Source organism: Ornithodoros turicata, chromosome 1 (assembly GCF_037126465.1).
Source record: "Ornithodoros turicata isolate Travis chromosome 1, ASM3712646v1, whole genome shotgun sequence".
In the NCBI taxonomy this organism is placed as follows: Eukaryota; Metazoa; Arthropoda; class Arachnida; order Ixodida; family Argasidae; genus Ornithodoros; species Ornithodoros turicata.
This window is the reverse complement of record NC_088201.1, coordinates 37,889,437-38,011,332: the sequence shown is the minus strand read 5'-3', so window position 1 is coordinate 38,011,332 and position 121,896 is coordinate 37,889,437. Positions and strand designations below refer to the sequence as shown.

The window sequence follows — 121,896 nt, the reverse complement described above, 5'->3', positions numbered from 1 at the left end:
GCTGAAGGGCACTCCTTAGGAGGGCACCAGCAAACTCCTAAAGCAATGTCTTCATTAACTTTCGACAATTAACTTTTTAATTATAAAACCTACGAGGTTGTCCCAATGAGAACATCTGGTCCCTCCGGTTCCCTGATACCAATGCCATTTCCAGAACAAAAATCCGTTCGATAGGTCGTCCACAAAAAAATTGGGAAGGAAAACCATTATATTTATTTGCTGGCATTCATTGCGCATCTCAGAGACGCGTCTTCCCTTCGCCCCAGTTTGTAGCCCCTAAAAGCCCTTGTTTCGCCCCTAAAAGTGTTCGCGCCGGCGTTGCCCCGGACACGATCGGTTCGCATTCACCGTATTTGTTGCCGATCGGGAGCTGCAAAATACGGTTTGCTAAAACACTCTATTATCTTTCCGGTTCTGCTCCGGTTCGGGTTCAACAGTGTCATGAAAATTTCGGTTCGGGTTAGGTTCCGGCAAAAATAACGGTTCGGGTACGGTTTTCGGTTCTGGTTCTGGTTTGGTTCGACACCCTGCTTATAAGTAATAAGTAAAGTTTTCATTTAATAAGTAAAGGTGTCCCTGAAACGCCAGCACGACCTTTCGTGCGCGACCTTGTTCGCCCCCTAGCTTCGAGCGTAGTTCAACTCTACGAAATTGGTGGTGCTGTCGAACACTATGATGTCATTTGTTTACAAACAGGGACAGGTCTATAGGAGGCAGCGAACAAATGCCCATTCGTGGAACCTAGAGTTTAGTGACTCTAGCGGAACCCAGCCCTCCCCTTCCGATTTGTTTCGGTTTCAGTCTGTCTACCAACGTCATGATGACGTTTCTCGTGTAGAGGTCGGGTGCTTAGATTACCGGGTGCTTTCCCCCATTGAAATGCACGTGGCTTTGCCGGGAACCGAGCGGCAGTTCAAATTAAGAGACTTCAAGTTAACGAGATTGAACATAAAAAACAAAAACAAAAACTGCGGTGGAAGTCCAGTCGTCGAAAGGCTCATTCACACATGCGTTTCAAAAAGCGGCGCTGCCTCAGCGTTCGCGGCGCCGCCGAGAGGGCCCAGCCACACATAGCCGAGCCACCATCCCGCAAACGCGCTTCGTTGTTGTTGTTGCTACGTCAAGATCGTACCGACACTTCCATGTCTCTTCCTCCAAATTTACATCGTGAAGCATGTTATCTATTTTACCATCTATTGCCGCCTCAAGAAACGCACGTGTGAATCCAGCTGAAGAGTGGTGTCCCTCCTCGCACTGAGCTGGATAGATTTGATAGGACAGTCTTGAAGAAACGTTCATGGCGCATGGTTGATGGAATTGAAGATGGGAGCTTGAGTAGGGAAGCACTTTATACTGGTGGGACTTCGACGAGTCGCCCAATACGCCGCATGAAGAAAAGTGGTCGTCTTCTTGAGCCGCGCACGGCCTGGTACCTACCCCACCAACTGCTCACAGATCATTATTGTGTCCTGTTTCGGGGCTAAAAGACGCCCCTTCATAAATCTGGCACCCGAGTCCCGATTGCCTATTCTCGCGTGCACGCATCATTCCTGTGTATCACCGAGATTTAAGTTACACGAGGGCCCGAGACTTGAACTGGACACCACAGGAAAACGTCTGAGAGAAACACGGGTGCGGGTGGCAGCTAGCAGTGTGTGAGCCATTCGCACGGTTTGTTACCCGTGAAAAATGGGAAAAAGTAACTGCCGTACAACCGGGTGTTTCACGAAGGTCCCCGGCTGAATAATTCGTAAACATTCTTTTCAGTGAGCTTCCCTGAGACATCAGCCGAGAACTCAGCAGTGAGCGGCTCATTTGCGTACGTTCATTAATTAAATAAAACTCATAACTTTTATGTCTTGCTTCAGGCACTTGCGGAACCTCTGTTTTACTGATCGGAACCTTCAGTGAAAAATATTTCACACAAAAAATCGCGTCGACACTTAGTGATTTTTCGAGTAATTAATTGGTTTCGGTCTACATATTTATTGCGCGGAGCAGCGTACCAATGCGCTCTTTCGCTGAGCTTATCGGCTGCCAATTACGTGTTCATCCGCCTGGTTCTCTCTCTCTCTCTCTCTCACACACACACACGCACACACACACCTTCACAAACGCTACACAACCCTTCACAAACGCTACACAACTCTTCACACGAACCTACACAACGCTAACGCAAGGCAACATCCGCAGCCTAACGAGCATTTCGGGCTTCCGCCGATTCAGCTTGGCGGCGGCGGTGCCGTCTCGCAGCCTCAGCCTTCTTTTGCGGCCGCTCCTCCGCACAGCTTTCATAACCCATGGCACGCCCACGTAGACACGTCTGAGCTAGAGTCCCTGGATTTTAGTCTGAGCCTATCAACCACCACAGCTTCACTACCGACGCGCCCTCTCCTTCCCTCCTTCATGGAGGTAAGAAACTAAGGAGATGCCCTAAGCGCCTCTCCCAATGCAAGCGAGCGTGCTGTGACCCGCGCATGGCATTGTGGTTAGTTGCCCACACACGTGACCCATAAACGTCACGGCAAGACGTCATAAAACATGGCGTCCTCCATGTCCGCGGCGTATCTTACCTGAATACAGAGACGAGCTGCGGCCGAATAACTTGTTTCCGATTTCATAACACCTTTGGAATTAGAATTTATCAAACCCGTTGAAACACAAGATAGATAATCTCAGTGTGGAAGCAATGGATCACTAAATCGCTAGAAGACGTACGTACGTACGTAGGTCATCGTGACATTGCCTGGCTTCTCTTCTGTTTTTCTCAACTTTTGCTGTGATTTATCACGCGGCAAATGTTGAAACAACCCATAACCTCAAAGTATTGTGCGAATGGACTCCTTGAAGGTAAGACATTTGCTGAAGATGAGGTTTGCTAAACTTCCAAGCCTCCGCGCAGACCGCCATAACGCTGAAACATGTGTGGATCACGTGACCGGGCAACTAGATGGGCGTGGTATTGCCAGGAGCGACCGCTAGAGGGGTCCCACGGCCTTCCGATCTTATAGCCCTCTCCTTAGTTTCTTACCTCCATGCCCTCCTTCCCTCTCCACTTCTGCGCATGCGCGCCGCGCCGTGGCTACAGACAGACCACGCCGCGATTTTTTCGTAGCGAGGACTCATATGCTAACACATAAAAAAAGAACACTGTACTCTTTGGCGCACTGCCAAACGCGTACGACATGCGATAGCTAATCCTTACATGATACCCATGAGGCGCAATGGCAAGCCCTACCATAGGCCGGTATGGGCCTCGTGCGGAAACACGGGTTTCGCCTGCAAGCGCGTTCACTTCTTATTAGAGTCACTGTACTCTTTGGTGGCCATTTCTGAGCATCTGGCCGAGTATAATGGCGGCACACTTTGTCGCACGCCGCTTCCTAGCATTATATTGGCAAATACGGGGATGTCCCAGGGACCTCTGCAGGATATGCTCGGACATCTTGTGGAAGTCCCCACCAGGGATTCCCCTACACCACCCCCAAGGGGGGTGTACACCCTCCCTGCATGTTTGCAACACCCCCCTAAAATTTCTCAGGTGACTCCACCTAGCTCGGCCACCAACACGTTCTGGTAGTGAGTCCGGCGCAGCGAATTACATCCTGTACTTTCAAACTTATGCAGTAGGACCACAGTCATGCACATGATCGTACCATGCATTTGTCCAAAATCTTTTGAAAGTGGCTGTTCAATGCATATATTGCGCACATATATACGAGCAAAAATGCGTGCAGGCACGCAAACTCAATGTCGATCATCAAGAACCATTTGCGGCCAACTCAATCAAGCAAGGTATTCTGCTTTTTTCGTCCAAGGTTTTCACCTTTGGTTGCTAGGTATTCATTGAGCTTCGTGAGATAAGGTGCTAGTCTTTTTTCTTTGTCAGTCGTGCGATTATGGACCTTAATGATGAAATGCCGTTCATAATGAATCTATATTCTAATGTACTGTGTTTTAACGTAATAACATGTACAAATAATACGGGAAAGCTGTGCAGATATATCGCAATTGTGCCATGATTCTTTCCGTGTCTAAGAAAAATTCCGTAAGTGGAACCTTCACCAAGTATACCCACCCCCTTGAAAGCTCGGCACCCCCCCAGCAGTGAATTTCTGTGGAAATCACTGGTCCCCACATCTCTAAACATCCTCCTCAGTTACTGTGCTGGGCAAACTTTGCCTTATGACTGTTTTGAGATGAAAAAAAAAGCGCACAAACAGAAGACACAAGGGGGAGAACCCTCACCAACTTCTTCACCAACTAACCTCACGCTTTTAAGCTTCATTCCTAGCATTAGGGGCCGCACGCCGCTTACGTTCCACAGTTTCAGTCACCGCGTCCGCATCTCCCGTCGCAGCATATCCGGCACATCTGCGAACTATATATACATGCGCGAATGCTCCGCAGCACATCGCCAGTGGTTCCCAAACTGTGCGATCCATCAGAACTACAAGATATCTGGTCACACGTAAGCCTCTTTTCCCTGAGTTATTTGAATTCCTTAATTTCTGGGCGTTTGAGGCTTATGTGTCTGTGTCGTCCTTAATTGTGGTCTGCCTCGGCCAATTCTCGTTGTTTACGTCGTTTACAAACCGCCCTGCCTCGTGTCTGAATGAGAGAGTGAGTGAGAAAGACGTAAGAGAGAGCGTGGTTGATTGTACCAAGCAAGCCCGCCGACTGTGTCGGCTCCAAACGGCGATTTCAACGTGTTGTCTGTGACACCTTTTGTATAGGTGAATTTGATAGGTGCGTATCTTCTATCTATCTATCTAAAACTGAGAAGGGTTGGAGCTATTTGGTAGCCATTGGTGGCACCTGCGGCTCCACTTCTGGGATGTTGAGTGATGTATATCACTTCACTGCTGTCACTTGTGATGCTCTGTTCTGGGCATCACTCTTGTCTTTCACAGTTTTGTCCTGGTCTCCTTCATTCGGTGCGGTATGGGGTTAGAAGGTGGTAGATATTCCGGTGTCCTTAAGAAAGGTGCACAGGGCTTTAGTTGCCTTGCGTATCTTCGGCACATAGCACGCTCCTAGCCAACCATCTTCCCGAATGACAACGTTCTCGCCCATGATTTGTTGATAACGAGAGGCGGAATCCATTATGTATCTATTATGCACGGCTACAAAATGGGCTACACCTCCCATTTTCAACAAATCAGAGACGAGAACGTTGTCATTCGGGATGATGGTTGGCTAGGAGCGTGCCATGTAGTGAAGTTCATCCGTCCTTCCTTTGTGTTTTGTTTTGCTTTGCGTTCTTTTTCTTTCTTTTTTCTTTTTGCTATAGTTGTGACGACTCCCACTTCTGTGTGGCCAACAACGGCGAGCCTATCTTGCCATTACCCCCCTCATCTTGAAGAGGGTAAAGCAGAACGTTATGTGTACCTTCGCGTTGGCGTCTGATTGGGTGCTACAATTCTTCAGATGACGTAACGATGGATAGAGGTATAGGGACGGCGGTGCGTCTACTCGCCCGAATACGAAAGAGAGTGCGTTTTTGTATTAACGCTGCGCAAGTTATGAAGGAAAAGAATTGAACAATAAATTGTAGATAGAATTACGAAGCGTAGAAGAACAATATTACATCTATTAAACCCGTGCATGCAGATAGGAGTTCTTACCTCCTTTAAGGCACTCTACCTCAAGGGAAACGGCGTGCTGGTGTGGCGTAGCGGTTAGAATATCTGACCGGAGAACAGAAGACCCTGGTTCCATTCCTGACACCTCTTTCCCCTGAGTTGTTTGAATTTGCTAATTTGACAGTTGATATCGTCAGATGGAGTAAGCCGGGCTAGAAACCATCGCAGACAGCAAAATAAACACGTGACAGCAGGGATGGCTGTCAGTATTCACTAAAGTGAGCTTGCTTTCTAGACCTCGTGGTCCGCTACCACGAGTTTTTTTGGGACGCAGAACAGTGGGCAGAGTATCTATGGACATCTCTTCTTTATAGTTTCTGCGCCGATTCCCGACCCTCCTGGTGGTCGCGACCCACAGAGTGGAAAACACTGGGGTACGTTGTATCTCCGCCATCTCTCCGCGGCGCTCCGGCTCTCCGTGGCGTTCGTGTTGCAAGACGACGTGAACGTCATCACGTGAGACACGATGTGACTGAGCGACTGGCGGCATGGCCGAGTGGGTAGGAGCGTCCGTTCGTTGGTGATAGTCAAGGGTGTGCGTAAGAATATGAGGTGGTGTGTTCGAATCCTACCACCGACGGTCTATGGTTCCCCCTGGTATTGGCGGCAGAATTTCCAGACAAATATTGGCGCAGTTCCCCTGAAATCAGCCCAGGACGCACACCAATCCCCTCTGCCCCACTCCTTCCTGCTGTCCTCTTTCCATCTGTCCACATCTGTACGCCGCTCACACGCATGGTTCCTTCGTGGCGCTAACACGGACAAAGAAGCACACATTACGGATCTTTGCACATCGGACGTGCTTTACGAAAAAGTAAGCTGTCACGTTCAAGGTCAGCAACGTGATGCCAGCCACTAGCACTACAAAGGAATCAGGTGCTTGGCTTATCATATACCCCCCCCCCCCCCCTGTACGGTCGGTGTAAAGGGGACTAACTCCACACCCAACAGGTAGTTCTCCTACTTGGTGACAGTACACTCTCTACTTGGAAAACGTCCATCGCCTAGGGTTTTCCTTTTTTCTGTGAATCATGCTTTCCTTTCTCCTCAAAGTGGATAAGGGAACACAGATGACAGACAGATTGTCTCCTTGAAAGAGAAATTAGCTGTAGCAAGGCAGAGAGTAACATATGGGACGCAAGCTAACGCAGCCTGGCGACTATGACAAGCCATATCTGGATTTTGAGAGGTGCACATCGCCAGGTGAACGCGATGCAGATGTCGTTGTTTGCAAGTTCTGCCGCATAATGGTAAGCGTTTTTGCAAGTCAGCTTCTCATTCTTTTTGTGAGTATGTCGGTTCACAGTCACCGCCTTTTCTCCGAGTTTCTGAGATTAGAGAGTTTGAGTAGATCGCTGATAGTGAGTGTTAGTAGCCCGTGATAATGTGGCTCCCGGAGTACCGTGTCTACCGCACCCAATCAAGTGATAAGATTCTGACTCAGGAACGCTGCCATTGGTTCCGGTAAGCACCGTAGCTTCCCGGTGACGTTGTCGACGGTCTACTAAAACTCGCTAACAGCAAGTGTTAGTAGACCGCTGATAACGTCACCGTTAACTTACCGTGCCTACCGCGGAACCAATGACAGAGAGCGTGACTCAGAATCTTATCTGTTGATAGCGTGCGGTAGACGCGGTAGCCTACCGGGCTACCGGTAGCGGTCTACTAACACTCGTTGTTAACGCATCTACTGCATCCAATAAACGATCACGATTCGGAGTCACTCACGCTGCCATTGGTACTGGTAGGTGCGACAACTTCGCGATAACAGTGGATGTTAGTACACCGTTGATAACGTCACCGGGAAGCTACCGTGCCTACCGGAACCAATGACGGCGATCCTGACTCAGGATCTTATCATTTCATTCTGCGCGGTAGGCACAGTATTCCAGGAGCCACGTTATCACGGTCTACTAGTATTTCACTATTAGCGAGTGTTAGTAGACCTCTGATAACGTCGCCGTTAACTTACCGTGCCTACCGGAACCAACGACAGAGAGCCTGTCTCTGAATCTTATCTGCTGATAGGGTGGGGTAGACGTGGTAGCCTATACCGGGCTACCTGTACACACACACACACATTGGATGATGATGAGGTGGGCGACTCACCGCTGCTGTGGCTGTACACTGCCCTATTGCCCATTGGGAACGGATGACGGGATGATGATGGTGGGAGCACTTTTAGAAATGCGTCGCCAGACCCGTGGAGCGCAAGAACACGAAAGCCTTGCATCTGGTGGGCAGCGTTCGACCACGGTCCAAGAATCTTCGCGAGGTTGAACGGCCGTTTGTCAATACGTTGCATAGCAATTTCCATGAGTGCGCGCTCTTGGTGATGCCAGGATGACGTGGCAGAGGTCGTCGTCACTCCACAAGTGGGGTAGAAGGAAGACGAGGTGGAGCCGAGACGGTGGTCAAAGGCAGGTGTAAAGGCAACGTTCAGCCTCATGCGGTGGAAGAGTGCAGTAAAAGGGCGCGTAGTCGCAGAGGAATTTAACGAGAAAGTGGGGGGGGGGGATATATTTATTAGAACACAGGAAAAAAATGGGGGGAAGGTCAGCCAAACTGGACGTCGGCTTGCTATTCCGCAACGAAAAAATAAAAATAAATGAAAGAAGAAAAAAAAAAGAATTAGGAAATAAAGGATACTAACAAACGGTGAAAGAAGCCTGAGATGGATTACAGAAACAGATGACTTAAAATAAAAAGTTGAGGTTACTGCGTTGAGGGTGAGAGTGGGGCACTGAAGAATGAGATGGGCACGACTTGAGTTCACAGGCTGTTCATGAGAGCTGTATCGCTCAAGAAAGTCAAAACTGCTTTGGTCACAGACCGCTCTGTAAGATATGTACTGAGCCGAGCAGAGTAGCCAGAGAACAGTCTGTGCACCGCAGCTCGAGTAGGCGTCGTCTGAGCGTGGCTCGAGGGCTGTCGAATCTGTGACAGTCGAGGAGAAGATGTTGAATATCAGCTTCAACATCACAAGTGGGGCATTTGGGCGAGTGAAGTAGACCCATTTTACAGAGAAGCTGAGGTGTCCTGGCGACATTAAGTCGTAGTCATCTGAGCGTGGCTTGAGGGCTGTCGAATCCGTAACAGTCGAGGAGAAGATGTTGAATATCAGCTTCAACAGCGCAAGTGGGGCATTTGGGCGAGTGGAGTAGACCCATTTTACAGAGAAGCTGAGGTGTCCTGGCGACATTAAGTCGTAGTCGTCTGAGCGTAGCTTGAGGGCTGTCGAATCCGTAACAGTCGAGGAGAAGATGTTGAATATCAGCTTCAACAGCGCAAGTGGGGCATTTGGGCGAGTGGAGTAGACCCATTTTACAGAGAAGCTGAGGTGTCCTGGTGACATTAAGTCGTAGTCGTCTGAGCGTGGCTTGAGGGCTGTCGAATCCGTAACAGTCGAGGAGAAGATGTTGAATATCAGCTTCAACAGCGCAAGTGGGGCATTTGGGCGAGTGGAGTAGACCCATTTTACAGAGAAGCCGAGGTGTCCTGGTGACATTAAGTCGTAGTCGTCTGAGCGTGGCTTGAGGGCTGTCGAATCCGTAACAGTCGAGGAGAAGATGTTGAATATCAGCTTCAACAGCGCAAGTGGGGCATTTGGGCGAGTGGAGTAGACCCATTTTAGAGGATAGGTGTCGGTTGTATGTGTCGACTATCATGGTGTCGAGGCCGCCGATTGTTCTGGTACAATAATTTGCCAGAACTTCTAGCGCCGCCTTACACCTCAGTGTACACAGTCCAAGCGCCAGGCGCTGATCCCGCAATGTGGTTCAGCGCGGTCAGTATGACGAAGAGCTCGGACTCGGTAGATGACGTTTCGTAGGGGAGTTTGTGCGCCACTTCAAGGTTTTCATGTGGGATATAAAAGGAGAAAGTGGGGTCTACAGCAGAGAGAAGGGGGTGGGCTACGTCGTGTAGCCATTTGGGCCTGCATCTTGGGGCCGGTGAGTGTCGAAAAGAGGTATCTACGGTCGCCCGGAGACATCAATAGCGGTGAATGAGCAGCGTGCTGGTGGGCGCTAAAGGCGGCTCTGTCTGCTTCTTCATTACCGCTCATGCCGACATGTCCGGGGATCCACTGCAATACGACAGTGTGCCCTGCAACGACCGCCTTCTTATAAACTTGCAGGATGTCAAAGACAACAGGACTGAGAGACCTGTGCATCCCCAAGTTGGCTACACACTGGAGTCTTGAGCTGAGGCATGACATACAGTTCCAATAGATTCCTGGTCACCGTGGCATCGCATGGCCAGCTAAGGCTCCTTTACTTCAGCGAGAGTGACGCGAGCAGCGTTATTCACAGGCTCAGACAACAAATGTTCAACACTTCCTGTGCGTCTACATCTGCACAGTCTTCATTGTTATACAGGGTTGTCCCTGTGCTCCTATTACAAGCGCCTCCATCCCTACCTCGCCCTGCCGCGTTCCTTGTGTATAGGCTTCGACTGAACGTCCAGTATAGCGCTTGCTTGCTGCACAAACTAGGCAAGTGTGCTTCCCCTAACTGCGGCCAATGTGGGGTCATAGAAGACTCTGAACAAATCCTCCTCCATTGTTCGAAATACGCCGACAGCGCAGGGCCCTAGAAGTGAGCTTGGCTCGTCTGGATGGCCGCCCTTTCGCTGCTGCGAAAATTTTAGGCCCTTGGCCAGCACACCACAAATCGGTCGCATTGTAGGCTTTGCATCTGTTTCTTGAGTCAACCAAGTTGATCAGTGCTTTGTAACTTGTGACTTCTATACGTTAGGACTACGGGACTATTGCGTCTGTACGTTGTGCCTTGTGATTGCGACTGACAACCGTGAAGCTCTGTTGTGAATCACACAGTGCATGACTCTCTGCTCTGACTGTGGCTCCTCGTCTTCTTTCACCGACGGAACTCTTCCTCTTGCCGCCTAAAAAAAAAGGAAAGTTTCTTTTTTTCTCTTTTGCTCTACGTAGGTGTACTAGGGTAGTCAGTCCGACTTAGTCGCGACTCACCTCCCCATTTTTTTCCTCTGTCCGTCATCATCATAATCATGTAAATAAGGATGTTTAACATTGTCATTTCGCTTTATGTCACCAACCACATATACAAGTTGTTGCTCAACGTTTAACATAAATACCAATGTGTCGAAATGACTCGCCATTACAGCGTATGCTGTTCGAAAAATCACGACATATGTTACAGAACAAAGAGTCGAGGTAATCCAAGTACTACAACAGTATACACTCGGAGTAATCAGGTTAAAATGCAGCACATGCATGGACGCCAGTTCTATGTGCAATCAATCGTCGAAGACAGTCGTCCCCAAAGCGAATGCTACAAAACTGACGTGGTTTAGTAGAACCAGCTGTAGATATGAATGAACTGATGTAGTTACATCTGTATGATTTTGCGCATAGACGTGCTCCACTAGGGGGGGGGGGGCGCAGTCGTACATCTCGGTCAGACATTAACAGCGCTTAGGCTTTTGTACTTTGAGCAAGCGATGCATCACGTTGCTCCATTGTCGCTGCTCTGCTGAAATATATCGTTCCAGTGTTGCGACGCCCCAAACAAAGAGTTTGCGAGAGCCATTAGTAACGGGACACGTATTGAGGTCGGGAACGCAGTATTTCAGAACTGGCTATTACTGTTCGGGTTGAGTTACCATAAACGTTGTAAATGTTCACTCTCTCACTTTGCTTTCAGCAATTTATCATGCCTGCGCTTGCCACGACCGACGCTTACTGCATACGTTCGAATCTCTAAAAGGGACTCAGAGCCCTTGCCCGCAACGGACATCTTCTACTGTAATAAGGTAATTTCAGTTCCGCATGGTGTAGTATTAATAAAGGTGTTCAGTCTCAGCTTGACGATGCTTCGAGATTTGCAGCCACTGGACTGGAGCCACAAGTGACATATGGGCGTTCGTAGTCCTTGAAGGGCTGATGAGTTAGTGTGCTGTCTGTCAAAGTGTACTCCAGCGTGCAGATAAGCATGCCGATCGCATGCTGTAGTTCTAAGACCGGAAATCTTCGGCCAAGTATAGTGGTGAATTTTTCGAATTACCTTGGAATGATAAAATTATCTGGCTTGGGGAAGTTTCATTACAGAGTTAAATTCGGAAAAATATTTGGACACTGTCAACGTGTTTTGTACTTTCTATGCAGTTCTTTTTTACGGCTTGTTAAGCTGACATCAGACACGTCTGTGACGTGACGTAAACCGACGTCTATGGAAAAGACAGGCTGCCTGCCAGAGAGGGCGGCAAGTTGCCTTACATGAAAAAAAAATATATAAAATATATAAAAAAATAAAAAAAATAAATAAAAGTAGAAGAAAGAAACGAAAAGTAATCATGTACACAACGAACGGAAAGGTCCCGTGCAGTGCAATGTTCACATCTGGTTAGCTGTTATCTTCTGTTGTTGTGTGGGAATTCCCTCCGCTAGCTATAAGCTAGCGTGCTGGCCATGTCACGTCGAGACTGGGAGGTACCCAGGTTCGAGTCTCGGTGCCGGCTGTGCTGTCTGAGGTTTTTCCTGGGCTTTCACCCGCCCTTAGAAGTCGGCCCAGGACGCACATTTCCCCAGAGCGTTAGTCGTGACGTCCACCTCTGTGAGGCCGACAACGACGAGCTCTTTCAGAAGCACCAGCACCACCACCCTCCGGCAAAAGTCGGCACAGTTCTCTGTGAAAGCTGGGACGACAAATTCACTGCCCATGAAGAGCCATTCATGCGTGGGAGAAACAGGCAATTTTCTAGCGTTCCACACAGAGATTTTTTCCAGCACCCCTTTTCCCCCTAACGCCCCCCTAAAGTTTTTGCAACCCCCCCCCCCCCCCGTAAAATGCCTGCCAACAAATATGGGTGTCACCCCCACCCCCCTCCCGAGATGACAACCCTGGGAAAATCCCTGGTTCCACTGACTAGAAAACTTTGGTGTATTGCACCGCGGTCTTTACTGACGTTTTCCTGCTTAGCCGAGCACGGGAATGAGCGCTAAGCTCAGGTTAGGGGCTGAATCCAATCAACCGAGCGCTTCACTACAACCGCAGAGCACCAGGTGAACGCTGGGACGCGCCGTGGACAGCGTTTGTGCTGCGATTACACAGTATGCGTTGCTGTACGGGAAGCTAGTAATGGAGGTATATGTGGAAAGTGACAGCACTGTCATGCGGAAAATAACCAACCACTAACTCCCTGTCTAGCTCTAGCTCTGGTAAACGGTTCTGGTTAAAGTGTTGTGTGTGTTTTGTTTTGCTTACCGAGTATGGTAAATTTAAGCTATACTCATAAGGTACCTACCAGCGTTACTGGTTACAGGTTACTGAGTTACAGGTTAACATTAAACCACTTGGGAGGGCGTCAGAGGCGGAGAGTTTTCATTTTCCCAGGGGGGCAAGGGCGTACCGCGAAGTAAGTACCCTGGCGGGGGGCGGGGCGATATGTTTATTAAGAAAAAAAAACAAAGGGAAGGTAAGCCAGATGGATGGGCTTGTTATTCCAAAAAACAAGTGAACGAGGGAAGTCAAAAGAGGCAAAGAAAATAAGGAAACAAAAAGAAGGAAAGAAAAGGAAAAGAAAAATGAAGAACACAAAACTAAAGCTGAGGAATCACACACTCTGGCGGGATCCTATGATGTATGCAGAACTGGTATAGAAATAAGAGGAGTAAGGAAGAACAGAAAAAACAAAACAAAAGAAAAAAACAGAGAACGTAAACAGCGAACATGTGCACAACTGAAGGCATTACGCCTTTGAAAACTGAGTGCAAAAAGAACAAAATGTATTGAATCCTCGGTGTACCCGAAATGCGCGCAATAGAATGAATATGGTCAATGAAATAGAGCAGTCGGAGTTGAACCCGCTCCCAACGAAGATGGTTCCGAAGATCCTACCGTTACACCTCACTGGCAGCTGCTGGTACCTTTTCGACTGCTTCGTTTCATTGATCTGATTGGTTTGGGCGAAATTCAGGCTATGTGTTGTGTCATCCTGTGTGTTTCTTCGCCTCACCTTCTACTGTGATAATGAGTATGGTGGGCGGATACATATTTACAAATTGCAAGATGCATTTTTGGGTTGGTGCCTCTTCGCTCTTTTGACCTGGGCGCGCCGAGCCCCAAAGGTTGTTGTCAGCCTCTTAGCGGGACTTCCCGGGGGAGGCGGCGCCCCCCCCTAGTTCATGTTCCGGGGGGGCAAGGGCCCCCGCGCCCCCCCGCAGTCGGCGCCTATGGAGGGCGTTGTTAACACACATCACAAGCCGATGAATAGCGTTTATTCTGGAGCAGGACGGGTCATTCGGTTCTTATGGTGAAAAAACTTTGTTTGAGGTGGTTGGCAAGCGTACTATATGGTGAGCTACCATGAGCGTGCTATGGTGTCCAGGTTCTTACATTGCGTTGCACAGGCCGAGTTATACTGTACAGCAACTGGGGGGTGCGTTTAGAGTGTTTGTACAGCAACCACACAAGCCCCGGAAAATGGCGTATCCCCATATTGCAAAAAAGAGAAAAAAGGCGACATAATTTAGTCCGAAAATATGACTACGTAGCGACAATCCCCATTTCGTGTCATTTCTCATTCGGTGAACGTGACATGTATCTGTACAGCTGCGATTGTCGAACCAATGAGATGCTGGACGGTATATCACATACGTGAGGAGGAACATGGGCAACATGTGTGTAAACGTACGGAAAGTAGAGCTTCTGTTGGCTCAGGAACAGCGTTGAAGAGAGAGAGAGGGGGGAAAAGCCACAATGGCAATGCCACGTGTCTCACCTATTTTGTTTGGAGGTCACTGCGCGGAGTATAAACTCAAGAAAATGCAACGATGTAAAGACCATTTCCGGCATGATAGTGCACGCACCATGTGTTCCGAAACGGGGTACTTGAACAAGAAAAACGCAGATTGGTACTGCGAGAGTCTACCTTTCCACAGAACAAAAAGGGAAAAGAGTCTTGACTGCGGTGGATTCCGTGCTTATGCAGTTATACGTTGTACCAACGTTCCACCACCATTCCATTACTGAGCCAGTTTGCCTGCATTTATGTTAGTTCATGTGACATCAGTTTGCAGGTTCAGTTCATTTTCTGCGGAATCCGAAATTCAGAACATTGTGTCGCGGTCACATTGGTGATCTGTTCCCAGTAGCGCTCTGCCTGAAGCAATTTTTGTTTTTTCTGTTGTCGATCGTTTCATTAGCAACCAGCTAAAGGAAAACTTGATCCAAATTTTCACCAACATTGCTTTAAAAAAAAGCATCGTCCTCCATTTTCCATAAATATTCGGTAGCCAGCAAATGAACCTCCTCGGCATATTCTTCAGATGGAGCCAAACGTTCTGTATAACAAAAAAAAAAAAAAAAAAAATCGCGTTTATGTGCATAGTTCAAGGTCACTGCTGTGTGATACCACCAGCTTTTAATACTGTCATACTCGTTTCCATCGGCTACTGTACAGCAAGATGTGAGTTATACACGAGGCGCCATTGGTATTTTCCGTACAGGGATGCAAACGTTCCCACACAAGGTGTCACTAGCTGCATACTTCGAGAGCTAGCATACCGATATCAGCGTCAACCTGAGTGTAACTCAATCTCGTGAACGTGATAAGTGATAGGCGCTGACCTTCGTGTTGTTTTGCGATTCCATGACGGCTAACAATCACGAATAACCATCAAGTGTTGTGAGTCTTGTGTCGGAGAGTCGGCAGACTCTTGGAATGAGGCTGTCCGCAGTGAATGAATGATATCACGCTCGAAAAACGGCTGAACGTCTGGACGCAGACGACAAGCACACAGAACGGAAGCACACTAGGATAACCTCCGACTGAAATGGCGACAAAATCAAATTGCATAGTTTATGAGAGCCATTGTTGCACCGGTGATCTTCGAGATTTGAGGCATCGTTGGTATTTAATATAAAGCTTGCATAGCGATTCTTCTGAAACATATGAACATGCATGAAGCCGCTACCAAGTTCGTCTCCAGACTCCTCATACACGGGCGACACCGTCTCGACGTTTACCGCGAACTTCATGCTCATGGAAATGAGGACCCAATATTACTCACAACGTTCATCACAAGTCGTGAACCTTAGGTTTACGAATACGATCCGACACGAATAGTCGCACCCGCCGCACTCACCAAGGCCGTAGAACACGAGGGAACTGAAGAGTGCGACATGAGGCAAGTTGAGACACATATTTTTCAACATCAAGGGTATTAATCACTAAAACGTTATCTTCCGGGTGTGCTCGTTTCTCTCGTGTAAGTTTAACGTTTCAGTGACACTGTATCGAAATTTATGGGAGAGAGTATGACCCCTCCATCGATATTGTTATGTAGGGGCATGATCCTTTCTTTGTCGTATGGGTTTGTTGCCTATGGCAGCATTGCGCGTCTCCCCCTTCGAAATGCTTTGATTGTAGGTAATGTTTTATGTGAACTTCTTGGTTATGACAATAATCTTTCACAAGGTACCCAGAAGCTGCCATTTCAAACGGTGTCTCTAGCTCTTATTGGATAAACAATGTAGTATCAGGTTGATTTGTGTTGCATCCACGTACCACATCACTGCAGACTCGACTAGAGATATTTTGATGCCCGGTTTTTGAAAGCCTCGAAAAAGCTACGAACGATATGTCGAGGTCATGCTAAAACTAGTGCTGTTCTTTGTGCCGAAACTTCTCATCAGGGATGGGCAATGCTCAAGCTCCCAGCCAAACCGCTCGCTAGACTGCGTACGAGGAGCACTGAGTCTGTAGAGAAGTGTGGGGACATTTGCCTGTAAGCGTCTGATTATTCCCCAGAGAAGACTGCAGGCAGGCAGCACAGCCGGTGCGGAGATCACCTCACAGTCGATTATTGGTGTTGAATTGGATTTTAAAATTTATTTCTGTCGTAAGAAACGGCGAACAAATAATCTGGAGAAGAAGTTACGTCGACATTAGCTGATCACTTGCGTGTTAGTTTTTTCGTAAAGCTTTTTTTCTCTTTTTCTTAGGGAGAGGAGGTATTTGTCTGCCTTTTCCAGTTGCTTTGCATCCTTCGAATATTTGAATATGTCGGTTACTTTGTGGTCAAAAAGCCCGGATGTTCCGCGTGAACATTTCTCATCTGAGCATTCCAGGCGAAGCATTGGTCACGAGATGGCAAATGGACGTCGATATTGTCGTCCCTTTGTCGTTTTCTCTGTCATCGCTATGACAACGGAAAGTACACAAAAACGCGTGACCAAATGAACAGGATGGACGTTTTCGTAATGAGACTGGAGAATGTCGGAGAGGATGCAAAATGTACGAGGACGAGGGTTACAGCTCCGCTGATTGGCTAATGGGTGTGGCTGCTCTCTTGCTTAGCCTTGTTCCGCGAGCTTGTTGCACTGTGTAGAACAAGATCGTCAAAACGCGAAAAGGTTGTCAACGCAGTGCATACCGCGATTACCCAGAGGGCAGTCGCACATGATGGCTCTGAGTGTATGTCTTCACCATTAATGTCATTGTGTTCTTGTCCGGGCGGGTCTCGTGATGCTTTATATTGTCCTTCAGTGGGCCATCTCAATGATTCTTGTGGCCAGTGACCTCTTCTGTCCCTACTGACAACAGTGCAACAACGACAGCGACTATCGAAACCATTATGAAGCTGATGATGTGAACACGCGAAAAAAGAAAGGGGGGGGAGGGGAGTAAGACGCGACGAGGTCGGTACAGGTTACCCCAGAATCCCTGTGCTCTCTATATATAGTGACTCGGAAAATTGGAAATTAACTTCATTTTCATTTGGCAGAATGCCCAAATATGTGGCATTTTTTATCTGAAATATTTAAAAAAAAATTACATCTTTGGACATTCTCCCAAACGCGTTTCAATGCGGTAACTCTATGGCGCCATCTTCCGATCGTGATCTTCGGGCGCCCGCACCCAAACTTCTCCTCTTTCCTTCTACTCTTATTCTCTCTCTACAACTGCTGCGGACGGAGCTACACGGCTGTTGACGTTGGTGAACCCTATAAAGCTATGACTTCAATAGAAAAACATTGTTCAAGGAAACGAACATATGGAGAAGAATTGCTGAGTGATTGCGTGCAGTTAAAGTTAAAATCACAGAGTGTCTATCAAACGAGTTTCTGCGAGAGAACTCACCAGTGCTCTCACTTGATGCAGTGCGCGGGCCAGCAACCCTTTTAACGATATCGAAAGAGCGTATAAACGAGCCAATGTCGTTTTCCATTACACTGAGACTGTCAGCGTACTTGGGGCACACGTGGAGAACATGCCCAGTAAGCGGCAATAATAAGTCGAATTTAATATTTAATGTTGTTGGCTGTGCGTTATTTCCCCACAACACTCTAAGCTTGACCAGGTAATATACAAGGGTCGTTCAAGGTTGACCGATGCTTTTATTTCATTAAACACCGCTACCATCGCTGTGGCAACTCTTTGATGCCTTTGGCGTAGAAAGAAGTGGACTGCTGTCGTAGTCACTGCTGGACATCTTTCTGGAGGGCTTCACCCGTGTGGAACGTCTTTCCTCCAAGGTGCTGTTTAGGGGGCCCAAACAAATGGTAATCGCTTGGGGCTAAATCTGGATTGTAAGGGGCATGGGGAAAAACTTCTCCGCGCATTTCGACCAGGGTTGCTTCCGTAAAATTCACCGTGTGAGGCCGGGCATTGTCATGAAGAAGAATGATCCTCCCGGACAACATGCCAGGCCTTCTCTTGCGAATTGCGTTTCGCACGGCACGCTTTATGAACGTGGAGTAGTACTGGTCATTAATGGGGCCCCTTGCTCCAAGAAGTCCACATGGATGACACCCCGCACGTCCCAGAAGACAGTTCCCGTGGACTTCCCAGCAGACGGTTGCATCTTGCTTTCCTTTGGCGACGGGGAAGCCTGATGTCGCCATTCCATACTGCTTTTTTTTTTGTCTCTGGGGTGAAATGATGCATCCAGGTTTCATCACATGTGATGATTGATCGCAAAAATTCGTCCCCCTCGGATTGAAACCGGTTCAGGTGCTGCTCGGAGACTGCCGTGCGCGCTCGCTTCTGGTCAAAACTGAGGTGTCGGGGAACCCATCCTGCACAGACTTTGCGGAACAGTAGGTGCTCGCGGATGATTGTCTCCACACTGCCGACACTAATATTACGCTGGGTTGCATACAATGTCCCGAACCGTTACTCGCCGGTTTCCGAAGATGGCTTGCTCAACGCCTGCGATGTTCAATGGAGTCCGACGAACGTGTCCATGTGGTTCGTTCGTCACCATATCCCGTCCTTCGCCAAACTGTCGGCGCCATTCGTACACTCTTCCCCTTGGCATCGTTTGCTCCCCACGGCATAGTGTGCCTGTAATCTCCGCAAAATCTCAGCTGGTTTGACGTTCTCCTTCACAATGAACTTGATTATGCATCACTGTTTCACAGCTACAGACACACTGCTCGCTGCCATGATATCTGCCGCTGCTGCACGTGCCGCTGACCCGAGAAGGATTGTACTTCGTCCTCTGAAAGTTTTATTAGTTACATTGACTCTCTGATATTTCTCCAGCAAAAGTCTCTGTCAACTTTGAACGACACTTGTAATAGGAAGCAGCTCACGATAAAAAGAAAAAAAAAGAAAAAGAGGAAAAGGAAAAGGTTTTGTACCAGCGGCATGGCTGAGTGGACAAAAGCATCCGCTCGTTGGAGGTCACTCCAAGGTCGTGCTGAAGGCTGGGAGGTGGTGAGTTCGATTCTTACCGCCGGCTGTGCTGTCTGAGGTCTTCCCTGGGTTTTCCGACAGACCTTCCAGACGGATGTCGTCACGGTTCCCCCTGAAGTCAGCCAGGGACGCGTACTATCCACCCCCGCCCCTTAGTCCCTCCTGCTGTCCTCTATCCATCAGTCCACGTCTGCTTCGCCACAGTTGCTTCGCGGCGCTAACACGAATATAAAATGTTTTGTCGCCTCAGCCATGCTGGATTTTTGCCTGGTGCGAGATTTTTGGTCAGCTCCAGCCTGCTAATTTTTTTTTGTAAGTTATAGGTGGGTGTCATCCTGTGTTTATCCTCAGATTAAAAAAAAAGGTTTCAGATATCGTAGTCGCATTCTGATTGATTGATGAGGGGAGGGAAAATGAAGTAGTTCATCCCTATGACGGGAGCTGTTACTATACAGTATACCTACAACCTGGGGACAAATAAACAGCACCAGACCAAAGAGAAAATCGAGACTTTCGTGATGGTAGCCAAGGTCGTGCTGAAGACTGGGAGGTGATGGATTCGAATCCTGCCACCGGCTGTGCTGTCTGAGGGTATCCTTGGGTTTTTCAAACACTTTCCAGACTAATGTCGGCACAGTTCCCCCCGAAGTCGGACCAGGACGCGTAGTAACCCCTTTGCCTCCCACTCCTTCCTGTTGTCCCTCTCCATCTCTCCACGTCTGTACGCCGCTCGTAGCCACAGTTGCTTCGCGGCGCTAACATGGAATTTGAAAAAATCGAGACTTCACAAAAAAACAAACAAAAAAAACAACAAAAAAACCGGGCAAACCACTCGCATTCTTAAAAGTTTCTCCACACTAAATGCCACTAATGTGCAGATCAAAATAAGTAACACGAACCAGTGGTGTTTGTGTTTCCTCATTGAAGAGCACGATGATTACACATTGCATGTAACGCAGTTAAGTAATTTTTGCCGGTGTTCTCCATGCAGCCATTCCCTGTATGACATGCAAGTTCACTACCAGGAATTACTTGCAGTGGTGCAATAAATAATATCTTTATTGTAGGCCCATGCGGAAGCCACATATCGACTCTCTACCTGTATGCTTCCAAGACTGTAATTAGAGGCAGCCGTTTTAAAAGTTGAACTGCGAGTCGCCATTACCGATCATTAATCATTGATCCCTCAGCACTCCACTGCTGCTCCTGCCCGTGTAATTGTCGACAATCTCGACCTTTCACTGGTGGAGAACGGAGAATCGAGTGTAGCGCCAGGAATCCTCCTACAAGGGAACGAGCAGTGTATAACAGCAGTACAGTGTTGCTATAGACAATGTGTAACAGCAGTATACTGGTGTTGGGAGGTGCTGTGTGTACTGTTATTTGCACGGAAAGCTGAGAGTCTTTCCGTGTTTTTTCCTTGTGCCTATTTTGGCGATATACCATCGAAATAGTTTCTGAGGTAGTTTGTAAAGTAGCCTGTGTGGATTCCGGACCACCCACTAGGACGTTTTTCCTTTTTTGTTCTTTTACAATCTTGACCATTAAAAAGGGAAAGAGTACAAATTACTTACGCAAACACTGGTTATGTAATCTTCTTCCTTTTTATTCAGATAATTCAACATAATGAAAGTGTCAGGTGAGTACTCGATGAACACCAATGAAAATCACACATTTTCTCTCTTTTTTCATCGTTATGCTCATAAATCGGTAGATTTTATCCATCTTATACATGCGCTACCTCACTAAAAAAAAAAAAAAAAAAAAAGGAAAAAAAGGGGGGGTGACGTAGGGGTTTGAGCGGTCTGCCTGCCTAAATTGACGGCACATTATGTCAATGTCGTTATGTAAAAACACACGGCTATAGTAAAATCTTAAAATGATGTATATCCTATAGCTCTTCTATGACCTAAAAAAAATGTGAGTGAACGTTGTGCGCTCTCTCTCGTATCAACTTTTGGGACTGTGAGGGAGACCTGCATGCTCCCTAAACTTGATAGGAGACAGCATATGTATTGGCATTAGAATTAAAATACAATAACATACAAAGTGATACAAATATAAAGTAGTCGCAAAACTTCTGAAGATTTGGTCGTATTCTCATATTTCGCGCACATCGGAATAAAACCGGCGGTATATGTGTGTTGTAACTCTAAAAGTGGGACTGGAAAAAAGGTAACTTTATGGAAAAAAAAGTTTTACAAATCCTGTTTCTTTCAGTTCCGATAAGTTTTCTTTCATAAGTTTGGTGTTTCAGCGACAGACGCCAGGGATGTTTTATTTTACTTTTTTTTGTGCCATTTGGAATTGGAGAGGACCGTTATAGGCGCCATATCCTGTACCAGCCCTTCTACTACTAATTATCTAAAATACTATATACAATATATCTATTAAAATACTACTGATTATCAGAGCTTTCCTGCTCTCATCATCAGTTCTGATCCTCGATGTGGCGGAAGAAACAAGATTTCGTCGGATAGTTATTATTATGGAAAAATATGCTGTTCGAACCACTGGCGTGAAACTCTTAGAAGTGCGTACCCTTGCTTCTGAAGAGTCCATCACTGACAGAAGATAGCTGAAACGACAAACGGTAAAATGAATACAACAGCTGTAAAACTTTTACATCGTCCAAAATATTCATTGTCCGTTTTAAACGAATAGCTAGAATGCATGCGCATCGCAAAAGAAACAAGAGCAGAGATTTTGTCTCTGGCTTGAAATCTGGCCCATAACTCACCCAGCTGCTTTACGCGAAGTACTTTTAACTTGGCGAGCCGACAAGCGCAGCCAAGCACGCGACCACGACAATCCATGCACGTGGAGACGTCTGCAGCACAAATGCTCAGACACTTTTCAACTGCTTTAACCTCTCTCATATTTAATTTCGTTTTTGTAAATACGATCTATACCTCCATGAGTAAGGCTAACTCAGTAAGAGTGCTGTGTGTCCGTCTCTTGCGCCCTTGTCTTTGTTTGCACTCGTTCTCGCCCATTATGCCTCCATGTTAACGTTTAACACTGGATTTTTTTATTATTTAGTTGAATTTTTTTCGGCCTGATTTGGTTTCTATACCGTCCAAGGAAACAGAAGATACAAAATATGAGGTTACTATACCTTCGCTATAGAAGATAGCGTCACGTACAAAATATAGTACATCAGGGCTTAGTGATTATGAAGAATGTTTGGCGCTATTATTTGTTGTCGGCCATGTACAGAAATGGGAAAATGTTCACGATGCTCATCTTAAGCTAAAAGTTGTCAAAAATAGTGCAGCGCATGTGGAAATCCTTCTGGAAGATGAACACTTATTTTTTTTTAGCCCAAAAAATTCGCCGTACGGCTTTTTCATTAGTTTAGTTCACCATTATAATTCCCTGCGATTTGCTCTTCGTCAAACTCGTCAGTTAGCTCATGTAATGCATGATGGCCATCGCCTGCCGCATCCCGTGAAGCAAATTTTACGTCTTCCTCCTTATCTGGATCATCTGCTTTGTCAGATGCCCTTCAATTACCGAATAAGGAAACATTGGGATATGAATGGAACAACAACAACATATATATTGTGATGATGAAGTGACCGCCTAACACGTTCCCGTGGACTTCGACATCGTGTGATATGAAGGGAGAATTCTTCGTCGCAAAGTAAAACCTACTAGGCGCAATTCCTACCAACAAAATAAAAAGAAAGCAAAGGAAATACTCTAGTGAATGAGTACTTCCTGGAGTAGGGGAGTAGACCCACTAATCAACTACCACTCTCATTTTTTTTCCCATGACCATTTTGCCTAACCCAGGATGGCGTAGGTGCTAACCCGTGTGCTGCAAAAGCCCTCCTTTCCAGCTGACTTTTCCTGCAAATCCCCCGTGATCAAGTACAACAGCGCGCGAAACAACGTCGTTTTTCTTTCCATGTTCTCAGCCTCGCTCAAAGTTTCTGCAAATATCACGTCACTGTCGTGCAGAGAAATCGGAGGCGTACGACACAGTGCTAATATATTTTCTGTGTGGTGGACCAAACATGGCAGCAAAATCCCTGTCGTTCTGCAACCCACCCCCACTCCTGTACCTTGTCCAGATTTGGCCTGCCGATACTCGGCAACCATACATTAGTCACATAGGTTAACTGCTTCACGAAAGAATATATTCAGTTGTCCCGTTTTCTATACGTGCTTTGTCTTAGCACATATGAAAGAGGAGAGCACAAAGACATTCAACAGCGAATGAAACTGGCAGGCAGCTTTTCCAACGTATGGCGGATGCTGTCACTCAACCTGTCTTCCAGAACGGAAAGGAGATGAGATAAGACGTCTGGGATTATAAATGGTATTTCATGACGTAATGCTTGCACAGGCCACCTGCTTGCGTTTTGTATGCACTTCAAAATCTGGAGCTTATCAGGTTAATCAACCGCTGTGTTTTGAGGAGCGACACACAGAAAAGCCAGTTGCACAATTGAATCATGGGCGACCCGAAGCATTGCTGCCTCTCGGCTGCAGGTTCTGCCCAAGTTTCTTTGGCGAGGTAGGTGTTTTCGCCGATACTCTCGAAACACTAGTGCAACGTGTATACTGTAGTCCTGACCTGCTTGGGTGTTACCTTGCGGATTATTAAGCGTTTTCATAGTAATGCGGTTAAGTGCGAAGCTATGAATAATAATGTGAATATGGACAACGAGAATATGAATAACCTGCGTGAGTACATTATGCCTCTCCATTTAGTGTCATATTTCATCTGTAACCAATTGCGCTACCCATATTATTGGTACAACGTGATTGCCTCACAATGTACTTTTGTATTTGCTGCGCCGCGGCATACATGATTTGACCAGATGAAATAGCATGATATCTCCGTTCTCAAATCTCGTTGCTCTCTCTCTACATGTGTATGCGTTTTTCCTGCACGATTTCGCGGTTGTTGCTCAGTCCTGGGCTTACATATAAGGAAAGTGCGTTGATATTATATGATTTTTTTTTTCTCTCGGTGATGGCTGGAAGGAAACATATAGAGGAATCTTACCCACTGTTCTACTTAAAATACTGTATACTTAAAATACTGTATAACGTCGCGTGGACTTAATTTTGGCGAATTTCGCGAAAAATGAAAGTCCCGCGAAATAAGTGACACCCCATAAGAACTCCGTGGTGCAGGATCAACGTACCGCGAAATATTTCCCATGCGTGCTTCCGTCCGAATTCGCGAATTATTAAGACGCGAAATTAACCACCCATACAGTATCTTCTTCTTGTGCAAGATTTTGCTTTAGAGAGCTTGATACCGACCTCGGTGGATCAGTTGGTAGCGTCTCCATTTTTTTCTTTTATCAATCAATCAATCGATTCCAAATCATACGTCCGCAATAATGAGAAACCAGCGTCATTCTACAATGCACGTCCTTGCAGATGAAGTCGTCCTAGACTCCGTTAACAGTATTGTTTTTTGACGCCCGACAGAGCAATTTTCAAAACCATTCTAATTTTTTAGTCTAGCTGCAATTAATGAATGGTGCAGTCCTGCCATCAATAACTCGTCGAAGAGTCGCCCGTTGTTTTCCAGCTACGTAAGGGAGGTTTTTGCGAGTCTCGCGGACCATTAGTCAGGCTCCCCGTGCCGACCGAATACAAGGCTGGTTGGCGTCGTGGTAGCATTAAGATCCCATAGGATTACTGGACGCTCAATCGATGTCATGTCGCTCGATAGCAGCGGAGATGTTCTGTGTTCTGGCTATGTTCATCGTGTTCAACTCGGTCCGATGGGTCGTTTAGGTCTGACGTTTGAACAATGTTGGAAGTGGGCTCGGTTACGTTTTGGATGCTCACTATGCGTACAACATGGAAAGGAACTTTCTTTTTGTTTGGTAGATAAGTGATGCGCATATAACATGTTTTCTCAATACAAACGACACGTGTGTGCACCCCACTCGTTTCTAACGAATCTTTTACGATATTTGCAATATAGCGATGAAAAACAAAGACGTGTAAAACGAAAAGTTTATTGCCCCGAATAGGTCACGGTTGTCCAGTTTCTCTAGAATATAAACTGCTTAGACCAATAGTACGCCTAAATAATATTATAACTCGCGGACATTAACTTTCTCTTCGTCAGAGTTTCTGATCGTTATTCCAAGGAGATGGAGCTCGTGTTGGTTGAGCTAAGTATCATGATGAGAGAACGCACAAGAACTTTCCGTCCGTGTTCTCTTGTGCCTTCTCTCATCGTGTTTCCATTGTACGGATGAATTGACAATTGCGCGCGCTTGATGTGGCATAGAAATGTACGCGTGGTTTGAATTATTCCCACCGAGTAAGACGTCATCGATGTTGTTATCGAAAGCTATTCTTCGGTAATAAACGAGGCTGAGTGTTTTGACCGTAAAAGCACGATGCAGACATGTCATGCTGTGCTTTTTCATACTAGGATCCCGAAAAATGCGAGCGACGACTTTTGCCTTTTCCCTGGAAGCAGATTTCTGCATTCACAACACACAAAGAGTACCGAAATCGCAAAGTCTGCTGACGGAGAATGTGCATTACATTTTTTTTTACATGTGCATTACATTTTTTCTTACTTATTTCAACGAAACCGGACATACATGATTGCGAGATAACCTCTATCTATGACAAATATCGCCGCTTCACGTGCCGTCTAATCTCATAGTTTGGTATGTCTTAAACTTTGTCGTCCACTTTGCACAGATAACAGGCGCCCCCCTAGTTCGCCCCTGATGTATAAGGACGAAGCGGTACAGCTGGGGCAGTTTAATAATGACCCAGGCAGCACAATGTACTGAACGTCGAGTGCAATAGGGGTGGACGGGTAGGTGGAAGGCCTTGAACACACTCGTGAAACTAAAGAACATTGATAAGACACATACCGTCCACCCCTATTGCACTCGACTTTTAGTACATTGTGCTGCTTGGGGATGGAAAGTAAATGTTCTGAGGCAGAAACACACAGACCAGGACAAGGGATGGGCAGTAATTGTAATACTTTGTATTATAATACTATTCCTGTGATAATAATGCGGGGCCTTACGTCGCGAGACAACTGTGACCATGAGCGACGCCACAGTGGTCGGATCTGTGGGATAATTTTGCCCACCTGAGGGTCCTTTAACATGCGCCGAAATCTCGACACACGGCACACCACATTTGACGTCCTTCGAGGAAGACGACGTGTCCGAGCAACTTGTACCCTTCCACCAAGTTGCCCACCGTTCGCGACCGGGTTTGAACCCGCGATCTTGGGATCAGCAGGCGGACACGCTACCGACTGAGCGACTATTCCTGTAATACTTTCGAGTATTTGTATTAATACTCATTCTCCAAAAGTATTTGTATGTGTATTATAATACAGAAAATCGAGGTATTGCATGTATTATAAGACTCTAGAACTTGTAATACTTTTTGAGAGGTCGTAATTCCGACCAACAAAGTGTTACCAGTGCACTATATCAGTAATTTTCCTGTGTTCCACATACTTTTTGGAGACAGAAACAGCCCCCTGTTCCCTATTATTTCCTTACCCAATATCCAAAAGAGAGTGACCTCAGGACCAGCGGCTACTGGACGCTCTCCTGCATTCCTTCTAGTTAATCACATTTAGAAGGCCTCTGTCGTCTGGAACAGAGCGTCCAGTAAAGTCACTCTTGTAGGCAGTTGCCACGGACGGTCACACAATTTTGAACGTTTTTTTCTGCCGAGACTAAAAGACATCGAGACTGACACAGTGAAAGTAGGAAGTCGACTGCGCCCGAAATTGGTCAGCACTGTCTCATCACGTCTGAGAGGTACTGTCATTTGCCTTCCTTCGTCTATGACCGAATAGACACGCAGTATACAAGAGTGTCCCTTTGAGAACCTGTTGAAATGTAACCGCCCAAAAATAATATATCGGAGTATGATGGTCGCAACGAGTACTGCACAAATTGTGTATATTTTTGCTTTTACTTCCTTCGGAACCCCCGATTTTGTATAAATGTATTACTAGTGTAATACACATAAGTATTAGTGTTGTGTATGATAATACCTCAAAATCAAAGTATTATGTATTAGTATTACAATACTGAGCTATACAGCTCTTGCAATGGAGCAGGTAGCACCCATGGTGGGTTGCTGAAAGCTCCAAGGTTTACTTTATTTCACTAATTTATTACCTAACTAACTAACTACAATACTGATTTCTGGGAAGTATTATGTATTTGTATTATAATACAAAATATGAGTATTACTGCCCACCCCTGAAACAGACGAACACAACACGAGTCTCAAGATGTTTCAAGGTCAATTAGATTGTTCGGTTTAATAAATTTCTTATGCCTCGATTTCGATATAAATGAATAACCGTGTTTTACTGTATATTGTGTGTGAAACATTCATTTCAACTGGCTTTTTAAACTGAATGATGATTTTTCAGTTCCAGTGAACTTCTCTTTGCTTTGCAAATCGGTTCACGCATACAGAGCGAAGACTGTACATTTTTACGTCTGACCATTACCTTTCCTTTTTTTTCTCTCTCTCTCTCAGAAACGCCTAAGGCTTGCCCTCCTCGACACGTATATACGGTAAGCATCCCTGTTTTACTGGCGTATCAGTTGCTCACTTTGCAATTATTTATTACTCACCAAAGGAGCGTCAGGCAAACACTTGAGACAAATTATAAGCAAGAGCGAAAATGTGATCCCATTTCTTATGGTTACTGCCTTTAATGCAAACATTTTAATCTTGAAACATGTATACCTTGAGCGATATTGCTAGATAAACTTCGGGAAGAAGGAAGGAAGAAAAGAAATGTTGTAAACCCATCGAATAAAGGGATTGGAATCACACCAGTGTAGTTTTGTTATCGTCTTTCCCCAGGGCGTCAGTCGTGACGTTGCCCACATCTATGAGGCCAACAACGGCGAGCCCTTTCACCATCATCATCATCACCACCACCACCACCGCTATCGTCTTTTGCGGTTATATGCAACTGATGTCAGTGCATTATTGATGGGGTGGTTTTCACATAACTTATCTCGTTAACTGCAGGGAGTGATAATAAACTCGGAGCTTATTTCTGCTGACCTTTGGAGGGTGACAAGAATGCGTATATGCAGGCAAGCTTGTAGAAGAACTCCATTATGTAAAAGCCTGAGTCTGGGCACACAGAGGGACGACACGAACACACGTGTGTTCGTGTCGTCCCTCTGTGTGCCCAGACTCAGGCTTTTACATAATGGACTTTGAGGGGTATTTGTGTGAACTGATCTTTTATCTGGGTGCGTGAAATCAAAGAATTTCGACGCTTAGCGAATAGGATTTCCGAACTTATTTGTAATCCCTCAGTGACCATGTAAGAGACCGTGCACCGAAAGCTCAAAGACTTTCAACTGTACACGTCTATATATATTTTGCCTTGCCAAGTAAAATAATGTATATGACGCAGTGCCTTTAACACAGCTGTAAGCTGCTGTCATTCTGTTTGAGGCGTTACAGAATACCTTGTGAGTCTCACAGAAGGGAATAATCAGAAACCTAAAAATTCATGACTCAAGCTTCTTCCAGCTACACGGAATGGCGCGTTGGTGCGTCTGGACTTGGGTAGCGGAAGGAAGAAGCCCAGCTACAAAGAGTAGAATGTTTATTTGTACTGTTGACTGATTAGATGAGTCACACAAAATAGTGAGCCCATCTTCCTTAACGTTTTAACCTACTATCTCCTATATCCTTAATTTAAGAAGCTTTTAAGAAGTGAATTTGCCACAGGCCAAGGCAGAATGATCTTCGCTGAACAAGCGCGGGGCTTTTTGTCCATGTCCCATCTTCGTTCTCTGATGATGATGATGATTATGTTTTGCCGTTCCCTTTATATCGTTCTCTTCTCCAGAAAGAATGTTCATGGCGATCGGGTCACCCAGCGATGACGATAACGATAACGCTGTTGACGCCACGGTCGTAACAGCACATAGCAAATTTCTTCTTTTAACGTAACGTATATCCCCCCCCCTTCTTTTAAAATATCGGCTACCTGCATGGTTTCTTTTGGGAATAACTTGAGTTTTTATCAATGGGGGACGTACCATCAAAAAAAAAGAAAAAAAAAGAAAGGTAGCCACGCGGCTTGTCCAAGGTCGCGGGGGTTGAATGAGCAAGAATAAATAAATGAGCAATGAATCGGTGTCTTAAAGATGACTTTCTCCCTATATTAATAGTAAATTAGTAGGTATACATAAATAAGGGAATGCCTTTCTTTGATCCAGCAGCGCCCGACAAATAAAAGTGTGGCATGGTGCAAGTTGCTTAGAGATGTGGAGGACGGTGTGCTGAGATATTAGCGCATGAAAGAGCCTTTGGGCGGGCAAAATTAATCACGGGCTGTGGTGTCGCTTATGATACGCAGGAAAACCAAACATGAGTGAACGTCGAAGAGTGTAAAATCATACGGTGCGAGGTGTGTGTTATGAGTTTAATGAATGTTAAGCTCGACGAGGGTGCTAGTCGTACGAACAGGGACGTAGCGATAGTTGGTTACAGGGTTTTGCAACCTCCGTCGAACGTTCCTTTAAAGCCCGGAAAATATTAATCGTAAGTGGGATTCTAACTGAAAAGTTTTAGTGAAAACGCTTCCGACTGCGGTACTATTATACGATATATCAACGTGCATTTTCTGCATGGTACTTGTTCACTGGCAGCAAAGCGAAGCTGAAGTTTAAATCTCTGCTAAGTCCGTCATTTGGCAGACATATAGCACAGTGCAAGTTTAAAACATGATTTCCTGCCACGCACGGTCTGCATGACCTTCAATATCTTTTTTTTGCCTTTCAATTGTGTGCTTGTAGCGTAAACACACAAGAGGGTATTTTCTTCTTCTTCCTTTTTTTTAGGAGCTTCGAACACAACTGGTTGTTGCAAGGGGCTAACGAACTAACGTTGCAATCAAGACAACAACAACAATAAATGAAGAAGTGATGATGACATGGGACAGCTATACACGCCACGGCCTATTCTTCGGCACAAAGTGTATGTGGGGAAAGAAGAGACACCTCACTGTAAGTTTCTCGTCTTCTCGTCTATTTAAATCGTCTGTTTGCCAGCCTATTTTGTTATAAGTTTCACAATATACTTTATGAGTCATTGATAATTATTATTTATTATATATATATATATAATCGAAACGAAAACCGCTAAGAACGGTTATTTTTTTTTTTTGCCGAAGCGGTTACCTGATTGCGAGACTGTTCTGGCGGAATGTTTGCTTCAGCAAACCAGTCCCCCCCCCCAGTGTGTCTCTTGCAACTCATGAAGTGGAGCTTTAGTGGTTCCACTACGTTTTGAAAGTCTAATAATTAATAATTTTGGGTAGATTTAACACGTAAGGTGACCCCGCTATTTCGAGACAAAAATCAAGCGTTTCCATTCGACAAATTCATGAGCCGAAACACACATGAACGAAGGTTCAGTGTGGCAATGGTTTCTTTGAGTGTACCAAGTTTCCTCGAGCTGTTTGAAGCGGCAGGCTATACAGCTGTCAGTTTATCGTGGTTTTAGTTTGTTGGGGCCACCTTTGCTGTGCTTTGCCCTACTAAGTACTTTCATAGTTAATCCATTACCATCAGCAATGGGGGGAGGGTATCACCTCTGGCGACGAAATTCCCCAATAATCATCATAAATTGTTGGTGTTGTCATAGTTCATCAATCAAAATACGAATTTAGTACAAAGTACTGACACATTCGTGACCAGAGGCTCATTCGTGGCAATGTATAGTTCCCCAGAAAGTTCAAAATAAATAAATAACGACTCGCTTGGTTCATTTTGAATTTCAAGCATGTATAAAGGCAAGACCCACTGGATGAAATTTCCTGTTTTTTCGCTCACCTTCTCTCTCCCGCATTTATTTATTTATTTGTCAGCAGATATATATACTGTCAACTTGTCGTAATAAAGCTTCGGGCAATAGCAAAATTGGCCTCTGAACTCGTTTCCAAGCCGAGCACAACGTAACATTCTACCAGGTATTACAGTCTGCCCTTTCACTGTTGTCCTGTAACTTACATACAGGGGCTATCTACAAAGCACTGACAGCTTTGCCGCTGTACTACACTTGTGAGCCAAGTGTCTTCTTGCAGAGTGTTATGAAACCGAACTTTAGTGAGAGAAAGTTATAACTCGGTGAACTGGTTCGAACCTTCCTGTTTTGTGTTTTTCTGTTCTAGCCCTGAACTGAGCCGCTGTGCAAAAACCCGAACTGAACCCCCCCCTCCCCCCCCACACACACACACAAAAAAGAGAGAAAAAATTAAATCCCATCCCTGCACAAAAATCTGTCTCTAATCATGAAAGAAGGAAGTCACTGAAAAGGTTAGCCAGCTAACCTTTTCAGTGACTTCGTTCTTTCATCATTAATTTCTTAGGCACTTGAGGCTCTGTATGTATTTGTCCTTTCTATGTGTTCCAGACTCAGAACATCAATTGCCATTCTGTCTCTAATGTCTAATACTCGATGTATAATATCTAAACTAACATTGTACCACACTTATACATAAACTTTATAATGACCAGACCAACGCGTGTACGCTCCAGACACAAGACACAACCTTATAAACACAAAATGAAGGCATCTACTGTAATCACGATAATGCACCGTGAAGCCTTACCTGAAACATAGTTGTTATCTGACTCAACTTCTCCGTCGGCAGGAGAGTCAACACACACACTGCGGCATGATAGAGCATGTGCTGCATGCGGTCAACCTACCAGGGATGTCTATGTAATAGCAGAAAGGGAATGCACACAGTGTACTTTACGGCACGCTCTTAAACACACGTATAGCGCAAAAGGAAACGGACACTTTAAACGTACCTCCGCGCAAACACTCAAAGCAACAGATGGGGGGGCTCCAAGGGCGGAGTAATTTGAGGCTTGTATGTTCAAAGTATCTTTGGAACCATTTGTAACCCAATGGGCTTGCTGGATGTTATTATGCGCGCAAAGTATTATCAAGTTGGAACGCCCTAATTAAATGGATTCTGCCCTCGGGGCAGCTTCTAACACTGCGACGGGAGAATGGCTCGCAATTATGGCCGCGTTATTTTCTAGAGGAAGGCCACTAAGACAGTCGTATTCGTGCAACAGCCGCTGGTCGCCAGAACACAACTGTCGGCTTATGAGGGCGTCATAGGAAGGTGAGCTTGCGTGTTGCTTACATGGTGGTCAGTCGCTTTTTTCGAGCGGGAAGGAGATAAAGAAATAGAGGCAGGGTTGGCGGATGTCGTTTGTTTTTGTTTCGCGTACTCAGTTCTAGTGACACGCTGGAAGGTGCACTTCACCTTGTCGTACCGTCGTTTTGTTAATTTTCTTCCGAGTGACCTTATCGTAGATGCGGCGTAGATGATACTTTCGGTCCTGCGGTACACTCTTTAATTGCTGGGTTTGCCGACAGGTAATGAATATTGATGTTGCTAATTATAGCGTGGCTACGCTCCCGGTGAGGAGAAAGAATTTTCAAATTTAATCTCGTTACTCGTGTCGATGTCGAAATTCTTCCAGGTCGGATACAGATATTGGTCTCTGTACTGCAGTGCTGGAGCTAAAATGCCATTTTGAACTGCTCTTCCTGCGTCGCCATGCAGTCGTTTTGCAGTGGTGTGATACATGCGTTCACAGCAGACCTCGAATTTTGTTGTGGCAGAAAGAGTGACGTTGCCCTAGTAACGGACAGGAAGCGCGCGGGCGGCACGGTGGGTGGTGCCCTGAGGAAGCGCCGCCTCTGTTACATAGCAGTGACCGGAAATGCGACGCGAGTGTGGAGCTTCTAATTACCTATTTTTGCATCGAATGCCACGGCTTAATTTCTGGGACGTCTCACGCTGTCATCGGCTTGTTTCACTCAGAAAACCGTCTTTCTATTTTCTATTTGTTGTTGACTAAACTGTTAATTACCGCTAATTAGACGTTGTGCACTGAAAGCGGGCAGCGTAGTGCGGTTGCGTCGCCTTGCTGCATGCTTCTCCGTATACTATGCCGGTGACGCTTCTAAAGTGTCCTTCGGGACATTAAACGGAATAAGCATTGCCGTAGCATACGTAATAAACGACAGTATCCATGTTACAGGGCTTCTAATCATACGATGTATTGGATACGTGCACCCCACAACGACAATGATAGGGAAATGTGTAAATTTAAAACTACTATCCTCTGGAAAGCTATCCAGAGGATACTAGTTTAAAATTTACACACTTCTTGGCCTCTAATATCAACAAGTTTAACCCGTTGACTGTTTAGATACGTACTAATGCGGTGTTTTATTTGTGTTAGTGTCTGCATTTGTATTTTGCAAGCTCTGTATGAATATTCGTTGTATGAACATGTAAAACATATTATTAGAGTTTTAGTATGCCGCTACGGGAGCACGGTAGGCTACCGCGTCTTCTGCATCCAATCTTCTTTTTTTTTTAAGATTCTGTGTTAGCGCCGCGAAGCAACTGTAGCTATGAGCGGCGTACAGACGTGGACAGATGGAGAGAGGACAGCAGGAAGGAGTGGGGGACAGGGGGGGTTAGTATATGCGTCCTGGGCAGACTTCAGGGGGAACTGTGCCGACATTCGTCTGGAAGGTCTTCGGAAAACCAAGAGAAAACCTCAGAGAGCGCAGCCGGTGACAGGGTTCGAACACGTGTCACCTCCCAGTCTTGGCGTGGAAAGGCTGCACCCAATCAACAGATAAGATCCTCTAAGTGATGCGCGCTGTCATTGGTTTCGACAGGTACACTCTAAATCGTTTTACACCTTAAAGGGTGTAAATCAAAATGTTCATGGCGCACACCTTTTAAGGTGTATCTTAACACCCTCATGGTAATTGGGGTGTAAAGGGTGTAACGCTGAATAAAACTGCTAGGTTCGTGGCAATATGCTGGTAACTGTGTATTCACAATTACCAGCATATTGCATGTAATCACATTGAGGTCCATATATGTATGCACGTCAAGGTGATTAAATGTGTGTTAACATGCACAGCCGACAAACAGACAATCATGTATGGCATGGCAGCTGTGTATGGCAATGAAGCATGGCAGCTGAATATAGCCTTTCGTGAAATTGTAGACCTCATGAGCAGGCACCTCCCCCATGTGCATGTTAATTACTTAGAACGTTGCATTTATTCATTTCTTCAAGGATTTGCAGTGTGGTACCCACAGATATCTAACCCCTGTAAAATGCATTACATTGTTCATAACCGCGACTCATCAGGATGTTTGGTCCTCTCCTAGCTCTATGGTGTATGCGTTTCGAAGGGAAACACTAGCATTTTAAAGATGTTGCTAGAAAAACTCGAAATTTTAAGAACGTAACCCTTTCATTAGCAAGAAGACATACATTTTATCAAATGTATGTGTGGTCGCAACCCTTCATCAGAAATGCCACATCTACTGATGGTTCCAAGGAGATACTACTTCAACATGCCCCAGAAGCAATTCAGAGTTACATTCATGACCGTGATATTCACGCAGAATCTATAGTCTATGTGAAAAGTGCAGTTGGTAATGATAACGTATTTGCTGTTGGCTGTGTTGTTGCAAAAGAACCTTCCGAGGAGGACCTACCCGTGTTCGTTGAGATTGCAGGCATATATGTTATTCACTCTGATACCACTTTTCTCATAGAAACATTAACTGCAGTTGAGTATATAATGAGCACTGTCATGTATTTGTTCTGTCTTGAAATGTGGAGCAACGTGTTCTAAGAAATTTAAGCACTATCTCAACAGATCTTCTAAATCTACATATATCATCTGATGGTAGACGTGTTGTAAATCCACGCCATGCACTTTTGTAATGTAATTTCCCGTTCCCTGTTGTTGTATATATTTACTTTTGTTCATGTGATCAAAAATAAACATACTCCCTTTATACACCCAGGCGACACACTAATGACCATATTTCACCTGAGGGTGTAGTACACCATTGTCACACCCTTAGGAACTTCCAAAACAAAGTTGTAGGGTGTGAAAGGGGTGTGATCTTTGTTAATACACCTATTTTACACCTTTAAAGGTGTGAAACGATTTAGAGTGTACACTCTAAATAATTTTACACCTTAAAGGGTGTAAAAGAACATGTGCATGGCGCGCACCTTTTAAGGTGTAACAGAACACCCTCAAGAAATCAAGGGTGTAATTGTATGGAAGGGTGTAATGTAACCCGCAAACCATAGAAGAGGCAGCTGGAAATTATTACAGCTTCACTGCGAAAATAGTGTTTCTAGTTTTTACAGAAGGCACATGCTTGGTACTTTGGAGTGTCATTGTGGCTATCTTGGCATCACTCTTCGATCACAGCCATGCAAAATATTCTTTAAAAAGCCAAGAACATACTTTTGTCAACCTGAACTTGTAATACTTTCCAGGTATACTACTCAGCTGTACCCTGTGTGAAGCAAAAATAGGACATTGCAGGCACATGTTGCACAGCACACATGTTATAGGTGATTGATGTGGGTATACGCGGGCATCATACATATCAGACACAATCACAGGAAGTGAATAGTTATGCTTTTATTCGGTTGACATTATGCCATGCAGCATACATATCCTACATTACGTAGGTATGAAGGTATTCAAACGTATCACTTAATACAGCTTTATCACATAGTAGTAATTTTATATTTTCCAGTCATCTAACCTTGAGGGGTTAGATGACAGTGTACCAAATGTTGAGTAACAGTGCATTTGGTCTTTATATCACAACTTGTATCACAAGCTTAAGTTCTGTGTACCACATGCACTCCAACACTGTACAGGAACAGGAATACATTTAGCCTGTGTAATGGAGCCTGTCCCACCTCCAAATACACCCTCTGTTGCACCCTCATCAAACCCTCCTGACAATGTCTCATAAAAGGGTGTAATTCACCTATAGTTACACCCTCGAAAATTTTGAAGCCAAGGTTCTAGGGTGTAAAATAGGTGTAATACATGAGAATACACCAATTTTACACCTTTAAATGTGTGAAAATATTTAGAGTGTACGGTGACGTTCCCAACGGTATACTAAAGCTCGCCAATTGTCTAAACCGTGTCTAATATAGGGGGCAATTTGGCTGAAAGATTGGTGTTGCCGTTGCTAAGCAAGACTAAAAGTCGTGAGTGTGAGTGAAAAGTCGTCGGATCGTGCCCGTGGGCCGTGCATATACCCATATAGTAATGGATAAAAATTAATAACGATGCAAGAGAGGGTGTACAAGGCAGGCTGGTTCACGCTTAATAGGAATTTGGAACTGTTTGTGTTCCGTGCCTCTCCATCAAATAATGATAAATGTCTATATATACTGAAACGCGAGGAAGCACACGTACAGACGTTGTTGCGTTTTGAGACACAGACGCGTACAAAGGGACGCAGCAGCGGTTACCGTGCAATTCCACAGGACATAGTTTCTTGAACACGAAGCGTATGTTAATGTCGCCTATTTGTCAGGTTTCCGAGGCAAACGATCCTGTTAGGAGATATAAAAGAGCATGCATACAAAAAGGGTGACGTTTGGTTAGCGCTCTTCATGTTTTGCACTGCTGAGAGAGTGACTGCAGTCTGTAGGAAAACACCTCATTGCAAGCGCAAACGCCATAGGTTTGACTGTGAGGTGTAGTTATGAAAAAAGTTCCGTTTCGCGTTGCCTCTGCACACATCACGAACTGTATAATTGGAGTTGTTGAGTTGATAAGAAAAGAAAAAAATTGAGAAATAGGCATCATTACGAGAGCCGGCTACTCCAAATCACTTACAAAAACAAAAATGGCTAACGACAATAAGAACAATGAGTGACAAAGACAGTCAGTCAGTCACTCACACACACTGTCCACACACACTGTCCACACACACTGTCCACACACACTGTCACACACACTGAGTCACACTGTTTCCACCAACTTGGAGTCTGCGCAATATCGCAAAAATGCTTGGAATGGAAATTCGAGTATTCGCATTGATTCTGCATGCAGTTAAGGTCAACAGGTGTTAGCTTTCAACGTCGACGTCGTAACCTTGATTGGGTAACGGCAGGTAGGGAGGCTGAAGAAGTTTAGATTAGTGGATTATGCAGAATTTGGAAATTCGAGAAACGGGGGGGGGGTATATTTGTTTACTTAAAAAAAAAAAAGGAATTCGGAAATTCGAGAGGGCAGGAAATGTATAGTTGTTGCATAGGTTCCGGGCCATATCATCGTCATCATGTATCTCTCTCTCTCTCCGGGTTTAGACGCGGCAGCACGCTCTCCGGCAAGGCGTATAAATAAACGAGTGTCCTCTTATGTTTAAACGGAACACTTGCGTTTTCAAAGGAAGCCATCAAATATATGAGAGACATGTCAGTGACGTCCCGGCTCGATTGCTGCCGAGCCAGTGGTTGGATTATCTCAACCAAAAGTGACCTCCTGTCTCCTCTATATCACACAGAAAGCCTATAGCTCAGTGCATAGTATCGTTCCTGGTGGCATGCACTCTAAATATCAGTGTTCACGTAGCGAGTGAGGAGTCGGTGTGTATAGAAAGCGCGTGGATTACCTTTTACCCACGTAGCGTCCGGGTGGACGATTGCAAATTTGCAACACTTTCATGGTGAAATCTCGTGCGGATACCTATACGCGGATATGCGAGCGTACACACACATATGTAATATACAGGTGTCCGTACAGGTCTTATATATCATCTGTGGGGACAGGCAGATTTATAACAAGATTACAGATCTCTTTGTCTCTTTCTCTTTGCTATTTGTAGAATTGTTGAAGAATGGTCTTGTGGAGATCAGATGGTGCGGCATCACGCATTCATTCCTTCATGAATATCATGCACACTCTAAAATGAATAGAACGATGGAGGACAAGATACAATACCTTCTACCTTGGTGAAGATACAATAGTACGCATTAGTGTCCAGGCTTTGCCCAAGAAAAGGCTGTTTTGTTTTCTGTGTGGCTGTGCTCAGTGTGTGCCGTCTTCCGCGAGGCACGTTAAACACGGTGTGCCGTGTGCTGAGATTTCGGCGCACGTTAAGAAAACTCTCAGGTGGGCAAAATTAATCGACAGATCAATCACTGTGGCGTCGCTCATGATCACAGCTGACCCGCGACGTAAAACCACGAATTATCATTACCACACATATCAAGGGTTCCGAGGAGTTTGTGCCAGTTACGGGAGGTGAACAGGATGGGTCAGAGCGACAGTTCGTTTTGTAGTCCGCATGGGTCATAATTTCCATTGTAGCTTGTGTGTGCCATTATGATGTTCAATCAAAATATGTAACTCATTGCGCAAGAGGAGTATAAAAAGTACGTCTCATTGCAGGTGCAGATAGGGCGACAGTTGTATACACATGGCCTGATGCATGAATTGTAATAATACCTTAACATGACCCCTCTACCGACTCACACTATTCGAAGAAACAAATCTCAGCAGAAAGACTGCATGCTCTTCGGTTTGCTTGACCTCTGAAGCAGGTCCGCAGAGAAGTGCAAGCGCTATCAGTTGGGGCCCTCCTTTTAAAAGCTTTCAAAGCTGACTGCGTATACAGATAACCGCTGAAAACGTGACTGTCTTTCAGCTGCTCGAGACTCGCTATATCGTGGAACGACTGTTTCATTCTGCTTATTTATTGCACTTGTTTTCTTCATTCCAAATTTATCGGAAGATTGCCTCGTATATAGGCAGGTGAAGCAAGCATGCACTACTCCACAGTTCTCCAACTCCATTCACCAGAATTGTTGGATACGAATTTGGTAACGGAAATCTTCAGCTTTGTGAGCATCATGTAAGCAGAAGCATGTAAGTCGCATGTCTCACAAACTACTCGCGTTCATGTTGTCTGTGTTATGTTACGTAGCGCATTGTACTTTCAGAGTGCGATAGCTAAGCAAATTACCAACGCTTACTGCTTGAACTTATTTGCTGTAAATTGATGTTTAATGAAAGAGATATCGATGTTTGTCTCGGTACGTTCTCTAAGGAACTGAGCACAAGGAAAATTGTGGGTTACACGAACGATACCGTTAAGCTCGAAGAAGCTATATAAGGTCGAGAGCCGCCGATATTTCGAACAGTCTGGAGGTCTTTGGGAGTGAAGACGTATACTTTTCACCTGAAACGGTTACTGTGATCTTCATTGTTGAGGCGTGTGGAGTGCTGTACTGGACCCTCGTGTCAGATTTGACTTGCTAGACAAGTTGTGCTTTCGCGCACTGTATGGCTTGGCATTTCCTTCACCTCGAAATGAACAGATATATTTTGCTGACCCACACAAAACCCATATTGAATCGGTTCTCGATTGTGCGTCGGTATCATGGTATCATTCCTCTCACCACATTTGATCCATTCAAGAGAACGCTATCATATTGCATTGCCTGTGCGTCAGAGGCATCCGGGGTATTCAGATACGCAATGATCGGCGAATGTCTCACCATTTACGCTTATTTCACTGTCACCACTTTAAAATGCGTTTCGAATATGCATGGGAGTTGTGTGGGAGGGCTCCTGCGAAGTTTGTGTGTTTCAGTCTCGGAACAGTTCCTGAGCTATTGAAAGGCAGAAATCAGCCTATATAGCATCAAAGATGGCGCAAAAGCCGGTGAACTAAGCAACATATAGCTGAGACCAAGGGGATGGGACGTACCCATGACACACTCTGTATTCGCCACTGATGTGTGTGCATGTACTATGTGTTTCACGCATTCGGAAGAGTTGCAGAATTTGAATTTGGTGTTGCCTGTACGATCTATTCCTATTCCCCCTCAAATAGAGGGGGGGGGGGGTAATGGCAGGATCGGCTCGCCGTTGTTGGCCACACAGAAGTGGGCGTCGTCACGACTCGACACTCTCAAATAAAACTTCATCGCGTAACGCCCTTCTGGCCAACCATCATGCCGTTCGTTCACCTTCATGGTTTATAGGAAGCGAGAGGCACTTTGCATTTATACTGATGGGTACAGAAAGGCGTAGCCGCACTCTCTTTTCGGATCAGAGGTCATAACGCTATCGTTTTTTTTTTGTTTTTTTTCACTGGCCTTCAGCGTGTTGTGTGGTTAAACTCTGCTTTTAGAGTTTAGTATGAACTTATGCCTTTGCATGGAACGAAGTTCCTCAAACCAGCACAGCCTCACTGAATTTCACGTGGCTGCTTTTCTTTTTCCTTGAAACAAAAGGAGTGCTGCGCGCGTGTGAAAACTAAATAGCAGAAGCATGTTTCGTACTCCGACATGTGCTCTATGAGATCATGTTACCATATACAGTAATCACATGTTACACGCCACCCGTTTCTCTGGATTGGCGGCCACGTACAAACTTAACCCAAGAAAATTGATAATTTAATACGCAGACGGTTTAAACGCATTGATTGAAACACTCTACAGAAGTGTCCAGTGCCCAAAATACTGACCCAAGCGAGACATGAGTGACTGACCCTGACCTCAGAGGATACCACACCATCGACGAAGGTGTGGAAGTCCGACTTGGGAAGATAAATTAAGCGGTGACGGGTAAGGTGGGGCAAAATGAGACAAATTTGCAGTAGAACGTCATATCTTATTAATTTTTAATAATCTTATAGGAGCGTTCTTGGGGGTCTCGAGCCTCCGACCTGTAAATATGAAACCGATAGACTTAGTCTGACACAATCTGACACTTAGTCTGAAAATTGTCACAATCGTCTCGTTTTGCCCTGACCCTCGGAGTAGAATGCGACAACCTATAAAAATGAACCGTACCATACAGTTTCAGTGGAAGCAACCAGTGTGAGCTTCATGATCCCCAATGCATGGGGTGCACTGGTCCTTTGCAAATAAACCGCTGACAGTCTGGTGTGAGGAGGCTCGCTTTTCTGGCCCTTGTTTTGCTTCATCGCTATATTTTGCTTCGCAAAATCCCTTTGTTTCTCGTGTTTTCGAGACATCCTAGAGAATTATTCTCCCTGCAGGCCTCCTTCACCTGTACATGTCTGTGCAGGTATATAACACAAATAAATGTCCTTGCCTAAATAATTTTTTCTGTACAAAATCAGCAAACCCAGAGAGCTTATATTTTGCATAAATCTGGCTAGATAAATAAATACATAGAATGCGAACATACTTTGATATAGGAGGCTTGGAAAGCTCCGCTGTGCTCATGAAAAGAAAAAAGAAAGTACTACAGAAATTAAGACCCTTTTTGGCGAGTCTTATCCCCACCAGGTTTGAAGAGACGATTTTTGTTTCTCTCTTTAACGCAATCACGACATTTCGCAAGTCCAATAAAGAGGACACGTAAAGACACCTCACAGTAAAGTGTGAAGTTTATCAGTGCGTTTCTGAGAGAGATGGCGGCAAGAAAAAAGTGTCGCCCCTCCCCCCCTTTACCCTACATTCCGGCTCTTCTAGGCTCCGGTTCTCTGTTGCCGCTGCCGTCACCGTCGATCTTCCCTTGCCCCGGTCTAAGCTCCTAATCCACGACTCCAGTCCAGTGGTAGCGACGAAGGTGGACTGCGGCTGTGGGTAGAGTTGCCATCTGTCTGGATTTTTCACGAACATTTAGGAAATTCAAGGCTTGCGTTCGGTGTCCGGATAAAGGTGTAATCCGGACATAAAATGTTCGGGAATTAGCCAAGTCGCAGTAAAAACTTTAAGACTTCGAGTTTTTCGTTTGCGTCATCGTCACCAAAGATTGAGCGATAGCTAAAATGAGCAATCAAAGCTATGTTGATCCACATGAAGATACTGTAGAGGACCTATTATTAGAACCCTCTGTGCCCAGTACTCAGCTTTCAAAACTCAAAAATTTGATACGGTCCTTCAGAATCAACCTCGTCCAATCCAAGACGGGGCAAGAAACGGAGGGCGGCGTGGCAGTAACAGCTCACCATAGAACGCATAGTTTGAGATAGTTCACACAGCACCGTGCACAATGTAAATAAAATTGACAGGACCAATAAAAATGCAACGTTATGCATTCCAGCCGGCAAATCCAGGAGACCAGGACCTTCCTGCTTGTCTCGCCTTTCAGCGTGACCGGGCTGCCATGGACTGTCTGAGATAACTCAAGCAACGTTTGATTTAAAAAAAAGTCTTCATACATCGTGTTGATCCAAAGGTCTATGTACACAAAGCATTGTGTTGCTTTTACACCCCCCCCCCCCCTGGTGTTCGATATTGACCGACGGAAAAGGTGGCAACCCTAGCTGTGGGCCTACTGTCCCACTTGCAGTCTCGGTCGCAGGAGTTCGGCGGGCCCTCCAGTCGGTCCGCTAGTCGCTCCTCGTCACCGTGTGGGATATACTGACGTATACCAAATATTCACTTGCACAAAATACGAGATTGTACAAAGACACGAGACACTTCGGGTGCACTCATGGTTAAAAGACGAAGAAAAGGGGTCTGAACCAAGGAACGACTGTTCTGGAAACTCTGGTTGCTAGAAATGGAACACTGGAGGATAACCGAACTACAGGAAAGAAAACATTGAGCGATATCATAAACGAGACAGACCAAATTAAAGTGTATGTAAAAATGTGTCCGAATGTCAGACTGCACAGCGTTTAATACTATAGTTTTGCCAAACAACACCATGTTTTTTTAAATACATTTAAATTCACACGCAAATGGAAGTAAACAAAAAAAATTGAAAGGTAAAAGGTTGAAAGAAAAATTGGAAGAGAAAATGCACCACGGAACGTGAAAAAGTGCCGTTTTTTTATCAGGCCAGATGGTGGTGGTGGTACTGCTTACACAGCCGAGCCAATCACGACGCAGGTGCTTCAGTTGCCTGGCGTGGAAAAAGGTACGAGCCCAGTAGCAACCCAAAGCCGTTCGATCATTTCGAGTATAGCTGTTGAGTTCCTCGCGTGCCACGTTTGGACAGGATACGCCTACTGCTTACAATGGGCGTGGCAGTTGCCCCGTTGATGACTTTCGTTTGCGATGCAGGAAACTGTTTCTGTTTGGTCGGCGTTTGTGCCTTTTGCTTTGGACACAAAGGACAGCAGAGATTACAACTGAAACCTTTACCGACACTTTTAACCGGTACCGGGCTGTTGCGGGCATGTAAGAAGTACAGCGCAGCAAGAATACTAGTAGTTGATGCAGCTGGAAGCTCAGCAAGAATACTAGTAGTCGATGCAGCTGGAAGCTCAGCGGAAGCGTCGCCCAGCCAGGAATTCCGAAAAGTACATGTGTTACATGCTATTTAACAGCCCTTTCCTGACGCAAAATAAATAAACGAGACCTTTCTCTTTGCCACACATTGTGTCCTGAGCTGGGAGTCAGTTAAGTGTATGAGTACTGAGCAGCCGCAGGGCTGCTTCTAAAAAGTTCTAAAAAAGCAATGACTCGGTTCTGCATATAGCATGGTTGCAGTTAAATTTAGCAATTCACTACGGAGCCGCATCCCAAGCAGCACAATGTACTGAAAGTCGAGTGCAATAGGGGTGGACGGTATGTGTCTTATCAATGTTCTTTAGTTTCACGAGTCTCTTCAAGGCCTTCCACCTACCCATCCACCCCTATACGCTTCGTGCAAACCATGCGCCGCGCCACGGGCGGCAGCCATAAGAACTTTTTGTGTGAGTCCGCTTGGTTCTCGAGGACTATTCGTACGCTTTCAATATTCACCTTGCTTCGGTGACGCCGCGCCTCAATTGATAGCTGGTAAAAGATAGCTGATGGATAATTGATAGCTGGACAATAAAAGCTGTTGCCCTCTCATTCGGTGATTCATTGGCTTTTCAACTCCGCTTCTGCTGAAGATACGGTTCATCGACAAAGAAAGTATGATAGACCAACTGTAAAACCTGTCTGACCAATAGCAGGAAAACACCAGCTTGAATTGGGAATTGTAACACTAGGTTGAATTGGGAACTACATCCAAGGACCCCCCGTACAGCGAGTGTGAGGTGGGAGCCAGGCTAGTGAGCTCACTGCAAAGCGTTTATGTGTGTTTTATTTTATTGGTACGAATACAGAAGGTGATGTGCCTCTTTGCTTACTCCTCTGTAATCCGTCCTGTTATAAAAGAACGCAGGTACCATTTTTCGGACATATCTGTAAGAAATCGCATTATCTGTACTCCACAACAACAACAACAAAAAAGACAGGAACAGAAGGAACAGTCGCAATGCGCTCAATACAACCGGTACAGCAAGTGTGATCGCTTTCCCGCCAAATCCACACGAAGTGGACAGGAGAAGATGGGTGTAGGCCGTCAAACGTACGTGTCACAAGATAAGCTACTCCGTGAATTGTATCTGTCTTTTTTAGGCCAATGATTCTAATTGATTGTCGTAATCAGACTGTATATCGTTCGTGATGTGTGTTCTCAATTCAGAAATGAACTTCCAACTAGCTTGGCTTTGTCCCACTCAGGTAATGAGACTTCTGCATTCTTTTGGTGCGGGTGCAACCTTTGCAAAGTTTCTGTAAAAGGTATCAAAGAAAACACACACAAGTGCGGTGCGCAGGAAGAAAAGCTAAAAAAAATTGTAATAACGCTGACAAACCTGCTTCTGCATATCGTCTTATGCCTTTTTGGCCGCTGAGGTCAGAAATTAGTCGTTCTCACTTTCAAGCGATTGAAACCGGCAAAATTACACAACCGATTCACACATTTTTGATTTGCATGACGTCCGCCACATACACTTTTGACTGGTTCCGATATCGGACGACTCACACAAAAAGTTCGCTTTCCCACTGCTACGTAGCCACGCAAAGCGCCACCTTTAGTCTGTGCACGAGGCGTATTGCACTCGACTTTCAGTACATTGTGCTGCTTGGGATGTGACCATAGTCAAAGCGTGGAAAACTAGTGATTGTGGCAAAGAGCGCCAATGTCCAGCCAGTTCTCTTGATAGCTTACGTTCCCGTGAACAATAAATAGCTAGAATACTAGGCCGTTTTAGCACACCGTTGGTAAGGCTATCGTGCCTATCGGAGCCAATCGCAGTCGTGTGTGACTCAGAATCTTAACCACTGATTGGTTCCGGTTGATACGGTTCGACGCAAGCCACGTTATCAACGGTTTACTAAAACTCTTTAGTGTCTAAAGCGAATCGTGGATGTAAAAAGAAGTGTCCGAGATGTTCGTCTCTTATACAGTCTTCCGAGAAGGCCAACGCGCCTTGTCTTCGCTAATGTTAGAGGGCAGCCGATGAAAAATTGTTCAAAACGTTTACCTCAATCTTCGGGATTACTGGTTTCAGTGCCCAGTGGGCAGTCTTCTTCTGTTGCGTCGCGTCTTTGGCGATCTGTATTAGAGCCCTGCACGGGCCGACTTTTCCGGGCCCGACCCGACCCGTACGCATCGGAAAATGGCCCGGCCCGAGCCCGGGCCTTCCACTTTTTATGCGGCCTGTCCCGGTGACCCGGGGAGTAGAGCCCGGCCTAGTATTTCCAGCCGTGACTTACGCATTTCTAGAGCCTTATCAAACAAATTTATAAGTAAATATATAAGAAGAGAAGACGAGACCACAAACATACGAGAGCTGGGGTTTAACACCGCAACAGCACGAGACCAAATTAAATCCAGAACTCACGCGGGCAAGCGCGTTATCGTTACACTACCGAGTTTTTATGGAGGTAGAGGATGCTGTCGACAAGCTCCTTCTCTTGATCCCTACCCCTCTCACCAAGCTTTGCGAACGTGATTATGGAATATGTTTGGAGTCAGGAGCAATGTCAAGTGGCTTTGATAATGCTCTAGAGGGTCGAATCATACGCATAATGCAGTGTCCGTTGCTTGTTTTTGCAAATATATGCACAGGATCGAATGACGCAAGCACGAGATGGTACGTACTAACAGTCCTCCATTGTGTGGAATTAGCTGCGTGACCCGGCCGAGCCAGACTCTCGGAAACATATTTGTCGGCCCCGCCCCGAGCACACAGCCAATAACAAGCCCGACCCGGCCCGCGGGCCGGGTCAGGGGCCCGGGTCCGTGCAGGGCTCTAATCTGCATCCCCTTCGTTAGGCTTCGTATCGGTCGCGACTTGCGCTCCGGAGATGATTATGTATTTTCATATAGACTTTTTTTTTTCTGGTTGCGAGTTCGTGGGCAGTGTCCCGTCCGTTACCGTACCACCTCTTCACCCAAGCACATTCTCACAAACCTCGTGACTCACGCTCTCGCTCCCTTTCACTCTCAGCCTTGTACTGCTCGCACAGGGCGAGGTAGCGATTAAATTTCAGGACATCCGCTAGTTCGTTTCGGAATGGGTCGGAGAGTGGCAAGTGTGAAATTGTGTGCATGTGGCAACAATATCGGGTCAAAGACACAAACCTCAAGCAGTGACACTGACATTTATCGGCACAAAACTGATGTTAAATAATATTAAAAATTGGGCTGGTTGGTGTAACATACTGACTTAATATCGGCTAAAAACCCCAGTGCAGGGACGAAAAAGACGACACAACAGTGCCTGTATAGTTCAGCATAATGCCTGTGTGTTGTCGTCTGTTTCGTCCCTGCACTGGGGGTATTAGCGATTTTAAGTTAGTATGGGACAAAGGACGTGCTCTACGATTTTGTCAAGTATGTCTATAAACTGCTGCGCAAATCTTGAATTTCGTTTTTTGTCACAAGCATGTAATAAAAGTGAACTGGTATATACGGCTGTCTTTATTGCAACCAATTAAGCGCAAGTTCCTGAGAGCTGTCGCCCTCGATGTGTTGACGATTCTACAAACATTCAGTCCTTCGAGCAGTCGTGGAAGACGTACGAAACTGCATGGACCCTGTTGACAGCTCAGACTGGACGAGAGCCTCGATTATGTTGCTCGCTCCGGAAAATACGTTGCTGCACTTAAGCATGGAAGGAAGCGATGGTCCTAGAGTGGCTTCGAATATCCACTTCCCCTCTAATTGGTGGTCGTGCAACATTTCGAGATAAGTGATAAGAGGGACGTGACAGGTCGCAGCACATTCGCTTCAACTGGGGATATCTGCTGCACTCACCTGGAAGCCATTTCTTTTAGTGATTTTCTGATTGGTATACTGTCCTTACTTCACGTCTTCAGTGGACCGCAAGCATGAGAGATAAAGATGGCAGATGTTTGAAACCTGTCACTGACACATCGGCAGAAATGGTGCTGCAATATTTCTGACTTGTTCCAAGAGTGTGATCTTCGTCCTGTATATTGTCTTAAAATAATAGAAAGAAAAGGAGACAAGAGCGAGAGAGAGACCTGCAATCGGATGACGGTCATTATAGTCGTTGCTATGGCATGTCAAAGTCAGCTCCCTTTGGACAAACTTTCGCATATAAGGCCTATTTCCGTTTACAAACAAAAGACGCCATTGTTGTGTGGGCAACCACACGAACGCGACTCCTGATTGCCGTATGTAATTGCAGATTGATTCAGGTGTTGTCGAATGGTAATTTCTGGCAAACTGTGTCACATTATTCTCATTGTCCCGGACTCTCTGTTCATTTGTTTTGCCCACACCGGCCTTGTGACGTCACCCGCGGAAACTGGTCTTTTCGGCCACTATTCGGCCACTGCAACGTGGCCTTGCACTCCACGCTTCTGGTTCCGCTCGTTTCTCCGTAGTTTTATTTTATGTTGGGTATGGGGGGGGGGGGGGATCCAGTGCGTGAATAGCTAAATATAGGTTACATATGCTAGACAAGATGGCGTAGACGCAGGCAAGCTGGTGGATCCTATCCATGATGAGTAGAGCCTGGTTGGTTGTGAATATTTAAGTCTGTTTCCTGGTCCAATAAATCATTATTGGTTTGAGCTGTCGTCTGTGCGTCGTGCTTCGTAGTCTCCCAAGCTCAGGCTCTATACCCATCATGAATTACATATGCTGTCCACAGAAGAGATACGCATCGAACAACAAGAATTAAACCAAAATAACTCTCATGAGACACCCACGAGAATGCCACGGAGCCGGTACGTATCTATGCTCGCGACAAATCTTTTCCCGGATGCCGTTCTTTGTGTTTTGTTCTCTACCCATGTTTGCGCCCGACAACTATTTTTTCAAATACTTCGTGCTTCAACCGTAGACAGGTATTGTATATGCCTGCTTGTGCTCAATAACCGGACGCAGTCACATCAGACCCTCGATGCAACCTAAAAAATACTAATGTGCATATCGTGTGTATTTCATATAGTCGAACTTTCTATAATAGATATGACCTACGTGGGTCCGGAGAACACAAAATGGGAGATGCTGCACCTCATTTTTTGTTCCCTCGCCCACACGCGTTATACACAGCTGGCAACTTTGAACCGTCCGGACGCTCCGATGAGCCGTGTGCAGCCCACGACCTACTAGATTATAACGACCATGTCGTGCGTACCCCTTCCCAGCGCCGCATTTTTGGAAGCTAGCGGTGGCGCTTCCTATCGTCCCAGTTATTGCTTCCTCAACTTCTACAATACTTTGTACTTCAGCTTTCCTTAGTATTTCTGTACAAGCGGTGGACGTTCCACAGATGTTTTATTCTGAGGTTGATTATCATCATCATTCTACGCGTTTTCATAGGAGCTATCGCTGTCGTCTGCTACGGTAGTCGTACATACGCTTCTGCGCGTTCAGAATTCAAATTTCCATCGTCCAACCGTGGCGTGCCGATGAGTAGCGCCCCTGGCGGATCGTGCGGACAGGCTCCTCATAGGGGTTGCTGATTGTGACACGGTCGTTATAATCTAGTAGGTCGTGGTGCAGCCAATAGTAAAAGACACAAAAATATTTATGTATGTCATAATTAAACGACAACAAAATAGATGACTTTTCTCATGTTCAGTACAAAAGAGACGATTCGTATATTTCGACTCTCATACTCCTGTCACACGGGAAATTGGATGCCATTTCCAGCGAATGGCTGAGTGTCATTCGTTTTCGCTGCTTAAAGCCATGCAACAGGAAAAAAAATCATTCGTAAATGATGCCAATGACAAGACGTAAAGTAATAGGACCACATTATACTAGAGTACTGCTTGCGACATACTTGTCTGAGATCGACAGCTCGCGGTTTTTCTTTCCTGGAATCTCCAGGTGTTGCAAGATTGTTTCTTCCGACAAATAGTCTCGTACGGCATTGCCCACCCTCAAACACAATAACGGTACAGCTCCTTCAGGGGCCGCCAAGCCAATACGGGCTACTATACCTTTGAATGAAGATTTCAGACAAGTGTGTCGCAAGCAGTACACGCGTTTTTTGTGTGTATGTCTGTTGTGGTAGCGCGCGCAAGGGCGCGATTCGCTAGTAATATATTCCGGAACGGACTTTGAGGGATGTTTACAGAGACAGCCAACTTGGGAAAGTGTGTTAGTAACCCTCACTTGTCCCTATCCCTCCCTTTCGGGATTTTCTGGGTATTTAGTGTTGGGTTGTTGCAGTGCCGGGAAATTTGTTGTGCTGTACTCGGGTTCCGTGTCTCTCGGTTTTGTCCTTTAATCGTTATACAGCAGCTTGTCTGCCCCGGCCCTTACCCATCTTTCGATGACATGTTTTGTCCTTTCTCTACCTGTAATTAAATAGTGGTCAGTTGTCAGTAGTTGGCTATCTCAGCTGGCGACGAGCGATTTTTGAACTGAAAATGCAAGAAGGAGCAAGTAAAGTATGGCGTGCTGCAACCAGTCGGGGTACCACATAGGTCGCTCCTGTTGTAATGGTTTCTAAACCCAATTGAACTGTTTGCGTCTGCGAGGACTTCACTGTTCAGGACTTCAGTGCGGGGTCTTCAGGCGACTGTGAATCCGCAGATGGAGATTGTGCGATATCCATTACCTCGACCGGAGGAACTCCTGGCAACGCAAATGAGGGCGAGAAGTTAAAGAAACAGGATTTTTTCAAGGCGCACATCCCGAAGGAGCTGGACGAAGAGGCCTAGAAAGTTATGGTAATCAACACTCAAGACATTCCTATTAAGACAGCCGAAGCCGCCTACAGCGGTGGGTTATCATCCACGTAAGTTATTATATCTTTATTTATTGATCACTTTAGTGAATGAGAGGTGAGGGGAAAAGTTCAGAGGACTTGACGGAGGCTTCACTCCCTACAGCAGCGAAAACACATCAACTTGCCGATATTCGTGCGATATACAGTCAGTCTTTCATTTCGCTTCATCCCCGTGTTTCAAGAGGGTCCTCCCCGGCTCTTTCCTGGCGAGAACACTACGAGCTCACCGCTCACGAACCAATCGCGGTTCTGTCGCCCCCTCCTTGCACACACTTCGGTCTAGCTGCCTGCACCCCGCTTCGACCCGTCCCTGGAACCCGCCCGGCCAGCGCTCGTCCGAACAATTTTCAGTACCTCAAGTCCAAGACGCCAAGCCCAGCCGTCCCTCTTCCACGTGTCGCTCTTCTTTCTCCTCTTCGCGTAACAACGCGGACTTCAACAGCAAGTTCTACATCGCTCTGCCTATGAGGGGGGGGGGGGGGGAGTGATGTGGCGTCCCGTGGACTACGATGAAGACGTGCCTCTGCTGCCGCGCGCCACCGCGCCTACCTGCCAGTTCTACGGGCACCGTCCTAGCGTTAGGCCACGAACAACTGTCCGCTGGGACATTCCATCATCGCCGGTCAGGACTCATGTAGAACACCTTCTCCTCTACAAGGTCAACAAAGAATCTCGCACTTGCTGGGCTGTCGAAATTTCTCGAAGGTTTAGATCAGCAGTTTGCTTAGCAAGTGCAAGACGGCATTTTCAATGTCGAGGATGAGGATATTAATGCGGTGCAAGGCTTTCCCATACCAAGTCTTCCGTTCACCGCTGAACAGGTTGCTGAAACGACGATGCAGAATCGACGCCAAAACGAAGTAAAGCAGCTTATTGTGCTGGCCAGTGAGATCTGAACTTCGATTTACCCCATACTTTCAACATCGAGCTGAACTGACAACGCACAGGGGATGGGTGCTTTTGGACCACATATTGTGGTTCCTGACAAGTACCATGCGGACATGCTGAGTACACTTATGGACTATCATGTTGGACAAACAACAATGAAAATGCAAGGCCGCTCATACCTATGATGTCCAGGTCTAGATAAAGACATTGAAGGTAGAGTGAGCCGTTGGCTTCAGTGTGCAGCCATTGCGGCGCGGGAGGTGGTACCACTACACCAGTGTGGGCCAGCAGAAACAACGTGGTATCGAACACACGCTGGTTTTGCGGTGCTGCATGAGAAGCATTAGCTCGTAGTAAGAGACGCTTTGAGCAAGTGGCGAGACATTGAGTCTATGATGACAGCTAGTGCGACTAAAAGGCAATAGCTGCATTGAGAGACATCTTCAAAACGGTCTCCCTGAGGTTCTGATGACGTATCCATTATCCGGGATAATGGACCTTCGTTACAGTTTCAGGTGTTTCTGGCGGAACAGGGAATTCTTCATGTTCGGACGCCCTTGTATCACCCAAAGTAAAACGGATTGGCAGAGAAGTTTCTACGAACGTTCGAGACTGCTCTATGTCGCTCGGGAGAGGAGGGAAGAGAAACCCTCAGGGGATTCGTGTAACTCTAAATAACGGGTAACTCCATATAGGCCATCCACCATGTGAGTCGCTTAACAGCAGACACTATACTGTTACGTGTTTGATCTCGTGCGGCCACCCGAATGGGTTCCTTCATCGACGAACATTGGTGCCAGGGAGCTACAAAAGCGGTGCTATGACAGATGAGCAGTGGACTGATAGTTCAGAAGCAACACGTACGTATTGGTGCTCGACCCCCAGCCATTGGAAAAGTGGGAATGCTGTGGCGAAGGAAAGGAGGGAAAGTTTCCGGTTGCAGGATGCTGATGGAAAGGTGCACCGGGTGCACAAAGACCACCCCAACCCAAGAAACTTTTCGGAATCTTGGTAAGGGAAGGGGGTGGCAAGTTGCAACTTTTTTTTTTTTTTTAGAAAACCGTTTTAACTCGAAACGTACATTGGGTGTATGTGTTTCAGTGCACTACCTGCATTGTTGATCCCTCTAGATACTGTGGAATAAAAATGACTCGAATATTTCATGACAATATGTCCAAAAACTTTTAATATGCATCAGGAGGCAGAGTGTTTCAATATGCCCCAACATTGGGGCACGTAGCAACAGACTACGGGTATGTTCAAACAATTGGGTATTGCATGAGGCAGGAGTCACAGGTATGCCGTGCAGTCATGGCAAACATATAATGGGACTTTGTTACTACAATCCCAATGTGACCAGCCTTTGCAAACATTACACTGAACCCGCTCCTGGTTCGGTTCGTACTTCTCATGGCACACCAGACAGTAATATTCCATGGAGTCATCCACAGCAGAATTTGGGCGCCGTTTATTCCTGGACGTCCTGGACTTTGTTCTGCTCAGTGTTTGCTGTATCTTGCCTTTCTCTGCGGTGTATATACCACCTTTACGTTTCCAAGTTGAAACACTTGTTTCAATTTGCCCCATAGCGGCATGGCACCGGCAAACCCTATTTTGCCGCCGAAGGAGACGCCATGAGTTACTAGAGTTTGGGAAGGAGGACCTACAAGTACGTCCCAACTTTCGCGCTTCTCGTGCGAGCATTCTCGAGCACACACAAAATAAGTGTAGTCAGAGAAAATTTGCCTTTGAGGCCAGGAACCACTTTTTGTTGTCTCAGGGACGATCCGCTCTACGCAGCACCGTGCGTAACGCTGTTGTGAATGGAGCGCAGGAGTGTGGAACGATGCTACCGTCGAAAGGTGGAGCTGCTTGCGGCAGAAGGGAACCAGAAAAGTTGACTGTTTCAGTGTACCCCCTGTTTCAATGTGCCCCCCCTTTCCCCTACGTTGCATTTCCGAAGCAAGGGCAGATCAGCATCAGGCTGAACGAAGCAGAGTTTCCTTTGCCGTCTCCAAAGGTTTGCGATACGTCCAACTATGAGGGCAACAGTCGTACCCACTCGATAACCAGTTACCGGCAGAGTCAGAAGCTATAGGTTCTAACTTTGCCGGTTGCATCACCAGACGGAGCAGTATACTGCTCCGCCTAACGAAACAACTCCTTCGAGCAAAGTACACGCCGATACCGCTTGATAACAGTCGACCCATTGACCATTAACGTCCGACCTGAACGGGGAGCTATTGTTGTGGGGCGTTAGAGGTGAGTTCATTCGGCGAGAGTGCGATTTGGCGACATTCGTAACGGAACCCACGTCGGGCGACGATACAAGCATGACCTGTTTTATACATTGCTTTACTGTTATTAAATAGTTGTCATACCCACAACTCGACTATCCCAAACGTAAAAAATGAACACTTATAAAACACATATCGGCCATTGCCTTCTAATTTGCTTTTTTTTTTCACTTCTTATTCCAATTTGACGTTGCTATTTTTTTTACTGCACCTCTGCCACTGAGTGCACAATTCATGCCAGAGCAAAAATGTTCTCCAAACCCATTTGGTAAGTGAATATCACTTGCGTGTAACGTCATTGCAGGTTCTTGTGTGGAAGCGAACGAATGGAATTCAATGTGAATGTCATTCTCTGAAATGACATTCAATTTCTCTTGTGACTGGGGTATTAGTTATTTTATCCTACGAAATCAGTGATAAAATCTGGCCATATAAGCACATCAAGGAATAGACTAAATGATGGAGAACCGAAATGGTAGATTTCGCCTTGTTGATGGGCGTCCTTTCCTTGGACTTCGGGACGACGGGAACCCAAGGGTAGAGGGAGAAGTGGACAGGACTTCTCCACTTCTCCAGGACAGGACCACTTCTTTGTGTAGCTGTTGTGTTGCCATCGTCCTCAAGGAAATGTTTCCGTCAACTTCGTTACATTAGCTCACTTGCGTTTTGTTACTTTCTAGGCACAGGGGGCTAAAAGTCGGCTTTCTTCGTAGGTTTTCCTCGAAAATTCTGTAGAACATTGCTTATGGCGCAAAGCAGGCCAATATCCTCCCCAACGTCTCGCTGAATAGCCGATAAAATGTGACACAGCTCGGTACAGTTCGCTTACCCAAATGCGAAACACTTAGGACAGAGTGGCCAGAGTCGTGGATTGATCCAGCATCTGCAGCTTTCTTTGCGATACATTCTGACTTTTTCTGGCTTTTAGCTATCTTTTGTCCTTTGTCATTTCTCAGGGATTTTCAGTCGGTTGGTCTGTAAAGAGTTTACATATATCGACATCTATGGCGTCAAAAGATCACCTTTGTCTCCTGTATCTTGGACACTGCACACCTGAGTATCCGAACTTTTAAATTTTGTTTCTCCTACAAATAGTGGTAACAAACTTTTTGCTCCATTTTGCTGTTTGCATTATACAGTATTTGTATACAATGTAGTGCAACAATGCTTCAGCGTTGCAGTATCTTCAGCATAATGCAGAGAAGTGTCTCTACTTCCCTGCTTTGCGCTGAAACGTCCCGCCTATATAGATGTGAAACAGCTGTCCGCAGCTTAGATATTAGCTCGCTTAATAAACAAGCGTTTAAATTAGGGATGGGACGAATCCAAATTTTTTCGAATACAAGGAAGGTTCTACGAATCCACGAATCTCGTATCTTTCGAATCCTTTCTTTAGCAAGAGTTTAAAAAGCCAGAAAGAAAAACAAAAAAACAACAAAAAACATGTCTAGTGAAAAATGTTTTGAAGCAGAGTATGATGCCTTTGTTTAATGAAAACCAAATTAACTAATGCTTCAGTTTCAGGAGAAAATATACCCATATAGTTTCAACGTAATTTATTTAACTTGTTGTTCATCGACTACAAGAAATGCATAAATTCTCGAGTCTGAATTATTTCCACAAAACTAAGCAACAACCAAAAGCGAAACCAGGTTACTTTAAAACCTGTAATGTAACAGTTCCTGCCTGAACTCTTTCAGTCCAGAGCAATGTGAACAAACAAACATGAAAACACCCATAGGGTAAATGAGGCATTCGGCGGACTCCGGAGGCGCCAATTTGAAAAAGAAACGAACAAACGTGGTCGGTGGATTCGAAAGATTCGGTTCGCCCTTTCGGGCACTGGGATTCGGATTCGCGAATCTCGAATCCCTGCCTAGGATTCGAGGATTCGGTTGGCACATCCCTAGTTTAAACGTCAATAAGCAAACATGTGAAGTGCAATAGTCCAGTGTTGTACCCGCTACCGAAATATGATATCGCGATACCGATACTCGCTTCCTGAGTAAAAAGTAGCGAAATCCTGATATCGAAACTTCTTTTTAAGGTAACGGAATACCGCTACCTTTATTCAAAAATGTAACGCGATGCTTTACCGGATGCTTTCGCTGAAAATACGAAGAAGTTGCATGGAATCTGCAACATCGAAATCTCGCTTACGTGAGCACTCCATTTGTATAATAGCGAATTGGGAGAAGACAGTTTTGCAACAAAAAAGCAGAATATTTATTGTACAGCTTATACCCCTGCCACACGGGCTAATTTACTGTTAATTTCGTCAAGTGCACTCCAATCAAGCGAATGTCACTTTCACTACGTGCTTGCTACACTGAGCGATGAATGCAATAACGATATATAAGAATAAACAGCGGCAAAATTTTCAGGTGTGCGCCACAATACCTTCTTGAGAATGTTTTTTTTTAATTTATTTAGAAGCATTTCCTGCAAATATTCTTCAAACATAAAACAAATTGGCCTCAAACATGTGCCACAACAAAAATGGCCGCCGCCTGATCGCCGAGACCGCGAAGTTTTCACAGGCTGTTAACGAGAGTAATGATCTATTTTTTGTTTTTTTTTTTCGGTACAATGTCACACCGTACTAAGATCAAATAAACATGCTGTCGAAAATACTTGTTTAGAAGTATTGTGGTGTCGGGGCCCCTCGCTTTTCCTCAATATTTTTTTACCTGTACCACAAAGTCTGCCGTCGAGGCTACGCACTCGATCGCCGAAGAGAAGTGAAGTGAGTTTGGGGAACTCACTAAATCGTTAGTGCACTTTGTGCCGAGCGTCACTAAAAATGCCGTGTCATAGCACACGAATGACACTAAGTGCTACACGAAATGACTGAGTGACTAAATTAGTTCGTGTGACAGGGGTATTACTTTGGTTGACTTTTAGCAGTATGCAGGGTGTCCCAGAAAACGTGTAAATTATAATAAAAAAAAAACTACTCCACCTAGAGTCACCTGATCAACGGCATTTATTCTTTGTACAGGTTTTTGCCACCTCCTGATATGAATGTCATCTAACTTAAGTTTTATTATGTCAGTTTTTACTGACTACTGTTTTAGTTGAATTCGGAAATTTGCCAAGTAAAGGCCGCTGTTTTACCTCACCATTGTGAAGCGCGTGCCGAATTTACTAAAGTTCACGATAATTGACACGGATGTTGAGGAACTATCTCATCGAAAAAAAAAAAAAAAAAATGCCGAACATCATGCGTTTCGGAGCGTCCAAAACGTAGCACTCGACAACATTTTGCGCGTCCTCCCTCTTAGTCCGACGAAAGGAGGTTGCTAAACATAGCCCACGCAGGTTTAGCAACAACACAAAGTTTTCGTCTGTGCTCGCTATAGGCGGATGACAGTGAATAAAAGTCAGAAATATGACCTGTGAAGAAAGAGTGGGGGCACTACAAAAGTATCTGCGTCGGTAACAATACGCTGATCGCGTTACCATAAATTTGTAACAGAAAAACTTTTCCGATACCGATTTAAACGAGTGTCGCGGTCCGCACTTCGATGCCGGAAGGAGTATCGATTACGGTAAAGGCGTTACTTGTAACAGCGTTAAGTAGTACAACACTGCGCAATACATAAGGCCAGGGACACATGACACAATCGCAATGCGCATTTTTCTAATTACGTATTGAACGATCTCTTAGGAGGACAGACACTGCGGTTCCAGATCGTCCATCCTTAACATTGCTAATGGCACCATCATGCGGGTAACACAAAGACATGCTTCGAATGGAGCGATGATGCTTGGCAAGGACTACGTATATCACTCTGCGTACATCCGATGACAACGTACTCGCAACGTTTTATCTCTTCTTTCTTCATCTGCCGGCAATGACGGCTTTATGGGGAACACGGATCGTTACGGAACCCCATTTCCTAACAATAGGCTCTTTTCTAGGAAATGAAATTGTGTGCCGGCAGATATAACTAGAGGCTGTCATCATGTAGGACATCTTCTGTTCTTAATATTATCGAGCAAGTACATTTCTCCACAACAACAAGGGATGTAAAGTATGTACCACAAGAGACATTATAATGCTAAAATTTGCAACGACGTGCGTAACGTCAATTCATGTACTACAACATAAAGCCGCCAGAATTAACCTCCTGTACCAAATGCAATAGTATTTTGCCATTTTTGTCGCTATGACTGAGCGTGGTGGATTTGAAGGACGGTGTGTTGTTGAAGGGGGGGGGGGGGGGGAGTGTTCTGAGTCACGACGCACACTGCGGGCTGGCGATTATAAAACACAAGGTATCGCAATGCAATTGAAATAATAAATTCTCGGCAATACTGCGCCAGGTAATAAAAAAAAAGAATTCCTGATCAACAGCAACAACTTCTCCTGATTAGTCAGTCAATCAATCTATCAACAATCGCTCTATTAATTATCGTAAATACATATTAGCCCAAGGCCTGCGCTTTTTTTTTTTTTTTGCTTTTTCTGTCATACGTTTCAGCTGCCATATATTTTCTTCGGCGTGGTCCGGTCTAGAGCACTGCACGGGCCTGAATTTACCGGCCCGAACCGGCCCGTACCCGAAGCCACGGAGGCTTACCCGACCCAACCCGGAGCGGGTCGGCGCGAGGTCTGACCGACCGAAGCCTGGGTCGGCCCGAGGCCGAAAGCCCGGTCGAGGCCCGCTCGCAGCTGCATAGGCGGATGTGTAATGCGACCCGTGCAACAGGTTCTATCTACACTGTACGCAGCAAACAGCGTAAGCCACACATACTTGGAACACGCAAGCGCAGCCTTTGATGTGGTTTGCGCTTGTAACAACCCGTGGGCGTCGAGTCTAGCGCGCATGTCCACGGTGCACGCCGTAGGCGAGGGCGCAACATGGCGAAGTCGAGAATAACTCGACGCCTAGGTTGTAGCGTTTTAGCAGAAAAACGTAGGTACCGAGGATGTAGACCCAGGTACACGGTTGCTTTGTTTTCAAAACGAATGTTGAGGGTTAAATAATGCTAAAGAATGGCTCACAAAAGCTCGACTCGACTGAGGCTCGAGATCTCTCGGACTGAACCCGAGCCCGGCCCGAGCCCGCAATCAAAACGACTGTGAGGCCAGATCTCGGCCCGTGGGCCGGGCCGAGCTCAGGTTTTCGGGCCAGCCGGCCCTTTGCAGTGCTCTAGTCCGGTCTACCCCTTTTCAACTTTCTATGAAGTGCACGGGCTCTATTTGATTGACCAGCCTGATACAGTGCCCTTCAACGAAATGGTATCATATTCTGCTAAACGAAAACAAGAAAAGTCAGAAAAGAGGCGAACGAACTTGTTTGCTAAACTAATGGATCCGACAGGCAATCTCACGAGTGAGACGAACAAGTTACGAAATTTTTAAGACTATGTAGCTGTGGAGTATGTAAGCGCATATTGGATAGCACATATGATAACTCAACACTGACCTACACCTACAATGGAAGACTGACTGCCGACTACAAATAAATAATAAAAAGAAAGAGCGACTAGAAATGATCCTGCGTGAGAAATATGATCTGAAATACGAGTATGTCAATATTCTCGGGTATATGGGCTGTGTGATACAAGCGGATGATGAAGAGGCCCCTCCCTTTTCCATAAAAAAGAACAACTAAGATTACAGCTTCCACTTGCCGAGATCTCCCTGCTCCAGGACCCCCAAGATGAAAAAAAAAAAAAAAAATGCCAACTGGAACGGCAGCCAGAGGCGAGGAACGGCACTTACAGCAGGTTTGTGTCCCTGAAAAATTGGACCAGTCCCTGTAGGGCGAGGTGTCTTACATCTCTCAATATTCAAGCAAAAATTTACCACAAGCAAGGCATCATCATCTTCTTCTTGCATTCGAACTCAACTCTTCTTCCTCTCCACAAAGGGAGATTGGGCAGGGCTCGTGATATACAGGGTGTGTGCAGAAACAGTAGCCCCACATTTACGCACGTACCGCCTTCCCTGCTTACCGCACGAACTTCCGGTGGCGCACGACGGCGCTTTTATGCGATGAAAAAAAAAAAAAAAAGTCGTAGTACCCAAACTCTGCGTAACCAAAAAGTTGTCCATGCAAACGTTGCTCTCCATGCATCCCGCATTGCCCATGCAGAAGTACATGGCCGTCACAGCACAGTTGCGTCTAGCTACCGCTAGGCGTGGCAGATTTCGTTTCGGTTTCTGCATAGGTGGCATCCCCAGCGGTAGGGCGACGCAGCTGTGCTACACTGCGATGTCCCATTGGAAATACACGAAGCAAAGTTCGCGCGGCTAACGATTTTGTTAACGCATAAATGCGTCGTCGTGCGCCGCCGGAAGTTAGTACGCTAAGCAGGGAGCACGCTATGTACGAAAATGTGGGGCTACTTTTTCTGCACACACCCTGTATAAAAGCACTAGGGAAGACTTGTACGTATTTTAAGTATTGTATTCAAAATACTGTATTTTAAATACTTTTACGGGGTTTAGTATCTTACTAGTTACTGTTTCAAAACAGTATTTTGTACTCTTTCTAAACTACTTCTTTTCGGTATTTCCTACTCAGTACTTTAATTACTTCGTCAATTTCCTTCGCACTGCTGCGAGCTTCTCGCAGCCATTCGCGGTTTTATCTTTTTTTTTCTTGTCCATTTTGTCTTTGAGTGACGTAAGGACATCATGATCAGATAGGGTACTCTCAGTATTTGGTATCATATTTTAAACACATTTGTGCGGTATTTTGTACATGTTTGCACTAGGGGTTAGAAAAACACACACACCCAGGAGAAACCCCAGATATCACATCCTGGTGGTGGCTGTGCTGTCTGGGGTTTTTCCTGGGTTTTCCTCAGACTCTTTCAGACATATGTCGGCACAGTTCCCGTAGAAGTCTGCCTAGGACGCACAATCCCCCAGAACGTTAGTCGTGACCACGGTGGTCCTGACGTTGCCCACCTCTGTGAGAACGGCGAGCTCTTTCAGAAGCACCACCACCACCACCACCACCACCACCACCACCACACACCTGTGCTCTCTGAACACGTATGTACGAGCAAACTAGCAACTTTTGCTTTCTTGCCGTTTCTTTCTCGTCTCGTTCGTACTATAGAAAGCAATGGTCACTGTTCCAATTCCTTCTTGCTAAGTTTTGTCCCTTCTGGCTGCTCAAAACATGTGGATGGAAACATGTATTTCCATATCGTACATGAAGCAGCCAATGTACACTCTGTAACAGCAACACATTTTTTCTAAGCTATATCCACTGAGCTAACGGGGCCTCTACTTCACTGAAGTGATACCGATGGTTTTGCAATGTGTCATTGCTATGCTTCCGAAAGTGATTGACATGACTAAACGGAAAACTGCATGAAACTGCACAACTGTCTGCAAAGACCCCATAGTGAACTATCGGAATCGGCTGTTTTACGCTATATGCCGGAACGTGTCTGGGGTGCTCTTTTATTGGTGCACTTCCGCCAAGAGCACATCTGCGGTGGACCCCCCTCTGGCACTGCATTAGGGTGATGACTGGGGTTGCCCACTCACCATAAACTGTCCATAAAACGAGCCTTTTGTGTAGCGCTGGCCCCTCAATGCGACACGCGGTTGTACACTTCCATCAGCCATTAGGTCTACCAACTACCAGAGGGCGATCATGGGCGGTGTGCGCGTTATACTTCATTTGCCGCACTATGTATTGAAGTTACGTCATCCGTAAGCCTAAGACTGTTGAAGTTACGAAAAAAAAAAAGGAATCAGTGGGATTTTGTTTACTTGCTTGTATTATGTACGCCATTGTTTTGATCAGGCCATTGTAACACTTCCCACTGACAATTGAATGTATTTTTTTTGTCCCGTGTTGTTTGTTCTCAAAACCCCCTTTCCCCCTCTGACATTCGTTGGTACAAGTCTTGGCTGGTAAAATTTCATTTTGGTGCCATTATCTTTCGAGTCGTAAGCGAAATGCATCTCGAAGAGTATACTGCGAAGGATTAAATAATGTGAAGTTTATGTATAGACAGTTTAGATGCGACTGTATGGCATTAACGTGTATATGCGAGGTCCCCTGTTGGACAGTATATCAGACTAGGACTCCAATTACGCGGTCATACAATTAACATAATTCTTGTCGGGAGAAGAGTCATTCACGTTAATCGAGTCGAAATGGTAACGCAGAAAATCCATAGACTCGGGCATACATTAGTGCAAGTCGTGCTCTAACTCTCCCATTGGTTACTAATGAACGTTCATATATCATCAATAAAGAACATTCTCCAATCGGCATCGATCTGTCTATGTACACAAATCCTGGCACCATTAGGGAAATGCAATGTTTCTAGACAGTATGCCATGAAAAAGTACGCTTTTGTTTGGTGCAGTCAAATAATAAACGTATATAGCGGACCTCTCAAGAGCAGGACAGTAGTAAGTGTTGTGAGAACGTTCATTAGTCTTGTGACTGTCGTTAAAGCTACAATATATCATGAGTGGCACAACGTCTGTCAAGGGCTGTACGACTGGTTGAGTCGTAAATGCGAAGCGGAAAATGGAATATGTCGCGAGAAAGGGCCTTTGCGACCGCAGCTGGGCAAACGAGATCTGCGAACCTGCATGACGCCATAAAGTATGTGATGTGCGGCAGGGGCGTAGCGAGGGGGGGGGGGATGATGCCTACGAAAATAGAGCCCCCCCCCCCCTTCCCCGTAATGTAGGCCACATTTTATGTATGGCACCATTTCTTCACGGTGGCTCAGGTTGATTCGGCTGTGATCACCATTTTGCCTCGTACATGTGAGAGCAAAGATCGATTTTTTTTGTGCCACCTCCGCCCCCATCCCCCACCGAAAAAAATTTCTGGCTACGCTGAACAAATGAACACAATGCAAGTGAGCTGGTGTAATGGTGTTGGAGGGATGGCATTTGCTCGAGCGTGTGCACGACGGAACACACGGACACACGTAGAAGTGGGCAGGACGAGGCTTATACTCCCCTGTTGTGCGGATCGAGCTCGAACCTTTGTTTCCTCACTGTTAGTTAGCCATGGTCAACTTTTACAGCCGCCCACACACTGGGCCGGGGAAACCCAGAAATTCTTGAGGCTTGGGCAAGGCCCGGGCGAGTAAATCAAAGGAAAACCGGGCCGGGCCGGGCCTGGGCCTAGAAATGCGGCCCGTGCAGTGCTCTAAACCCTTTTCCCATCAACTAACACAATTAAGTCTATTCCCAAATGTTTATACCAAATGATCATTGAAATCTTGTTTCAAACTAGATAGGTGTGTGGGTTACTAAAATACCACACACCCGCGGTACGTCAGGTCATCACTGATGTATTTTGGTACTACTAAACTGCAACATTGATTATTTCTAGCTAGATGGCAAAAGTGTTTCTGTATGAAGCGCTTATCACCAAATTTGATGGGCTGAAAAAAAAAAAAGAAACAAAGAAATAGGACGTGAGTCCACGTTCCGCAATATTTTACGAGAAAAAATGATTTAATGAACGCTTTACTGAATTTCACGTCTCTCAACTTATACTCTTTGACAGGAGTAGAAGGGTGCTGACCAGCTGGTGCATGACTGCGAAGAGGGCGATACCCGAGACAAGGAAGAAACACAAACATACAAAAAAAAAACCTTTGCTTTATTACTCAGTATTTCACGTTATGCCTCTTTGTAATGTGCATTCATGTTGTCCCGGCTCATGATGCTGTACCGCCCTGCAGGAGCTTGCACGCAAGGTAACACAATGTACTTTCGAACATAATGGGCCACTTGCGAAAAAGACACGGCGCATGCGCACATCCCCCTCTCCCACGTGCTTCTCGCCGGGTTTCGAACTGGCTGGAAAACAAACGCCATTTCGCCGCGGCTGCAAGCTTTTACGGCTATATGAATTATTATGTGCAGGGCAAGAAGTTGCGTTTTTCTTTTAGGTTTCCGTGCGATATGTTATGTCCTCAAAAACCCGTATCGTGGGTTCGGGCTATGACAAGACAGGAAGAATTGCGAGACATGACAGCTTTTCCGGCCGTCCAGGAATCACAAACGAATTTGCCAAAAGCTTTTCGCAAGCTTCCCAACACAAGATTAGTACTCGATGCAACTGAAGTCAGAATCCAGAGGCACAGAGACAAGATTTTTCGCGTTATCAACATTACAACACATATAAATCAGTTGTTGACTGTGACCCAGAAGATTACATCAGCCTTGTTTCCCGGCTTTGGGGTGGTCCATATCTGATGTGGACATAATGCAGAGTAGAGGATTGTTAGATCGCCTCGAAGCTGGTGATGCCATATTGGTAGATAAGAGCTTCAATGTTTCGTGTCTCCCCCAAGGAATTTAAGTGTACAGTCCACTATAAATAGGGCGAGGCGAGGAGCCCAAATATCCAAGAGGAGTGTTCAAAGTACAAGAGAAATTGCTAGTGCAAGAGTGCATGTTGAACGCGTGATCCAACGTGTGGAAGAATTACACATTTTTGATCGGGCCTTTCTCATCGGCATGGTGGACATTGCCGAGCAGATATTTTATGTATGCTGTTACCTTAGTAATTTCGAAATATCCTTAATAAATGCGGCCTAACACGACACAGGGAAGGAAGTAAACAGACACAGAGTGTATGGGGCCGGTTAGTACATATCCTAGAGCAAGGCCTAGGAGAAGGAATTAAACAACTGTGCATGTATTATCGTATTATCATAATGTAACCTGTGAAGTTACCCTATGATGAACAAAGTAATGAGTCAGTCTTCATTGAGAACAGCATCCAGTAAAATGTTTGTAGCACTATATGCATTTACTACATTCATTATAAGCACTCACTATACACATTATATATACATTCTGTACATACATTATATTCTCACACTATACATTACTACATATTAACACTATACGAATAAGACTAAGACATTAAGACTATATTTATTATACTCATTCACTATATGCGCTACAAGTTACAATATATACATTCATTTCGCACTTCACAACTGGAACCTTCTTAGACGGAACTTCAACTCACTGATACTGTCTACAATATAGTACCCGTTTATATACTTTTTGTGTGGGAAGGCTCCCAGGCGGCCAATGCGTTTAGTTAGAACTTTGAAGAGAGCATGCTATAAAAAATATTGTCCACACGAACTCCAAGAACGGAAACTGGATGCCGTCCTCCTCGATCATGGACAGAAATTCTCACTCCCCTCAATCAGAACGACAAACACCCAAAGAAACAATCAACAAGACGGGAAGAAACAAACGAAACCGCTGCGATATTTCAAGAGCGTTCTAACCGAACAATCTCTGACGAAAGGAGCACTATAGTTGCTTCCTCGTCCAACAGACGGCGCCAGTTTTTTACGCAAGTGGTGGATTAACTGAAATCAGTCACATTGTCAAAGTCTACTTTTACAGCGTCAGCTATTAAGGGCAGACCCACCCGAAATGGCGTGGTCGTCTGCAGGAAACTCACGGGGTTCACGTGACCGGGCGTCATGTGACCCGTCATGCGAAAAGATAACGTCGTCGTCGTTGCCGTCTGTGGCGGCCTATCTGCTGCTGCCACAGACGACGGCGTGCCAGCCAGTCTGAGTTGTAGTGCATCGTACGCTATCGCCTTTGCGTACGTAAGGGATAGAGTGGTAGTTATGCGCACCGCGCGAAGCTCTCTTTATGTTTTGCGCGTGCGCAGAACCACCAACGCTATCTCTTACGTACGCAAAGGCGATGGCGTACGATGCACTAAAACTCTCTAGTTCTACCTGCATGGAGAACACCGAACATGGACGCTGGAACATTCCATCACCACCGATCAGGACTTGTGTGGAGGAAGACGATCTCCTCTACAGTTGCTCGGCGTGTGAACGCAATCCCGAGATCACCTGTGATCGCCATTACATTATGACAACCATCAAACATTGCTTCACACACAGCTGACGCTGAGAACCGCGTTACCATTGCGTAACCGTCCCTTCAATTTTTCGGAGCACTAATAATTTATTTCCTTTAAATAAATCTACAAGGTCATTTCACAATTCACCGCGCGTTGTGAGATCGCATGGATGACTATATATTATGTATTAAGATAATGTATTAGGCTATGTACTTGGCTGTATTAGACTATGTATTAATGTATTAGACTATGTACTATGGACAAAAGTCGAATATTTTATTGCATACACACAAACAAAAACAGAACTACTAGCTACTACACTGAGCACCCCTTCCTGCCGCTTCTTCGGATGCTTTGCATGTGGCGTAAATGACTATGGCCAGCCATGTTTTAAGAAGTCGACGTGTTTGTGGCCATCCCCTTTCTTCAGGTTCCCATAGGACCTCATGCATAGGGTTTGCCTGCCGTGACCGTTAGCTTTAAACACGCTAATAGACTCGGTAAATTAGAGTTAGAAGGGTTCGGGACTCCCTGAGTGCTGTAAGATCTAAACTGTTCCAGTGTTAAAGCCTAGAAGGTCTCAGAGAAAGAGAGAGAAAGAATAACACTTTTTGCGTTCATAACGCCTTCACCATAACGTTGTCGGCATCATAACGCCTGCATTTTGCGTGCAAATATGTGATATCGTTATCGCATATTACAGCTGTGTCTTTAACATGACACTTCTAAGTGCGCGTAGTAAAGGAAACCCAATTTTTAGTTGCTAATAGGGTACTTTGAGTTTTCCCAAACGGTCAGGAAGCACTCATCCAACTGATGCTGCCCTGCACCTTACTGAGGTACTCGAGAAGAGCACTCTTCATAAGGAAGCTTCACGAAGTACAGATAGTCGACTTCGAAACACCCATTTCTGCAAATGGGTATACGAATGCGTGCATATGCTACTTATCCGCACGATGGGGGTACAAAAATAAAGGTATAATAGCGAACCTGCGCGATAAAAGCAGCCGACACCGAAAAGATACACCACTCCATTATCAAAGCACTATAGGGACATATACATTTGATTAATTTCAGCATACTCCCGCGCAAATGATTTTGATCCGCGGGGGACGTGGAGTGCGTTCATTATGCACGGTTCCTGGCTGCTGCGCTGCACGGCAGTTGGTCAGTCGTTCTTCAAGGCAGACCAAGCACTCGGGGTACGAACGTTTCGGAAACTGCATCTGAACACGCAAACGAAATTTGGCATCCAATGGAGGACGGCGTATGCTTCGCTGCTCGCACGCAATATTATGCGGACTTGGGCCTCTCAGGTGCGTCGTCATCACCATCAATAACCCACACGGAACGTCATATAGCGTCAGTTGTTACTGCCGTGTCATCTAATAGCGTGCGAGTGAATGTGGGAAAATTTGACGATAATATACGCATGAGATGCTGTTATCATTTACCTTGCACGTGTATGTTTCTTTCTGCTTCATAGTATCGGCCCCGTGAGTGTTGTAACACAGCTATATTAATCATGGACGAATGTAAATATAGCGGTATATATATATATATTATCTTCCGTGCTTGATGCGAATTGGCTTTCGTCGAGTGCTTCGGAAATGAAACGGTTCGAGAAATAAATGTATCACTGAAACGCCTTGCCAAATTTTTATGGAAGGAACAGAAGGCTCCGCCTCGTGTGGATGGATTGTAGCGTTTCGAAAGTACGACATAACCGGAAACGAACTGCAATTTCGGCTGCGACATGTCCATGTCAAGCACCGCGTGTGCCGCGACGTTCACTATAAAACCGTGACGTTCTTGCGCCTGGTAGAAATATGTTCTAATCGAGAGCATTGCATATTTCCATAACAACTAAAAAAGTACGACACCTCATGAAGGAAATCCACGTGAGATGCCGCTCCGGTGTGCTACCTTTTCTGGTTTACCTCGCAAGAATCCCCCCCAGCGGCATGGCCGAGCGGGTTAAGGCATCCCGCTCGTTGGTGGTAGCCAAGGTCGTGGGTTCGAATCCTACCATGCCTGTGATGTCTGAGGTTTTCCCCTGGATTTTCCGAAGACTTTCCAGACGAATGTCGGCACAGTTCCCCCTGCCCAGGACGCATACTAACCCCCATGTTCCCCACTCCTTCCTGCTGTCCTCTCTCCATCTGTCCAGATTTGTACGTTGCTCATAGCTGCAGTTGCTTCGCTTCGCTAACGCGGAATAAAAAAAAAAAGAATTATCCCATGTATTTTATGGTATGTCGCGTTCGCCAAGTTGCCGAGTTATTTTCAATTTGAGTCCCAGCTTTATAGGGCCCACCAACATCGATCGCCGTGTCGGTCCATCCGTAACACCCGTGGAGAGAGAGAAAAAAAAGAAAATGAGAGAGAGAAGACAAGAAGTTACACTGGCGCCGTAACGAGTACGGGTGGCCGAACATCTGGATAGGAAGAGTGCCCTATAAAGCTATCGCATTGAAACGCGCTTGGCAGAATGCCCAAAGATGCAGCCATTTTTTTTTTGTCATGCTTTGCAGCCGAGGTTTTATGTTATCTCAGGAGCTTCCATCGGAGATGATTTTTAGTTTATCAAAGTTTACTTCTTAAAGTGAATTTGAGTTTCCGGCATCTTTGGAGTAAACGATACGATACTCGATACTATTCGGATAGCTACAGAGTAGATTGACTAGGAGTACCCTCATTATTAGAAAAGACAAGGTGGATGTGCAATAGGATCCATAAGGACCATAAGGATGTCTGGGGTGTTTTGAAATAAATAAATGAATGAATGAATGAATTAATAAATAAACCGTGTACTGTAACACGCAACGGTATGCTATGGTGATACTGCATTCTCGTAAAGAAAAGTTCGTAATATCGACGCCAAAAGACTTGAGAAGATAGTTAACCGATATTTCAAAACGCTCCTGCTTCAGTGATCGATGTTTGGCTAAAGTTAAGAAAAAGCATAACTGAAAATGCGAAATAGGTGCAGCTCACTGTCTACTGAAGGGTTGCACACTAATGAAGAGTCAACGATACACGCTGTCCGTAACAGTACCGGTTTGCACGCCCTAACTCTCCCGCTCAGCCTGCACAAATGGTACGAAACTGGAGACTCGCTGAACGGGGCACTCAGGAACGTATCCTTCTTTCCCCAAAAAACGTATACGCTGACATGTAACCTGCTAAACCGTTACCTCTTCTCGGAACAGTATTTGCTTAAAACGGGCATCGCTTAGGTAGGGCGAACCGCGAGAGGTAATTCGTCGTTGGTGGATGTTGTGGACATGTGGCAAACCATGGCAGAATGGTCGTGCGCGTGTAAGGCGGGAAATACAGGCCAGTGTATTATCAACAGCTGTGCGCGGTGGTGTTCTACAAAAGAAAGCCCGTACGTGAACGCACCTGTAGCGTTTTGCTTGGTTCGGTCGCAGTTGTTTAGGGACATATACACGTAGCATCAGATATGTCGCGGGGTCAGGTTCCGCAATTATGTCAACCGCGTTTAGCGTGGGCTCTGTGCTTGTGCGCTGCTGCAAATGTTCTAGCTTCTTTTTCTTTTTTTTTGACAAGAAATGTACTAGATACTACCATGCGATAGTTGTGGAAAGGGCAGAAGCACGTGTCATTCTGGTGTCCGACAGTAGGATTAATGTCTGCTTCGTGCAACAAGTTGTACAGATTTTACCCCATGTCATTATCATCATCTAGTTGTTGTTGTTGGACAGATTTTGTGTTGGACAACAAAGTGATTGGACAACAAAGTTTCAACGTAACATGGTGATGTTGTGTTTATCTCTGCTCCCTATAGTGATGAGGCACCCCGTGTCCCATTTTTTCCTTCCAACATTTTTCCTTCCATGCGCCATGCAGATTAATCTCTGAAAGCTATTCCAGCGCTGTAACTTATTGGTAGGGTTCCGCGTTTTCGTTTTTTATTTTTGGGCGAATTCGGCGTATGCTTTTCGATGTTTATTGATTTTCACGAAATCGGCGTTTTTCGATGTTTTTCCTGGCGTGCACATGGTTTACCCGACAGTTATCGGCGAGTAGAAATCACAATGTAATTTCCGCACGACGCTCATTCAACATGGCGTTGTTCGCTGCGGTAGTGTTTTACAGCTAACGAAAAAGTAAAACAGACATTTTTCACAACCCTCGTACTTTCTCTTTGCTTTTTCGTTCTGCATGTGGCATGTGCAGCAATTTATCACTGTCATGTCCTGGAATGTCCCTCTGTATTCGGTGTTTTTCGATTAAAACCGAATAAGGGAAAATTTAGCCGGCGTATGTTTTTCTGTGTTTTTCGATTAAAACCGGAAATGCGGGACCCTACTTATTGGTAATATCACAAGGGCTCAGCACCATCGTTATAAAAAAAGACTCCAATTACAGGTCAACAATAATTGTCTCGCACGAGCACTGACAACACTCTGAGGGATCTGTGCTGAAGACTGGGAGGTGGTGGGTTCGAATCCGGCTGTGCTGTCTGAGGTTTTCCCTGGGTTTTCCGAAGACTTTCCAGACGAATGTCTGCACAGTTCCCCCTGATGTCGGCCCAGGACGCATGCTAATCCCCCTGTCCCCCACTCCTTCCTGCTGTCCTCTCTCCATCTGTCCACATCCGTACGCCGCTCATAGCCACAGTTGCTTCGCGGTGCTAACACGCAATAAAAAAAAGAAAAAAAAACTCTGAGGGATCAAGCAGCTGGAATTGTTATGGGGCGCATTGTGCTTGTGCAACTTACGGGCCAACCTACTCTGGCACGTACCTTCGAAAATATGTCAGCCGCATTTCGATGGCCGTTTTACGAGTGTTTCTCACTCAAATACCAGACATGGCAGCACACGACCAGTTTCATCATCATCGCTCCTAATCACACTACACCAGTGGAACCCCTATAGAAGGGCGCTATCCAAGGTGAAGATCTAGAAGATGGAAGAAGCATACGTGTGATGTTCCCTCTTACCTGGTCGTTTCACAAGTATATTGTGGTGCACTTAGAGGCACAGTCGATAGTGCTAGGTGAAGTCGAATAGAATAGAATAGAAAGAGAAAGAAATAAATGGAAACGTAGGTCGCACTGGTGCGACCAGCTGTTCCAGGACGCTTGACATGTAGAAGCACTGAATGAATTAAAAGATTATATCAGCACGTATGTCCTTGAGGTAGGTCGTCAGTCATGCACACAGCGCAGGTTGCTGGTGCTGCCCATGGCCAGCTCCCCAGTACCTTCTCAACACTAAATGATCGGTTGTCAAGTTTCGCGAGGGCGTTCTTCAGTGTTCGCCGACTAGAGTCGAAGCGTCGGCAAGTGACCAGCACGTGTTCCGTGTTCTCCACAGTTCCGCAAGTTGAACAGTTCGGCGATCCAACGTGAAGTCGAGTTCTTGCGCCGCTGGTCTACCCGTTATATTTCTCTGAGGAATGGCCGCGTGATCGTGCATGTTTACTGGTTTCCCTATAGGTTTATCCGATAGTGAGTGTCTTAATATAGTTATGTCTACCTTGTAGCATCTACCTGGGTAATAAACAACATCCTGATCAGAAGAGGGCCCGTGCTGCTGACGGGTCATGCATCGTTTTCTGGTATATACAGGGTGTCTCACCTAACGTGATAAAAAATTCTAACTGGCGACGTAGTCGCCGGAGAACTTTCGGGAACTTCGAGAACTTTCGGGAACTTTTTGTGGGACTTTCGGCAATTACGTTCTGGAGACTTGCCACCATTGAGGAAGGTTTTGGACAATTTTTAATTGCGGGAAATTTATTTTTTCAATGGTACTTTGAAAATTGCCAAGCGAACCTCACTTTTTTTAACAGAAATATAAAGTCCTCCACGGCCAACCACAGACCCAACAAAAACTATGCACAGTATCGCAACAGAAACAGTAAAAAAAAAAAAAAGTAAAAATTTACGATATGCCCCGCCTGCTGGATTGTCGCAAAGAAGAGCGCACTGGAGATGCGGGGAGAGGTGGAAGTGTTCCCGCCTCTTGTTTTACCTTTCTTTCCCCCGCTTTGACCTTGATGCTGGGGACAACCGTCTTATCATGAAGAAAACAGCCGTCTTATCACAAAGAAGGCGGGGACACTTCCTCCTCTAGACGCACATTTCGAGCGGGCTTCTTTGCGAAAATCAAGAAGGCGGGGCTAAAGCGCAATTTTTACTAATTTTTTCGGACTGTTTCTGTTGCAATACTGTTCATAGTTTTTGTTGGGTCTGCGGTTATCCGTGGAGGATTTCATATATCTGTAAAAAAAGATAAAAATGTGAGGTTCGCTTTGCAATTTTCAAAATTCAATTGACAAAAAAAAATTTCCCGCAATTAAAAATTGTCCAAAGCCTTCCTCAATGGTAGCAAAAGTTTCCAGAAGGTAACTGCCGAAAGTCCCACAATCCTCCGGCGAGCACGTTGCCAATTAGAATTTTTTATCACGTTAGGCACCCTGTATGTATTTTCAAGTCAGGTTGGTCAAATGGGTTTCAGGCTGAGTGAGAATACGCGTCTTTTGGTGATTGAGGTGGTGGTGCTGTGGCCTATTATTTTGTATAGGTGGCTTCTCAGTACCTGGATGGAACAACATGACGTTTTCACGCTGTAATACTCGGCAAAGGCTGTAGACGTGAAGGGTTAAGTCATGCTCTCTGTATCAGACTAAATTTTTTAGGTTCAATACATACTGCGTACATGGCGCAGAATATTCTACCGACTGGAACGACATAATACAGGGTGCATATAAAAAAAGCTTTGTGGAGCTTTCCCTTTTTTGGACGCACATATATTTTAAAAATCAATAAAAATATCCCGAATTTCGCTCAACCATTGGTACGACGCTAGTGAAGTGGTCGGAGTGGGGGGGTATATGTTTATTAATAAAAAAAAAAAGAAAGGAACGGTTAGCCAGGCAAAGAGCCGGCTTGCTATTCCAAAAAAAAATGAAAGAAAAAACAAACTGGAAAGAAAGGAAAAGGAAGGAAATAAAGAAAGAAGAAAAGAGACACCAGAACACCGTCACATGTAGTTCACGAGTCCTGAGACTCAGAGAAAACCGAGGAGGGGAGCGGCAGTGACAGCCCACTGGTTGGGGCGCAGGACGGGGCCAAGGAGAGCGGCCAACAAAAAGTCGTTGCAGCCAATCTGGAGCAGACGGCAACGGAGGGTGTTCCTATGGTGAAGGTGCTGCTGATAATGCAGGAGCTGGTGTGGGATGTCAGCTTCCACGCCACAGACATTGCAGTTTGGTGAATTTAGCCGACCCATTTTGAAGAGAAGTGAGGGTGTACGGGCAACATTGAGTCGTAGGCGGTGGAGAAGGGATTCTTCTTTACCACTGCTGTGGCAAACGATGACAAACTCCATCAGTGGGTCGATAGACCGTAGGAATGGGTTGTAAGTCGTAGGCAGTGCCGGATTTAGGGGAGGGCAAACGGGGCACTTGCCTCGGGGCCCCCACCACAAAGGGGCCCCCACCAGTAAAGGTCTTGTCCAAGGGAAATCTGTTTTGCATGCCTGAAACGCATCCCTTGAAACGGAAACTTGGTAAAAATCTGTCCTCCGTCCACGCATATCGAGCCCAAATAACACATTGGATAGACATGGAATACACGAGGGAGCCCCCACAGCACAGGGCCCCCACCACTGTAAATCCGGCACTGGTCGTAGGTTCGACCCGGAATTGCCGAGCACATGTGGCACACCGACGGCGAATATGTAGACGGCATGTGGAGGCTGTAAGCGGCAAATGTGCCAGGGCCGAAGTGCCATCAGACCCAGCGCGTCTCGCTACTGCGTCTGCTCGGGTATTTCCATACACGCCTATGTGGCCAGGGACCCATTGAAACGTGATGTTGTAACGAGTGGCTAAGAGTTGATTGAATTTCTGAAGTGTCATGGTGTGCAAATCGCTTATTATGCTGGGGCGAGATGACGTGATGGGGCGTGGGGTGGCGCAGTTGGATATCCTGATAGCATGTACCTCACCGTTATCAGTTACCATCGCGCCACGCAGAGAGCATTTCAAATTCACTTTGCACTCTGTCAAAATGCCGCATTTCCGGACCAAAAAACATATTATGGTTTGCAATGCAAATTTCAGGGCCACAGGTTCAGTGTTTAAAATAAAATCACCTGAAAGGCCGCGGAGCATTCGGACGCCAGAAAATGTCAACGCTATATGAGACCGTCGATCCATTCTGCAGTCTCCCACGTGTCAGTTCGCAAACACGCTTTTTCTGCTTTGGGTTGTCTGATCGAACTGTGAAGAGAATTTTACGTGCCATTCTTAAATTGCCAACAACTACGAAGACCACCCTGTTGCATTGCTAATTCTCGAAATCATAAAAGAACTAGAGATCAGGGGCAATATAATCGGGGCCTTGCAATGGGTGCCATCGCACAAGGGCCTACCTGGAAATGAAAGAGCCGACACACTAGCCAAGGAGGCTGCAAGACTTCCTCCTACGCTCCCCGCTATACCAAGTAATGCTCAAGCACAAACTGCTATAAATGAACATGTATGGCGCTTTCACCGCGATGCCAGGACAGCGATGCACACAGCTCCCCCCCTCTGTGTCACAAGGGGTTTCACAAGGGAAGAAACTTCGCTTTTAATGAGATTGCGAACTCAAATCGCCAAGACTAAGGACGTCATCTGCATCACAGGACGAAGTAAAGATGCGCTGTGCAACACCTATGATGTCGAAGAAAATATAGAACATATCTTGCTTCACTGCAGAACATACGAACAGCAGAGGAAACGACTAATGGAAAGAATGAGGAACAGGTCACCCAGACCCCCTTCTGGAGTCACTCATTTACCCTACTGGACCAATGTCAACGCGGCGGGCAACACAAAGCATAGTCCTAGATTTCATGAAGGAGAGTAACCTCCTATGTATTCTTTGACAGCAAAGAAGAAATAGACAACGCTGTGAACTGAGTTACCAACAACCTATGACAACTGTGAACAACGAACCTGTGACCAACTGAAAGTGATTAAGGTGAACTGTATGGTGCGAGCCGAAGGTGACCATCCTTACCATCATCTTCGGCTCATTGATATTGACTGTCCGGACTCCAGCATTGGTATTGCTGTTGACCGCCTGAGAGTGCACCTCCCCACCACGCCATCAGTGCTTTCCTATGCCCCGCCGATGTGGACTCTTCGCAGGCCTCCTGTATGTGATCACATTCCTGGTCTTCTGAAGAAAAACGCTGTACCTCCTGTTGTTGCTCACCAACTTACACTGGAGCACCTTAACTTAGCGTACTCGCAACGACTCCCTGTGTACACTGACGGATCAGTGTCTCAAGGCGGATCTACTGCAGCCTTTTATATGCCAAATGAAAACCTTGAAGTGGCGCACAAGCTCCCCTACGAAACGTCATCTACAGAGTCCGAGCTCTTCGCCATACTGACAGCGTTGAACCACATAGCGGTATCACCGCCTGGCGCTTGGGTTGTGTTCACGGACAGTAAGGTGGCGCTAGAAGTTCTAGCAAATTATTGTTCCAGAACAATCGGCGGCCTAGATACCATGATAGTCGCAATATACAACCGACTTCTATCCTTTGGTCATAGCCTGTGTTTCCAATGGGTACCCAGTCACACCGGCCTGCACGGAAACACCCGCGCAGACGCCTTAGCACGTCGGGCACATGGGGACGGCACCTCCAGTAACTGTCTCCTACCACTTTCAGCCTCATCGTGTCGGTTACAGACACAGCGACTCCGTTATAACGGCACTCGGCAGTTTCAAGAGGACGCTGTCCGACTGAACGACCATCTCCGATCTATCGACCCGTCGATGGATTTCGTTGCCACACACCACTGCTCGCGTCAAGAAGCGTCCATTCTACACCGACTACGCCTTAATGTCGCCAGGACACCTCTACTCCTCTGTAAAATGGGTCTTCTCCAGTCGCCCAAATGCCCCACTTGCGCTGTTGAAGCTGATGTGCCACACCTTCTCCTCGACTGTCACAGATTCGACACCTCTCGAGCCACGCTGAGACGACGCCTACTCGAGCTGCGGTGCACGGACTTTTCTCTGGCCACTCTGCTCGGCCCAGTACGAGATCACACACAGCAGTCTGTGACCAAAGCAGTGCTGACTTTCTTGAGAGACTCAGGTCTGATGAACAGCCTGTGAACTCAGTCGTGAAATCTCATTCTTCTTCTGTGCCCCACTCTCACCTTCAACGCATTAACCTCATGCTTTCTTTTTAAAGTCATCTTCTGTGATTCATCTCATCATTCCTTCACCGTTTGTTAGTCATCTTTTTTGTCATCTTTGTCTTTAATCTACCTCATCCTTCTTTCATCATCTGGTAGTTTTTCGTTTTTCCTACTTCTTTTTCTTTTTCTTTATTTCTTATTTCGTAATTTTCTTTATTTATTTATTTATTTCTTTTTCTTACTTTTTTTTCCCTTTCTTTATTTCTTTTTTCTTAATTTTCTTTCTTTATTTATTTCTTTTTCTTACTTCTTTATTTCTTATTTCTTTATTTTCTTTCTTTCTTTATTTATTTCTTATTCCTTCTTATTTATTTCTTTCTTTCTTTCTTTCTTTCTTTAATTATTCTCTTTTCTTTTTATTTATTTATTATTATTTCTTATTTCTGGAATAGCAAGCCGACGTCCCGTTTGGCTGACCTTTCCCCGTTTTTTTTCCCTTTTTGTCTAATAAACATATCCCCCCCCCCCCCGAAGGTGACCACCAGATGGCACAGCCACCGAACGTATCATCGCCATGTGTCGTGTGTCTAGTTGCTGTGTCCCGTTTTATCGTGTTTCCCTTTCTTGTTGCCTTTTTTTCTCTCTCTCTGTGGCAACTTGCCGCCCGTCTCGGCAGGCAGACCGCGTTCTCTTTCTTAGTTTTTATTTATTTAGATAAACGATACCCCCCCCCCCCCCCCATTCTTAAGTTCCATCCTGCTGAAGACTGGGAGGTGGTGGGTTCGAATCCTGCCACCGGCTGTGCTGTCTGATGTTTTCCCTGGGTTTTCCGAAGACTTTACAGACGAATGTCGGCACAGTTCCCCCTGAAGTCGGCCCTGGACGCATACTAATCCCCTGTCCCCCACTCCTTCCTGCTGTCCTCTCTCCGTCTGTGCACATCTGTATACCGCTCATAGCCACAGTTGCTTCGCGGCGTTCACACGAAAAAAAAAAAGAATTAAGTTCCATCCATGCAAAATGATGGTTGCTCATGAACTTAATGAACGTGACTGGGACGCGAATGGCATACCGCGAGGGTCGATATCCCTCAAAATGTATCTTCTAACGCTCTTCTACTCACAGGTGACTAAGCTCACTTACACACACACGCACATCCCATCCCACACATACCACACACACACACATCACATCCCACGTCATCATCACTTCTTCATTTATTGTTGTTGTTGTGTCACTTACATTTCAAAGCCAATTGAAAATAAACTGTGTTCCATGCACTTTTAGACTGTTATAAAATTTTGAATAACATTTACCATGCTTTTTTGTTAGCCTTTAAAACCTGGGATTTATTTTTCTGTCGCACCCTGTATTTTAAGAAATACTTACGCGAAGTTGGAATTGGTGTGAACCCCCTACTGTCATTATGCGGTACAAAATTATTCGTAGTGCAGGCATGTTGCCTGTGCTGTCGTTATTTTCAGTTTGTAAAGAAACTATCTGTGGGTTTCAAGTTAAAAGTTATCTAATGAAAGTGCAACTTCTGTTACGAGCAATCAGTGTGCATTTCCGAATTTGAAAAAAAAAAAAGAAAAAGAAAGAAGAGTTTTTCTACTTATGGTAAACGCTGGTACTAAAGTAGTTTCTTTAAATATTTTATCTGGTATGGGAAACGTCCCGGCCGAGGACGCCAGCAACTTGGTGGCGGCATGGGCACAAGTTGCTTCGACACGCCGTCTTCAGCGAGGGACGTTAAATACGTAGAGCAGCCATGTGCTGAGCTTTCGGCGCACGTTAAAGAACTCTCGGGTAGGCAACTTTAATCCACAGACCGACCACTGTGGCGTCGCTCATGATCATAGTTGTCTCGCGATGTAAAGCCACCAATTATTAGATCTACATACGTTGCTTCCTGGGTATCTCTATCCCAATTGCATTTTCGCTCAGGTGCTTAGTGGAACATTTCCATACATTTTCAAAATATCTTCTGTACTGGGAGTGTCTAGTCTGGCTGTTTTTACAACAGGACAGTAACATGATTCGTACCTCACAATGTAAAACGAAAATAAAAATCTTGCACTCTATGCTTTGAACGGTGGAACGTTGGTATACCAATCCTGTGCGTATCGACGAGTGCAAGGCAGCTCACATCGAAGAAACATTTAAATATCTGTATTGATACTTTAGCTGTAATTCACGCGCAGTGGTTGGAAACTGAATTCCAATTCAATCGGTCCATGAATAGCACTTTAGTAATTATGATTGCCGATGTCATCGACAAGTTCGCCACATCATCGGCTTTTGCAGATTTTTTTTTTTTGGCGGGGGGGTATGAAGGTTTATTAAAATATAAATAAATAGATTGCTTTTCTTGTTTAGCTTACAGAAACTATAAGAAGGACACAACGAGTGCATAAAAAAAAAAAAAAACAACGTTATTTCTTATTTCTCAGTTCCTTTTTGCATACCAGACATAGGTGAACGTTTTGAAAGAAGTATTCTTATACATGTGACACTTTTACGCGTTTTTACGAACAGTACCTCCTGATGTAACTGCACGACGTTTGCAGTTGAATTTGAATCACCTTTGAATCATTTTATTTGGATGCGGCGAATTACCTCATCCCATCGTCATTCATGTAGTACAGTCAAACTCCTTTATATAGCGAACACCTTTTTAACGAAAATACCACTACAGCAAATTTTTTTTGCGGTCCCGCTGGAGCCTATGGGTCCAATAATAGACATGCTTTTTAACGAAAATACCTTTAGTGCGAATTTTTTTTTTTTGCTGTCCCCTGAGTTTCGTTGTAAAGGAGTTTGACTGTAGTAGTTGTTGTTATTTGGATGTGAAAGTGAAATGCTTCTGTGTATATATTACTAACCAAAGTAGTCACTGTAGACCCCCATTTAATTATGTGATTGACTTAGAGCAACCTGTAGTAAACTACACAGCTCTAGGCATTCCGCATGATAGCAGAACAGCCTGCACTTGCATGTTTGGTTGACTTACACGCCAATCGAATCTTTGTCTATAGAAGCAACAGGTGCATTCTCTGAATAGGCTTCACTTCGCCAAGAAAGACGTCCTGTCAACGCCGTCTGCAATGACCATTTTGCGAATCCCTATCTTTCAGGCCACCCTGCTGCGGGCAGAGCTTTATCTGCGTTGAAAATGGAATTTTAACGACACAGTAAATCAACTGCTATCGCAAGCGACAGGTGGATATCTAGGCAAGGTGAAAAGTGGGCCCGGGAGCAAAATTTTAGCCGCCATCTGTTGAACGACTTCGATGGTCATTCGAAGCAGCATTGCGGTTATAGTTACAATGGCGCCGTTGCATGCACCCTGCGCTATTTCGACTCTTGATGTTTCCATTTCGCTTAGACTCGCTTAATGTATGTTTCATAGTATTGGCAGGGTTTTTACGACATTCCAGGTCGTGGAAGTGGAAAATGATGCTAGAGAAGGTCTACGAGCTGGATTTATATTGCACGCTTGCGCGTCAGTATTGCTTTCTGAATTCCATTGTTTAGCCTTACCTTCGTATGTGAAAGTAGCTGCTTCTGCGCTTTGGACAATATTTTACAGTACCCTTTCCTTTTCTTTTTAATTTATTTTTTTCTTCTTTCATTTATTTTCTTTCTTTGCGGAATAGCAAGCCGACGTCCCCTTTGGCTGACTTTCCCCCCGTTTTTTTCCCCTTTCGTGTAATAAATATATCCCCCCCCCTACAAAGCGTGCAATCGCATCATTATCAGTACATTCTAGAAGCCATGATCCCGTGTAACATGGTTGGTTTAAAGAAAAAAGAGCGGTTAAGGGATGATTTCGCAACTATAATGGGTTTGGGACCTCCGATTGTCTGGCTGTCCATGCTAATGCCCACGGTTTCTACATAGACGGAGGCACACCCGCTTCTGTGTCTGTCGCTGCATGTGATCACGCGGTGCATTACGAGACAAGACACAATTGCTGGTGATTTTTGGAAGAAAGTCCATGCAGTGCCCTTACCTTCGGCAATGAAAGACGTTCTCTGATAGGCAAGCGAGCACACACTCTAAAAGCAGAACTTTACAGCATAACGCTGTCGGAACCGGCCGACCATCATTAAGAAGGTATAGTTTGTCTTACGATGTTCAAGAATGTGGGGAAGATATATCGGTAACATTCTGGTTGATTCTGAGCATGTTATGCGATGAAGTTCTGTGTTTAGAGTGCACACTATGAAAGGCATATGGTGCCCATGGCCGCAGTCTCCTGCCCAACAGACACACGTCGCGTAGCACGCGCGAGCATATGGGAGCACGAATCATATTTCACATTCCTGCGGGAGGGTAATAATGCACGCTAATAGTCCCACGACTGGGCGAATGGGCGACCGCACTTAGTAATTAGGAACGGTGTAGGCCGCGAACACGCCCTCAAATATTAAAACCCTTGTACGACATTACCCTGTAAAAACAGACAGAGCTTCGCAATGGCTTTAGCGCAGTCTCCCCTATGGCTCGTCGCGAGATTGGACAGCTCTCCGACAGGGTCCTAATACGCGTACCACCGGTGCGCGCGTGTCATGTAACTGCAGATCCGTCATCCGTTTATTGATGCTCTAACTCAGGGGCTTTTGTCCTTATTGCAGACGTGTTGCAGCCTCCATGCCTTGACGCTCAACGTTTTCTCGTTAAATGTTCAACATTTTACTACTCACATATTACTATATCAAGTAATCCAACGAGGTAATTGAGTAGCGTGGTGAAAGTTAAACGTACAAAAGAGGGAGAAGAACAATGTGGAAGCAGCTGCATGACTGTATAGAGGCTGCATGCCATGTAGGACACGTTTACAACTCAACCATTTCCATGGCAGCGCTCCTGTTTCGACGCATATTGTACAGGGCAGATCCCGACAACCGTGACGCATGTGCTTTTTACAGACTCTTGCACAGAATAATTTTACTTTGAAGGAGGACTAAGTATTCGCGCAGGCGAGAATTTCGACAAATTTCGAAGCCATTTTACGAAAGTACTCATCAGTGAGCGTAAGGACAAACAAGTGCACTCCGTCGAATGGTACACGGGTCATGCGCTATATTTCTAATGACTGCAGTTGTCCTTCTGGAGGGGATGTTTTTGCATACATTAAAAAAAAAAAAGGAAAAAGAAAATGAAGGAAATTCCTGTCTCACACATCTAGGAGGATATGAAGAAAGACCTTCTCAATGTCAGCAGTTATACCAATCTTCTGCGATCGAAAATTGAGCAGGGGCAATATAGGGGTTTGATATTGGGACCTAGAGGGTCAGGAACGCCATTTAAAAATTCTTTCCCACAGGCTTCAGAGCTGATATCGAAGACTGCGCGGACTTTATTGTTTCACGGTCTCTTCGTATGACAGCATGATGTGGCATGCAATATATTTGTGATTCACTTAGACAATCCTGGGTCTCAACCTTGCCAGCGTGGTCATCCTCCAGATACTGATGAATTGTTCTGTCATATTCAAGACCGTTTTTCTCGCGTTGGAGGCTGCATGTGAGCATCTCCGGGCTGTTTCTTGCTAGTTTTTTGCTGTCTCCCAGGTTACTAATTTCGCGTGTCTTTCCAATCTGCCGAATCCCAATTCACCGAATGCATTGAAGGCCGGGAAACAGCCTTAATCCTTTGACCTCCAAACGGGCTGTACCAATTGGGCTGTACCAACCGGCCGAATTCCCGGCATGACCATTCCAACTACTCCAACGCCGGTCCCTAATTAGCTCATGCTGGAACATATCACAAGGCATGCAGAAAGGACGATGATTTTCACAGATGCATCCACCAATACCACAGGATCTTCTTGTGCGCCATGCCGCGCGCTTATCGTACCAGACGTCTACGGCTGCAGAGCTGTATGCTGTTCTCAATGCGGTCCAGTAGATTGCCAACCAACCAACACCTGGTGAATGGTCAATCCTTTCTGATTCCAAGAGCGGCCTTCAAGCACTACTCCCACCTTTGGCCTCCAATGGTCTTGTGGTCATAGCGTACGACATCATCTTATCGTATAATGCCGCTGTCGCAAAAGGGCACACGATCGAGCTCCAGTGGATCCCCGGTCACATCGGCATTGCTGGGAATGATGCTGCTGATAGAGAAGCATTGGAGGCGCTTCGTCAGAGGAAGACGTAATCTGAGCAGTACTTCTGGTTGTATCACCACAGGATACATGGGACGTCTTTGGATTCTGACAACATAGAGATATAAGGTGGAGATGACATTCCTTGAGATTGAGGGGAGACAACGACGAACAAGAAGCAACAGGACAAGTCACATGATGAGACTTGTCCTGTTGCTTCTTGTTCGTTGTTGTCTCCCCTCAATCTCAAGGAATGACATCTCCAGGTTATCACCATCTCGCTTGTATCGTACTTTTATGTTCAAAATGTAAGGTGTTAACTTTTGCAACGGGAACAAGACAGGCGCGCCACAGATCTGTAGTCCTTTGCAACGTGTGTTCTTTTCCTGCACTAGAAGCAACGAAAACTTGGCAAGTTTTTATTTGGGGTACGGATTCACAGGGCACGCACTTGACAATCCATACTTCCGTATGAGTTGTCAATGCAGGGGCCGAAGGAAGCCGTGGAGAGGCTCCCGAAAGGAAGCGCTTTCAGAAGACTTTCCTTCTTACGTCCCGCCATACGTTCGCGGTCTTCGACCTCTTTCCGTCGAAAGGTCATCAGTGAAGAAAGCTCAGTCGATTCTCCTTCGAGAAACAGGCCTTGGGTATCTCCTGGTGGGGGAGAAACGTCCGATGTTCGGTCCCTATGAGTACCTCTCTGACGGCAATATTCCTGTTCGAGGTGAAGATGGAGCTTCCTCAAGCGAGCTGTCATGAGCACGATACCATATGAACTTTGCGGTACCAACAAGCTCCGTCTTGACGCATACAAGCAACGAAGGCACTCAGTGTCATGCATAGTTAACAGGGGAGCCCGAGGGTGGAGCCCTCAACAACCTTTCTTTTCCACTTCATCTGATCCCGCGTAATGTCAGAACGGACAAGTTTCTGCGCCGATCACATCGCTGAGCACTGGCCAGCACTGCAATGTACCATTTTCCCACTTTAGCAGGATGAGGATGGGAATGCATGCATCTACGATTTGTCTTTATAGAGCCTTGGTGAGATCACTGCCAACGTGCCACCTGTGTGTTCTGAATGGTCTCACTGCCCGCGTCATCGAAAAAACTTTTGGAACGTAACGCAGCAACCCCAGCTGAATGTGAGGAAACTTTATACTGGCTTTCAGACTACAAGAATTGCTGCGCCATTACATACAACTAATCACAACACTATCTCTTTCAAAGCAACCTCTCTAATCGTAGCGGGGTAAATTAATTTCGTTTTGTAATGAAATTACGTCATATCTTCAGTCGGAATGTAATGGATTACTTGAATAATTATTCGGACGCAGCATAACCACATTGCATCACAGTTATTAGAAATATGAGAAAGAAATCCGCTTCTTGATCTTCATAACTGTGTGGTGTCTGGAACTATATAATTGGTTCCTTTAGTTGGCACCTGCGGCTCCATTTCTTGAAAATGGTGGCACGCACCGAAGTTGCTAGAACGCGCGACACTCTGACACGAGCGTCACAAGTAACAACAACAACTTTAGTACAAGATGATGACTGGGGAGTTTCATCGCCAGGGGCGATACTCTACCCCACTGGTGATGCGGGGAATGAAATAATGAGCGCCTTCACAATAAGGATCGAAGTCCTATGGTATCCAGAAAGGTGAAGAGAGCTTTGAGGGCAGAGCGTTAGTGGGCTGGATGTGGTCAGAAACCAAGCAATTTTGTGAGAGAGAGGGGGCGATAGTCTAGCTCGTTAAGGGATCCGGAGAGTACGGTTCCGGAAGGTTGGTAGTGTGGGCAATGGAGAAGAATGTGCTCTAGAACTCTACAGCACCGCAGTGACTGCAGTGAGGAGAGTCAACTTGCCTCAAGCGGTAACGCCACTGTGCTGTGAAAGCCACATCGAGGCGCATTCGATGAACTAATGCGTCATCTTGACGACAGATATGTCGAGGTATGCGAAAACCGAGCGCTGGATCAACTCTGCTCAGCATGGCTGTGGGGAGAATGTCAGCTCCGCGTCACAGGTAGTTTCATGCCTGGGTCCTATGTTTTGGGGTCCAGTATTAAAAGCGGTCAGTTTGCGGTACGGCTTTCTTGGAGGAAAACGAAGAGGGATTTCTCTGCTTCCTTTGTTGCTGCGGGTACGACTAGGGCCCCAGTAGTTTACAAAAGCTGAAAGGGCGGGAATCGAGCTTTTGTAATGCTGCCCTGAGTCTTTCTCGGTGCGCTTTGTAGGCCGGGCACTGAATAATACTGAATAAGACACCGAGTAACGTGCACCGAATAAGGTGGCGTGATCAACCCTATATACGCTGTTCAATATATTCATGACCGAACTGATACCTCAGCTCCCCAAAACCGTCAAAGTCACCGTTTAAGCAGATGACGTATGCATTTGGGTAAACGGATGTCATGCTGATGCCGTTAAGACGACATTGGAACAAGTCATGGAAATAATTATTACGTTTTTTGAAGAAAGGTAATGGATACTTCCCCCCCCCCAAAAAAAAAGGAAACGTTTGCATATTTTCACCAGAAAGAAGCTGAAGGACCTTAAACAAAAAGGGAAAGAAATCAAGAAAACGTCTAGCCATAAATTCCTAGAGGTCACACTAAACCAGAATCTGTCCTGGACACCAGTAATTAGGAGGCTTGAACAGAAAACCAAGTCATACACCAACATCATGAAGCCGGCGAGAAATGGGAAACCATCAGACTGTGAACCAAACACTGATACGACAAACACTGGCCCACAGTATCGTACACATTCACAACACAACAGAAAATCAAGAAAGCAAACTGGACAGAATCCTACTTAAAAGCTGAAGAATCTGCGTAGGAGAACTACTGTCAACTCAACTGGAACGTCTCTTTCTTGTTTGCAGAAGCACGTGGGTCTCCAGCGGCTGTACTCAGACTCCAAGAATTAGAAAGACATCTGACCCGCATCATCACGCAACACTTTCACCATGAGCTCATCAAGACGGTCGAGAGCCGGAACAGAAGCAACGCTGTGCAGACCGTACTAACAAGTCAAAAGAAACCTCCCCAAGAAAAGTGCGCACATTCTGGGGAAAGAACGACCGCCTTACTTCAACAAGCCGAGGTACACACAACGATCCCAAGAATACAGAAAAAGTGCGACTGAGGCTACTCAGTGCTGCGAGCCAAAGACAATCATATACTATACTGATGGCTCCAGCACAGAGGGAAAATCGGCAAGTGTCTTTGCCACAGAATACCCCAACGAAGGGGTACCCATTTTCCTACGGCACTTCATTGACCGCAGCCGAATTAGGGTAAGGTGGGGCAAGATGGGACACGGGGCAAGACGCGAATTTTTTTGTTCGACGCCTCCAGTATCAGAGACGCGTTGCTCCATGCGCTTGATACTTCACTCATAAGTGGCTCTGCATGTCCGCTTTATTGCACGTGAGAATTGTCCGGATTGGTGTATGTGTTGAAGAGAAAAAAAATCAGTTAGTTCTGCCAGGAATGTGGAGACCCGCCGAAGAGACGCGATTTTCTGTGGTCCTATTTCTTATTATCTGTGCAGCAGCGTTTCGCAGGCTTATTCTGTCAATGTAAGTTCACATCCTATTTCTTTCATTCAGCTAGGTATATGCAAAATTTGGGCACTCTTGGTTATCCGGTGTTGAACAGAAAAATTATTGCATCCGATGATATGCACGGGGCAAGACGCGACAATTTAATGTAATTTAAATTTAATGCAATTTAAATGTAATATAATTTAGAAACGGACAAGTGAACTATTAGTTGGCTTTAAGCTTGTTCCTCAGAGATATCTTTTTTGAATATCGTGTAGGATTTTCCAGCTAATTTTCCTGTTTCCATGGATATTTCCAACAAAGCAGAAGCGCGCGCAAAAGCGAGAAACCAGCGACACATCAGATTGGCTATGCCTTGCTTGCAAAGGACGGTGGAGCAAAATAGCCGGGTTCTGTGTGGTTTTCTTGCACATCATGTGGGCGGTGGGGTCAAGGGTGTTGTGCAGGGGCCCACGGGCTTTACTTTGCGCACTTGGAATGCAAAAACTAATTTGTATAGCTCATTACCACGGCGTGTCTCGTCTTGCCCCACGCAATGTCTGGTCTTGCCCTGAGGGTTGGGGTATGATGCGACAATCTGCATTTTTGAATTTCTTGTTCTGTGTTTATTTTAGGCCGGCTACGTCCGTTCTGCATTTACAGGTCAGAAGCCCTAGACCCCTGAGAATGTGATTATGGCTAGTTTTTTTTAGAAACTCGAAAAATAAAAATTACATGTTCAATTGCAAATTTCTGTCTCATCTTATCTTACCCCATCTCCCCCCTGTCCCCCACTCCTTCCTGCTGTCCTCTCTCCATCTGTCCACGTTTGTACGCCGCTCATAGCCACAGTTGCTTCGCGGCGCTAACATTGAATTTAAAAAAAAATCTTGCCCCATCTTCCCCTACATGGCATATTCAAGGCTCTGTACCTCATCAAGAAATCCCCACCGAAAGAATGGTAGACCTGCAGTGACTCGCAGCCTTCGATTCAAGGAACCAATCCAGGGAGCAGCAACAATGGTCTCGTCTACGAAACCTTGAAAGAAATCCGCATGGCGGCAAACGTTCGCTTTCCCGCATAGTCTCACCTGACATGTCTAAGCTGCTTTGTTGCAGATATCAAACGTATCGTGTATCTACGATGGAACATGGAACATACACACCAGTTCGGGAACGTGGCTAAAAGGTCTCGTGACGCCGGTGTTTGCATTCTGCACACCATTTGTTTCCGTGACAATTTTTGCCATCTGGCTGTCCAGATGAACTAAACTTGCCATATTTTGATAGCCACAGTGTGAAATACGGTTGACCGAAGCTGTTTATTTTTGTAAGCTGCTTTCTTCATCCATCAAATATGTTTAAAACGTCTCTTATGTGTAGCTCATTGCACTTCCTCGCCAGTTGCGTGGCTGCGTGAATACAACATCTGCTCTGAAGACATGCTGAAGACTGGAAGGTGGTGAAATCGAATCTTACCATCGGCTGCACTGGCTGAGATTCTTCTGTAGACTTTCCAGACGGATGTCGCCACAGTTCACCCTGAAGTCTGCCCAGAACGCGTACTAGCAGCCCTATCTCCCACTCATTCCTTCTGTCCTCTCTACGACTCTCCTGCTCATAGACACGGTTGCCTCGCGGTGTAACACGTGATCGCTTTATTGTCACTTCCCGCTACCTGATTTCGTGAATAAACTTCTGGTTATTTTATGTTTCGCTATATTATCAATTCCGCGAAGCAGTTACCCGGTTGTGTCCTGAATCTATCTATGGCAATGTGTATGTCTTATATCTAGAATGATAGCAATGGGAACTGCCGTTGAATTGGATCTCGTCGTCTAGGGCACGGTTTGGTAATCGAGATAGCCTTGTGTGATGGGCACGGAACAGAGTGCAGATTATTCAGTTGCAGAGATATGTTGACCTATACTGACGTGCCATTGCTTAGGCTTGCAAAAATGTGCCGTTATTTGAAGAAACACCCATAATGACGAGAGCTATTCCAAGATGATGACGAGTTGAAAGAAGCTGTTGAACAGTATTTTCAGGGATGTGGCATATAATAGGAATCTCATCAGGAATCAGGGAACTTGCGAAGATATGTGTTAACTGAATAGGGGACTGGGTTGCAAAGAAAGTTACTGTTCCTCTAATCGTTATTTCTGTTGAACATGAGTGACTTTGCTCTTTCTTTGCGACTTTCATCTTTCATCGTTATTTCTGTGTTTTGCTTGAAATTTATTGAATGCTTTCGTAGCTCCCCGAGGCCCAAGGCTGTCAGTATAATATAACATTACTTGATGCTGACTTGGCTAGCAGCAAAGGATCTGTACGGGACCATGATCAAGGATAGATACCGACCATGATGACTTACTCCAATTTTACAATGCGGTTATCATCAGTATATCACAGCAATTGCTCTACCACTGTCCATACCCTATTTATACATTCGTATATTCAGAATGGACCAGTGCGGTACAGTTATAACAGATGTAACTGTTTTTGTTTGTTTAATTAACCAACTTTGGCATAGAGTGTAATATCCACCTAATTAAGTTTTGCAGTTTGGTGGCCTCTTACATATTCTGCATATTCTCCGGCTCAATGCAAAGATGCCAACTATCCCGCCTCGCTACTCTAGTGCAGTATTTTTCGTTTTCGGTTCCGCTCAATTTCAGACAAATGGCGAATATTTCAAAAACGACAAAGTTTGGTAGCACATAAGCCAATGAGTTACTGAAGCAGGCTAGACGTACTGAAACCCCGATGTCATTTTTTTTTACATAACCACCTATCCATCTACGTATTAAAAATGGACACCGGCATGGAGCATGTAAAAACTCACACTGAAACGATAAACAGAGAGGGATAGTTGAGTTCGCAGAAAAAGCGAAGTCAGTAATTATTCTGAATGCGTGAAATTTGTGAGCAGGTGTTATAGATCTCCTACACTTAAGTGTAATTCCCACACCATTATCCTCCCACTCTGTACTGACGCCCAGGGTTGCAGGTGGTACGCCCCCTTCGAGGCCGCGAAGGTCGTTGAAGGGAGGAAAACCGGTGTGCTCTGTTCTATAAACATCTACCCTACCCTACCGTGAAAGTGGGGTACCCAATCATTGATTCTGTCCTGCTCTATATGGATGTTCATTAGACATGGTAGTTATTATATATTCCTGATCGCCGACTCTTCCAGTTTGAGCCGGCTATGCCGCACTCTGTGGCGCAGTGGAGCTTCCTGCAACTCTGAGCGAAGCGGTCAATCACACGGGTTTTTTTTAGTGTGTATACAGTGTTATTTTAATGAAATGCGAAATGAAATGAGAACAAAACAAAATAATGTTTCCTCTGGAGCAATATGTTTCATTTGTTTGAGGCTGCGAAAGTAAATGAAACAAATTGACTTCACGCTAACATGGGGCAGAATTTTATAGAATAGGGAAATGCTTTTTTGATTACAATAAATGACGGCGCATTTTATGTCAAGTAGGCCACGTTATAATCTCATTAGAAATTTGTCGTTGTCTTGGTCATTTTTCGCTAAGAAACATCTTAATTATGAAATATACAAGTTCGAGGCAATAACATCTGGCAAGACGACGACGACGACGTTGATCTGTACAGACGTTCGCTCATTCTGCTCCTGCTGCTATACTAAGCCTAACTTCGCTTGCCTGGGGTTTGACTTCTCGTAGTCCACCCCAGGGTTCTTCACGATGTCCGCCGCACTGTCCTGCGCGCTAAGCACCGTAAGGCCCCCAAAGGACCATGCTTTCAACTTCACCGTGCCCGACGAGGCTTCCGTAGATGGCGTCATGGATGCCGTCTGTGACCTGGTAGGTCACGACAATGTACACTCCATTCAACACCAGGGTGGTCTGTCTTTCCAAGTTCTTGCCAAAAATAGGCGAGCCCGTGATACTCTTCTCGAAGCCGCAAAGGTGGTGTATGAAGACAAGGAAGTCCCTCTTGACCCAGTTTCAAGCTCAAGGATCACGTATTTGACAGTCAAAAGGTTACCAGAATACGTGTCGGATGACGCACTTGTGCGGGCCCTTGCACCGTATGGAATAGTGAAGGATCTTTCGTTCCCGGTCTACAAAGACCGCCCAACTATACGCAACGGAATCCGAGTAGTCAAGTTCGATATGAGGAAGCCGGTCCCAAACTTCCTTCTGGTTGGGTTGGACCGTGCTATGGTAGACTACAAAGGGTTAAAGAAAGTGTGCGGTAGGTGTGGCTCGGAAGGCCACTTCCGAGGCGGCTGTCAGGTATCACGCTGTGAGAGATGCGGAGTCTTTGGTCATCCAACTGTGGGCTGCCGAGCCCCCTGTCTTCGATGTGGTCAGAGCCATGCCACAGTCGACTGCGTCCTGCGTCGGTCCTATTCCTCAGCAGCGAAAGGGGAACACTCAAGGCCCAAGACCCCGTCTCCCGATAATAGAGGTCGTGCCCGTGCTCTTGTGGACAGTGTTGCTGGCTTCCCAGTTTCGGAACCGGCAGTGCCTGATACCGGAGATCATGCCCACGATACTGCTGCTACAGCTACCCCTACTTTTGTGGATAGCGTTTCCGACTTCCCGGCTTTGGCATCGGCGGCTGGGGTGACGGACAATGCTGTTTCTCCTAAGTCGGTACCTGATTCTGTGGGCTTGGACACGTCATGCACTCACAAGCTGCCCGACATCACAGTGCCAGTAATTGCGGCTGGCGGTCTTCCCCAGCTCAGTGGCTCTGAAGCAGGCACGGAAGAAAACTGCAATCTGTTGGGCCCAGAGGCCTGGCCAGTGCTTGATGATGACGGGATGGATGATTCTTCAACGTCCCTCTACTCCATCGCGAGTTCGGACGTCGATGAGAACTCCTCTGAGCCTCGAGCCGCAAAACATCAGCATTTGTCTTCGTCTGGGGACGCGGCTGCTGCTCCCATGCCGAAGCGTAAGAAGTGTGGTCGGACGAAGTCACGTACGGGCTCCCCGCCTAGCGTCCACATGCCGCCTGCGTCTGACGGCGAATCATGATGAGTGTATCCAGCTCTTTCATCCTCACTGTTATGGCTCTCCGCGTCATGTCCTTAAATGTCCAAGGGTTCCGGTCGCCCGCCAAACAGGTCTCCGTTATTCAGTTCGCTCGCAGCCTGAGCTGCGATCTACTTTTCTTGCAAGAAACGCACTTCACAAGGTATGCTGACGTCTTTGGCTTTACTGCGAGGTGCAACGTCCGCGCGTTTTTCAGCTTCGGGACTGTACATCGGAGTGGTGTGGGCGTTGTGGTTCTCAACCCGAGCCTAGAATCTCATTGCTTTGCGAGGCATGATGCGGAAGGTCGCGCCCTGCGCTTCGACTTCATTATCCAGGGGAAGAAGCTATCGTTCATCACCGTGTATGCTCCATCCCGCACAAGTGACACCAACACCTTCTTTTATCACCTCCGTACGAGTTTCATACCACCTAGTGGTGCCGTCCTGTGTGGTGACTTTAACTGTGTGGTGGATTCTGACTGTGACGTTCGTGGCCCCGGGCGCGGACGCCCAACTTGGAACGCGCGTGAGCTCCGTCGGTTGCTGCAAGAGCACCGTCTGCGCGACGCCTGGACGATGGTGCATGGGGATACATTCGTGGCAACGTGGTCACGTGCAGGCTCTGCGTCCCGTCTGGACCGTTTCTACATACCTGGGGACCTTCAGCCGTACGTTACTGGCTGCAGCGTAATCAGCACTGCCCAGCTCGGCGCTCATGTTAGTGATCATCATGCTGTGATCTTGATTCTAGATGTTTCACAGCTTCCCGGCAGCACTGGGCATGCAGTGCGTTGGCGTCTCGACTCTTCGCTTCTCCATGACGACCATGTTGTTTCGGAGATCAAGGGTAAAATCGCAGAGTACCTAGCAAGTCGGTCGCCAACTCCAGCAGAGTGGGATGAGTTCAAAGTCTGGGTGCGCGACCTCTTTCAGACGTGGGGACGCCGGAAAGCGCGGGCGCGAACAGCCATGCTTGCGCGTTTAGCTGCCAAAATACGTATTGTGAGCAGAGGAGCGCCGTTGACACCCATGATGGAGGAGTATCTCGCGACGCTGCAGCACCGCTACCGTCTACTGCTTCAAGATTCTTCTGGACGGGCGCGACAAAATTACTTCAGGTCTCAGGCGCTTGCTGGCCCTGGCGTGGTCCGGTACCTGGATTCCGTGCGCCGCACCGAACAGCGTGAGCTTCCTCGTTTCCGAAGACCAGACGGCAGTGTGACTGAAGACCCCGGGGAGGTGCTCGCCGGCTTTGAAAACTTTTTTCGGAACTTGTACACTGACGAGTCTGTCAGCAGTTCGCGAAGCTCATTCTTCGAGGGCCTTCCGGTCCTTCCCCGGATCGACCACGACGCTTTAGAACATCCTCTGCGTTTGGAAGAGCTGGACATGGCGGTCCGATGTGCGGCAGTTGGCAAGAGTCCAGGACCTGATGGGCTTTCTTCCGAATTCTATGCTACGTTTTGGCCTTGCATTCGGGAGTTCCTCTTCGACGTTGTTCGAAGGGCTTTCGAAGGTGCCGACTTCCCGGAGTCGTTTGGTTATGGACATATAGTCTTGCTCCCGAAGACAAGCGGCGACCTTGGTAGTCCCGAACACTGGAGGCCAATAACGCTGCTGAACAGCGATTACAAGATAGTGACTTCCGTATTGACCAATAGAATCCAAAATGCTCTCCCGGCAGTAATCCACCATTCTCAGACTTGTTCAGTGCCAGGCCGCACGATGTACACCGCGCTGTCAGGGCTGAGAGACGCACTGAGCTACGCCACTCCACGTGTACCGGATGGTTGCTTAGTTTCACTTGACCAGAAGAAAGCATTCGACCGTGTGGTGCATAGTTACATGTTCGCTGTCCTCAGAGAGTACGGGTTCCCTGGATGGCTCATCAGTGCCATCGCCAAGCTGTACCGCAATCATCGCAGCAGCCTGTACATGATGCAGCAGTTGTCTAGGGAGTTCCCAGTCTCCAGGGGCGTACGGCAGGGCTGCCCACTCTCTCCAGCTCTGTTCACCTTGGCAATTGATCCCCTGTTATGGAACATTGAGACCAACCCGTGCATTCGCGGTTTTCCGCTTCCCAGATCCGGGGAATGGAAGGTCAGTGCGTACGCTGATGACATCACGGTTCTTCTGCGGGATGCAAGCTCTGCGTCTGAGGTCCTTCGAGTCTACGAGTCCTATGCTGCACTTTCCGGTGGGATGCTCAACTTCGCCAAGACCAAGTTGATGCCACTCGGGAGCTTTTCTCCGTATTCATCACTGCCTTTCCAGTTCAGCGCGTCACTAAAAATACTGGGCATTTTGTTCGACTGCCGCGGCCCAAAGGTCGATAACTGGTTCAGGGCGCTGGAGGAGCTCCAGACGAAGTGTGATGCGACACAGGCATTTGACCTGTCGTACTGTGAACGATCGTTCCTCGCACGTACTGTCTTACCGGGACGCTTGTGGCATCTTAGTCACGTTTCTATTGCCCCACGTGCAGTCGTCGTTCGGGTGCACTCTTGCCTCTTGTCATTGTTCTGGAGAAAGCGGAGAGGCCCTGTCCTACGGACCATGCTGGCATTTACGAATTCTAAGGGCGGGATGAGCCTTCCAGATATTGGGCTTATGAATCGGGGCATCGCTCTCAGCACCACGTTGCGAATTGTGCACGCTGAGGAAGACTCGCCGGCGAAAGTGCTGCTCACCTACTGGGTGGAACTCCTCGGGCCAAACCCTGTCAGTGGTTCACGGGCGGTAGCACCATTGGGGTTTCACGCCGCGTTCATACGTACTACCAACAGCTCTCGCCCCTTGTTCCTGATGGCAGCCTCGTTGCGGCTTCCCCCTCTTCGATGGCTGGTGCGCTGTTGCTGGACTCCGTGTCAGCGAGCGAGAGCCTTCGAGTGCGTGTTGAGCAGGCGTCAAACATAGCATGAACGGTGTTTACATGGCTCCCTGGATTTCTGCGGGACACCATGTGGTCTTTCGCGTGGGGCGTGCAACCCACACGGGACCGCCTGTACTCGTGGCACGTAACAGCGACAGATTTGTGCCCTTACTGCAGTGAACGTGAGACAAACATGCACGTGTTGTTTGCCTGCCGCATTGCTCGCGTCTTTTGGAACCTTGTCCGACGAAGCACGAACATAGTATGCCCAGTGCGCTTTAACCAACGTCACCCACACCGCCTTAGTGTACTTCTCACAGCTTGCGGCGCGGTTGTGCTTTGGGAGGCTCGTTGTAAGGCAGTCGCGCAACGTCGTCGAGATGTGCCCATTTTTTGCTTGGTGCGGAGAGCGCGCATACTGCTCACTACTGAGTTGCAGCGGGAACTGTTCGCTATTGGAGATGACAGGTTTCTTCGTCGATGGCGCTTCCATCCGTCGCTTTCAGCCCGAGGTGGCTGCGTTACGATCAAGGGCACGCCGCCGTGAACTATATCATATCATTTCATCGATCACCATGTTGTAAATAACCGTTGTACATAATCGTTGCGTCATCCTGCAGCCCCTGAACATGTGACCATACCTGTCTCATACCTGTCTCATTAAATTTTCCTATAACATAACATCTGTACTGATGCCGTTGACATGTTCAGGAAGTTTAGTTGGTACCTATCCTTGTACCTACCTATCTCCAAAGTTTTCACGGCGACGCCAGCGCCAATCGGAACCCAAGCGGTAGCGGCCGCAATTATTGGTCCGCACAACGAGGCAGAGAGAGTAGAAGAGTAGAAGTAGATGCGTTTTGGAGCTTGGTGACGCCCGAATATGGGGTCTGCTGCTCCATTTCTTTTAGTTGAGGCATGCATCGTGGGAAACATGCCGCCTTTCAGTCCCACTTCTGCGGCTGCCCCGTGCGTGTAGCCTCTTCTACATTGTTTAGCTAGCAGCAGACTGAGGCCGCGTGCTTGCAGTTTCCCGCAATTCTCGCTTTGCAGATGCATGACGCACCCTGCACTGTTTGCGGACACTTGGATACCTGTGATGGAGACAGTGGCGTAGCGTGAGGGGGCCATAGGGGCGGTCGCCCCGGGCGCAATAATTTTTAGGGCGCGAGTTATCGACAGCGAGAAAATAAACTTAGAAATAAAAACAATGGCCACAACTCGGCCACATTGTCATTCAAGGCAACGAGGTGGCAGATTTGATGGCTGCTGCGGCCCACCGTAACCCCAGAGCCGTGCCCATCACCTTCTCCAACAGAGAGAGGCGGTCCCACTTGCCTGTGCTGGTGTTACCCTTGGCCCGCCAGCAATGGCATCACTCAGTGGTCACTCCCCTACGCAGTGGACCCGTCATTATCATTCAAGATGCCAGCTGGCTTCCTTCGCGGCTTTACGTGACTTGCGCGTCGTTTACGACTAAACGTCACCTTCACCCCTGTGTTCCGGGCTAGGCTGGGTTACAGTAACACGATGCTGTGCTCAACTTGCCATACCCCAGCTGCAATTCCTCATATCATCGAGGACGGCGACCGGTACACATGTGAACGACGGGTTCTCCGACGCCAACTTGAATTCCTGGACGGAACTCTTGCACAGACCATGCAGCTTTTCCAAAGTCCTTGGCCCATGGTCCACCCTTGCGCATCAGTGCCAGGCTCTTCGCTCCCTCTTTGCTTTCGTTCAAGCAATCGGCCTCATCGAATAGCTCTAAACAGAACTCCGACCTGTCATCTCTTTGGGGGGTAGGGCCCTACGACCACCGCGGGGAAGCAGCCCATGTCATCATCCCACTCTAGTACCGTCTAATAAAGGGTAATTTTTTTTTAATTTTCACCCTCTATTTCAGAAGTTACCTTGTAACCTATGGGCAATACCCTCTATGAACGTTAGACAGATCACCTATAAATAGAGGTTACTGTCTCCTAACCGCCACACAGACGTAAAAGTTAGTTTGGCCAGGCATGGCTTCCTCTAAGACGTCTGCCTCTTCACAAACGCCACACAACAAATGGTGCTGAAAATCAGCTCTCATCAGCGCAGAACACAAACTGTCTTTTGCAACATATAGCTATAGCGTACGTAATTCATCTAGAGGCATCCAGTGATGAAAAACAACTGATCACTGCACAACAAATGAAAGGAAGAAATAATTGTCACTGGAAAATATATATTATTTAATTGGAAAACCTGGCACTACAGCAGAGGCAGGAGCACGAGGACGTCACAATACAATTTCAGCTGTGGTGAACGGCATTCAGTTTAAACGAGGTAGGAGTCCGAGTAGTTCTGTAGGAGGTCCGAACCCGTGCAGTGCTCCAGTGCCAAGCACCGAGTGTCTTCAGCACAGGGTGTCGAACCGAAACGTTTTTCGTTCCGGTTTTCGTTCCGGTTCTATCATAAACGGTCCGGTACCGGTTCTGCTCCGGAGCAAAAACATAACGGTTCATACCGGTTTTGACCGGTTCTGCTTCTGGTGGGCATATGTATTCCCAGAAAAAAAAAATCAATCTTGCAAACTGTAAAACCGTTTATTCCGCATACATGGTATTTAATATGAATGGGCAGCTGTGAAATTGGTAGCTCCTGGCTCCTGCAGGTCTATTCAAATAGGCCTTCTCCTTTCTTGAAGCGCATCATACAGACGGACTTGTTTGTCGTGATGTCATACGTACTTTTTTGCTGGATTGGTGCGATCGTGCCCCATCCGAATGTCTGTTGCTGCTTCCGAGCCAACAGGCACCACCGCACGAGTACGACGCAAATCGAGGGACACCTTCACTCCCAACCGCGCTCGACGGCTCCGTTTTCTTTTCCTCGTGTCCTGTCCACAAAAGAGGCATCGCTTCGCACGCGCTTGCCCTCTGGATACATAAATGTGTTCAACTTCGCTGCTCTCAAACAAGGGACGCGTTGCGCGACATTACCGATAGATAATCTGTTATGCAGCCCCCTTGGGGGCTGTTTAGTTGAGGAGAGTTTGGGCGGATGAAATTAAAACGAACACTACGGCACATCGGTAGAGAGTCACAACCGGTCACATGTACCTCTAAGCCTTTGTGCGCGAACGATAAAACGTTACAAACGGAGCCTAATGGTCATGGTATACCGGCATATATTCCATCGTAACCGTAACCTTCGTAAAGTATCCATGACATGACTTCAGAGCACACGACCTCAGTTTCATTCACCTATTCGTAGTCCAAACCAGCGAAGTTTTTTCTTGGACCAGAAACCGTTAAATAAGTTTTTCGGTTTCCCTCGTGAGCGAAAAAAACGTATACGGTTTCGATTCCGTTCCGGTTCGCTCCAAAATAGCGTTTTTTTTTTGTTTTCGGTTCTGGTTTTCGGTTCGCTCCGACACTCTGCTTCAGCAGACCAGACGAACGAAGAAGCGATACTTTCCCTGAGTTTTTTCTCGTATATTCCTGTCCGTACGTAGAAGGAAGGCGCGCCGTGCGTGCGACAAAGAATCCTCGTTGCCATCGCCTGTCGTGAAACAACGCGGGCGCTGACTCCGGAATCTCACAGACGTTTGGGTTCATGGTATGAGTGTAAAATGTTGGGCAGGTTGGTGAAGACACATGGCGAAGCAAAAAGCGCGCCAACGAGACGAAGGTGTTGTAGAGGAGATGGTGTCCCTCTACATGAGTCCCGACCGGTGACGGTATGCCACGGAGAGGCGATGACGGTGGCCTATCTCCATGACCGCGCCGGTGGAACTGAGGAGCAGGTGCTCCAGGCGCGTGTCCATCCTCGTCGTTGACCACGGTCCGCCACAGTGTCTTCATCTCGTTGTCTCGGTTTTCGTTTCGCCGTGTCCATGTAAACGCCGCGGGGTGAAGGGAGGGTGGAGGAGTCCGGGACTGACGGGCCGGGGGGAGCTCTGCCCCCTCCCATAGAGCATCCCCCGGTAGTGTGCGCTTATGCCTGGAACTAAGCCATTTCGAGCCAGGGCGGGCACTTTTTCTCAGGTATTTCCGCTGTTCTCCGAAAGATGGCACGTGGAGCTCGCTTCCAGAGCTCGCTAATGGGCTTCAGAGCCCGCTTCTTGCCTGATTGATTGATTGATTGAAAGAAAGAAAAAAATGGGGATTGTAGCTTCTTGCCTGAATACTAGAGCTAGCATTCAGGTATAATTCAGGCACCCTACTCGCTTTGACGAGCATGTGTGCCCATTGTGGCACAACATGCTGGAAGGGTCAGGGGCCGTTCTATGGGAAAACTCATTACATTGATATGTGACACACATATGTGACCCACGATGCGGCAAATGTTAATACTAGTTAGCCTATGAACTCGCTGCATTAATATACTGCTGGCAAATAAATGCGCCATACATAGGATTATTTGCCATCTCATCCATCGAGTTAGTACAACGCGCGTTAAACATCCACCAGTGGGTGTGTCGACATGGACGTGGATTATTTGCGATAGAGAAGATATCTATGACGAAAACCCGAGACTGGGAAAAAGACGAAAAACAGACGATACAACACAAAGTCTGTTGTGTCGTCTGTTTTTCGTCTTTTTCCCAGTCTCGGGTTTTCGTCATGGATCTTAGCCACCAGCTCGCTTGCTTTTTAACCATTTTATCTGTAAGATATCTATCACTGGTCAGATATTGGTAAGGTTGTCTATTGTACAAGGAACGGACTCTTCATGTAGTTGCACGAAAGCTTGTTGAGGACACTAGGCCCGTAGTGCATCTACAAATAAAAAAAAGTGAATCTGAAAAGGGGCTATCGTCTGATATCATGGTATGGTCTCTCAACCTTGCCTGAGAAGCAGGTAGCGTGTGTGTTCATTCTTTCTAGTCGTCTGTCGTCTTGTGTGTTGTTGGTTGTCGTATGTTGTAATGTGCACAAGAGTAAGACGGTTCTCTGACCTGCAAAGTGAGGAATATGCCCACACTTGGTTAAAAGCTGTTAAAAGCGCTGCGGCACTTCGCTACATGTGGATCATTACATCATACGCGTAGTAGCATTGAGGAAAAACACTTTGTCTGGGTGTCGTACTTCGCGAGATGTAAACCATTAAACACACTTACGTCAGAGGAGCGGCCTTCCCCATTGGTCTTCGTAAGCACATGACCACTGCCGTGCTGCCCCACTGGCGGAGCCGTCTGCATCAGAGCCAGATGAGTTTCGCTATGCACAGCGCTGCGCGTGTATTACCTCCTTTGCTGTTAAACTTGGGATGGAGATTGACTTCGATGCAAATAATTGTCTTTCACATTTTCTTGTCATTACTTGGGGCGAGGAGTCGCAACACAACCCCCCTTAAGAGAGTGACTTATAGATTTATAAATGAAATAATTGAAAAACAAAAGCAAGCGAGTTGGTAGGTAGAATCAGCAATAGTATAACCCCAACACTAAGCACAACGAAGACAGACACACAGCGCAGGTATAGCACCAGATGTCGTGCCGATGTTCACAGGAGTTTGGGGATGTTGATTGGATATATTTCCGACATTCCTAACTTGTCATCGATATACCACAGAAGTCTGCAATGCCGGCTCGGTGTTGACCGAAAAAAAGTGACATGGTGCCGACAGTGCCAACTTGCAACAGATATTCCGCTGAAGTTGGCAGTGTCGGCTCAATGTTGACAAAAAAAAAAAAAAAATGTCATGTTGCCGACAGTGCCAAAGTGCAACAGATATCGTGATGAAGTTGGCAATGTCGGCTCGATGTCGACCGAAAAAACCGACTTGGTGCCAACAACACCAATTTGTGGTAGATATCCCGCTGAAGTTGACAAAGTCGGCTCAATGTTGACCGAAACCAGCGACATGGTAGTAGGTACCAACAATGCCTACTTGCGACAGATATCTCGCAGAAGTCGGCAATGTCGGCTCGATGTGACCGAAACCAGCGACATGACGCTGAGAATGCCAACTTGCGACCGACATCCCACAGAAGTTGGCATGTCGAAACACAGCATGTCGAAACATGCATCGGCCCATTGTCTAGAGCCGACATCGGCCCAACTCTATGGGGTGTTGTAATGGACTCCATGGGTGTTGGACCGATGTCAGTGGTGTCGGCAGAAGAAAATCTATATGGGTGGAGAGGAGTTTAGATGGACCTACTGGATGTCTGAAACCAAAAGCAGTAAGAAACACAGTCATTGTGTTGATGGTGAGTCAATACACCTAGCAATTTCTCACTCCCATGTTGTTTGAGAGCGTAATCGAATAAAATCAGACACCCAGTGGTTTATCCAGACCCCCCAACATCCCCAAATGTTTGGCAACAACCCCCCAAATTTTTTTTCCTGTGTACTATTGTTACAAAGTAAACCCCCCCCTCAAATTTTTTGCACCCCCCGTTCATTTTGACTCGCAGGCGAAGAGGGCTGTCAAATTTGTGAAAACTCAAAAGACAATCAATATGAGTATCTGCTTTCTCTTTGGAAGTGAATGTCACAGTGTCCGTGCAAAGGGGGCTCCCTCCATAGTTAGTTCTCCTGCTTGATGACAATATACACACTCACTTTCTTCTTGGACTTAGTGGTCCTAGGAGCTCTTATATTTATCTCTTTTTGCTTTTGAAACGCCGCGGTCAACGAAACGACGTAGCAATGATAAAATAGAACTGCTCTTGCTTCACAAACAGCGTTGGTTTTGTAGTTGATGGCCAATGCGCGGGATACGAAATACAAAATAGAAAATCATGTTGGCCTAACATTGGGCGGCAAGTCGTCTCGGCAGCATGTAGATACGTGACATCGGCCCAACTCCGGGGGATGCTGTGAAGCAGATGTTGGGCCGACGTCGGGTGTGTCTGGAAGTTGTGTCGGCAGCATGTCGAAACAGGATATCGGCCCAACACCGGGCGGTGTTGCAAAGTGCATATTGGGCTGGTGTCGGCAGGAGCACATTGGGACGATGTCTCTCGAAATCGGCGTGCTGCTTAGCCGTTGCCTGCTTTAGCTGTCCTTAGTCGCAGGGTTCTGTTCTTATGAATGGTAGATTTAACATGGATGAAGTTTCCAACAGAGAGTATTTCAAAGTCCTGTGACTTTTTTACAGTAATGCTTTAGTTTTGGCACGAGTAATTGCATTCTGACGGTAGCGGCCGTTTTATCAGGGTAACAGAATCAAGCTATACCAAGAAAGACAGGATATTAAAAGAGAGCAACTGCACATTTCTTTGCTGTGAGAAAATGGAATTGAAAAATCCCACTTGGGGGGGGGGGGGGGGGGGCTTTACAGCAGTGACAGTGACGGAGATAGTGACTAAAGGTCCACCACAAAGGGGAAGGACCATCACATCACGGTATATGACATAATACATCCCTGGTTTCTGTCTGTCTGTCTGTCTGTGATGCGATACTTTCACATGCGAAAGTTGATCGTCGCACGACTTGTCTTATGACTCGCTAGGCTGAGACACATGTACGACAAATTATGCGACCTGTCGTGCGACGCGTCGCAGGGCAAAGCATCCTGGGACGGATTCTGGCGAAATAGGTCGTCGCAGCAGCTCTCTACGACACGTCGCAGCGCGACAAAACTGCTTGGATATCTCCGCTTCCGTCGGCGGATTGTCGTGCGGATGTGGTGGCATCACGAACCAAGCAGCCAACAATGCTGCCTCTCTGGTAGATGCGATGGGTCTGAGAAAAAAATGGCGGACAGTGTGCGTTCTCAATGCAAACAGTGGCTGATTTCGTCGTGTTGTGCTTTGAAAGACAAATGAAATAAGGAATGAACTGTTCTCGTTTACTGTGTTTTATTATGTGAGCACATTTCGTTATGTTAAATAGAGTGTAAGCGAATGTGTCTCTGGCTGCGCTGTTCTATAGCAACACGCGGTCCAGTGAGACATGTCGTAAGGATGTCGCCGCCCATGTGTCTGCTGATGCAGCACGCGACAAGTTGTTACACGAAACTGTACGACTCGTCGCACGACGAGTCGTGCATTTTGCCGTACATGTGTTTCGCCGCGGGTAGGATGAAGCGACCCTCCGGAAAGCGTGAGGGGAACTCGAAATTTCCATTCTTGTTCCATTGTTATACTTGCTTCGAGACGATACCCAAACACGAAGTGTAAAGACATGTTCATTGCTGGTTGTGAGAGTAGAGCCCAATTGCTTCCGCGAAAGTGGGTGACATTTTTTCATGCTAACATTCCCATTAGAAAACAAAACAAAAAGACAAGAAGAAGATGGAAAGAAATTGTTGTGGTGATTGTCAGCGAAACGGTCACTGATCCTATAAAACGCCTTCATTGTCCACGTATTTCTTTCATGTAGCAAAAGCGTAACATACAGCTGACATTACTTTATTGTTGTGTCCTAACGCTGCTTTCAGTTTCTGTTCCTGACTTCCGTCTCTCTTCTACTCCAGGCGGTGGTCCCCGGGGTTGCACGTAGATGGCGCCACTGAACTACGCCACCGATCTCACCCTGCAGAACTGTTCGATCAATCGCCATGTAGTCACCAAGCCGGTCTACATCTCCACCGTTCCCTGCTCAGCGGAACGGAGGCAATTTACACGTTTAAAGGCGTCGCGACAACACATGAACTACCTGAAAGAGAATTGTTGCTGTTATGTGTGATACATAACAATGCATAAAAGGACATGTCGTTGAACACGAACTGCTCAAAGTAGCGTAAAATTAGTGAAGCTAGACTTATTAATATGGTTTTCCGTTTTCGGCGATTATATTTTCCGAGGTATTCCGAGGTTATGTCACGACATTATTTATAAACCAATTCAAACTTGTATCACTGTAATTTGATCTTGCGCCCATGTTTTTGCCACGTTTCGGGAGATCTCAAAAATTATAAGCGCCGAAAACGATCAACCGTATTGGGAACAATCCATGTCCTGCAAGGCGTTGGGAGGTGTAGGAGCGACAATATATCCAAATCGAGGTTCAGCCATCCTCAAGAGCATGTTTACAATTTACAACAGTGATGTAACTCTAAAAATAGTCCTACGGCTTAAAAACTGAAAAGTGAGTTCGTTCATAACATGTAAATTTTGTCTCTCCGCCTTTTCCTCCCATATATCTCTGAAGGCGAACACACAAACACTTCCAGATTACTGGTGCTCTATAATCTTCCAAGTCTTCTTTTGTCAGTTCATTTGAAGTTGGTTGCAAGCGCGTTGTGGATGCTTGACCGGTTAGATGGATAGCCGACCATGAAGCAAGTAGTGGAAACCCAGCATGCCCAAGCGCTCGCTCCCAAATATATTGGTTGTAAAGATGACTATCCACGTCTGTGCTGTATATTAGAAATTCAGTTCAGCCTCTGCAGTTTACGCTATGGTAATTTATTAGTCTGTCTTTCTGAATCTAGTCATTGGAGCAGTGAAAAGAGCAATTTAGAAAGGCTTTTCTTTTGTTGGACTACTGGTTTTTCTTAGAAGAACAATTTCAAGTATTTTCTATCGAAGAAGACTGGAGGGTGGGCCAATATGCCTTGTACAGCTCGAAGCAGAGTTAACTTGAACGCGCCTCCGACCTGCGGAGCGGGAAGAGAGCCACCCTAGCGGCACTTAGGCGAAATGAAGGGAAAGAGTGTTTCGACTGTCCCACTTCTGCTGCGGGGGTGTCCGCCTTGCCATGAGTTGCTGACTCGGCATCGCATTACCGTCAGCTGTTGTTATCATCGCGACGTTTGTTTGGTTTTGCGGCGATTATGTGGAGGTGTATGCTGGCCGATATCGCAAGGATGCAATGGTAATGCAATGCCGAGTCAACAGCTCATGGCATGGCGGACAACCCCGCAGCACAAGTGGGGCAGTCGAAACACTATTACCCCTCATTTCGCCTAAGTGCTGTTAGGGTGGCTCTCTTCCCGCTCCGCAGGTCGGAGGCGCGTTCAAGTTAACTGTGCTTCGAGCTGTACCTATCGTATTGCTAACTGGAGCATGGGACAAGTCGTAATGCTTACACGTGACGAATGGCTGATGGATTAGGAAAAATCCTTCCAGGAGCAGTACTGCAAGCAATACTGCTCCACAACCGTTCGACTGATGGATGATGAATAGAGGAATGAGTCAAATAATTTCCGGTGTGTCTCATTACGATTGTTTTGGCATTTCCGATGAAAAAAAGTTTCGGTACCGTCTATTTCCCGATGTCTTCGAGCCCGCTTGTTCTCGAGAAATGTAGCCACATCCTTGTAAGCGGTTTTTCACGACTTTAGTGCAAACATTCTGTATCTGAAGCTGTGCTATATCTCTATGTTACGGAGAAGTCGACTTACTGCTAATCGAAGCAATCAGGTAGGAATTGAATGCTACACCTTTCTCAAACTCTTGTTTGGTTCCATACTGGTCGGAAACATTTTCATTTCGTACCTACCTGAAGCTGAGTTACAAAGTGGGTCATATTCTTTCCCCATATTTCTGTATCAGAACCTATATTGCTCTACTGTTTTTGCAGAAGCCGTCATTCAATACAAAGTCTCAGAAGTATCGTCTGCAAGGTCAAACTGTAGGCATGGTTGTCGGTCGTCCTTAGAGAACGCAAAACAAATTTAATTACCCTTTTGTGATACATTCCAGAAGCAAGCTACGTCCCTGCTTGAGTGAAGCCTACAGGGATGAATGGCAATGAAGCCTACACAGGGATCATTGCCATGGAGACAAAGTGCCCTCTGGCTTTGATTTCTTTTGTCTGCCTCTTATTTGCGTTGAGGGAATTTTGTGTTTACGCATGTGCAGGGAAGGGATGCACAAGTGGAAAGAGTGATAAAGGGAGAACTTGAAGTACCTATTAGCGGCTCCCGAATGCTAGGTAAACGAGATCTCTTACGCTCTCTCTCTCTCTCTCTCTCTCTCTCTCCAGCACGTACTGCTCAATGCGGTTTCCCGAATACAGCTACGCGATTAATGTCGATTTGGGTGTCATATCCACAGATATAAACTACAGTTTGTGCTGTTTACCGATCTTTGCTCACTTTAAACGTACTTGAAAGTCGCGTGAAGTCGTCCCCCAGACGGTTAGACATACTGCCAACTGTACAATGTATACTACGAAATATTTGCAGGTGATCCATTGGAGAAAAGGAAGAAACTATACTCGCGCGCATAATGCATTCCCTTGTTTCGCTGCGCCGTCGTTGCGCATTTACTGCACACCATCAGTATGTAAAATGCTACGTGACATACTCTTGTCATTATGTTCACATTAAATGCAACCTTTATTGTCATTGCTCGTGTCGTCGTCACTCTTGGATAGAGGTGTAAACGATCGGCGGACGATTTTTTCGATGTTTTTCAATGAGCTCCAAACTAAAAAAGCAAACTTCAAAAATTTTCGAGACGGCATTTTTCTTTTACATTCTCATTTTGACTGTGCGCTGTCAGTCTCGAGAGTCTCTCAGAAGGCAATAACGTCGTATAACAAGACCGTCGTTGTTGTTGTTGCTAAGTGTTGAGAGAGGTCAGCCAACATTTTGGCTTGCTACTCCTAAAAAAAAAAAAAGAAAGAAAAAGACCGTAATTTTCAGATGGCACTTCGGCGTTTTTGTGCATTTTCCTTGTGCAACTATAGCGTCCGCGGTACACATGGACACTTTAAAACATTTCAACATGTGTGAGTCATTGCCTCCACGAAAACGGCGAGCAGTCTGCAAGCACTGTTATATAGTGTCAAGCGTCGCACGGCTTTTCCCCTGCCTCGCGAGGCATCCGGTGTCCTGGCAGACACCTGCGTCATGCGACGAAACTCGTCTGAATTTGGAAATGTGCATGCCAAACTAAACTACGGAACGTACAGAAAAAGACAGCCGGAGGAGAGACACTTTTTCTTTTCTGTGCGCTCATCACCGTTGTGGCCTTACTCAAATCGAGTCGCGGTCTGCATTGACCTTAGACCACATCATGGAGGGCCGCAGGGAAAAGAAATGACCGCAAGTATACCGTAAAACACCCTCAAACACCATAAAATAGAGAAGAAAAAAAAAAAAAACGGCACCGGTATAGTTACTGTGGAACCGGACTGTGCGCACAATTAATTACTGAAAATCTCCACTTGACACAGCAAGAGAAGTATATAAGCAGCGTTTCCAAATCGGGAACTGAAAATAAAAGGTTCGAGGAAAAATACGCGCATAATTCTTCACGAAGGATTATGACAATGTTCAGGAGCACTGAAATTGTCTCCTATTTACCCACTGAATTGCTGTTTTTGCTTACAGTTCCAACTTGGGAACAGAAATAAAAGAATTGGAAAGATACAGCAAGAATTTTAAAATTAATTACAGTGGCCCTTGTAGATAACTGTTCAGTCGCTATTTATTTCTTCTTCCCTGGTCTTTTATTTGCAGAATTGTCTCGCGATGTAAAGCCCCGGATTATTATTATCATTTTTACTTGGCCTTGTAATAACCTTAACTGAAAAGCAAAGTAGCCTCCGTTGCCGTTGCCCATTCAGTCTTCTACTGTATTGCAGAAAGATAAACTAGAAGGGCTCAGGTAGGAAAATCAAGAGGGGCCACTGGACTAAGCACAACGGATACGGCAAGGCCTGCCCAAGGGCCTAAATAGGTCTTACGGATTTCATTCGCCTCAGTGGGCTGTGACCTTGCTCTCAGCTCCTCACTGGAGTCCCATGTTGCTCCGGGTCGGGATCTTGAACATTCAGACTCTTCACAGCCGCAATACAACGAAGTAATACCCATGTTATGCACAGGGTCCAGTCCAAAGAGGTCATACATAGGGTCCGGTCATGCAGTGGAATTCAGTCAAAACTCAAAAGTACCTTGTACGGGCCTTTGGGTTCGCAAATGTATCGAGAATTTCATCCAGGCCGTTCAGGCACTGGCTCTCGACTGACAAAATTGGGCGAGGATTTAGTCGGACGTGGAACACCGTGCTGCGTAGGTACAGTAGGGAACACGGTTGTCTAAAATCAACACCCCGTGGTTTATCGCGTCTCAAATATCCAGGTGTTGCAAGACTATTTATTTCGAGTAATAAACACGTGCTCCACATGGTCCACCTTCAAGTACAACATTGGCACAACAATTTCAAGCGCACCCGAGGTAATATGGGATGGCGAAGTACCGACAGGCGATGTTAACTAACCGTGTCCCCAACAGTACGTCTTAAATGACTTGGGCTTTGAAAAACGTTCCGCACTTGCAACTGTAACAGGACGCGTTCAATACAACAGGCATGTTGTGATAACTTCTGAAACGCTGAGGGATAATTCAGAATGCCTATGCAAGAGGGACTCTGCTAGCTCCCGATGGATTTGACACTGGTCAGCTTCGTACTAAGTGTAAGTTTTAACAGCTTTAGCTGACCGGAAGGGCAATCAGAAATGTCCTCGGAATACTCTTTCCTGAGACCCGTTCACAGCTGCAGAAATGCATATTCCCCCTTTTCGAGTATAATTTTCGGTTTAACGCACATAAACAGTGTGTCACTCTCTTGTAGTGATTGAAAGCGGGGTTTCAATTGGCTCGTAGCGAAGTCTGATTGGCCTCCCCCCCTGTGGGCTCGGCCCCGGCAACAGTCGCTGACCCCCACTGCCGGTAGTTACGCCACTGGCTCCTTCCTAATTTCCCTCATATAATATCCGGAGAGGCTGCTGCTCCTCCAGGCTCGTAAAATTGGTTCAAGGATTAAGATCAGCCCATCCTCACATCAGTTACAGTGTTGGATTAACAAAGTGCACGTGAAGGTCGCGTTGCTGTGACCGTCACTTGTTGAGGTTCATGAGCCACAAGAAGTGCTCACTTGAGTATGTGCTACCTATAACGTGGGTAGAGGTAAGTTGCATCGTTCGTGATTTGTGAGCGAAAGAAACCACAATTTACGCTTTCCCCCTCCCTTTCCTTCTCAAGAAGGCCGACAATGCGGAGAGGCCTCGGATGGGTCTTCTCAACCGATCTCCAGCGATGACTGGACAAATCGGTTGAGGAAACCAATGGGAGCCTGCTACGCATTGTCAGTCTTCTTGCGGAGGAGTGGGAGAGAAAATGCGTAAACTGCGGTTTCTTTCGTTCATAAAACACGAACCACGCAACCAGTGAGTCCCGTTCCTTTTGTGTTGCATGGTGTTAGGGTTACAACATCTTTCATTCCGCGTGGAGAAATTTTTGCACTTTAGTGGTCCTTTAAACTAGCACGTTATTCTAAAAAAGAAAACAACATGTTTGTAGCTTTGCAAAGGGAACCTTAAAATCTTGAAAACCCAAGAACCTTTGCCCAGAGTGGATTTTTTTTTTAATCCAGAAATCCTGCTAGGGTCATGCCAGAAAACTTCTGACCTGACGTTTCTGTGGAGAAGACAGTCTAATTTAAAAGTAGTGAGTCTGATGCTATGAAAGCTTTTACAGACAAGCGAACAACAAACCAACATTATCCCCTCCGAAGCAGTTCCCTTGGGAAGTCACACACACCGCCAGAACCCATCACTCCTGATAGTAGTGCTAGAAGTTTTCGATTGCTACAGCTTTCCTGTTCTGTATATCACGAAGTGTTTGCTGTCATTTTTAGTTCGTGTATATACTGAGGTGGGATTGGTGGTTCGGGAAAAGGAAGAAGACACGGTGATGGTGATGTGATAAAGAAAAAAAATGGGGATGTGAGTTGCGACGAAGTCGAACTGGCTACCCCAAGACACAGACACGGACACGGACTTCAAAGCAGCCGAGTGTATAGGGCTGGAGGCACCAAAGGAATAACCTTTCTGGTCACAAATTCAGTCGCATCAGTCTGACAGGGAATGTTGTCGTGATGCAGCATCCGAGAGTTCGCAATCTCCGGCCGGTAAACCCTGATTGTGAGCCTTTCGATGAGTTCGACATAGGTCATCGGATTAACTTTGGTGAAGTTTGATGCAAAGCTTGATCGTGTTACGCTGGCTCGCCATTTCATTTCATTTACTTTTTTTTTGTTACGTAATGTATTGCCGCTGCACACACTTATTGCGAATTCGGGTGGTCATTTCGTGAGAACACGTGCTAGCGCTCGGAAATTGCTAGGTCGGCGCCTGAGCGAATCACGTGACCGTTTCCACCCGAACACGAGTGTCAGGAATCTAGTGGTTTTACACCCTTGTCACACGGCAACTTGAATGTCATTCCCAGCGAATGATACTCGCACTGAATGACATTCATATCGTGTCACACGGTGAAATCAAATTGCAATACATGCGAATGATATTCGCCCAGCGAATGAATTCGGGGAACTCGTTCGCTTTTCCCTCTCGCAAGACAGCGTACCCTCGCAGTAGAGAGGTATAAAAAATAACAACGATAAACCGTTCGAAAACATGAAAGACGAATGAAAAGTTGTACTCCAATATTTTATCGTGAATTTGATAACTTTTGACGCGAAGGAAGGGAGATTAAACACGTTTTTCGGGGAACTACCCTGGTTCCCAGTCGCCACGTTGCCAAGTAGATAGGCTTCTTAGTTGTCTATGCCTGTGGTACTTAGCCAATTAGGTGTCTCTGGAAAGGCAATGATTCTGTGAAATAATCTAATGTTTCGCTAGTTTCGAGCAAAAGAAATAAAACTAAAACTAATGTACCTGTATAATGCTTCAGATGTTCGGCCCTGGTGTCTTAATTATCGACACTGACATGTCATTTGCGAATGACATTCGGTTTCTTCGTGAAGCTCGATGCAAGACAAGTGAATAACATTCAGTACAATTTCATTCGCTGAGAATGTCATTCGGTTTGCCATGTGACAGTGGTATTTGTCGCTTGGATCAGGGTAGGGGATCGCGGTCGCTCGTCTTCGGCACTGGGTCGTCTGCTAACCCTTGTGAACTTGAACGACGTGGGGCGCAATGACGGCCCTCTCCACCCTCGCGATGCGGGTGTGACGACACCGGATCCGCTGGGCAATCCGCTGCCCGGTCGCTTCGAGGCCGGGCAGAAAAAGTGCTAGTTATCAAATTTCTGCCATTCGGAAAGCGCCACGAGAACACACGAGATTGCTACGCTTAGACTAAGCGAACGGCGTTGCTCGGAATCTGGCAAAAAAAAGAAAGAAAAAGTAGGAAATGACCACGCGAATTCGCCATTACACACCAGGCCGTCAGATACGTCAGAGGTGATGACACTATCGAAACTTGCTCTGAACATAAAGTTCGCATGTACTACGTTTTGAGTGACATGATGATCATAGTATATGACGTGCTCGCATCGGAGGCGTGACAACATCGGAGGAGACAATATTGCTGGCTTTCGAGCCAGGCCGTTCGGTCCCATTACCTTTTAAACAAGCGTCATATGGACTACTATCAATTCTATGCGCAGACAAATGTAAACATAGGAAAGATGTTTGAATAGTTTTCAAACGATCCATTACTAACTGACACTAATTAGATACGCCAAAATCCAATCCCAATAATTCATCCTTCCTGTTCTTTAACCGTTTCTTTACAACTTCATCTTGGACATTTGGGGTTTATTTATTTTTTACATTGTTAGACAGGTTAATTCATTTAGGGGCTGTGGTGTAGCGAGAGGTGGTGTGTGTGTGTGTGGGAGGAGGATTCCGGGGGTTCAAACCACCGAAGTTGTACCTTTGGTAATGCATTTGGGAGACAGAAACCGAAGGTAAACCCTCTCACCCGTGTAAAGTTCCCGTAGAACCCCTTCCCAAGTATTTTTCTGGCTATGCTACTGTTTAGGGGCAGAAACGGGACTTACAACTAGGGTCTGACTTTTTCGGGTTAAATGTTTTCCTGGATACGGGGGGTGGGGTGGGGGTGGGGGGCTCTTTTGAAATCTGAAATTTGGGGTAAAATCATGTGCTATTGATACAACCGGGTGTTATCGGGTTATTTGTTTTCTTTCTGCCCAGCAACCGACCCGTACTCAGAGGAGCATATACAGGGTGTTTGCTCTAACGTGTCCAGAAATTATATTCAAAGCGAGCGATAAAAGAGAAACGAGCGCTACTTTTCAGCTACTTGACTAAGAAACAGGTGGTACTAGTGAAGCAGTACCTGTTTCTTACTCAAGTAGCAGAAAAGTACCACTTGCCTTTCTTTTATCGCTCGCTTTAAATATAATTTCTGGGCACGTTAGAGCAAACACCCTGTACTATTCGTAAAACATGCATTCCTCGTCTTATCTTCACAGACACCACATGATGTAACATTAAATGTGCTTCGAATAGTTTTGCACTTAGATAGTATTTTCATCAGATGTGCGCGCACATTGACACTAAATCGTGTACGTGATACACGACACAACGCAATACGTTTTTGGTATTCTGGGAGAAATGGAGTTTAACCCGATTTTGTCCGAAACTGATTTGGGAGGGAAGAATCGGACGGAATTGTGTTTAACCCGAAAAAGTTAGACCCTACTTACAACGCATATAGTTTGCGATATAAAAGATATCTTTCTGCCGGAATACAACGTATAAATATACCTTCTTTTCACCGAGTTATTTCCAGAAATGTGGTATAGTATCGCCTGTCGCGATGAAGCATCCAACTAATGATCACAAAAATAATGTGCTGCTGTTACCTCCAAGGAAGGACAATACTTATATCTGAGGGGCTGAAGTGTATACCTTCTACAAGGTACATTTTGAGCACGTTGAAGTATAACTTCGGAACTCAGAGAGGCGGCGGGTATTTTTTATAGCCATACGACCTCACAAAGACATTTTTAAAAAATTTTTTCCATCGCATGCATATTTGGAACGCCCGATTCGCGCGTGCCGCAAAGCTTCAAAGAGGCTAGCTGGAAGCTGTCACATTTTAATAGTATGGGGCCCAAGAAGGAACAAGACTCAGGAATTCATTGCACCCATCGATGATGATGATTGAGGTGTTTCATCGCCGATACTCAACCCTATTGCTGGCTGTAATTTGGTGATACAGGAATGGTGGTGAGACGATATTTGCCAAAATTAGTGCTAATAAAGTGCGGTGTTACGAGTTGTGGCGCAAATATCTGTAGAACGACAGTTTGTACAGCTGGGGGTAAGAAAATACTCACTGAAAGTATACAGTGAGTATACTTTTTCCGCCAAATTCTGTATGTAAGCCGGATATAGGTTCGTTATTTTACTGTATATACAGTTTCCCTGAGAGGGAGAAGTCAATTCTTGCGCCATCCTGATGACAACATTATCATATCTCTTGTGTGTTCTTCTGTACAATCCATGAGATGTAGATGGCAGCCACAAGGCCACATATGCTGCTGCATATAGCCCTATACGTCATACCTTTTCGACACCAACCAGCAACCCTTTGTTGTTTTTTGCGACTGTTGCTTGGCGTCGATCACCAACAGGAAACTGTGACAAATCTCGCAGCGTCTGCAAGGGTTCCCGCACATGAGCGAAGAATAACGAGGGGGGGGGGGGTGCAAAGCGGGCAACCATATAATCCCTGCACGACATTCCGGTCACGAGCCTCGACCCCAACGACAAGCAAAGTCTGATGCTGTAGGATAGCAACGGCCGACATCTGTGCCATTGCGGCTTAAGTTGTCATCGTTCGTGTTTACGGGCATTGGTCAAAATGGAGGGCGGGCAAATCCTAGCAGCGTGTACGACAGCATGTCCCCTCTAATAACGGGGCTGCCAGAGGAGGCAACCAAGTACCAGCATACCTCAAATAGATACGCGAGGTGAGGTGCTATATTCTGAAACGAGTGACTTTTACAGCGAGAGCTGGAAAGCGACGCGAGGACTCGCTACCTATCGCTGTCACGACACCGCGTCTAGCGCCTCTGTTCCCATAGACGTACTCGCGAGAAACGCTGGAGCAGAAGACTATTCATCATGCCATCCAAATGCGTGTAGTTCCTCGGTCATCTCACATAACGTCATTCTTTCTACGCAATAAGAGACAGACGTAAACGGGATTATAAAGAATTCTTTTACAGCGTCAGCTGTATAGGGGAGACTTTCTCGAGATCGCGTCGGCGTCGTCGGCATTCGCATGTCCGCGCAAAACTCTTATGGCATGTGCGCTTAGCGGTGGCAATAAGGAGGAGAATCCCCTCAGTTTAGAAGCGCTATCGATGGAAAGTGAGATAAAAACCAAGTACGTCAGCAAAATTTGCCGATGGCGTGAGAAATGTTGCACGGCACTTTATCGTTTATGTACCGCACGCACAAGCTTCTCGTCGTCGGAGACTTCAACGTGGACGTTTCACTGGCCAAGAACACTACTTTCCTAAGTGATATGTCCGAACAACTGGACCTTCTGCTGTGCACATCCGCCAACCCACAACTAGACATGGCTCATGCATACTGCATAGACTTGGTGTTCCAAAACAGCCCCCTCGTTCAGGACACCACTCCCCTCGCCAACCATTTCGGGGACCACAAATCAATACTCATGACTTCAAAATAAATTTGTCTACACACTTTTATCCGGCCTCATTTCACCACACCCAGAGCTGACGCTGAACGTCGCGTTACACGAGTCGTAACCGTCCTGTAATTTTTTTTTTTCGGCGAGACCACAAATTTGTGCACTGAATTTCGTGTTCTGCATGCTATGACAGCTTTTAATACCCTTTGTGTCTTTTGCACTGGCCCTTTTAACTGCTCGCAACCCTACGCGTCTTCACTGTGGTATCGCCTTCATTGTTCATATATTTGTTTGTATTCACAACGTTTACAAAGATAAAAAACAATTACCTGCTTGGTGGCATGCCTCTGCCGTCGAGACGACCTCTTATATATATATATATATATATATAAGACGTGCACGACAGATTACAGGAAAGTTAACAAAAACGAATTTATTTAATGGGTAATTTAACACATAGATTATAATATGCTGTGAAACGTTTAAAAGAACGGTTGACGTTTCGACAGTAACGGTCTTCATCGGGACAAAAAAAAGAAAACGACTTTTTTTTTGTCCTGACGAAGACAGTGCTACTGTCGAAACGTCGACCGTTCTTTTAAACGTTTCATAGCATATTATAATCTATGTGTTAAATTACCCATTCAATAAATTAGTTTTTGTTAACTTTCTTGTAATCTGTCATCCACGTCTTATTATTTTACTTTTATTCAACTTCGCAGCCGTCTGACATATTAACCTCTTTAACCTATATATATATATATATATATATATATATAATCGGGGGGGGGGGAAGGTCCCTTTTCTCCCCTGATTATAATTCACTGGCTTGCACTGTGGCATTGAGGAGTGCTCAGTCACCCTCCCAGATGTATATCGCTCGCTACGCGACCCCTGGTTTGCCAATTTCGAACGATGCGCAGCTACCCAGAGCTGACGAGCCGCAAACACGGCGAAACACGTGTCCTCTGGTGCTGTCGCATCGTTCCATGAGTATATATATATATATATATAGAAGTTCAAAAAAAGACGCGGAAACAGATTTTAGGGAAGTTAAAAACACTAGTTTATTACATGGGGAGACGTTAAAAAGTAAAATGGGCAAGGGGTCGACGTTTCGACAGTGGCACTGTCTTCGTCAGGACAAAAAAAAACTTTTTTTTTTGTCCTGACGAAGACAGTGCCACTGTCGAAACGTCGACCCCTTGCCCATTTTACTTTTTAACGTCTCCCCATGTAATAAACTAGTGTTTTTAACTTCCCTAAAATCTGTTTCCGCGTCTTTTTTTGAACTTCTGTAAAACTTCGTGGCCGTTTGATAATCCTTTTACCTCACCCTATATATATATATATATATACACGTATAAATATATTTGTTTATCGAAGTTTCCTCATTTGTTATCACTGGTCCTGGACTCATAAAGCATCGGACAGTTCTGTGATTAGTATTTGCTGCGACATTGGGTCCCCAGGCGGATCCTGAAATGAATTTATGCGCACATTTACACTCAATTACAGTCAAAACTACAGCAATCACTAGTTGTAGTACATTTCCATGTGCCAGCATGCTCGTATGTTTTCGTTTTCTTTCAGTCTTTATTAAGTACGTCGTCGCTTATCAAAATATCGCTCGTTGTGGAACGTAGAGAGAATGGCCTAGATGTAGGCTAGCTGGTGGATAAACTCCATGATAGGCAAGCCTGACCGATGGGCAAGACACGTAAACAACGTTGTTTACGTGTCTTGCCTATCGCACAGGCTTGCCTACCATCGGGAAACGTATACCATTACTCCACTGCGCAAGAGTGAGTATAAGTCTTTGGAGAACCTCACCATGTAATACGAAAGCAAGCTGGCGTATCTTAAGTGTCCAGTTCATACCACCGTGCATGTTTATGAACGGCGTACAGCGAGATCGGCAAATCATCTCTGAATAAACCGGATAGGTGCCAGTGCTACACCCCGAATTTTGACTTTCATCGAGGTGGTTATACTAATCGTTCCTCGTTCAGTGTGACGTATTCAGTGTCATTGGTAAACGCTTCTCGTCAGACTGCAATGCCGTTCTTTTGTGAAGGTGAATAAAACCTTTTCAGAAAAAAAAAAAATCCGTTCTTAGGGAAAGTTTAGGAAGATAAGTACACGATCTTCTGTGGCTCATCTCATAGAGTCAACAATACACAAGAAATTTTGTTGAAAATTTGTTCCCTGCTGGGCTCCAGACAAAGTCGTACGGTACAACAGAAGGCAAGCGCCGGGTTCTGTTCACAGCAATTGCAGAACAACCTCTTGGGAAGACTCGATGCAGGGACACCATACAGGCAGTGGTGCTCCGTGGTGATGGTGGTCGACCGTGTTGGAAGTGAGGTGAGGCAGTATCTCGAAAGACAGTTGCTGATGATGGGTGAGACAGTATTTTCGTCTGCGTGGACCTGTGTCAACGCAGTCGAGGTTGCTAGCTCGCGGGTGAAACGGTTAACAACTTTCTATCAAGAATGACGTAACTTCAGTGCTTGCGAACTTACTTGCGAACGTACATCGTAAAAAGGAAAACAAAAATATGCAAGGAGAAAGGTCGTTTTGAAGGCAGAGGCATGCCACCCTCGTGTAAATAGGCGGCGACTGATTTTCATCTGTGACACCACAAGTAATCGTTGCGAATAAAACATTTTCAGAACATTTTGTAGCAATGGAATTCGATAAAAGCAAAGCAATAGGGCAGAGTTTTAGAACTGGCCTCAGTTGTTGACTTTGTTGGGGAAAATAAAGCGAATCAGTAAATTAAGGATATAGGGAATGGTAGGCTAAAACGATAAGGAAGATGGGCTCACTAATTCTGTGACTCATCTAATCAGTCAACAATACAAATATTTAACACGAAGTCGTACTGCAGTTATGGAACGCACTCAAAAGGGGTTGGAATTATTTTCGTGCAACCAAGGAGCATAAGTGTAAATAAATTCGAAAAAGACATTGATGGGAGAGTAATTAAAGCGGGCATTGCTCACGGAGGAGGAGTACTTGGATTAATTAACGTGTACAGGCCAAATAGAGCAAAAGAACTGGAGGAGTTCTATGAGGATGACCTTCCGTATTATTTTAATGGAGCCCACAATTTTATACTTGGTGGGGACTTTAACTGCGTAACTGATACTGGAGATACATCATGAGGAAAACATGCCAACAGTAGTGGTGCTAGACACTTGGAGTGAGCAATACAAAAATTCCAATTACAAGACGTGTGGAGAATAGCAGGTGGGGGAGGAATGGGTTTTACCCGCCTCAATAAAAAAGGGGGAAGCATAATTGACAGAATATCAAGTCGAATGGCACATAAAGTAGGGACGTCAAAACCACAGAAACAATTGATATTTCCGACCACAAGGGAGTCCTGTTGGAAGTGACAGAAATGGGGGATTCTGGGGTCCCAACCCCCATGGAGAATGAATATCAAGTTGCACGATCATCCAGAAGTCGACCAAGAAGTCAAAGACATAATCCGGAGAGGGGTCAAGGACTGTGACAGTACTTTTCATTGGTGGGAGAAACTTAAAAATGCTGTAAAGAACTGCCTTAAGTCCTAGGTGAAGAAAAAGGCGCATGAGAAGCGTACAACAGTGCACAAGCTCGAGGATCACATGCGGTGGTTGCAACAGTTCGGCGTGGGAGTACACTCCGGTGTGAGCTACACCTCCGCCAAAGATCACCTCGCACTCCTGAGGGAGCAAAGGTAGGAGGCGTTGAAGTATACGGCGGCGAGGGACAGTTTAGAGAAGGAAGTCTGGTGCTCCCGGAGGCTCCTCTCTAAACACCTGTCTTCAGTGCAACCGCCCATGGAGGCCCTCATAAACAAGGGCAGACGAGTCACCAAGCAAGGTGAAATAGCCACTGTGGCACGGCAGTTCTACGCCAACATGTTTGAGAATGGGCTCATGGCAGGTGATTCCTTTTGTGGGGGAAAGCACGGAAAAGGCATAGAACTTAGTTGCAAAGAAGTACAGGGCGGTTGGAAGCCTGAAGAGTGGAAAGTCGCCGGGACCTGACGGGCTTCCGGCAGAATTTTACAAACGGTATTGGAACGTCCCAGGCCCCTCTTTGGTGATGATGCTTAATGGAGCACTTCAGAAAAGTTCATTTCCACACTCTAAGAAAGAAAGGTAGAATTTTCTACCCGTCTCGGTAGAGCTGTATTGCAACCACATTTCTACTCAAACCAATTTTACCTTTTGGGTATAACTGCAGAGTAGAAGCAAACTAGAGAGTAGACACTGTCGTTCTGCCAGCTTGGGTAGGAAATTCTACCCTTTTTTCTCTGAGCAAACGTGAGAGAGAGGAGCAAGGGAAAGGGACGTCGCCGCTTATACCCGCGGAGGAGAAGGCGCGCGTGGATTGGCTCGAAATGGAAGAAATACTGTCGTTCTACCAGCTTGGGTTGGAAATCCTGATGATGATGATTATTCAGGTTTTTATGGCGCACGGACAACTAGGGTCATAGTGCGCCAAAGCTATGGTGAAAAGACAATGGGGATGGTTGGTGACAATGTGAAAGCAGCAAGATTAAACTAAAACCATAGTTTTAGAAATGTTTAGACAGTAAAACAAGATACATGAGCAGCTGAGTAAAACTATATTGCATTTAAATAGCCAATATCTTTAAAATAGTTAAAAACTCTCATGAAGGGTAAAAGAGGCTCATCACCCAACAACAAGGCTGGATGAAGTGGCAACTGATATCTGTAAAGCTTTTTAAAATGATACTGACGATGAGGTTCATGTGCAGGACACGTGATTAGGATGTGCAGCACAGACAGCTGCTCCCCACACTGCGTACATTCCGGTGGTTCCTCCCGGCGCAGTAAAAAAACATGTGTGAGGTGTGTGTGACCAATGCGGAAGCGACTAAAAACTACTGAATGGAGACGATTTTTAAAACTCGGTATGCTTCCTAAAATTGTGTTTTTTGACATCCAAAGCTTGTTGTTTTCTCGTGTAGCCCACTCTCGTTGCCATTTCACATTAATTTTCCTCCTCAGGACTGACCTAAGGTCTTGAGAGGGACTCTCCAATAGGCTCACTTCAGAAGAGAGTGCAGCTGCAGCTGCTGCATCTGCGAGTTCATTGCCGGGTATCCCAACGTGGCTGGGAACCCAGCGAAAACCTAAACAGAGACCTTTTTTGATTACCTTGGTTGCAAGATATCGGGCCCTTAATACAAGGTGATTTTTCTGTTTCTGTATTGTACAGATGGCTTTAAGAGAACTGAGTGAATCGCTGTAGATGATCGAAGACTTGATCTGACGGTCTAGGATGAAGCTAAGCGCCATGATTATTGCATATAGCTCTGCAGTAAAAACTGATGCAGAGTTTGGAAGCCGCTGAGACTTCGTGCAAGATTCAGTAACCATTGCACAAGAAACGGATGTGTGTGTCTTTGACCCATCGGTATAAAAAAGCAGTGTGATCTCCAAAGCTTTCCGCTACATAACTGAATTCTTGTTGGAGCACACATGGTGGAGTGCCATGTTTGTTATATTTAGCTAAAGAGTAATTGCATTCTGGAAGTATGTCCCACGGCGGAGCTCCCACACACGCTTGCAAAATTGGTGTGTGATACTCAATGAACTCATAAGTTTCGATTCCCTGTAGCACACGCATACTAAAAGGAGGTATAACTGTGGGTTTGCTGAGAAAGAACTGCTTAAACCGTGTCTCCCTCACAGACTGGAGTGCAGGATGTTCTGGATAGCCTTTCACTCTAAGCGCATATGATGCTGAGAGGTAGAACCTACGTCTCTCCAATGACCACTCCTTGGATTCGGCATATAGACTCTCAACTGGTGATGTACGAAAGACACCAGTTATTAAACGCAACCCCTGGTGGTGAACTGGGTTCAAAATCTTGAGAGCAGATTCGCGGGCAGATCCATAGACAATGCACCCATAGTCCAATCTTGACCTCACTGTCGAAATGTAAATTCTATGCAACGTGTCACGATCTGCGCCCCAGGATCTGTGTGACAGCACCTTTAAGAGGCTTAGGGACTTGATGCATTTAGTTTTAAGGCTCTTAATGTGCGGTAGGAAAGTAAGTTTGCTATCAAACGTGACCCCAAGAAATTTGTGCTCACTCTTAACAGTGAGGTCCTGCCCATTCAGCTTAAGAGTAGGTGAAGGAAGCATTCCTCTGACCCTAGAGAAGTGAACACAGACAGTTTCCTCGTGCGAGAACTTAAACCCATTTTCGAGGGACCATGTGATAAGCTTGTTTAGAGCTAGCTGCATCTGACGCTCGCATATTGCTAGATTTGTAGAAGAATATGATATTTGAATGTCATCTACGTATAAGGAGCATGACATGGAACGAGGAATTACATTGGCTACTGAATTGATTTTCACAAGGAAGAGAGTAACACTCAGGACAGATCCCTGTGGCACTCCATTCTCTTGAACCAGAACACGAGATAGCGTCGTTCCAAGTCGTACTTGGAATGTCCTGTTTTGTAGGAAGTTCATGACGCACCTGAGTATGCGCCCCCTGATCCCAAAAGAGTACAGATCTTGTAGGATACCATACCGCCAAGCGGTATCGTATGCCTTCTCAAGATCAAAGAAAACAGAGAGGCAGTGTTGTCTTCGGACGAAAGCTTCACGTATCATTGTTTCTACTCGAACCAGGTGGTCCGGTTGGAAATTCTACCTTTTTTTTTATTCGAGTGCAGAAACCTTCCTAGAAGGAACGGTCACTCTGCCGTGCAAGGACCAGCAGCGTAAGGAGGATTTGGACGCCTCGAGACCTATAACGTTGTTAAATTTAAATTATAAAATATTAATCGGGGCAGTCGTGGGCCGAATACAAGCAAATATGAAAGAGTGGGTGTCACCATCACAGTGTGCTGCAGTAAAAGTCGAAGAATATAAGGAAAATATGGGAGCTAAGAGATGTTATAAAATGGACAAGCGAAAGGAGAATAAGAGGTATTTTCATGACCTTAGACCAAGAAAAGGCATTTGACCGGCTTAAACACTCACATTTAAGAAAAACAGAAGGAACTGGGGCGGATAATAAAATAATAAACACAATAGGAGCCCCGTATGACAACGCCAGTAGGAGGATACTCATCAATGGGCAATTAGACAGGAGCTTTCAGGTCAAAAGAGGAGTAAGGCAAGGTTGCTCCCTTTCTCTCCCTGCTGTATGCATTAGCCTTTGATAGGTTATTACGACAGCAGAACCACTGTGAGGCAGTGAAAGGGGTTGGACAACCTGGGGCTGTACAGTGCAAAACCATAGTGGCTTACGCAGATGATCTCACTATGGTAGTTCAAGGCGAAAGGGGAGTTGAGAAAGCTCTGGAAGTAATAGAAGGATATGGGACAATGAGTGAGGCGAAAATACATAGAGACAAATCAAAATTGGTATATTTAGGTGGGGAGACACCGAGGAAAAATCTGGGTCCGAGCATTGTGGAAGAGACCAAAATTCTCGTAGTCAAGTTTAATAGGGACGGGGTTTCAGACAACAATTGGACACTGTTAGAAAACTACTTGGAAGAATTAAAGGAAGAGTATGCTGAACCGGGAACGCCACTTACAGCTCGAGCGCAGGTTGTCAAAATAATTATGATACCGAAATGCGCGTACCTTTTTTCTGTCGTTTACCCTGTTTCTCAATTGCATAGTTTCTGCATAGCAATTTGCACAGTTGCTCAATTCTACGGCATATTTCAGGAGAACCTGCAATATGCCGTAGAATTGAGAAACTATGCTTTCAGATTATTTAGAGTGGGAAAACAGAATGGGTACCGCAAGAGGAAATGAAGCTGCCGATTGAAATGGGGGGCCTACAGAGCTCTGATCTGAATCAATTATCACAAGCGTATGCTTTACATGGAATATACAGGATGTTGGATGTGAAGGACATCGGGCAGCAGGTAGCAAGATCTTGACTGGGAATAACGATAACGTATTTTAACAAACAGGGCACTGATCACAGGTGCCCAATGTCGGAAGGGCAACCAGCAATCTATGAAGCAGGGAACACACACACATATATACATTGGATGATGATGAGGTGGGCGATTCACCGCCGCTGAGGCGGTACAAGGTATTTACAGGGTAGTGGAGGGAGTTATGATATTTAAATTACCAGGTTAGTTAAATGAATTTGGAATATGCTAAAGCCGCAACACAGGGAGGGGATCTATTGGGAATTTGAGGTGAGTCAAAAGCACACGAGTGTTTGCGCTCTTCTGAAGCACACGATACAGCGTTACACTCAAGTGCAAAAACAATGGGGCAGTGTTTTAGAACTGGCCTCAGTTGTTGGCTTTGTTGGGGGGGGGGGGGGAAGCGATTCAGTAAATTAAGGATATAGGGAATGGTAGGCTAAAACGATAAGGAAGATGAGCTCACTAATTTTGTGGCTCATCTGATCAGTCAACAATACAACTTAGTGGCCATCCTGCAGTTGGCAATACAAACTTAGTGGACAGGCATTGCGCTTGTCCCATCCTACAGTTTTAGGGCGAGCGCAGTACTATTTTTGAAGCGTGATGTGGGCAAGCATTGCGCTTGTCCCGTCTTACAGATTGCAATACAAACTTAGAGGTACCGTATTTCCCGGTGTATAACGCGCGTGTTTTACAGTAAAAATGTGTTCTGAAGGGGTCCTGCGCGTTATCTAACGGTGCGCGTTGTACACTGAAATATTTTTCCTTTTCAGGTCGGTGACCTACAAATTCTAGCCACTTCCGGAGTGTGCCGTGGCTTTCTCCCATATCTCTTAGGGTCAGTTGACAAAGCCGACGAAAGGGCACTGGAACAGGGGCGCCGGAACGGGGGGAGCAGAGGGAGCGACGGCTCCCCCTCAGTTCCGAATGGGGGAGCACGGCTCCCCCAGTGTCGGCCCAGCGTCGTAATCTTCTACGGTCTAACGGAATGGCTCGTGCGTGCATGTGTTCTTTCGGTGACCATAAATTTAGAGAACAATAAACAGAGATCCTACCACTGTCACTGTGTGCGGAGACCGTTTGAGAACAGCTACGTACCAATGGTGTCAGGTTCACAGGGTTCTGGAGTTAACCATGGCAAGGTTTGTGGTACGGAGTGCAATAAATCAGTCAGAAAGTGCGTAACGGGGGCGCGAGCATTCCCAGACTCAATCCACAGGGTGGGGTGGGGGAGGGGGTGGGGGACAAAGGCGCAAACGCGAATCGCAGAAGGCACGCAAGACACCAGACATCTGGGGGAAATAAGGATACCAAGAAACCGCCTGGTTGAAGACAGAGGGTTGTTATAATGGCAGTTTGCGAGGCGCAGCCACAGATTTCAGTCAGTTGTGGACAGGGTGCCCACTTCGAGCCGGCGTGTAAGACCTGTAGTACGACAAGTGCAATGAACTGAGACGAAACGTCGCACCGGTGTTGTGTTCATGTGTCGGCAGTGGCAACGTCGAGGGAGCGCCACAAAGTCCTCGACTGCAGCAGCGTTTCAGGATTATTAAATGCCATAGGCATCGGAGAAGGCAACACCTCTGGAAAGAG

At 46.0% G+C, this 121,896-nt stretch overlaps 2 long non-coding RNA genes across 2 annotated transcripts; one reads left to right on the top strand and one right to left on the bottom strand.

Annotated features, from left to right (window-relative positions):
* Window positions 1-21,267: 21,267 nt before the first annotated feature.
* On the bottom strand, window positions 21,268-32,459 carry LOC135398385 (uncharacterized). Its single transcript, XR_010424097.1, has 3 exons — window positions 32,171-32,459; window positions 31,966-32,074; window positions 21,268-21,906 (listed from the first exon to the last, which is right to left on the bottom strand). It is a non-coding gene; the product is annotated as an uncharacterized LOC135398385 (long non-coding RNA).
* On the top strand, window positions 23,731-102,100 carry LOC135398378 (uncharacterized). The gene is made up of 5 exons (XR_010424096.1): window positions 23,731-23,853; window positions 27,855-27,892; window positions 30,194-30,358; window positions 84,463-84,876; window positions 101,433-102,100. It is a non-coding gene; the product is annotated as an uncharacterized LOC135398378 (long non-coding RNA).
* Window positions 102,101-121,896: the final 19,796 nt, after the last annotated feature.